The sequence below is a fragment of the Nicotiana tomentosiformis genome, chromosome 6, assembly GCF_000390325.3.
Source record: "Nicotiana tomentosiformis chromosome 6, ASM39032v3, whole genome shotgun sequence".
Taxonomy (NCBI): domain Eukaryota; kingdom Viridiplantae; phylum Streptophyta; class Magnoliopsida; order Solanales; family Solanaceae; genus Nicotiana; species Nicotiana tomentosiformis.
The window spans coordinates 1,806,877-1,951,055 of record NC_090817.1 but is presented as its reverse complement, the minus strand read 5'-3'; the positions used below and the strand labels follow the sequence as shown (position 1 = coordinate 1,951,055).

The 144,179-nt window shown below is 38.4% G+C and overlaps 4 protein-coding genes, 2 long non-coding RNA genes and 1 other non-coding gene across 12 annotated transcripts; 2 read left to right on the top strand and 5 right to left on the bottom strand.

Annotated features, from left to right (window-relative positions):
- Nucleotides 1-18,539: 18,539 nt before the first annotated feature.
- LOC138893473 (uncharacterized) lies at nucleotides 18,540-19,187 on the bottom strand. Its single transcript, XM_070178088.1, has one exon. It carries the CDS (start codon nucleotides 19,185-19,187, stop codon nucleotides 18,540-18,542), a length of 648 nt encoding a protein of 215 aa, XP_070034189.1.
- Nucleotides 19,188-19,319: 132 nt separating this feature from the next.
- LOC138893472 (uncharacterized) lies at nucleotides 19,320-20,409 on the bottom strand. Its single transcript, XM_070178087.1, has 2 exons — nucleotides 19,914-20,409; nucleotides 19,320-19,828 (listed from the first exon to the last, which is right to left on the bottom strand). Exons 1-2 carry the CDS (start codon nucleotides 20,407-20,409, stop codon nucleotides 19,320-19,322), a joined length of 1,005 nt encoding a protein of 334 aa, XP_070034188.1.
- An 11,280-nt stretch (nucleotides 20,410-31,689) lies between these two features.
- On the bottom strand, nucleotides 31,690-33,498 carry LOC104118737 (uncharacterized). The gene is made up of 3 exons (XR_691306.3): nucleotides 33,325-33,498; nucleotides 32,694-32,819; nucleotides 31,690-31,991 (listed from the first exon to the last, which is right to left on the bottom strand). It is a non-coding gene; the product is annotated as an uncharacterized lncRNA (long non-coding RNA).
- Nucleotides 33,499-35,367: 1,869 nt separating this feature from the next.
- LOC104118739 (ABC transporter I family member 1) lies at nucleotides 35,368-44,189 on the top strand. 5 transcript variants are annotated; one of them, XM_009630074.4, is made up of 2 exons: nucleotides 35,368-35,464; nucleotides 42,849-44,189. In XM_009630074.4, the coding sequence occupies exon 2, from the start codon at nucleotides 42,997-42,999 to the stop codon at nucleotides 43,684-43,686; it is 690 nt and encodes a 229-aa protein (XP_009628369.1). In that variant the 5' UTR covers nucleotides 35,368-35,464; nucleotides 42,849-42,996; the 3' UTR covers nucleotides 43,687-44,189. The 5 variants fall into 5 exon arrangements, with proteins under 5 accessions (XP_009628369.1, XP_009628370.1, XP_009628368.1 ...); XM_009630075.4 differs by lacking the exon at nucleotides 35,368-35,464 and adding an exon at nucleotides 35,471-35,619; XM_009630073.4 differs by lacking the exon at nucleotides 35,368-35,464 and adding an exon at nucleotides 35,626-37,736.
- A 33,418-nt stretch (nucleotides 44,190-77,607) lies between these two features.
- On the top strand, nucleotides 77,608-82,426 carry LOC104088376 (uncharacterized). Of its 2 annotated transcripts, none has more exons than XM_009593033.4 (9): nucleotides 77,608-77,914; nucleotides 78,783-78,866; nucleotides 79,068-79,102; nucleotides 79,226-79,334; nucleotides 80,931-81,004; nucleotides 81,116-81,227; nucleotides 81,571-81,701; nucleotides 81,801-81,849; nucleotides 81,935-82,426. In XM_009593033.4, exons 1-9 carry the CDS (start codon nucleotides 77,717-77,719, stop codon nucleotides 82,010-82,012), a joined length of 870 nt encoding a protein of 289 aa, XP_009591328.1. In that variant the 5' UTR covers nucleotides 77,608-77,716; the 3' UTR covers nucleotides 82,013-82,426. The 2 variants fall into 2 exon arrangements, with proteins under 2 accessions (XP_009591328.1, XP_009591329.1); XM_009593034.4 differs by having other exon boundaries at nucleotides 77,630-77,914; nucleotides 78,789-78,866.
- Nucleotides 82,063-130,916, bottom strand: LOC138893254 (uncharacterized). The gene is made up of 2 exons (XR_011408283.1): nucleotides 130,708-130,916; nucleotides 82,063-82,352 (listed from the first exon to the last, which is right to left on the bottom strand). It is a non-coding gene; the product is annotated as an uncharacterized lncRNA (long non-coding RNA).
- On the bottom strand, nucleotides 106,680-106,754 carry TRNAN-GUU (transfer RNA asparagine (anticodon GUU)). The gene has a single exon. It is a non-coding gene; the product is annotated as a tRNA-Asn (tRNA).
- Nucleotides 130,917-144,179: the final 13,263 nt, after the last annotated feature.

The following is a 144,179-nucleotide window of genomic DNA, read 5'->3' as shown; positions in this document are numbered from 1 at the left end:
AAATACTGCAGATCAAATTGAAACCACTATAGTCCCTAATGAGAAGGAGATTCTGGATAAGAACCCTAAGGATATAAGTCATGCAGAACGAAAGACTGAGCCAAGAGCATGGGCTAAATTGTTCCTGCAAAATCGTGTAGCCACTCATGGAATGACACTCAGATATGCCCACCTCAGATTGTAGATGGTCAAATTGTGGTAAAGCTAGATTTGCAAGATGTGGAAAAAGAAAGAGGAGAAATGGAATGTTGCATTGATACCTACATTGTTGGAGATAATCCTAGGTATAATGCTATGAGGCGCTATAATGCTCAACATTGGCTAGATGTTGCTGAGCCAGGTTTATTTCTCCATGATGAAGGATATTATGTGATAAAATTTCAGACACTAACAAATATGCATCGAGTGTTCAATGCTGGTCCTCACACTATCATAAATAGACCAATAATCCTCAAGCCATGGTTTTCAAATTTTGATTTAAGTAAAGAGTTCCTAATTGATATACCTCTGTGGGTAATTTTTCCTAAGTTACCAATGAGCTGCTGGGGTAGTGAAACTTTAAGCAAAATTGCACTAGTAGTGAAACTTTAAGCAAAATTGCTAGTGCAATTGGTAAACCTCTATTTGTTGATGAATGCACCACTAAGCAAATATGAATCTCTTATGCAAGGATGCTAATTGAAATGAATGTTACAAGAGCTATGCCCACTGATATTACTATGTTGGATCCTAGAGGCAGGATATTTCAGCAAGAATTGGTGTATAAGTAGAAACCAAATTGTTGTGAAAAATGTCAGAGTGTCAGACCATTAGTCATGTGTGTCCTAATCAACAAGGGCCAAGAGAGCAGAAGGAGGAGCAACCAAAGACAAGAAGAGAAACAAAAATAAGTGACATACGAATGGAGAACTAAAGGTCATGTACTTCCTACAGCTGGGAATACAGAAAATATGCATAAAATGACAATGGAATAACTGTGAATCAACCTGGTCCATCCCAAGAGAAAAACCAACCTTTCTTACTAGTGGAGACTCAGCAGCTCAGCTACAATCAACCTGAAGTAGGTGCAGGGAACATTGTGACAAGTGCAGTGGACAAAGGCAAAAAACAAGTACTAGATTTGAGCCTTGAAAATTTTCCTATGTTAACACCTATGACTAGCATAAATGGATCCAAAATTATAGCAACAGGTACCAGTGGGACTTCTACCTTACCTCATGATAGGGTGGGGGAATTAAACTCAATCAATGACTTGGTTACTATGGAATGTCAGGGGTATAAATAAGTGGTACAAGAGGAAGGAGCTTAGAAACTACTTCAAGATCAAAAACATCAAGCTTGCAGCTGTCATTGAAACTAGAGTCAAAGAACAAAAAGCTAAACGAGTTAGCTTCCACATTGCCCCCGGCTGGGAGATACTCAATGATTATAATGATGCAGTAAATGGAAGAATATGGGTGATATGGGATCCAAACTACTACTCAGTCAATTTAATCAAGGCAGAAGCACAAGTTATTCATTGTTCTGTTGGGGATATTATGAAGGATCAAGAATGTAGTATCAGTAGTCTATGGCTTTAACACGGTAAAAAGAATGAAGCAACTATGGGAGAGATTAATAGAGATAGGACAAATGACCTCCACACCATGGTTGATTGGAGGAGATTTTAATGTTGTCCTACAATTACAAGATAGGATACATGGTAATCTAATTACCATGGCTGAAATTCAAGACTTCAGCAAATGTATTCAAGACTTAAGTCTTAGTGAACTAGCTTGGGAAGGTGATTATTATACATAGTCTAATAAGCAAGATGGAAGTGACAGGATATGGAGCAGAATTGACAGGATATTTGGCAACTAAGAATGGATGATGCAATGAGGGCATATAACTATTGTATACGAGATGCCTTTTATATCTGATCATGCTCTTATGAGCCTAACCCTAACTGATAATCAAGGAAGCAGGAAGACTACAGTCAGATTTTTCAATGTATGGGCAGAACATGAGAGATTTCTAAGCAATGTTCAGCAAGTATGGCAGCAGAGAGTCCACATGAAGAGTATGCAGAATATTTGGTTAAAGCTCAAAGCACTAAGGCCAGTACTGAGAAAGCTTAATGTTGAGGAGTTCAAGTTCATAAGACAGAAGATTGAGAAAGCCAGAATTGATCTTGAAAGAGTTCAAAGAAGCATTACTACTAATTGCTCTAATGAACTATTGTTAGAGGAGAAGGGACTGGTACAAAATTTAGAAAAATGGGATATGATTGAAGAGGGAGCTTTGAAGCAGAAAGCCAAAGCAAAATGGATAAAGCTAGGAGATTCCAATACAAAATACTTCACAGTTGTTATGAAAGAAAGGAGCCAAAGAAAGCAAATATTGGAGCTTAATTCTATTACTAGAAGCAGGCTAATTGACTCAGAGAGCATCAAAAGGGAGATTGTAGAATTTTACAAATCATTGATGGGAACTGCTGCTCATTCACTTCCTGCTATATATAAAATGGTGATGCAAAGGGGACCAAAGCTTAATCAGCAGCAAAGAATTAACATATGTAAATATGTGACTACAGAAGAGATTTATGAAGGATTGTGCTCTATTGGAGAAGACAAGGCATCGAGTGTTGATGGATACAATGCATGTTTCTTTAAAAAGGCTTGGTCAATTATCAAAGATGAAGTTATTGAACTTGTCCTGGAGTTCTTTGCTACTGGGAAACTATACAAAGCTATAAAATGTACAACCATTACCTTGGTTCCTAAGATTAATAAGCCAAAAACTGTGAAGGAATTCAGGTCAATTGCTTGTTGCATTGTGATATACAAATTGATCTCTAAGATTCCGGCATCAAGAATGCAAGGAATAATCAGTACAATTATTAATGAAGCCCAGGCAGGATTTATACAAGGGAGGAGGATAACAGATAACATAATTCTGGCACGTGAGTTAGTGAAGGTCTATTATAGAAAGAATATCTTTCCTCGTTGCATGATAAAGATTGATTTATAGAAAGCTTATGATTCTGTTGAATGGCCATGTGTGAAACAAATTATGGAAGAATTGGGATTTCCTCAGTTGTTCATCTCTTGGGTCATGGAGTGCATCCAAACAGTCAACTATTATATTATTGTTAATGGTGAGCCAACATAACCATTCAATGCTGCTAAGGGTTTGAGGCAGGGTGATCCAATGTCACATTTCTTATTTTCTATATCAATGGAATACTTGAGCAGGAACCCGGCTAACCTCAAGATGGTGAAAGAGTTTAAGCATCACCCTAGATGTGCCAAACTAGGGATCACACACCTAAGTTTTGCTGATGATTTACTGTTATTTGCCAGAGGAGATTTGAAATCAATACAAGCAATGCAACAGAAATTATATCAGTTCACTCAAGTTTCTAGGCTACAAGCAAATCTCAATAAGAGTGAAGCCTACTTTGGGGGGGGGGTTACTACAGATAATAGATAACAAATTCTACAGTATTTTGGCCTTTCTGCTGGAGAATTACCTTTCAAATACCTAGGTATACCTTTGTCTACCAAGAAGCTAAGTGTTCTTCAGTGGCAACCTCTTATTGACAAAATGACTGCCATAATTACTTCTTGGACAGTGAAGACCTTGTCTTATGATGGGAGGGTGCAGTTAGTTCAAAGTGTGTTGTTTGGTATACAAGCTTTCGGGGCACAACTGTTTATATTACCAACAAAAGTTATCAAGGTTGTAGCGGGATTATGTAGGTCTTATATATGGTCGGGGATTAATGAAATCACAAAGAAGGCATTGGTTTCATTGGATAAAGTATGTTTACCTAAAGCTGGGGGTGGTCTCAATATCACCAATCTGAAGTTATGGAACAAAGCAGCCATTGCAAAAATCTGTTAGGACTTAGCACACAAACAAGACAAACTATGGATTCGATGGATTCATACATATTATATCAAAAGTCAGCAGATTGATACAATGCCAATACCACAACAAGCTTGATGGATGGTGAGAAAAGTGATAGAGGCAAATGAGATACTGGCAAACCGACAATTTGAGCAAACTCACAAAAGAAGGTTGATTAGACAAATCTACTTATATTTGCTTGGAGACTACAGCAGGGTGGAATGGAAGAGCTTAATGTTCAATAATGCAGCACGACCAAAAGCAAGGTTTACAATGTGGCTTATGATTCATGGAAGATTGATGACTTGTGATAAACTAAGCAAGTGGGGGATTAATATTGATACTCAATGTGTGTTATGCAACAGGCAGGAGGAAACGAGAGATCACTTATTCATGCAGTGTGAATACACCAAGCAAATTTGGAGTAAACTCTGCCACTCGATACAAACACAATACTTGGGACCTATAGATTGGCAGCAATTCACACAGTGGGCAATTCAATGTGCTAGAGGGAAATCACAATGAGCACAGATCTTCAAAGTTGTGTATGCAGAAGCAGTTCATCAAATATGGATTGAAAGGAACAGACAAATGTTTGAGCAAAAGAATCGAGTGTGGGAGCAGATTGCGAATGAAGTAGCTTATGTTTGTAGTGTTCGAGTAACTCCTAGGAATAAGTCTTTTTTACATAGCTTATGTTTCTAGGAAATAAAGTATGATGTGTCCAGAGATTGATAGCAAGATGTGTTAGCTTTGCTATGGCTTTGTAATTGATACTTGGTGATTAATAAAATAAGTTAGTTATCAAACAAAAAAAAAGGAAAGTGTATGTGATTGCATATGCTAAGGTAAAATTGTTGTTATTTGTTGCTATCAACCATGGTCATTTGTGTAGTGTGCCTCAATTGTGTAAAAACAAAATGCTCAAGGATAGTGTGAATTGTAAGTTGACTCGAGGACGAGTAACGTTTAAGTGTGGGGTAGTGATGTTTAGCTATAATTTCTTATTTTTAGTCCATTACTTACCGTACATTTAGGTACTTTAATACTAAATTATACTATATTTGTGCTTAAATGAGTCTATTTTATGTATAGGTACGTTGAAGACGAAATTGAGAACAAAGTAGAGAATTTATATGTATTTTATGCACTACAAGAATGACTCGTGATTATTTGATGATGGAAAATATTATAATGAGATAATGAAACAATGATCAAAGATAAAAGCAAAAGAAGACAAAATGAAATAAGCAAAGGAATTCAAAATAAAGAAACAGAAATGAAAATGTGAGAGAAGGAAAAGTTAGGCAAAGCAAAGGAATTGAAACTAAGCAGAAACAGAACAGGCGTAGCAACTAATTTTGCTCGCGAAAAACCTCGCGTCGCACAGTGAAAACTGCGTGTCAGAGGTTGCGCCTCCAGGGGTATAGCGAGGTGAGGCCTGTAGCAAGGGTGTTCCGCATTTTTAAAGCTTATTTTGTCTCCTATTTGATTTTGGAGTTGGTTATTTCGTTTGGGTTTTTTCCCTACACATATAAATAGTCATTAAACATCATTTTTAGAGAGGAGACCGATTTTAGATGAGACTTTAGATGGAGGGAGAGCACCGAGCCGCCGTGGAGGTCGAAATTTATCAAATTCCATCTTTCTTCTATCAAACTAAGTAGCCTTTGCTTTTTCTTGATGATTTGTTGTTTTGATACCATGTCTATGTGGAGCTAAACTTCACGTTCTAGGGTTGTGGTTGTCATGAATATTGAATTTTATTAATTATATTACCGTTAATTCGAGTTATCATCTTTGGTTGTTCCTCTAATTTTGTGCATAATTGCTTAATTGTTTGGCTAGCAGTTGAGTTCTATTTACTATCTATGTTATGCTTGGGAAAGCCGTGCTTAGATTATAATAGAATTGGAGAGATCTTGTTTCTGAACCCGTGGCTCGGGAAAAGATTTCGCGGTTATGATATGAATATACCTAACAGTCTTGCTTAGTTGAATACCGTATTATATTCATTCATGATAGATTCAAGACCATAAGAATATATGGTTGATATATTATGGATAGACTGATAGTATTGTGGGAACATGTTATTTATATAAACGATCCGGCCAACTAGCAATCATAGATAATTTGGATTAATAGGTGTAATTACGAACTCAATAGGATTGATAAACCGGTCACAACCCGTAATCTATATCTCCCTTGGTTACGTGTTTGAATTTCGCAATAGTAGTTGTAATAGAAAAGTTAAACTTTTGATCATCTTGGACAGTAAGTTGATTTTAGTTTGCTTAGTTAACAGTCAATCTAAGTCTATGTGGGTTCGATATCCGACTTTCGAGTCACTTTATTACTTGACGGCCATGTATACTTGCGTGTACTTGGAGAACCAAAAGGAATCTTCGTCTGGCCACATTAACGAAAATCTCATGTTTCGATCCTGAGCTTCAGTCTATCGCGTTCCTTCATAGTAGCTCGCCATCACTTGTGATAATTACATCCGGAGCTTGAAGCAGGAGATGTATTGAATATAGGTAGGAAATTAAGCTCTTTTAGTAAAACCTAAGTATCATAGTGTTAGTTTCAGGGAATTGGCAATTGTAACAGAAATATAACTTTTTAAGTACTCCTACTGCATGACTTGTAGCAAGTTTGCTAATATCTTGCTTCATCACTTGCTGCATAGCTGACATTTCTGATTTGAATTCTTATTAGTCCTCTCCTTATTTTTTGTTAATGTTCCACATTTTTGTTTTGTGTTTCAACAAAAACTCATTGGACCGATGCATGGGCGGAGCTAGAATGCGGAATATGGGCAGAGACGGATCCATGATTTGAAGGTTGCGTGATCACGTGAGCGGACTACTCAACCAGTGTCCCCGTCGACCTTTGATATTAAGAGTTCCAAGCATAATATATGATTGTAGTTAACTTATATACACATATATGTGGAGAATTTTTATCGAGGTTAATGGGGTCTGGTCCGCCTCTGAATATGGGTAACCCCAATAGTTTTGGTCCAAACACTGTATCTATCTTAATAAATTCATTGAATCAAGAAGCTGTTTCCGCACACATAATGGAACCATTGAAAGGAGAAAAAGCACAAGAAATTGGGACTACCTGAGCTAAAGATGAAAAAATGATTTTAACCATACAACAAACAAATGCTGTAAAGATACATTATGTTACTGCCTGTTCTCTTGCTCTCATAGATATGGTCCAAAAACCACAATTCTAAGTGCTTTATCCCATGTACAAACGTGAAAAGACAACAGCATTTGATCTTTCACAGACAAAAGGACTACCAGAATGACCAGAAGTATGTCTATAACAAATTAAATATTTTTTATGACCGAAAAATCCATTTGAGGCCACTCTTATAGAACCAATTGCAGCCTTTGAAACTCGTGGATATTGGGTTCATCACTCTACCCTTCTCCACTTAAATACCAGGTTTAGTTTTTATGGCAATTGGTATATATAGGGTTCAAACCTGTGACCTAAATCGCAAATCTCTCAACCTTTGCCACTTGAAATAGTCCCTTAACATTACAAGTTATAGTAAACATTTTGCTTTGACTATTAACTTCAGTCCTAATAGAGGGAGTAGTTACTAAGCTTAGAGATAGGAATAATCAAAGAGTACTACTAATGCCTGACTAGTCACTATATCCTTAGATTTTTTATTATTTATATACTCGTGATGTTCGGATCAGCTTGTGTGCTGCTCAATTAGTTTCACCCGCTACATTCTTAGATTCTTTATTGATTGTAGGTGTTTCCGTCTTGTTGAAGCATCCAATTTTTATAGATTTTAACTCCTTCATTGTCATATATGTTCACACGAGAATGGCAGCAAGTTGGAGTATAAAGCACTATATTTCCCAAATATTCGACATGAAACATATTCAGCAAAAAGTTTAAAGAGCAAACTCAGTTACAGAAATTACAAGTATTAAAAACAAAAAATATAAAAGAAAACTTAAGGTAATATTCCCTACATCCCAAATTAGTTAAGTTTCGTTTCTTGGGAGTCAAAATATGTGAATTTTGACTATGGGTGTCAAATGGACGGGTTGGGTTGATTTTGTGCGGATCAAAATGGGTCATGTCAATAAATAGACGGTCAATGACCTGTCCAAAAGTAACTTGGCTGAGATAGGTTGGGTCAAGTTGGGCTAAAATTTGGATCATAACCCAACCCGCCAACTCTTATCAAGCTATAATTAATGTGCATTATTTTCTTATAAATTCTTTAATTATCAAATAAGACTTTTTTTTAATTTTGTTATGGTCATATATTAAATATCCAACAAAAAATTTAAGTTATTTTAGCAAAATTACTCATGTATCAATACAACTTTAGATGAACTGAAATGAGTTGGGTCAAGATGAGTCGAGTTCAACAAGCAGCCCAACCTTGGGCGGGTTGGACGGATCAAATGGGTTTGGGCTCAAATTGTACCCCTAATTTTGGAGAAATTTTCATATCTACAAGGCCAATAAGAATAAATAACATTTATTACAACCATTTGCAAATTTACATTATATACAACAAAAGATTTTCTCCTATCTATATCAGTTGGCAAAACCCAACCGAAACGATTGGATAATGCCATATTTTAAGCCTAAAAGAGTGGAAAACTTATCAAAACAATCACTCATTTCCTAATAGTAATTCATCTTTTTCGGCATTTGTTTTATTCCTTCTAAAAATAGTGTCTTCACTCGTAAGTTAACTTTTTCAATATTATTTATTTTTGGTAAAAATAAAGTAAATATTATATAAAGACTATCAATAACAAATCTGCTAAAAGCAATTTCAAAAAATCACATATCCTATAAATAATGATATATTGATGGTATATAATTATATTATATACGTATATAAATAGATTATATCACATATACTACTTATATACATACAATATATTTATATATGCAGTTAATATGCCAATTACATTTACAGTAATATACATATATTGTGTACGTATAATTACCAAGTATATATCATTAATATACCTTACATATAATATATATATTAAGTATACTATTTGAATATATCGTATATTGTATGTTTATACTTATATACTATACATATATATCCATCTTCAATTAATGTCAAACTCTTCAAGTAACAATTTTCCCCATGTTTTGTCAAAGACAATAACATAAGGGTTGTCAAGATCATTGAAGAAGTCTACGGATATTATCTAAAGGAGAATAATTTAGAAGTTCTACAATTTTATAGATAGTGTTATGAATTATCGCCGGCCCAATGTCACAGATATAGAGATTGGGCTTAGAAGAGCTATTGGGCCGAGAATAACTAATGGGCCGGATGAATTTGGGATTCAGGTTAAGTTGTGCGTGCAAGTACGATTATGATAAAAGGCGCAGTGGTATGTGATTTGGGGTTATGCAAATATTGTTGAAGAAATGTTTGATTTTTCTCATCCCCAATTCCCTGTTTAGCTTCTCATCTCCCTTCTTCTATCTATTCCTAGTTACCTTACTTAATGCAATTCATATTGTAATTCTGCTATTAAGTTGTAATCGTACTTCAATCTTATTAATACAGTTGAGAATTTGGGTTTCTGTTACATTAGATTTGAGGTCATTACATTGGTGCTTTCATCGTTCTTACTCCAACAACAATGGTGGTATTAGATCGATTTAGTGGTGGAAACCCAGAGGGTTGGATTTATCGGGCTGAGTTATACTTCACCTACCTTGGCTTCTCCGAGAAGGACTGGTTACCTCTTCCTTACCACTACCTTGATGGCGAAGCTCTTGCGTGGTTTGATTGGCTGTTTCGAAATAAGTAATTTTTTGATTGGAATCATTTTAAGGAGAAACTGAAGCTGCGTATTTGCACCTGAACTAGAGAAGCATCTGGCGGGTGCTTAGCCGTTCACCAGCAGCGCAAGCCAGTGGTGGATTTTCTAGCACGAGTTACAACTATTCCGTCGTGGTGCAACATTAACACCTCATCCTCGCCTCAGGATTGGAAGAAACACTCGGACAGGAACAACTTGAACCTGGCATACGAGGTGTTCGAAGAAATGTCGGACACCATTCAAGCTAATGAAGCAGCTGGTGAGACTAGTGAGTTACCAGAAAAACATATTGATATTAATTCCATGTACAATGTCGCTAATGGTAGTCATATTGAAGTTGAACCTCTTAAAAACATGGAAATATTACAAGAGCTACAAGCTAGTAATCAACTGGTGATTGAAAAAGAAGAATTCTTAGAGGACGGCCTGGTGTTCAATGAAATGCCACATAACTACGGCTCCACGGTGCTAGCTGTTGAATCTGACTTGGAAGATGGCGACTCAGAGGTAGACAAGGTGCTTGATGGACATCCCAAACGAACCATTGACAAGAACTATGTCTCTCCAACTGATGCGGCAACCATTTTTTTGGTACCTTTTACTAGCGGAGGGGGTGTTGTGCCGAAAGAGATTGCGAGCCCTTTTGAAGTCACACATCCTTTCGAAAATGTCATATCGCTTCACATTCACAGGAATCTATGTCTGTGGAAATATTTTGATAAGAAGTTCATGATGGCTAATGAGGTCTCAGATATTGAGCGGTATGTTCCTGACGAAATTTTGTTTGTTGGTTATGAAAAACCAGCCTGGGATAAAGAGTTCGCGCTAATACTTAAGCAGCCATCACTATGTGATTTTCGACTTGAAGTTTTGAGTTGCATAGTACTAAATGGCTATGCTACTTTACCTTATGGCACTAAGGAGACAATTTTGATGGACGAAAAACTTTCTATGTTTGGTGATGTTATCATGGAATCGTGTTTGCTTTCTATTGACAGCATTGAATTGGTAGTCTCACCTTCCGGTGCGAGATCTTTTAGACTTGCTTCTCCATTTCCTTGTGGTGGTCGAGAGTCTGTAGTACCCATAGTTGAACAAGTTACTGGAACTTTCGTTTCCACAGCGCATATGGAGAATTTCTGGACTCCGAAGTGTAAGGCATTACTACTGCTGGAATCTACTAGCAACTTTTGCTCATTTGCATCTTCTTACTCGAAAATTAAAGTGTGGGATCCTGGACGACAATGGTGTATGACTTCTTACGTCAGTGAAATAATTGGAAATATAATTATTGGCTTAGAGATTAGTGATATATCGCTGAAGGAAATTGAATGTGACAATGTTGATTCACAAGTGGAAGGATCAGAACTTTCTCCGTTTGGCTTGCATTCACCAACAAATGCCTTGACATGGGTACCAGCTGAACCCTTGAGGTCATCTTCCACCATTGCAGATCTTGTGCTCACCTCAAACCAAACGTTTGGTTCCCCACATGTCTTCTATAATACTCTTGGATATTCTATTCATTTTGTATTTTCCCAAGACTTGAATAGTTCTTCTTCAACCATGAATAAAATAGAGCAGAGACATACTAGTGCTAATGATGAACAACAAGCTAGCCAGACATCCTTATTCATTCGTAACATCAGAGAACGTATTGCTTCTAGGTATGTGGTTGATAAGCTTTGTGTGAAGAAGGTCAAAGAGGATTCAAGCATAGTAGAGCTTTCTAATGGCTTTTATGTGGAAACTACACAATATATGAGGGTAAGGGCAACTACAACTACATGTCATCATATTGTCTCTTATAATATCCTCATTCATGGGCTTTGCAAGAATGATAATCTGGAAGAGGCACTCATTTTGAAGGAAGTAATGAGATTAAATGGTATAACGTCCAGAACTGCCATGTATCAGATGCTTATTCTGCTGAAACTTACTAAATGTGATGATGTTGAGTGGGTGTTGACAAACATATCTACCAAGGGGCTTGTTCCAAAAGAGGTGCTGTACAATACCATCCTTGATGGTCATTACTCAACAGAAAATATCCTGATAGCTCTAAAGGTTACTAAGGAAAGGATACTAAGGTGTTTGAGGCAAACTGATGGGTTGCTGATCACATTACATGGGTTGCTTTTGTGGGGATTTGCTTCTGGAAAGTTTACCTTGGTTCACTCATTTCACTTTCCGCTAACTGCTTCGCGAAGAGGGCAAACAAGATCATGTCGATACGGAGAGCAGGTTATGATTGCACTCAAGTTGACAACACTGCTAATGTTGGAGAGCCACAAAGGACAAGGTTTAGATTGGTTTGCTAAAGGTGCACTGGATCCTATATTTTTCTTTAGGCACAAAGAACGCCTTAGTATAGTTGGTTGGGAGCTCGTGAGTATCATTGTTCTTGACTTGAACCTTGAGGAAAATGTTCTTATTGAGGACGAGAGTATTGTTATGAATCATCGTCATCCCAATGTCACAGATATAGCGATTGGGCTTAGAAGAGCTATTGGGCCGAGAATAACTAATGGGGCCAGATTAATTTGGGATCCAGGTTGAGTTGTGCGCGCAAGGACGGTTATGATAAAAGGCTTAGTAGTCTGTGATTTGGGGGTTATGCAAATATTGTTGAAGAAATGTTTGATTCCTTTCATCCCCAATTCCGAGTCTAGCTTCTCATCTCCCTTCTTCTATCTATTCCTAGTTACCTTACTTCATGCAATTCCTATTGTAATTCTGCTATTAAGTTGTAATCGCACTTCAATCTTATTAATACAATTGAGAATTTGGGTTTCTGTTACATTAGATTTGAGGTCATTATAGAGGTACAGATTTTCAAGATGAGTTTATGATACTATCAATAAGCAATATCCAAACTATATTGTCTAATAGCAAAGGATCATGGAATAGGAACATGACAATATTTATGAGGGCAAAACTTCAACACTATGTCGTTTCATATCCATGGTCACATATAAAAAACTATAAGAGAGAGAAAAGGAAAAAAATATAAAATTAAAAGGAGCATACATTTTATGTAAGGATATTTAGTTGGGTGATAAAATCTCAAGAGAGAGATATAAGGATAGGTTTTAGGTGAGAGAATCTCAAGAAAGATATATTAGGAATATTAAAAGTTGTAGATTTTAAAATAAATTGTATTTTATGTAATATTTTAAAAGTAGTTGTAACTTATTTAAATAAATATTAAATTAGTTGTATTCTGTGTAAATTCCTCCTAATTTTGACCAATTTATCAAAATGTATTTTTTTCGTTATATTAGCGTGAGAAAATTATAATTTATAGTACTTTTAAAGAGTTTTTGCATATTTAAATTTAAATTTAAAATATTAAATTAATCTAATCCAATTTAACTTCAAAGATTAATTAAATTGATCATCGCAAAGCGAAACATAATAACTATTTGGAACAAATAGAATAATAATAAGAGTTAGCACCTTTCCTAACTTCATTTTATTTTCTAGCTTTACATATTAGGGCAAACGTCGATACGAAACTTCAATACGAAATATTGCTTCAAAAGTACATTGATGTTAGATATAATTGTAATTTCAATTAATTTTTATAACTTTATTATCTTTTTTCTATTATCGTTTGACCGTTTAAATTAATTAAATAATTTCGTTATTTCTTTGTGTAGCAACCCCTTTGGGAGGGTGCTACTTACGAAACAAATCTAATTTACTACTTACAATATTAAGAAGATATTAATTAAAAAATATTCAGAATAATTTAGTAGCGGAAATAGGCCCATGCGATGAGGTCCAAAGTGCAATATTTTTATTTTCGAAAATACTCTTCATAATTTTTATTTTATTTTTTTAAAATGAAATACAATGTCAAAATTTTAACATAAGGTGATATAACCTTTCTTGAATAATCAACACGTTAAAGCAACTTCCTAACAAAATTATTCTTTCTTTCGACATCACTGCAAGTTTGTATTGTACATAAATTTCAAACTGTCGGGTATAAAAAGGAAAACTAGTTTTCTCCTTTGTACATATATATAAGACAAAATGTAAATTTAACATATTACAAGACTTGAGTTATTAACACACCTTAAAACAGCAAAATAAGTTACCAAATTCAAGTTACAAGATTTTGGCCTTAATATCCAAGCCTCTGAATAACATACATAAGTGTGACATATATATCATGTACAAGTCCCAAAACTATACAAAATCATGGTGCATATGCAAATGTGATCTCCATAAGTGCTCCCAAAAAGACTACTTCATAAGGCCGTTTTCAAATTTTATCCCGTATATTACCTACGATAGAAAACAATTATCGCTAAGCATAAAGCTTAGCGGCGTATAAACTTTGGGGGCTTGGAGCCATTAACTTCTCCAATTCTCATTTTTAGTCATAGGTAGCTCAAATGAAATATAATTTAAAAAGTAAACAAATATATCAAAAGTATCAAATATCAACCCTTGAATTGTTTCCAATTATCAATAACTATATTCAAGATTCAAGAGTTGAGAAAGTGTATACTATCAATCCAAGAAAGCTTGACAAATATCTATTTTTTCGCCCAATATGTATGTCATGCCATCACACTAAACAAAATCAGATATCAAGATGGACCGAAACCTAAAATCAAGTAGGGTCAAAACCCAACAGTCAAGAGAATCAAGAACCATATTAAAAATGGCTTCCTAGTTCATACTTAACACGGACAAGTTCCATAATTTAAGACGAACTACAAATCCAAAGTCAAGATGGCAAAAGATCCAAATCAAGAGGCATGCCAAGATGAGTGACAAAGTCACCGACACAAGAAGGACAAAGTCCCAACAAGAATGCAAAATGATCAAACAATCCGTACGAGTGAGCGATTTAGAAAATATCTTGCAATAATTTATATAACACGAATACAATGCTATTAATTGAAGAGAAGAAAAATAAAATATCAGGTTATTTCAAAATATTCCAGCAAGTAACGAGAGTACAAAGTTTATACACAAATATAAACTTCCTCAAACACTTCCCCTTAGCTTTTACAAGGATATATATACCTTAAATACATAATAAAATATCTATATAAGTTCAGTGATTTAACATATCAAACTAAACATGATATTGGTGAAAATTACCCAAAATATTTGATCACTGCCTCGTGTTGTGACTCAGATTTGAAGATGAAAAAGGACAAACTAGAGTGTGTGGTCTTCTTTACAGTTGTAGATATGTGTCTTAGCGTTTCAGAACATTTTGAATCACCCCCATATCAATTTTGTACAAAAGGTTATGCTAAACTTACTAACAGTAGTACATGGAGGGTTTGTAAAACAGAAAAATCTAGGCAGCACCCACCCTATACTTCATCACCTATTTTTGGGTAAATAAAAGACAAACCAAGTTCTGATTCCTTCATAAGAGTTATATATCAATGAAATAGATTTCCAGAAAGTCTTAGATCACTTAAAACAGAGTTCTATAAAAAAGGATATGAAGAAAATACTAATAGTTGTCTAGTGCAAAAACGGGTTTAGTAACTTACCACAAAAGAGATGAGCAACTTGAGCTTCACCAAGAACGAATTTTGCTGGTTGGTTTAGTTGAAATTTATGGTGGTTTTCATGAAGTTTTCAGGTGATAGGAAGGAGAGAGGGTAGGGGTGTTTTTTTTTTTTTGAAAGAATGAAAATGGGGAGTTTATGGAAGACTAAGTCAATCAAAGTTGTCTTTAAGAATTTTGGATAAATATGAAATAAAAATGGTTGCCCAACTACTAAATATCCTTAGATAAATACAAAATAGTGACAACGCAAAAACCTAATTATAATGTATTTAACAACAATTCATCAAAATAATATTAAGTGTTACGCATAGCAACACCATGGAACTTCTTTATCAGTTACATAACCTAGAGTAAGGAATTTTCAAGTAATGTAAATTTCATATTTAGGAAGTGCGAAGTAAAAATATTTTCTCATGATAAAGACGCTCAATCGAAAATGCAAATATTAGTAAAAATTTGGGGTGTTACAACTCTTTCCCCCTTAAATAAATTTCGTCCCGAAATTTACCTGGTACTAGTCCCTAAACAAATGTGGATATTGAATTCGCATATCCTCTTCTCGCTCCCAGGTAGCTTCTTCGCTAGAATGATTTTTCCAAAGAACTTTCACTAAGGATATGCTCTTGTTTCTAAGCTCCTTTAACTCACTCGCTATGATTTGGATTGGTTCTTCTCCATATGTTAAATCGGGTTTGACCTCTATAGATTCAATAGGAAGAACATGAGATGGATCTGAGCGGTATCTTCTAAGCATAGAAACATGGAAGACGTTGTGGATCTTGTCTAACTCTGGTGGAAGAGCTAGTTTATAAGCAACTGGGCCAACTCTCTCAAGCACTTCATAAGGTCCAATAAATCATGGACTAAGTTTACCTTTTTGGCCAAATCTCACAATCTTCTTCCATGGAAAAACCTTTAAAAATACCTTATCACCGGCTTTATACTCAATTTCACGCCTCTTAAGATCAACATAAGACTTTTGTCTGTCTGAGGCAATTTTTAAGCGATCTTTGATGATTTTTACCTTATCTTCAGTTTGTTGAACAATCTCAGGACCCACAAATTTTCTTTCAACAACCTCATTCCAACAAAGAGGCGTTCTGCATTTTCTCCCATACAAAGCTTCATAAGGAGGCATGCCTATACTTGATTGGTAGCTATTATTGTAAGCAAATTCTATCAGAGCTAAGTGTTTGTCCCAACTACCCTCAAACTCAATAATGCAGGCTCGAAGCATATCCTCCAAGATTTGTATTACCCTCTCAGACTGGCCGTCTGTTTGTGGATAGAAAGTGGTACTAAAATTCAACCTAGAACCCAAAGCTTCTTGCAAGCTAGACCAAAATTTGGATGTAAGCCTTGGATCTCTATCAGACACAATAGAAACAAGGATTCCATGCAGCCTCACAATCTCATTAATGTATAATTCTGTCAAACGTTCCAGTGAGCAGTCCATTCTGATTGCCAAGAAATGAGCACTTTTAGTTAGTCTATCTACAATGACCCAAATTGAATCATGATTCCTTTGAGTGCGTGAAAGTCCAGAAGCAAAGTCCATCGTTATCCTTTCCCATTTCCACTCAGGTATTGACAAGGGTTGCAGTAGACCAGCTGGGACTTGATGTTCAGCTTTTATTTGTTGACATACCAAGCATTTAGAAATGAACTTCGCAATGTCTTTCTTCATACCACTCCACCGGTAGTGCTCCTTGATGGTCCTGTACATTTTAGTACCTCCAGGATGCATTGCATAAGGCGAATTATGTGCTTCAATCAAGATATGCTTCCTCAATTCATCATCATTAGGAACACACAACCTATTTTTATAAAATAAGGTATCATCTTTCTTCAATGTAAAATCTGTTTCTCTTCCATTCTTGACTTCTTCAACCCGTTTCACAAACTTCTTATCTAAGACTGGCTTGACTTTCAAATTAGCAATGATATAACCATTAGAATTAAATGAAAGACAAACATTCATGGCTCTTAATTCAAGAAGCAAGGGCAAAAGACTTAGAGTTAAACTTGCAAGGGAATTGCGACTCAATGCATCTGCAACCACATTAGCTTTACCAGGATGATAATCAATCGTGCAATCATAATCTTTGATGAGTTCAAGCCATCTACGTTGTCTCAAGTTTAACTCTTTTTGTGTACCCAAGTACTTCAAACTCTTGTGATCAGTAAATATGTAACATTTCTCCCCGTACAAGTAATGCCTCCAAAATTTTAAGGCAAAAACAATGGCAGCAAGTTCAAGATCTTGAGTGGGATAATTGAACTCATGCGATTTCAACTTTCGAGAGGCATACACAATTACTTTCCCTTCTTGCATCAAAACACAACCCAAGCCATGGTGACATGCATCACTGTATACCACATAATATTTCCCTTCAGCTGGCAAAGAAAGTATTGGAGCTTGTGTCAACAAGGATTTGAGCTTTTCAAAGCCCTCTTGACACTTGTCATCCCACACAAATTCAGCGTCTTTCCCCAAAAGTTTGGTCAAAGGAGAAGCTATAATAGAGAAGCCCTTCACGAACCTCCTATAGTATCCTGCTAAACCCAAGAAACTTCTGATCTCAGTTGGAGTTTTAAGAGGTTTCCAATCAGCAATAGCTTGAATCTTACTAGGATCAACCTTCACACCTTCAACTAATACAATATGCCCCAAAAATGCCACTTCACTCAGCCAAAATTCACATTTGGAAAGCTTCGCGTAGAGTTGCCTCTCTTTCAGAATTTGCATGACAATCCGGAGATGCTTATCATGATCTTCTCTATTCTTGGAATAGACTAAAATGTGATCAATAAACACCACCACAAATTGATCAAGATAAGGCTTGAATACACGGTTCATGAGATCCATAAATGCAGCAGGAGCATTTGTCAAACCAAATGGCATTACCAAAAATTCATAATGTCCATACCTGGTCCTAAAAGCAGTTTTAGGAACATCTTGCTCCCTCACACGCAATTGATAATATCTAGACCTCAAATTAATTTTTGAGAACAAGTTGGCACCCTTCAGTTGGTCAAACAAGTCATCTATTCTAGGCAGTGGATATTTGTTCTTGATTGTTACCTTGTTCAGCTGTCGGTAATCAATGCAAAGCCTAAGAGTGCCATCTTTCTTTTTCACAAATAAAACAGAAGCTCCCCAAGGCAAAATACTGGGACGGATAAAACCTTTCTCAAGAAGTTCTTGCAATTGATCCTTCATCTTTTTTAATTCAGCTGGAGTCATTCTATAAGGAGCAATAGAAATATGAGTAGTTCCAGGGACAAACTCTATAGAATTCAATCTCTCTTTCTAGGGGCAACCCAGGAAGATCATTAGGAAATACAGCAGGAAAGTCACACACGGTTGGTATGTCCTTAAGACTTGGACTCCCTAATCGTGTATCGACTATATGAGCAAGATAGGCATCACAACCTTGACAAATCATCTTCCTTGCTAAGACCGCAGAAATAATATTAGCTGTCAATGATCTTTCTCCTTGAACTACTATGCGCGAGTATGTAGGAGTTCTAAAATTCACTTGCTTCAGCCTACAATCAACCAATGCATGGTGCCTATGGAGCAAATCCATACCAACAATAACATCATAGTCTTGGAAGGGCATTTCAAGCAAGTCTGCAGGGAAGACCAGATTTTGAATCATGAATGGACAATATCGGTAAATCATGTTAACAACAGCTTGATGACCTAATGGACTCGTGACCAACACATCAAAGTCAAGTCTTATAGATTTAACAGTATCAGGAAATGCAAGTGATGAGCAAACATAAGAGTGTGAAGTTCCAGGATCAAATAATGTAACAACAGATATGCCAAATAAGTGAAATTTACAAACAACCACGTCCGGGCCATCTTGGTCATTCTTCTGTCTCATAGCATAGACTCGTGCAGTAGATCTCGACCCACTAGCCTGATTAGCTCCACCCGAACCCACCACTTGTATATTTCTAGGTCTTGCATCGCTATTAGCTTAAGAATGAGTAGTGATAGGCTTTTGAACTGAGCCCTATGTATGCGTATAAGAAAGAGGATTATGATTAGGACAATCCTTCACTTTATGATCCATACTTCCACAATTAAAACAAGCACCAGAAGCTCTTCTGCAGACACCATAGTGATTCTTTCCGCACTGTGCACAAGTAGGTGTATAAGTTTTGCCTTGGCCATAACTTGGAGTACTAGCAGTAGAGAAATTTGGCTTATTTTGCTTATGATATGATGAATTCTGTGCACTTTCAGTCTTGGAATAGTCAAACTTTCCCTTCTTGGATGGACCGCCATAATCTGAATTACCCTTCCTAAACTTATTTTCTCTCCTACTAGCTTCTTCCTTGTCAATTCTTTCCCAAGTAAGAGCAGCTGAAATTAGCTTGGAAAAATCCTCAAGTTGCAAGATTGCCACAAATTTTCGAATGTATCCATTCAAACCTTCTTCAAATCTTCTGCACTTGTCTCTTTCACCATCAATAATACCTCCAGCATAACGAGAAAGCCTGAGAAAGTTTTGTTGATACTCTGCAATAGACATACTCCCTTTGTCTTAAATTTAGAAACTTTTTTTTCTTTGCATCACAGTAAACATGAGGAAAATATTTCACACGAAATGCTTTCACAAAGTCATCCCAAGTCAGCACTGGAGGTTTTGCTTTTGCATTTGGCACACTTACCCACCAATCATAGGCATTTTTTTGTAAAAGAGAGATAGCATACTTAAATTTGGCAGCATTAGTACACTCTAGTTGTTCAAAGACTCTCTCCATGCGCTCGAGCCATTGTTCAGCTACCGTGGGATCAATAGTGCCTTCAAATTCGACTCCACCCATTTTGCTCATCTTCTCAAAATTTATTTCACTAGGTTCTGATATTGTCCCAGCCAAGTGACGAAAGAACTCAGCCATCTGCTGAAATGGATGAGTCATAATAGGAGTACTATGACCCATTGCTCTTGGATTATTGTCCACTTCATTTTCACTAACACGATGATGATTTAGGTTAGGCAAGGGTACCTCATCTCCTGCTTGGAGGTGAGGTGGAGCATTATAATGGGCCTGACTTTCATCAACGGATTCAATAGCTCTATTCGAAGAAGAGGTCATATTAAATTCCTATAAAAGATAAGATCACACTGCATTAGGGACATGTACACGATGCATATGCACAAGTAATACATCAAATTACATTAAACAAGTATGCAAAAATTTATAATCTCCAAGTCATTCTTAAGAAAGAAAATAACAAAAATTTATACATTAAATTTATTGTTGTTTTGTTCTTGCTAGTGGGTATGAATTAAAGTGATGCTTAAAGAAAGAGGAAATATTGTTGAGGGTGAAATTATTTGTGAAATTGAAGTAGGGTTGAAGAATTTGCGCTTAAGTTATTTGGTGATGTGTTAAAGTGCTTAGGAGGTTGAGCCACTATTCCAAAAATATATCCTACCCTTCCCTTAGCCCACATTACAACCATGAAAAAGTCCTAATTGATTTTAGATCGAGCGAGCTTACATTAGTAGAGATTTACATTAAGGGCAAGCTTATGGTACCAATTACATGCATGTGACTTCTTTTGTGAGAGTGAGCGATTTTCGTTGATATATGAGCATGAGATTCGAATGTGTGGATTGATTTGACTTTCTTTGTTTTTGTGAGGGTACATGGTTTCAAGAGGGATAGGTAACATTATTAGACTTCTCTAGGATGTTGGGTGTTCAAGCCACGAGTACATTATGACAATGAGTCGGTTCTTGAGGCTAGGATTGTTATGAGCATGTTGACTTGTTTGAATATTTTTGAAGAAAGGCATAAGTAAAGGGAAGGGTATGTGATGCATAGCCTAGAGCCTAATTGTTGCAAATAACCACGGTCATAGGTGCAGTGTGCTTTGAATGATAAGAGCTTAATTGTGTTTAGACAACAATTTATTCATTTATATTTTTCTTTCTTTCAATTTCCGCTAGTGGTGTATTATTTTACAAAATAAGTGCACCCTTCTTTCTTTCATTGGTTCCACTCAAAAGTCACCCCACACTTAGTCCCTTCTTACTTCTTTTAGCGCTCATCTAACAATTAAAGTGCTTTAAGAGGTAAAAGGATCAAAACAATGTCAATTAAGAATAAAAAGGGTATAGGCTTGTAATGTGGGTACCAAATAAAAGGTCTACAGGCTCAAAAGGGTTAACTAGGGATAGATTTTATTTGTGATAAGCAATAAGCTCAAAAAGATCAAAGAAAGCCTAAAATTATTTTTCAAACCGAGCATCACCTAAAATTTCGCTTCAACTCACATACCGGGCAAGTTCTAGACACAAGTACAATACATGGACTACACAAAAAATCTCACCACACATGGCACATGACTCATTAAGGACAGTCACATTCCGACTCTCAAACAATACAAGTATTCACGAAGCCACGAGATATTAAACATTAAGCGCAAAGTGAACATAAGTCATGTAAACGAGACATAGGTATCACAAACATGCTATCCAATACATGAAGGCTTCATGATCAATTTCAAAACATAGGAGCGGCCCTACATATGTCAAAGCCTGACTATGCTAATATCAAACAAGTCAGTAGCCCCCTCGGAATCACATATTTCTTCCTCCATTTATTTTCTAACTCTAATCTATTCTAAAAGAAAAAGTTTCTACCCGGTTCAAAATACATCCCATGGAAAAGAACCGATGCACAAAAAAAAATCACAGGGGATTATTATTACCTACAAAGATACTATATATATATATATATATATATATATATATATATATATATATATTTTTTTTTTTTTTAACTTCGAGAATAAACTGAGAGTTACTCCATATATATGAATTTATTACTATTATATGCCATTAATCCAGTGAATATTTTAGTACATTCATCCATACAACAGAATATGAATAGCCCCCACCCCACACTTAGGACTGTGTGTTGTCCCCAATGCACACAAACAAGGTAAAGTAGGGTGAGAAGAACTCCCTCAAGTCAAGGTGGAGGGCTCATCCGCAGTCTGTGGAAGAGCATCTGCATCCATAGCATTCATCAGGACCCCCTCCGACCTTTCAACATCATCCTCACGCATAGGGAGAGCTGTCATTGTCCTATCATCAACAACTGGAGCTGATTCTGTAGCAGGTGTTACATCGACCTCAGTAGGCCTGTTGTGTGGAGTCTCAGTGACTATAGGAGGAACAGGAGTGGATGGTCTGGCAGTGGATGATGCAATCAGCTGTGAGATGTCTGTACCTACACATTGAACCAGAGCTCTAAGGAGTAATGATATCTCCTTCATCCCTGGTGGCACTCAACTCGACACGAGTCGCTATCAGCTCAGCCCTGTTCTCTTGCATATCTGTTTGCATCTGCTCAAATTATTGTTGAATGGTGAGCTTAGAAGACCTTCCCTTGTTCGGCTCTAGAACATGAGTGACATCGTATGGTCCTGGAGCTTAAGCCTCAATGTCGTCATTCTCCTTGTCCCATAGTACTCCCATCTCTGTCAAGAAAGCTGATAGGGTATTAGCAAAGAACAGTCTCCACTTGTAATTCATCCTGGTGCGCTGCATTTGATCATGCATGATGGCTCCTAAGTTGAGCGGTATCCCCTCTAATAAAGCATATAATACTAGTGCGCGGTGACGAGGGACATCAGTTTTGTGTTGGCATGGCATCAGGCGGTTACATATGAAATTTAGAGCCACACGTGCTAACGCACTCATGAATTCCTTGGCTATAGAATGGTACTCCATGCTCCCATGCTTCCACTCTGCATCCTTCCTGGTAGGGCATAGGACAGACTTAATGTGTGCATAATCTGGTGTTTTGCATATGGAGTCAAACCTATCTGTAAGTGTGTGTGGCACCCTTAAGAAGTTATTCAGAGCTTCAGCTAACACATTAATATCTACCCCTCTTACTCGCACAATGTTGCCCCTGGCGTGACGCCAATTGGCGTAAAGCTCTCTAACAATGGTGAGGTTGGCTTTGCCGTGACCTTTTAAGATGGGTCCCCATTGTTGCACCTCTCGAATTGATTTTAGAAACTCTGAGTATTTTTTCTTAAGTGTTCCGATGTTGATCGACTTTTCCGGAATATACTTCTTTGAAACCAGTATCTTCTTATAGGCTCGGAATGCCTTCTCATTAACAAAGTTTTTCTCCCAAGCAACTCGGTCTATGGGTTCACCCTCATCTTCATCACTCATGTCGACATGTAGGAGGTCATTATCCGAATCGAATTCGGACTCAGATTCTGTAGTAATCTTCTCCTTTCCTTTATCAGTCGGATCACTCTTTTTGGAGGCTTTTCTTTGGTATGTCACAGGCTCTCTTATCTCTATTCCTTTGCTTGGTGTAATACCCTTCTTCACTGTCCTCCTGACTAATGTTTCCTCTTCCTCTTGCTCGAAATCATCACTTAACTGCCTAGGCAGCAGTTCCATTTCCTTCTCCGTCCGCTTCCTTTTTTCTGTGGATTTGGACCGCCCGCTGCCCTTCCGGTAGGCTTTTTGGGCGGTTGCTTGTTACCATCTTTGTCTTGTTGCTTGGACGGTTTACTCGTTGCTGTCATTTCATGAATCTAAGTACCTGCAATGCAAAGAAATCAACAATTAGCATATGAAACAGTGAAGTTCAGCTTTAAAGTCGTTGCAACAGCTTGCACTTCCAATTATTCGTAAAGTCATGCCATTCAATACTTCATGGAATTATAGCTCATGGATTTTAGCAAGTATGTGATAACTCTCTTCAATTTTACAAATAAGCATTGCGCTATATAGATATCGTTATGCTCAACATGAGGTCTATCCTAGCGATGCTCACTAACCACGGTCAATTTCACATAGCACCTCACTCGACCCCACACCTATTCTCAAGCATATACCAATGTTGCTCGGTTACTCAGACTTCACCGACGCCTAAATTTTCCTCATGGACAATTCGTCGAACATGTGATATGCAACAAGTGTGCCTAGTTCATTCTATCAGTTGGGTAATGCGACTACCCTCCCAAAATTTGACGAGATGAAGGGAATTATAGTTTATCATCTCGCAACCATTACAACTACCAAGAACGATAGCCCTAAACCCCAGGCTTTTACATGTGTGATATTTGAAATTGCAAAACCTACTTGTTGCTACCATTGAGAGAGGGAAGAGAGAAGAATTAGGAGAGAAGCCAAAGAAAGAACGAAGAAGATGATGCGTACCTGTTGCGTTTGTATGCTTGCAAGTTGAATTAAAGAAATTTGTATGCGTTTGTATGCGTCGCAAGTTCGATTAACGAATTTGTATGCGTTTATATGCCTGACTTTTTTCTTAAGATGTGTTAAAATATATAGTACTTACCTGTGCGTGCGAGCTTAGACGCGACGAATCCCCTCTTTTTCCTTCAAAATTTGTTGGACGCGACACGGACGCGATAGGCAGACTTCACTGCCTTGAGCAATTGGCCCGTCAATTTTTTTCATGCTGAGGGGGATGCGACGCATCTGCCTCGTTTTCCCATATCTGGAATTTTTTTTTTTTTTTTTTATACATACAAGATCTAATTCCTACAAAATAATGAACTATCTAACTTGGGTGGCCTCCCAAGAAGCGCCTGATTTAACGTCGCAGCACGACGCAACATGTTCTTCATGCCTCCACTAAATCCATCGTGGTCTTGTGACGTGCAATGTCACCACCCCAATAGTGTTTTACTCTTTGGCCATTTACCAAGAATGTCGCATTGGACCCCTTATCACACAATTCTATCGCACCATGAGGTTTCACACTAACCACTTCAAACGGACCCGACCATCGAGATTTAAGCTTTCCTGGAAAAAGCTTTAGCCTTGAATTAAACAGTAGAACTTCTTGACCTGGTTCAAACTCACGATGTTGGATATGCTTATCATGCCATCTTTTGGTCTTTTCTTTATACAATTTGGCATTTTCATACGCATGCAATCGAAACTCATCAAGCTCGTTGAGTTGTAGCAATCTCTTCTCACCGGCCAAGTCCATCTCCATATTTAGCTTTTTAATCGCCCAATATGCTTTGTGTTCAAGCTCGACGGGCAGATGGCAGGCCTTCCCATAAACCAACCTGTACGGAGAAGTACCTATTGGGGTCTTGTATGCAGTGCGATATGCCCATAATGCGTCATCCAGCTTCCCGGCCCAGTCCTTTCGATTCATACTTACTGTCTTTTCCAAAATCTGCTTTACCTCTCTGTTGGAAACTTCTACTTGACCACTCGTTTGGGGATGATAGGCAGTGGAAACTTTGTGCTTAACTCCGTATTTTGCAAGAATATTATTCAGCAATTTGTTACAAAAGTGAGTTCCCCCGTCGCTTATCAACACTCTTGGAGTCCCAAAACGTGTGAAGATGTGCTTCTTTACAAAGCTTACCACTACCTTTGCGTCATTAGTAGGAAGAGCAATGGCCTCCACCCACTTAGAAACATAGTCGACCGCCACCAAGATGTATCTGTGCCCGTTAGAATATGGGAATGGTCCCATGAAATCAATCCCCCAAATATCAAAAAGTTCTACTGCCAGAATATTTTGCAAGGGCATCTCGTGCTTCCTCGTGATAGTTCCGATTCTTTGGCATCTATCACAATTTTTAACCAAGTCATGTGCATCCTTAAACAATTTTGGCCAATAGAAACCTGATTGTAGCACTTTTTGGGCGGTTCTATCCCCGCCGTGATGACCTACATATGGAGAAGTATGGCAGTCATGCAGTATAGCCTTCATCTCTTCCTCAGGAACACACCTTCTCACCAGCTGATCTGCACACTGCCTATATACGAATGGCTCATCCCACATGTAGAACCTTACATCATGTAAGAATCTTCTTCTATTGTCAGGTGTCCATTCTAGTGGCGTCACCCCACTTGCAATAAAATTCACATAATTTGCATACCATGGGGCTTCACCCGAGGTGATTGCTAATATTTGCTCATCCAGAAATGTTTCTTTGATTGACCCTCCTTCAGCTACATGGTCCCGACTTTCTAATCTGGACAAATGATCGGCCACTTGATTTTCTGTCCCTTTTCGATCTCGGATCTCTAAGTCAAATTCTTTTAAGAGAGGGACCCAACGAATCAGCCTCGGCTTGGCGTCTTTCTTTTCAAATAAGTATCTGATAGCTGAATGATCTATGTAGACGATGACTTTGGTTCCCACTAGATAGGATCTGAACTTGTCAAACGCCCACACCACTGCAAGCAACTCCTTTTCAGTAACTGTATAATTCATCTGAGCTGGATTCATAGTTTTGCTCGCATAATAAATGGAGTGAAAGATTTTATCCCTCATTTGCCCCAACACCGCTCCGATTGCTATGTCACTTGCATCGCACATCAACTCAAATGGTTGTGCCCAATCAGGGCCAATGATAATTGGTGCAGTCACCAATCTTCCCTTCAGCTCCTCAAATGCTTTCAGACATGCATTATCAAACTTGAAGGTAACATCTTTCTCTAGAAGCCATGAAATGGCACTTTTCCCAGTTTAGCACCAAGTTCGTCTTTTCACACCTAGCAATCACTTTATCAAGGTTCATCAAACAACTATCAAAAGAACATCCAAACACAGAAAAATCGTCCATGAATACTTCTACAAATCTTTCAACCATGTCAGTAAAAATAGCCATCATACACCTTTGAAAAGTTGCAGGTGCACTACAAAGACCGAAGGGCATTCTCTTGAACGCATACGTGCCATAAGGACATGTAAATGTAGTTTTCTCTTGGTCTTCTGGGGCTATAGCAATCTGATTATACCCCGAATAACCGTCTAGGAAACAGTAGTATTCCTGGCCAGCTAATCTGTCAAGCATTTGGTCAATAAAGGGAAGGGGAAAGTGGTCTTTCCGGGTGGCATTGTTCAGTTTTCTATAATCTATGCAAATTCTCCATCCAGTGACAGTTCTTGTAGGAATTAAGTCATTATTTCCATTAACTACTACAGTTATCCCCCCTTTCTTTGGCACACATTGAACGGGGCTTACCCATTTACTATCAGAGTTTGGAAATACAATACTTGCATCAAGCCACTTAATCACTTCTTTTCTTACCACTTCTTTCATGATTGGATTTAGTCGGCGTTGGTGCTCTACACTTGGCTTGTGTCCGTCCTCCACGAGGATTTTGTGCATGCAGAAAGCTGGACTAATGCCTTTAATCTCAGACATTGTCCACCCAATTGCTCGCTTGTGCTCACGTAGCACCCTTAATAGCTTTTCTTCCTGTAATTTAGACAAGTGAGAAGAAATAATAACAGGTAAAGTGTCAGAACTTCCCAAATAAGCATATTGAAGGTGAGGGGGTAGGGGTTTAAGTTCCAATTTTGGAGCTTCTTCAATTGACGGCTTTGATGGGGGGCCACTTGGCCTATTCAGGGGATCAAACGGGATTATTCCTTGCATGTAAGCACATGATGCATCTAGGATATGCATCATCTCCTCAACCTCATCATCCATCTCCAAGCTATCAAACATCATGATTGCTTTTTCTAGAGAATCGTCTAGATATACACTCGTGTCAAGAAGTTTCTCATCCACCTCCACAACAGATATCATAGAGAGCTCCTCATAGTGGCGGGGAAGTTGGATTGCTTTGTAGACATTGAAGACTGCTTCCTCGTTGTCCACCCTCATAATCATTTTCCCTTCTCTCACATTAATTATTGCATCACCAGTAGCCAAGAGAGGTCGTCCCAATATGATTGGAACTTGTTCATCAGCCTCGAAGTCTAGAATAATGAAGTCAGCTGGGAAGATGAATTTTCCAATTTGCAGCAGCACATCTTCAATCACTCCTTCGGGGTAGGCTATGGACCTATCAGCTAATTGCAACATCACAGTAGTTGGTCTCGGAGCTCCCAGACCCAATTGCTTAAACAAGGATAAAGACATCAGATTTATGCTTGCACCCAAATCACAAAGAGCACATCCCCCGTCGATATTATCGATTCGCACTGGAATGGTGAAGCTGTCAGAATCCTTAAGCTTTTAAGGAAGCTTGTTTTGGACCCTTGATGTGCACTCCTCAGTAAGTGCAACCGTCTCGAACTCAGTTAATTTCCTCTTGTGAGCCACTATGTCTTTTATGTACTTAGCATACTTTGGAATTTCACGAAGTACATCCACTAATGGAATATTTAATTGAACCTAACTCAACATAGAGAGAAATTTGTTGAACATGCGATCGTCATTCTTTTTCTGCAATCTTTGGGGGAAAGGTGGTGGTGGCCTTGTAACCTCCATTCGCTCTGAACTTGCATCATTTTCCTTTGACTCTTTTATTGCCTTAGGTGTCAGCTCCCCCTCGGGTATAGGTTTTTCCTTTATCTTCTTTGGCACTTCCTCTAGTTCCCTCCCGTTTCTAAGTGTAACTGCATTAACTTGAGGGTTCTTCTCTATATCACTGGGAAGTGAGCCTGTAGGTCTAGTATTTTGGTTTGCTGCTAACTACCCCATTTGCCTCTCAAGATTTATGAAATCGGTCCTGAGCTGTTGATTGTCTAGCAACAACTTTTTCAGCAAGTCATTCGTACTTTATTCCATTTGTTGGGGTGGCTTCTGAGGTTGAGTGAAATTCCCTTGAGGTCTATACTGATTCTGATTCTATTGATTTCCGCCCCATGAGAAGTTAGGATGATTCCTCCAGTTTGGGTTGTAAGTGTTCCCATATTGTGCATGTTGATTCATAGAACCTCTGTTTTGTTGCCCCACATAGTATATAGATTCAGGATTCGTGGGGCACATGTCAATCATATGACTGTCTCCGCATAGTTCGCAACAAATAGACATCTGCTGTACATGTTGCATTTGTTGTGTTGTCATTCTATTCATCTGATTTGCCAATTTTGCTATATCGGCTCTCATGGCGGAAAAGTCATCAAGCTCAATCAAACCGGCGGCCTTCTGTTTAATTCCCCTTCGTGAATCCCCCTCTCCTTGCCAATTATGGTCATTAGCAGTGAAATTATTTAGCAAGAGTTGTATTTCACTATACGGCCTTGCCATGCAACTATCCCCACAAGCTGAGTCAAGATTCATCTTTGATGCTTCATCTAACCCATCAACAAAAGTGTGACCCAATACCTCATCAGTTTGACAATGATGCGGGTAGTCTCTGAGTAGCTTCTTGTACCTTTCCCAAGCTTGACGAAGTGTTTCGCCATCCCGTTGTTGGAACCCAAGAATTTGTCTCCTCAGCGACTTTGTCTTCTTAGTTGGGAAAAACTTGATCAGGAATTTCCTTGCTAGATCATCCCAAGTGTGGATAGAGTTCGCGGGCTCCTTTTGCAACCATTCCTTAGCTTCCCCCAACAGTGAAAAAGGAAATAGTGTCAGCCTGACATAGTCCTTGGAAACGTTCGGATAATTGTAAGTGTCCGTAATTTCCAAGAAGTTCTGAATATGCCTCTGCGGGTCCTCATGAGATAGACCCACATATTGTCCTGTGGACTGAATCTGCTGTACCATGTACTGTTTGAGTTCAAAATGCCCAGTGATATCAGGCTTCACAATAGCCTGAGTCATATTCGCAAGATTGGGCCTTGCGGCTTCAATCACCAGACGCTCTCCATTGCCTGCCATCTCTATTGGCTGTGGTTGAACTGCGACGTCCAACTCTCTTTCTATTCTCGTTCTAGCTTCGAGTTCCCTTCTCACTCTATGTAGTGTTCGTTCGATTTCTGGATCAAGAGGAATGAGGTTGTTTGCACTTCTACTCCTCTGCATTCGAGAGAAGATCCTGCGTTGATACAAACAAGGCAAACTGAAAATTAAAACTTGAACAAATATCTAATAAAAGCTTAACTTAGTCACGTAGCTAATTTTCTAAGTCCCCGGCAACGGCGCCAAAAACTTGTCGGGTCCAAACACACTCACGCAAGTATACGTGGTCGTCAAGTAATAAAGTAGTGAATAAAGTATCGTTCCCACGAAGACTTATGATTAACTTTTGACTAATTCAAACTCGAATAGCTTATTGATTCAAGATATTTCTAACAAAATATATAATTTTATAAATTACTACCTAAAGACTATCAAATAATGAATTGCTAAGAAATAAACACAACACTTAAATAGTTTTGAATAACAATCAATAGGATATAATATTCCAGGGTCACGGGTCATCTAACATTCATGTTGCATTCTTGGTTTAAAATAACTAAGTGATTTATCTGAATTGTTGATTCACAGGGTTAATTTCACTCGTAAGAATCTGTCTAGTTCTTACAAACCCATTCAAGTTAACTTAATACCTATATGTCTATGGAATTAAGTTTAACAAGAACGCATTTACAATTCCTGTATTGCAACCGAGTAAGGCAATTAGGTATATGTCTATCCTAATCGCGAATCCGTTCCCCGATGCCCGGGTATGAAAACTTACTCTATTTACTTCTATATGCAATCTAGGGTTCCCACTTTCGAGTTCAACTCTAGATTCATAGATAGTATTTCACTGTTAGCTACTCAGCAAAATAATTAAAAACAGAATTAAATAAACAACCCAATATGATAAACCCAATGTCGTCAAATTAAACTTCCAATATCAACATTCATGTATACCCATGACCCTAGAACAATAGGGTTCTTAGCCACTCATATTCAGGCAATCATCCACAATTTCATAAGAGTGCATAAGAATCAATAAAAGAAAGAGAGAATAAGAACTCAAGACGATTTCCGGGGTTTTTGAACTTGGTTGTAGCTTTCTTCTTCTCCAATCTATCCGCCGTCAAAAAAGCGTTTTAAGCTTTATATATTGCATCCAAAAGTCGTGGGCTAGAGTTCTCCTAACCCTAGTCCAAATCGGCTTCAGGGGTTGATGCTAAGGTGGATGCGACGCATCCACCTCGTCCTCAATTTCTTAACTTTGTATGTGAGGGTGGACGCGACGCATCCACCTTTTCTTCTACTTCCCAGTTTTGCATGCGAGGGTGGATGCGACGCATCCACCCTTCTCTTCTACTTCCCAGTCTCGGATGCTATGGTGGATGCTATGGGCCGACTTCACTGCGAAGGGTGCACGAAAGATGATGTTTTTCTAGGTTGGATGCGACGCATCCAACCCTTCTTCCTCTGGCTAGACCACCTTTTCTTCATATTTTACACTCTAAACACCTTAAATCGTTACACATAACTTAATTAGTCATAAAACTAATAATTAAACCATGTTGGGAATTTTAAAGATCAAATAACATCAAGAAGTGGTTAAAACATGGGTAAAGTAACATCAACACATATCGAAATATGCCAAACATCAAATAATCAACACGTTAAAGCAACTTCCTAACAAAATTATACTTTCTTTCGACATCACTGCAAGTTTGTATTGTACATAAATTTAAAACTATCGGGTATAAAAAGGTAAACTAGTTTTCTCCTTTGTACACATATATAAGACAAAGTGTAAATTTAACATATTACAAGACTTCAGTTATTAACACACCTTAAAACAGCAAAATAAATTACCAAATTCAAGTTACAAAATTTTGGTCTTAATATCCAAGCCTCCAAATAACATACATAAGTGTGACATATATATCATGTACAAGTCCCAAAACTATACAAAACCATGGTGCATATTCAAATGTGATCTCCATAAGTTCTCCCAAAAAGACTACTTCATAAGGCCGTCTTCAAATTTTATCCCGTACATTACCTACGATAGAAAACAATTATCGCTAAGCATAAAGCTTAGCGGCGTATAAACTTTGGGGGCTTGGAGCCATTAACTTCTCCAATTCTCATTTTTAGTCATAGGTAGCTCAAATAAAATATAATTTAAAACAAGTAAACAAATATATCAAAAGTATCAAATATCAACCCTTGAATTGTTTCCAATTATCAATAACTATATTCAAGATTCAAGAGTTGAGAAAGTGTATACTATCAATCCATGAAAGCTTGTCAAATATCTATTTTTTTCGCCCAATATGTATGTCATGCCATCACACTAAGCAAAATCAGATATCAAGATGGACCGAAACCCAAAATCAAGTAGGGTCAAAACCCAACAGTCAAGAAAATCAAGAACCATATTAAAAATGGCTTCCTAGTTCGTACTTAACACGGACAAGTTCCATAATTTAAGACGAACTACAAATTCAAAGTCAAGATGGCAAAAGATCCAAATCAAGAGGCATGCCAAGATGAGTGACAAAGTCACTGCCACAAGAAGGAAAAAGTCCCAACAAGAATACAAAATGATCAAACAATCTGTACGAGTGGGCAATTTAGCAAATATCTTGCAATGCTTGATATAACACGAATACAATGCTATTAATTGAAGAGAAAAAATAAAATATCAGGTTATTTCAAAATATTCCAGCAAGTAAAGAGAGTACAAAGTTTATACACAAACCTTGATGTTTTACCACAAAATAGTTCAACCACAACTTGAGGACGTTCGAATCGTCTACGCCCTAAGCAAACCAAATCCGTCTACTTCTCAAACACTTCCCATTAGCTTTTACAAGGATATATATACCTTAAATACATAATAAAATATCTATATAAGTTCAGTGATTTAACATGTCAAACTAAATATGATATTGGTGAAAATTACCCAAAATGTTTGAAAAAGAAATTCTGGACAGTATCACTGCCTTGTGTTATAACTCAGATTTGAAGATGAAAAAGGACAAACTAGACTGTGTGGTCTTCTTTACAGTTGTAGATATGTGTCTTAGCGTTTCAGAACATTTTGAATCACCCCCACATCAATTTTGTACAAAAAGTTATGCTAAACTTACTAACAGTAGTACAAGGAGGGTTTGTAAAACAGAAAAATTTGGGCAGCAACCGCCCTATACTTCATCACTTATTTTCGGGTAAATAAAAGACAAACCAGGTTTTGATTCCTTCATAAGAGTTATAAATCTATGAAATAGATTTCTAGAAAGTCTTAGATCACTTAAAACAGAGTTCTATAAAAAATGATATGAAGAAAATACTAATAGCTATCTAGTGCAAAAACGGGTTTAGTAACTTACCACAAAAGAGAGGAGCAACTTGAGCTTCACCAAGAACGAATTTTGCTGGTTGGTTTAGTGGAAATTTATGGTGGTTTTTATGAAGTTTTCAGGTGATAAGAAGGAGAGAGGATAGGGGTATTTTTCATTTTCTTGAAAGAATGAAAATGGGGAGTTTATGGAAGACTAAGTCAATCAAAGTTGTCTTTAAAATTTTTGGATAAATATGAAATAAAAATGGCTGCCCAACTACTAAATATCCTTAGATAAATACAAAAGAGTGACAGCCCAAAAACTTAATTATAATGTATTTAACAACAATTCATGAAAATAATATTAAGTGTTACGCATAGCAACACCATGGAACTTCTTTGTCAGTATTAACATAACCTAGAGTAAGAAATTTTCATGTATTGTAAATTTCACGTTTAGGAAGTGCGAAGTAAAAATATTTCCTCATTATAAAGATGCTCAATCGAAAATGCAAATATTAGTAAGACTTTGGGGTGTTACACTTTGTATAGTGATATTAATTTGTTAATTCCTTATATCGTACGTGTGTAATATATGTACATTAAAAAATAAAACAAGTTGTATATTTTCTTATATAAGAATCGTTAGTGAAAGTTAAGAACTTGTTGGAACTAATTGATTCTATTTTATAACTTTGGTACTGGCGGATTTTCACCCTTCAACTACAAAGGCCGCGGCACGACCTGAGCAAAATCACTTTTAGCATGCGGCGGAAAATATTTACACTCGGTAGCCACTAAAGTGTTTAAAATTTATATACTACTAAAATATATTTTTTGGCTATTATAAAGTTACGTTTTCCATGTCTCACAACTTTTGCTTTGCCTCCGAAGAGAACTTTAGGTAAAAATTGCATGGGGCGCCCTATTTGGTCGCCCCTTTTTAATTTATATTCGTTTTGTTTTTTCGTTTGCATCCGTACCCATTTTTTTTATTAAAAATGTTTTAAAAAGATGATTTTGCCCTTCTTTAATAAAAGACTATTGACAAACTGCATGACAAAAACTTAAGCATGTTTAGACTGAAATTTTAGCAAATAAACTAAAAACATTCAGCTTGTTTAGACTGAAGTTTCGGATAAAACTCAGGACAAAACTGTAGACTGTGTTACAAAATTTCAGCATGTGTTTGGTATGAAATTTTAGCAAATGAACTAAATAACTTCAGCATTTATTAGCAAAAACTCTTTAGAAAATTACATACTGCAAGACAAAAATTTAAGCATGTTTAGTCTGAAATTTTAGCAAATGAACTAAATAACTTCAACACGTATTAGCAAAAACTCATTAGAAAATTACATACTACTAGACAAAAACTTAAGCATGTTTAGTCTGGAGTTTTAGCAAATGAACTAAAAAACTTAAGCATGTTTAGTTTGAAATTTTAGCAAATGAACTAAATAACTTAAGCATGTTTAGTCTGAAATTTTAGCAAATGAACTAAATAACTTAAGCATGTTTAGTCTGAAGTTTTAATAAATTAACTAAATAACTTAAGCATGTTTAGTATGAAGTTTTAGCAAATGAACTAAATAACTTCAGCATGTTTAGTCTGAAATTTTAGCAAATGAACTAAATAACTTCAACATGTTTAGACTGAAGTTTCGGATAAAATTCATGGCAAAACTGTAGATTGCAGGATAAATAACTTCAGCATACATTAGCATGAAGTTTTAGCTTCAACATGAAACAATTTCATGCTACATTATCATGAAATTTTAGCTTCAAGGTGAAACAACTTCATGCAAGTGTGATTCTGAAGATGAATCTGGACAAGTTTATGATTTTTTTATAAAGTTGCTGAGATGAGGGGAGGAGATCGTTATATTTTTTGTCAGGGGTGTAATTGTCATATTATTATGGATTTTTTATAAGATGGCTACCAAATCAATAACTTAAAAAATAGGGTACAAGTTAAAAGATGACACAAATATATGGTACAACTGCAAATCCCCGAACTTTAGGCCGAACTATCAAATGTGTTAAAAGCCCATAAAATTTTACTTTGGGCTCAGCCCATAATAATCCGTTATTCTAAATCTCAACATCTCAGCCCAAATCAAGTAGACCGAAATCTCCTCCAGCTTGTTGCTCAAGTGACGGCGGGCGGCGGACGACTGCGGACGGCGGTGAGCCCATTTCTTGCTGTTAGAAATATACTATGATTGTCTTCTCTCCATTTCTATCTTTTTTTTCCTATTTTATTTAGAAATGTCATAACTTGTTTTATGAAATGCCGAAGCTGTGAGTATTAGCCAAAAAGTTGGAGCTACTGGAATGAAGTGTAAGTTAGAATTGTGCTGAATGGTTGTCATGGAAATGTATGCCTAAATATTCTAGGTTTTGCTTTTAGTTTTTATTTGCTAATAATTATCATGTGAATTACCTAGGAAGTGATTAGGAGAATTGACATCAATCAATTGAGTATGTCTTTAATTTCAAATTAGTTGAGATCGACTATTTGAATCAGGATTTCATACAAAAGGGATTCAAAAATGTCACACCTCGGATATTAACCTTTGATCAAAAGCAATTTTTGAACCACTTTGCTACTTTACTAGAATTTTCCCGCATGTCAAGGGATTCAACAACTTATATTAACAAAAAGAACTATTTTTTACCCTATTTTCATAATATTATTTTCCGGCGAATGCAATTGAATCCCCTTTCTCCAAACTAGCTCTGTTAGTGGTGCCTAGGAGAACACGTCCCTACTGATTAGGAAACTTAAAGTAAGGGGGAAATTTAGAAGGAACAAAAATTAAAGATGTAGTGAATTGTTAGGTTTCTTAAGATCTCTTAGTTTCAAGGTTATCTTCGGGAAAGACCATCAAACAGCAAAGTGAACTTAGCTTGGTATGGGTAGTATGATCGCTCCATTTTCTTTTTTGTTCTTTTTTTTTCTCTGAAAATCTTTCATCCAATGCTTCTAAGAATGAATTCTTTTGGAATTTAATTCGCTTATAAGAATTGTGTTCCATTCAACTTATAGCTTTTCTTGAGAAGCCATGTTAGTGTGTACGTTTGTTAAGCTACAAATTGGTTACCGTTGTTTTACGTTGTGCGGGATCTGCAGGACTACTCCACCTCTTTGCTTGTAATCTGATGAGAAAATATGATTAGAGGCCTTTTATTCTTTACCTTGATTATAGTGATGCGTAGTGGTTAGCGTCTTAGTGACATATAAGAAAAGATAGCAATTCTTGATAGTCATTCTGATTAAAGTGGAAAACTAGAAAAACAATGTGGATTGCCTTTGCTAATGAAATAACTTTTTATATGATTTTGGTTGTTTGGAGGGATGGGGAGTTACGAGGAGGACGTGGAGCAAATCTTTTTCGGTTTCTCTAAATGTGCTTCTATGACAAGAAATTCCATACGAGGGAATTTAATTTATCAAGTGCAAATTCAGTGACTTAGTAGCATCCAAGAGTGTTGCAAATGGAAAAAAATGAGAAAAATCCTGGATGTCGTTCCTCTTTCATCTTCATTTTCTCTTTTCTGTTTTGTTTCCTCAGACTGTGGTAAAACACATTAGTTGATTTGATTCTGCTGCTTTCTTGTCTAATTTGAAGTTCCAGATGATGTCCTTTCGCTGGGAATTCTATTAGTTAGTGGAGTTCGTACACTATACTAATTTATAGTAATTGCTGCGAGCACCTAATTTTTGACTATATTTGAATTTTTTCACCACATTTTAGTATTTCAATAATTTTAAGTTTAATCTTGATGTTTTAGCTTTTATTTCACCTTTTTATAAGTCTTATTTATGAAAATTGAAAATACAAAAATAGTTATTTTTAGAGTAGTAATTTTTATTCTTACAAAAGAAAGAAAAAGTTTCAAAAATATATTTTTTTCATCTAGTTCTAGTTTAATTTTCAATTTAAAGGTTTTAATAAGTGAATATTGAGTAAGTATTATTATCTTGATAGTTTGATTTAGTAGGAGTGGTCTTTCTATTTTATCTTTTGTATTGTTTCACTTTTCAAAACAAAAAACAAACAAAGGAAATTTTTTTAAAAACAATATGACTATAAGAGCCAATTGGCACTTCCTCTTTTGTCTTCTTCCTAAAAGATTCCCTCTAATCCCTTATAACAAAATTCACGAAATTTTCTCAAAGTGCATTCCTAGCTGAAAACCAGATCTGAAACACCCCAAAATCTCACCCAAAAACAGCTGCAAAATAGCTCGAAATCAGCTCCCAAAACAGTCCGAAAACCACCACAAAGGCTGCCGTCTTCACACAAAACCAGCAACTCGTTCCTACTCTGTCAATCACTACAAATGAGCCGAGTTCGAGTCGGGTTAGTCGAGGTTCGTTGAGGTTTCCGGCAAGGCATTTGTTTTCCTGTTCGAGGTTCTCTTGTGCTTGACGATTCCAGAATATTTGCAATTGTAAAGGTCCCCTTCTCACTTTCAGATTATTTCATATATTTGTTGTGCTTTGGTGAATGTTTTAGCTTAATTCCTTGCGTCTCTGTTAGCATGCCTTACACGTGATTTTGATTTGTTTATCCATTTTGGTGTTATTGTGTTTATTATGTTGAGTTATTAAGGATTGGTCAGATTTTCTATTTGTAGTTGTTGAAGTAGATTTTGTGTTCAAATGGGTATATTTTTTCTTAATGTGAATAGGTTTGTTTGGATAGGTCCGATCAATTCCAATTTAGATAGAGTGATCTTTTCTTGTCGTTCTTGAAGTCTGTTAGAGATTTGGTTCCTTATACCATTTCTTAAATGCTTAGAAAATTAAATATCTCCTTGATAGCTCAGAATATTTAGGAATGCAGGTATGGATTCTTGCTTTGCCCTAGGCCTGGCAAGTGGGCCGGTCCAGGCCCGGGACCGCGGGCCAGACGGGCCAAACGGCTAAACGGGCCAGGACCGTTTGGTCCGGTTTAGTGGGCCTGGTCCGGTCTCGTGGGCCGGTCCTATGATTTGGCCCGCGCAGGCCCGGGACCGCTTGGCCCGCCAGGGCCCGGGACCGGACCGGGATCGGCCCGGTCCCCTTAGCGGGCCCAACGGCTATTTTTTTTTTTTTGACTGTAAAAAATAGCCGTTGGGCTGTAAAAAATAGCCGTTGGCTATTTATGAAATAGCCATTTAACCCCTCAACTTTGTTTTAATCCCAAACTTTTTATAATTACACTTTTTCCCTATTTTCAACTATAAATACCCAATCATTATTTCATTTTTTCTTACAAAATCATCAATCTCTCTCTAATTTACTTCTACTATTGCTTACTTTATTGTTACAATTTTTGAAACAATTGTGAAGTTGGTGAATTGAAGTCTTCAACGATAATCAATTTCCAACAAGTTGTTCGTCAATTCGGTAAACTCGTTCCAACTCTTAAGTTTTAATATTATAATTTTGGTTGTTTTATTTACTTTGCTTGATTAATTAAGATGGCTTATTCCTTAAAAAATATGTTTAGTAAAAATAAGGGAAAATCGAAGAGTGGTGAATCTAGTGGCCAATATGTTCCTCCTCCACTTCCCCCGGCTCCACAACCCAAACATGTTACCCGTCTTAAGATTTATATGTAGTATAGTATAATATAGTATATTATACATATATATACATATAAGCTTATATATATACATCTCATAAGATATATAATCTATATTCGATATACTACATATACATCTTAAGATATACTATATATACATAGTATACTAGATATATATAGTAGATATACATGTATATATAGTATATACTATATATACATCTAATAAAATATACTATATATACTATACTATATATACCTCTTAAGATATACTATATATACTATACTATATATACATCTTAAGATATACTATATATACTGTACTACATAAACATCTTAAGATATACTATATACTATATATACATAGTATACTAGATATATATAGTAGATATACATGTATATATAGTATATCTTAAGCTATACATATAGTATAATATAGTATAGTATACATACATATATATATATATATATATAAGCTTATATTTATACTATACTATAGTCTATACTATATATACATCTCATAAGATATATAAACTATATTCGATATACTATATATACATCTTAAGATATACTATATATACTATATTATATATACATCTTAAGATATACGATATATACATAGTATACTAGATATACTAGATATATATAGTAGATATACTATACTCTATATACATCTTAAGATATACTATATATACATCTTAAGATATAGTAGATATACTATACTACATATACATCTTAAGATATAGTATATATACTATACTATATATACATCTTAAGATATACTATATATACATAGTATACTAGATATACTATACTACATATACATCTTAAGATATACTAAGTATACTAGATATACATCTTAAGATATACTATATATACATAGTATACTAGATATACTAGATATATATAGTAGATATACTATACTACATATACATCTTAAGTTATACTATATATACTATACTATATATACATCTTAAGATATACTATATATACTATACTACATATACATCTTAAGTTATACTATATATACTATACTATATATACATCTTAAGATATACTATATATACTATACTATATACATCTTAAGATATACTATATATACTATACTATATACATCTTAAGATATACTATATATACATAGTATACTAGATATAGTAGATATATATAGTAGATATACTATACTACATATACATCTTAAGATATACTATATATACTATACTATATATACATCTTAAGATATACTATATATACTATACTACATATACATCTTAAGATATACTAAGTATACTAGATATATATAGTAGATATACGTGTATATATAGTATATCTTAAGATGTATATATAATATATAAATCGAATATAGCTTTTATATATATATATATATATACTATACTATAGTCTATACTAGATATACTAAGATATACTAAGATATACTAAGTATACTAAGATATACTATATATACATCTTAAGATATAATATATATACTATACTATATATACATCTTAAGATATACTATATATACATAGTATACTAGATATACTAGATATATATAATAGATATACATGTATATATAGTATATCTTAAGCTATACATATAGTATAATATAGTATAGTATACATATATATATATATAAAAGCTTATATTTATACTATACTATAGTCTATACTATATATACATCTCATAAGATATATAAACTATATTCGATATACTATATATACTGTACTATATATACATCTTAAGATATACTATATATACATATTGAGATATACTATACTACATATACATCTTAAGATATACTATATATACATAGTATACTAGATATACTAGATATATATAGTAGATATACATGTATATATAGTATATCTTAAACTATACATATAGTATAGTATACATATATATATATAAGCTTATATTTATACTATTCTATAGTATATACTATATATACATTTAATAAGATATATAAACTATATTCGATATACTATATATACATCTCATAAGATATATAAACTATATTCGATATACTATATATACATTCTTAAGATATACTATATATACTATACTATATATACATCTTAAGATATACTATATATACTATACTACATATACATCTTAAAATATACTATATATACATAGTATACTAGATATATATAATAGATATACATGTATATATAGTATATCTTAAGCTATACATATAGTATAATATAGTATAGTATACATATATATATATATAAACTTATATTTATACTATACTATAGTCTATACTATATATACATCTCATAAGATATATAAACTATATTCGATATACTATATATACTATACTATATATACATATTAAGATATACTATATATACTATACTACATATACATCTTAAGATATACTATATATACATAGTATACTAGATATACTAGATATATATAGTAGATATATATTAAGATATACTATATATACATCTTACTATATATATATATAGCTTATATATCTTAAGATGTATATATATATTAAGATCTACTATACTATACTATATATATATAGTATATCTTAAGATGTATATATAGTATATTTTAAGATGTATACTATGTATATATATATATATTTTTTAAGATGTATATATAGTATATAAATCGAATATAGCTTATATATCTTTATTACTATTTTTTTCTCTAACTTCTATAATAATAAAAAATTAAAAATAGAAAGTTTCTGTTGGGCCCGTTTAGGCCCGTTTGGGCCCAGAACCGGACCGGGACCGGCCCACTAAACCCAGGCCCATTAGTTCATGGTCCCGGGCCGGTTCCAGCAATAAGCCCGCGAGGCCCAGGACCGTTTAGGACCGGCCCACTTAGGACCGACCCACTTAGGACCGGGCCCGCGAAGCCCACTTAGGACCGGGCCCGCGAAGCCCACTTGCCACCCCTACTTTGCCCTTTGAATGTTTTTAAGCATTTTGCTTGCTCTGTTCGAGATAGGTGAGGATGTTGCATGGTTTTCTTTTAATTTTTTGCTAACAGATAGTTTATTCCATTAAATTTGCTTACTTGCTTTGTTTTAGATTAGTTTTTAGAATTATTCCGGCGTAGACCATGTTACCAGTCCATTTTAGTTTTTTAGAATGAGTTTTGATAAAGTGGATAAATGTAATGGCAAAAGGATTTGGGTGTAAAGGATAACTGATAAACTCTTGTCCCTACAATAATTTCAAATTAGCTTTAGGAAAATAATTAATGAACATTCGTAGCTTGCTTTAGGCGCGATTAATAATATTATTGTAACTATGGGTACGGTTCCCGTAGCATAGTCATGACTCATGATACATTTAATCCCAAATTTGAGTGCACGCTTGCGTGACTTGACCCCAACTTCAAAGTAAGAATAAAATAAACATGTCGTAAATTGCAGGTGTGTTTCACGCGGCGCGATTTGCGATGTGTATAAAACGACAAGTGCACGACATCGTAACTTGTTCAAATAAATTCCATAAATACTTTAAATGGCCAAAATTTTTGATAACAACGGGAAAAAGGTAAAAATGCACAATAGGTCTTAAAAACATGTAATATTTCAGATAACAAAAAACCGAGTGTAATTTGTAAAGCGATCGTGCTAGAACCATAGAACCCGGGAGTGCCTCACACCTTCTCCCGGGTTAACAGAATTCCTTACACAGGTCTTCTGTGTTTCGCAGACTTGTACAGAGTCAAACATTCCTTGATTTGGGATTTAAAATAAATGGTGACTTGGGACGCCGTAAATAACTATTCCAAGTGGCGACTCTATTAAATAAATAATCCCTCTTCAATAATGTCACTTAAATTGGAAAAACTCCTTTCCCCGAAAAAGGAGGTGTGACAATTGCGTGTGTAGCTAAATGCTCATAATGCTTTTGCATTAACTAGTGAACTTAGATTTAGCATAATCTGCTTCTGTTTTGAACTGATTGGTTACATTTCCAGAGTTGCTGAAACTTATGAATTTTCTACTTTTGCTTTTAATTTTCAGAATTACAGAATTTGTTCCGCAATTTCTTCTGAGCTCCTGCAAGATTTGAAAGAGCTTCAGCAGCCTTTTGTTTCTTTTTATTCTCTGTGGAGCTCAATCAAGGAAGTATTATATCCAGTAGTGATCTTTGTCCTTCATTCTTTTGACAATGTCTTTGCGTAGACCTCCCCTTCCTCGACTTCTGCTGAACAATGTGTCTTGCATGAGAAATGCTCAACAAATACTGCGCAATGTAAATGTTTCCCTCCATGATGGTGGTGCACTTGTACTAACAGGCACTAATGGCTCTGGTAAATCGACATTCTTGCGCATGTTAGCTGGTTTCTCGAAACCATCAGCTGGTGAGATACTCTGGAATGGTCATGATATCACTGATTCAGGTGTTTTTCAACAGTACAAACTTCAGCTCAACTGGCTCTCTCTTAAGGACGCTATCAAAGAGAAGTTCACAGTCCTTGATAATGTTCAATGGTTCGAAGTTCTTGAAGGCAAGCAAGGAAGATCTCTGCCAGCTTTGCAGCTTATGGGGCTTGGAAGATTAGTAAACGATAAAGCACGAATGCTTTCTATGGGTCAAAGGAAAAGGGTACAGCTGGCCAGATTGTTGGCAATTGATCGGCCTATTTGGTTGCTTGATGAACCTTCAGTAGCATTGGATGACGAAGGTGTGAAATTGCTCGAGTACATTATTGCAGAGCACAGAAAAAAAGGTGGTATTGTCATTGTCGCCACCCATCTGCCTATTCAGATTGAGGATGCAATGTTTTTAAGGTTGCCACCGAGGTTCCCAAGAAGGATGACTTTGGTAGACATGCTTGATCGAGGTGGCCTGGACTGATCTTTAAGAAGATGTAATCCAAGTTTAAAGAAAACATTACAATAAATTAAAGAGCATGCAATAGAGAAACAAGAGAAGCGTGTGATGTGCCAAATTTTCTTCTAGTGGCATCAGAGTTTGCACTTTATTTCATTCTTGATGGTTGCAAGAACTGCTCCAAGATTTTTGTATTTAGAATATCTAGGACTAGCTTCATTATCTCTACATTGTTAGTTCCTCCTTTTTTTGCACTTCAATTTGCCATGAAAAATGTGTGGAGAGCACCTTGCCTAGGTCTTTGGTCTAGTGGTAAGAGTGCAACACGGGACAAAAGTCTGCACTTTTATTTCATTCTTGAAGGTTGCAAGAATCGCTTGAGGACTTTTATATTTAAGATGTTTAGGATTAGCTTAAATATTTTTTCTTTGTTAGTTTCTCCAGTAGAAAAAATCAACAACTTCTAGTACTTTCTATTTCTATTGTTAATTTGTATAATATTAGTTTGAGATGTGAGCTTACATGGAGCGGCATGGTCCGTAAGAATTCATATAGCCTGTCTTAACATACTTGGAGTTGAAGCATAGTAGTAATTGTTGTTGCTTAGTTCCTCTTATCTGTTAGTGCCTACTTGTGCTTTGTGCAGAGATGAATTTTGGTCACTTCACTTGTTCTCTTTTTATTGTCAGTCCTCTGGTTGCATGTGACGATGAGATTGTTCCTCTACAAACACAGGAAAAATGGTATTTCTATTCTTTTTATTTCTTCTTTTATTTTGTATAATATTGGTCCGAGATGAGCTTAAATGGAGCAACATTATCTAGAGATCATATACCCGACCTCAACATACTTGGGATTGATGCGCAGTAGTAGTAGTAGTTGTTGTCCTCTAATTTTGCACATCAATTTGCCACTAGAAATGTGTGAAGAGCACCTTGCATCAGATATAATGCTCTCTTATTATCATGTCAAGTAGCTTCATTTCTTTTATGCTAGTTTGAAGCAGAGAATTAAAGAGATATATTTGGGAGTTCATCTTTATCTTGTCAGCAGATTCAACACTGATCTGGCTTTTGTAACAACTTTGGACATTACAGGAGGTATCTAAGATAAGGTTGTAGTCTAAAGTTGTCCAGATATTAACAAGAGATGTCTTGGATTTTATCTTTGTTTCGTCAGCAGACTGAGCACTGTTAACAGCTTTTGGACACACTGTTATTTGGTTGCTGTAGTAAGAATTCTTTTTCCTCAAAATTTGCACTTTTGGCTCAATAATTCTAGTGGTGTCAGGTGTGTTGTTTTTAAGAGAAAACCGTAAACCTGCAAAACGCATCACTGGAATACCACTTAAGAATAAAGCATGCAAAAAACAAAAAAAAATAGATGGAAAATATAATTATACATGCAAATAATCGTGTATGCGGAATGCGATTTATAAGTTTCATTGGTGAATAATTTATAAGTCTTATATTGCAAATGCGATTTATAAGTTCCATTTGTTAAATAGTTAATCTCATATGCCAAATACTATTTATAAATCTCAATTCGTTTCTTACTGAGAGGAAAAAGAAATGGATGCCAACTATGCCTAATTCTCCTCACAAAATCTTGATGCAATTATAAAACAAGAACGTGCAGGTAGCTACCAACTTAGTCTAGACTCTAGATTAAATTCTTGCTGCAATTATAAAACAAGATCGTGGTTGCAACCAACCTAGTCTATTTCTAAACAAGTAAGATAGTGATCTTCAAGCTTTGTAACAAACTCTATAAAATAAGAGCATTTGACTTTCACAACTAGTGACCACCATAGTGTATGGGATGATTGAGATTTCTTCGGCGGTGAGATATCTCGAGTTTAAGTTTTGGAAATGAAGAATTTCTTAGTAGGGAGTTGGAAGTAATTGGTGTTTACCTCCTTAGCGGACTTACCCGACGAGAATTCAGATTAATCAGGAAAATGAGTTTCGAATGCTAAATGATTAAAAAAAGATAAGTGCTAATGGTGTGAAGGGATGATTGAGATCCCTTCACCCTTAATGAGATGTCTCGAGTTTAAGTTCTTAAAATAAAGAACTTCTTGGTAGGAAGCTAGGAGCACTTGGCGCTTTACCTCCTTAGCGAACTTACCCAACGAGAATTCGACAATGAATTTCGAATGTCAAATGATAAAAAAAAAGAAGATAAGTGCTAATGGTTAGAAATTTACACACACAATTCAAAATTGAAAGTTTTCTTACCAAAAGTTCCTTTCCAACTATTTACCAAAATCCATTGTGCCCAAACAAATGATTGTGGAAAAAAGAATATTTTTTATGACATTTTCTCTAACTTTTTAATTGACCTATTCTCTTTTGAACATTGTGAAAGTAACATGAACAAATGCGACTTTAGAACTAAATATGTCATTTCATTTTGATTTTTTGTAACGTGGTTTTATTGTTCTCATCTAACCTTAAGTTCATATATCATGATGTGAATCATGTCGTGTTTCTCGAATAATTACAGGACCCATGTGCTTGGGGTCCCTAATATTGTACAATTATTTTCTTTGGAAGCATACGATATCTGTCCGTTTATATAAGTTTGAATAGATAAGAAGCTAAAGAATGAAATGAAGATTTTTTCAACTTTTAGTCATAAACATTGTCATAATATTTGTAGATTTTTGCAACTTGTAGTTTAAAATATTTCATGATATTTATGTGGTTATAAATGCTTATTATTAGAGATTTAAATGAAAAAAGTAAGTTAATATTTTTTTAGATTTAAAAAGTTAAGTTGTCATTTATTTTGAAACAGACTAAAAAGGAAATATTGTCACATAAATTATATCCGATGAAGTATCATTTTTACCGAGCTTTCGATTACATCACTTATCATAAAAAATTACCAATAATCTATTAATATATAATAGGAGAGGCAAAGAAAGGTTATGATGACAAGTGTCATAACATTAATTTAACATTTGAAATTTTTTTGGACAATTTTCCAACTTTGTTGGAGTTTCAAATTTATTTATTTTTAAAAAGTGAAAATTTTGAAGATGGCAATTATTTCGAATTCTAATTTCTTTTAAAATAGAATAGAAACTTCAAGCCTAGCAGTTTATATCTGCCAATTCCAAAAGTTTTATTTAGATTCTTTTTTAAATATGTAAAAACCGCCCATCGTCAATTGCTTTACCTTTTTGGTGGAAAAAATTGTTTTTTTTCCCACAGGCTCTATAACTTCTTAGACAAAGTTGAGTCTACTGCTTAAGCTTCTTTTTCAAGCGCAATAAAACTTCAAACAAAGTTCAGTTCGCAATTTGACATGGAAGATCATAAGAAAATCATAAGAAAAGACTCAACCCAAAACGTCACCCAAACTAGCTCCAAAGAGCAGCCAAACCAACTGCGAAATTGCTGAAAAACCATTCCGAAAATCCCAGAAAAGTTGTCCGAAAATTAGCACCAAAAATCCGACGAAACATCGTCCAAACCCAGCTACAAACATCCCTCGAAATGACCCCCTTTTACACTTGAAATAGTTGTCCAAATCTAGTCGAGTTGATATAATTTTTGTCCAAATCTTAGTTCGAGGTCGACAGCGTGGTTTCCGGTCTTGGCTTATTTGAAAAAAAAAACTCTTTGTTCGTTGGCTTGAACATTCATCTAATACAAGTTGAAAGTCGGCGTTCTGTTGGTCTATTTCCTAAAGTTTGTAGTCTGCTTTATTCGGAGGTTTGAGCGAGCTTCTTATTGCGAATTCTTAATATGTTCCTGTAGATTCTTTGTTGTTTCCTGTGGTTAGTTCTTCGTGAATGTTTTCTTTGTTTTGATTTGTTTGCTTTACTCTCTATTTGATTAATCATTTTAATTAGATGAACATTGGTCATGTTGAAATTTTCCCTGTTAGTTTCCTTTATTTGATTCTTTAGAAAAGAAAAAGGAGGGTGTGCTTGAGGGTTATTTTAATTTTATTTTTACTAGAGTTTAGCATTGTTCAGCTTAGTACAAAATAAGGATATGCTAGATTTTGATTTCCTTCTAAAAAGAAAGAAAGAAAATCCATCTTTGCCTTTGAGGTTTAGTATCTGAAGTTAATTGATGGACCATCTGTTGGTTTAATACTCTTAGAAACAATGGGCTCAAATAACGTTGAATCATGCTGGGCCAATTTCAAAAACCGATTTTTTCAAATACATAAGATGTCCTCAGCTACTAAGTGGGTCAAGTATTACTGAAACTCTACATATCTTTCCACAATGTTATATCCACAATTCAATAGCCTTGTAATAATCTCAAAGTTTAGGAATAATAATGAATACCGCTAGTACACTTTTAGGCGCGTTTCAAACTTATTATCGTGATTATGTATACGTTCGCGTGATATAATTATGATTCCCAAAATAAATCAAGGTACGCGTTCGCGCGACTTTGGCCAAAAACAATCTTAGTAAATAATAAAGTGTGATTAATTGTGTACACGTGCGCGTGACATGATTTTAGCACACTAAATAAAACAGATTTACACACATGTGATCCGTTTCAAAGATAATTTCATATTTTAATAATTAAAAGCTGATAGATAAAATATGAAGACCAATAAATCACAGTTTATCCAAAATTAACTCAAGCCAAGTTGTAGTTAACAAAGCGATCGTGCTAGAACCACGGGACTCGAAAAATGCCTTACACCTTCTCCTAGGTCAACAGAATTCCTTACCCAGACTTTGTTTTCGCAGACCAATAACAAAAGAATCAAATTTTTCTTTGAATACAGATTCAAATAAAAGGTGACTTGGAACACAAAAAAAAAATCTCAATTCCAAGCGGCAACTCTGTAAATAAAATAATCCCTACTCATGTTTGTCACTTTAATTGGAAAAATTCTTTAACCACAGCAATCCATAAAATACATTATCCTTTTGGGGGGTAGAAAAGAGGTGTGACAGCTCTGGCGACTCTGCTGGTGTCACGATCCAAAATTCCGCTAGTCGTGATGGCACCTAACCCAACCCGTTAGGTAAGCTAATTTCTAACTATCCAATTCCAATGAAATTAAGTAAAAGAAAATATATAAAAACCAATACATCTCCCCAAGAACTGGTACTACAAATCATGAGCTTCTAAGAATAGAGTATACAAAGCGGAAATGAAATAAATACATAGTCTGCTTGAATAATACATAAACAGAGCTTTTATAAATCTAAAGCTACACTGAACAAAAGGCAGCTACAACAGGAACGCAGGTACATCTTCATATCCCGCAACCATCGAGCACAGCAACAACAACAGCCAACATATGCACGCAATGTGCAGAAGTGTAGTATCAGTACAACCGACCCCATGTACTGAGTAAGTAACAAACCTAGTTGTAAGTTAAAAGTAGTGACGAGCTTCCACCAAGGTCGGGTCCAAAACCAATAGTTCACAACAATCCATAACAACATAAAGCAAATAATACCAGAAGTAACTCAGGGATAAAATACTCAGCCAAATAATAATTTCAAAAAAAATAAATATAGTAGTTCTTTCTTTCAAATACATCAGTGAAAACCCAAATCGTTTGTCGAAGTTCCCAATAATATGAATAGTTTGAAAACAATAAATTTATCCAAAAATCTTCTCAATAATAAATAATATGTTTCATTTTCCTTCCGGATAACCCGTGTAAAACAAATGCATCACTATGCCCATCTGTCAAAAATATGTGAGAAATAATGAATGATGTGATGTTGTACAGCATGAGAAAAAATACATCTCTATGCTTGTATGTCATATGTGCATGTCAATGCGATGCAATTCAGCGATAAAATCGTAAACAGCCCCTCGGGCAGAACATCACTTATATACAGCCCCTCGGGCAAACCTCACAGTCACTCGTGCCACTCGGGCATACCTTACAATCACTCATGCCTCCCAGTCACTCGGCACTCGCACTCAGTAGGTACCTGCGCTCACTGGAGGTGTGTACAGACTCCGGAGGGGCTCCTTCAGCCCAAGCGCTTTAATCTGCACGGACAACTCACGTGTTGTACGGACAACTCACGTGCTGCACGGACAACTCACGTGCTATAATAATAAAGTATGTTGCAGGCGGGCAGCCCCAATCCACACTCATCCTCACAATCAGGCCCTCTGCCGATATCAAACATGCTTCGTCGTGTATCCCGATCCCATAAATATGCAACATGCTGCAGTGTGCAGTCCGATCCCATAAATATCCTCACAAATCAGGCCCTCGACCTCACTCAGTCATAAACCTCTCAAGTCACTCGGGCATTTCAGTAAAACAGGGCATTCGGCCCAAAACATTTATATGCATCAAAATAGAATCATAAAACTAAGTTATGATATGCAATGAAATGAATATGAATGAGTATAAAGTTTCAATTTAAAACAAATAATTCACAACAATATGACTTGTCTGGTCCCATTAATACTGGCACATAGCCTCAATCATGATTTTTAATATGTTTTTCAGCTTAATTTCTCTGACTCATAAAACGCATGGAAAATGCCAAGATCATTTAACTAGAAAATTTCACAAAAATAAATATTTCACAATTTCTATAGTGCACGCCCATACGCCTGTCACCTAACATGTGCGTCACCTCCCAAATATTCACGAAATACATATATTCAGGGTTCATACCCTCAATTCCAAGATTAGAAGAGTTACTTACCTCGAACAAGCAAAATCCAATGTCGAGCAAGTTAAGAAATTCTCTAGAAATTCCATTCTGCGTATCGACTTCCAAATAGCTAGAATCTAGTCACAATTAATTTGATTCAGCCCACAAGATTATAGGAATTAATTCTATATCAAAATACTAATATTTTTTAAAAATCCGAAATTACGCCCCAAAAATCACCTATGGGGCCCACGTCACGGAATCCGATAAAATTATAAAATCTGGAAACCCATTCAACCACGAGTTTAAACATACTAATTTTACCAAAATTCGACCTCAACCCGACCTCCAAATCTTCAAATCTTATTTTCAAATCCCTAAGTTCAAACCCACGATTTACACCTCAAAAATACATAATCTAGTCGGATTATTCGATGATAATTCAATATTATGGAGTAGAAATGATCAGAAGTGACTTACCTCAAGTTTCCCTTGAATTCTCTCTCAAAATCTCCCCAAAATCCATGCTTGAAGGCCCAAAAATGAAAAAAACTCGGAACCCCTCTGTTTTTAACATTCTGTCCAGGATTTTTGCACCCGCGGTGATTTCTTTGCACCCGCGGTGATTTCTTCGCGCCTGCGGTCTTCGCACCCGCGATGATTTCTTCGCACCCGCGGTGCCTGGACAGACCATGCATTTTCGCTTCTGCCAATCATTCCTCGCATCCGCGAGCTCGCACCTGCGGCCTTTTTTCGCGCAGGTACGATCACACCAGCAGTCCAACTACTTCAGCTCCGCCTCCAAAACATCTGAAACTCACCCGAGGACCTCGGGACACCGTCCGAACATACCAACAAGTTTCATAACATAACATGGACCTACTCGAGGCCTCAAATCATATCAAACAACATCAAAACGATGAATCGCACCTCAAATCAAAATCTATGAATTTTGAACTTTCAAATTCTATATTTTGTGCCGAAGCATATCAAATCAATCCGGAATGACTTCAAATTTTGCACATAAGTCATAAATGACATAGCGGAGCTATTCAAATTTCCAGAATCATATTTCGACCTCGATATCAAAAAGTCAACCCCCCGATCAAACTTTCCCAAAATAAATTTTCGGCATTTCAAGCCTAATTCCACTATGGACTTCCAAATAATTTTTCGGACACGCTCCTAAGTCTGAAATCACCATACAAAGCTATTGTTATCATCAAAATTAAATTCCGAGGTTGTTTACTCATAAGTCAATATCCAGTCAACTATTTCAACTTAAGCTTCCAACATGAAAATTCATCCTTCCAAGCTAACTCTGAAATACCTTAAAATCAAAACCGACAATTCACACAAGTCATAATACCTCGTAGGAAGTTATTCAAGACTTCAAATAGTTGAAAGGAGTGTAAATGCTCAAAACGACCGGTCGGGTTATTACAGCTGGGGATAACCAAGAATTTGAGCTTGTACATTGACTTTATTTGGCTTTATTAATTTTTATATATAACTGTGATCTATTTGGGTCTATTGTTCTACTTGCGTGCTCTTTACTGCTTTGATATTGTTGAACTATATTATAAATTGTCTTCTAGTGCACCCCCTCTGAGTCTTCTGAATACAACCTCGGGAATCGCGAATACGCGCCCCATTCTTTTTGAGATAAAGCCGGTGGGCCTGAGCTCCCGGTGAAGGATTATTAGTTACCCATATTTAAGAGCGGGGAGGGTCTAGTAGTTAAGCCGGAGAAGTATTGCTCCTGGTACACTACCCCTTCCTAACTCGAGTTGTCCGCTCGTTTTATGGTCAGTCTAGATACACCTCATATCCTAAGAGTTTTAAAACCTAGAAGAACAAGCCACATGTCTAGTTATCCCTAGTAGGATCGTTTTGTTACATTATGTGCATTTGACTTAGCAAAACTCGGCACAGGGCTGAGTCGTATAAGACAAGTATCCTTTTTGAAACCATCATATTCAATTTTGTGCTACTTGCTACATCATTTGGAAGACTTGCTTGCATTGTTGATCGGCTTTAGAAATTATTTGAGTGGAATTATTAAAAAAATAATATCATTCTCCTAGTCTGGTACAAATAATATTTTTTTACTAAGATTTTGTAGTACTATAATGTGTGGTGTAAAGATTAATTTTCATAAAAATCAAAAAGAGAAATAGTCTATTTGAGCTAACTACGCAGGTCTGATTCTCACCGGATGTGAGATACGTAGGCAAACCTCATTGGTTCCGGCCCCCAATTTTCAAAAATCAAAAAACAAATATTTTTTCTTTAATTCCTTCTTTAGAAGTCTTTCTTTGAGACGTCAAATCCAAAAATTCAAAATTACTTTCTTTCTCCCAAAATTCAAAAAAAAATGAAAATCCAAAAAATATTTTTTTAAAAAAAAGTCTTTCTTTCGAAGAATCCCCCCAAAAAAAGGAAAATAAAAAAAAATCTTTAGAAGTTTTCTTTAAACAAAACAAAATCAAAAATAATATCCCCCAAAAAAATCCAAAATATTTTCCTTGTTATGAGCTTTTATGGGATTATTTGTATATGAGTAAAAAAAAGTTAGTTTATTTACTTTATTCCTGATTTGAGCGAACTACGCATGTCTGATTCTCACCGGATGTGAGATACGTTGTCAAACCTCATCGGTTCCGGCCCCCAATTTTCAAAAACAAAAATCCAAAAATATTTTCCCTTTCCTTAATTCTTTCCTTAGAAAATTCAAAAAAAAAAATCAAATCCAAAAATAGTTTTTCTTCTATTTCGAAGTCTAAAACAAAAAAATCAAATCAAATCAAAAATATTTTCTTTCTTCTTTAGAAGTCTTTCTTTCAAAAGTTCCCCAAAAAAAAACATAAAACAATATTAGAAAAAATCAAAATTCAAAAATATTTTCTTTATTCTTAAAAAAGTTTTCCTTTCAAAAGTTTCTCCAAAAAATATTTAAAAAAACAATTCAAAATTCAAAAATATTTTCCTTGTTAGAAGCTTTAATAATTTGTTTTGTATATGAGTAGAAACAATAAAGGAAAAAAAGGGCTAGTTTATTCCTGATCTTTCCCTGAACTACGTAATGATCTCATTTATGCGGTGAGATAATACGTAGGCAACCCACAAAAGGTTCGATCAAAATATTTTTCAACGATTCTAAGATGAGGGGTCAAAATGAGGCGTGAGTGAAAAACATATGGCGATAATGTTAGGAGCGTGGCATATTACGTGTGATTCATATCTATAAAGTGCCTAACCCTAACACGTTTGATGTCTCTTATATAGTAAGCTTATGTTGGTTGGTTTGTGGAGAAACTAGCAACATATCATTACTTCACTAGATCAAAAGGGACGATAGTAATGGATAACAGTGATGAAATCGAGTTAGTCAGTGATAATCCCCAAGGTCCGTCAGTTGAGCAAGAATCGGAGGAAATAAGAAAATTGAGACAACAACTCTCTCATGTATATCAAGCATGGGTTTTCGGTCAGCCTCCACCCCATGGTCCCTCAGAGGGAACTTCCACCGTACCCCGGGCTACTCAACTACCGCTCCATGCAGTGAGCGATCGCACTCTACCACCAGAGTATGTGCCAAACTACAGCCTTCATGCTGCCACTAGTACCTCTAATATGCGACCTCCAGTCGCACCGATCAGGAACACCCCTCTCGTCGTGTCTGGGGTGCCGGTATATACAATACCGCCACCACCTCCTGTGACGAGGCCAAACAAAGAGCCACCATCGCATGCTTCTGATGGCCAATACTACTCTCCAAATATGGCTTTTAGGGTCTCGGCTCCATACAATCAGACTCCTAGTACAAGTCACCAGTGGAAAATGAAAAGCCTGCCAAGACGGTTGAGTCAGATGAGATGGCCAGGAAAATCAAAAGTCTTGAACAGAACATAAAAGAACATACAAGGACTAGGTGGCCACACAAATATTTCAGTGACAATCCCCAAGGTCCGTCAGTTGAGCAAGAGTCGGAGAAAATAAGAAAATTGAGACAACAACTCTCTGATGTATATCAAGCATGGGTTTTCGGTCAGCCTCCACCCCATGGTCCCTCAGAGGGAACTTCTACCGTACCCCGGGCTACTCAACTACCGCTCCATGCAGTGAGCGATCGCACTCTACCACCAGAGTATGTGCCAAACTACAACCTTCATGCTGCCATTAGTACCTCTAATATGCAACCTCTAGTCGCACCGGTCAGGAACACCCCTCTCGTCGTGTCTGGCGTGCCGGTATATACAATACCGCCACCACCTCCTGTGACGAGGCCAAACAAAGAGCCATCATCGCATGCTTATGATGGCCAATACTACTCTCCAAATATGGCTTTTAGGGTCTCGGCTCCATACAATAAGACTCCTAGTACGAGTCACCAGTGGAAAATGAAAAACCTGCCAAGACGGTTGAGCCAGATGAGATGGAGAGGAAAATCAAAAGTCTTGAACAGAACATAAAAGAACATACAGGGACTAGGTGGCCACAAAAATGTTTCATTCAGTGATCTATGCATGTTCCCTCATATCCATTTTCCACCAGGGTTCAAGACTCCAAAATTTGAGAAATATGATGGACACGGCTACCCTATCGCCCACTTGAAAAGGTACTGCAACCAGCTGAGGGGTGCAGGTGGAAAAGAAGAATTACTGATGTTCTTATTTTAGGGAAAGTCTTGTGGGGGTAGCCTCTGAATGGATCATTGACCAAGATATCTCTCACTGGTATGTCTGGGAAGACATGGCCGAGGCCTTCGTCAAACAATTTCAATACAACGTTGATATTGCACCGGATCGCAATTCCTTGTCCAGTATGAAGAAAAAGTCGTCGGAAAGCTTTAGGGAGTATGCCATCAAGTGGAGGGAGCAAGCGGTTGGAGTTAAGCCACCCATGGATAATCATGAGTTGATCACTATTTTTCTAGACGCTCAAGAGCCTGATTACTTCCAAAATACGATGTCTGCTATGTGTTGACCATTCGCTGAGGCTATCAAAATTGGGGAGGTGGTCGAAAATGGTTTGAAAACGGGATGAATCTTGAGTCAAGCTATTTTTAAGGCCGCATCACAGGCCGTTCAGAATAGTTCGGGGGGTTTGATGAATAGAAACGGGAGAGAAGAGATAGACATGATGGCTTCCAGTCTGAGGAGGGCCCGCAGGACATTCAACCAATCATATATGCTTCCCGAGGTCCCACAACACTATTATCCACACCAATATGCTCCTTATGTCATGGCACCACCTCTATATGCGGTGATGAACGCGCAATCTTACACGCGGCAACAACATTATACACAAGATCGAGCTCCACCTCCCGGAAATGCCCATCCCTACCAAACTCCATATAATCCCCAACCAAATGTTTCCCAATACAATCCTCGCCCAAGAGAGCTCCTCAGAAAGGATCAGTTCACCCATATTGGTGAATCATACTCTAGCTTGTTCCAAAAGCTAGTCAGACTAGGTCTGTTGCAGCCAGTGGCCCCGAATCCCCCTCGCACCGAGCTGATGCTATATGTGAATACCACTCCGGAGTAGTGGGATATGATACTGAAAATTGTTGGACTCTCAAAAGAGCAGTGGAAGACCTCATCGAAGTTAAGGCAATAGTTCTTCAGGACGAGAAGGCTCGTGATGTGACAAATAATCCCTTGCATGCTCACAACACTGGGCCAGTAGTCGGAATGATTTGTGAAGATGAGGAATTTGATCCGGCACTGAAGGCTATTACAGCCATTACCGATACAGAAGAAAAGCCAAAAAACTGTCGCCAAACTAGGGAACTTAGTCTCAATATTCGGTCTTGCTATTCTTATCGCTTTCGGATTATTTCAGGGTGTGATCCGGATGTTTAACTTTGTTTTTTTACTTTCTGATGTAAACTTTTCTATATTTAAAATTTAAAAAAAAATTAAAAAAATAAAATAAAATTAATATTTCATTGTCTAGGAATGTCTTTGTTACTTAATCTTGTCACTTTTCTTATTCTCTTTTCAGTTCTATTAAATGTAGTTTTTGATGACATGACATGCCTGCGCACTTCAAGCCCAGATCCTAAAACATTTATACACTTTGAAATAACGAATCAAAAATTATAATGCAATGAATATAATTTTAAATAAAATAAAGAATCGGAAATGTTAAAAGGTCCATACATTATAACGAAAGTACTGCCAAAAGAGAGTGTTGTACTTGGGAAACATCGAAGGAAATATCTCTGAAACAACTATCAACGCAGGTGTAGTCAAAAGATATTATGTTTGATCCTCTATATAACATTAATGTTCTACGGTTGGGATGAAGAAGACTTTCTTTCTCACTATCCAAGTACTATCAACCTTTTGCAAAACCTTTGAGTGGATTCCTTTTTTTTATTACCCTATTTGAAACTTGGAAGTTATTATTGGAAAAAAAATAAATTAAAATCTAAAAAAAAGGAAAAAGAAAGAGAAAACAAAAAAAAAGTAGTTACCTTGAACTACATTTGACTTGATTCCGAAAGGATACGTAGGTAGCTTCTTTCTGGGGTTCAGTCACACCAAAACAAAAATCCAAATTTTCCCAAAAGTGAAACTGGGGCAGATGTTATAATGGTTTGGCGATGGTTTCGCTTGAAAGGTTCCAAAGTTGTAATTCAATTCAAATTATTTTTACCCCAAATCCTATTCAAGTCCTTCCGATCAATCGGCAAAGAGGTTCAAAATGGGAGGAAACAATTACTTGGATCTGATGCAATCAAATGAGAAATAAAATGAGAGGGTCTTATTGGTGAAAACCCTCACGGGAACCGTAAGGCGATGGTAAGCATAGAAATTAAAATGAGAGAGCCTTGTTAGTGAAAACTCGCAAAGAGCACTATAAGACAGTGGTGCGAAGAGAGAGGTCAACTGGTGAAAACCCACAAAGGGCGCCACTGATCGAAAAAAGGATCCTCACAACCATTGGCATCGACACAATCCTAGGCAAGGTTTCTCGATTTCGAGACAAAAGTTGTGATGAATTTCTAAGAGTCGGACGATTTACACAGATCAGGCATCCAGTCCAAAAGGCATGTCATGCTCATTGAAGTTCGCATGTACTTCAGATAAGTCGTTTCCTTTCCCCAAAAGGGATACCTATTGTCTATATTCATTGTCCATTCCATTGTTTGTTGTTCTTTGAATCCCTTTCGGTCTAACTCTATTTCAAAAACTAAGGCAAAGAAGGGATGGCAAGACTGATTTACAAGGCTCTCGTTTGATACAAGCTAATATGCAAAAAAGGCACCCAGACTCGGCAGGGGCATCAAGTCGACCCCGACTGGCCATGGCGGTTGATGCTTAGAAATAAAAAAATCTTCTAAGGAGGAAATCAAATTGAAAGTGTCTACAAGAAAAAATAAAGTTGAATAGGTTATGTCCCAAATGGCTAACCATTTTGGCAAAGTTTTAAAAGCCAAAGGTTCCCCAATGCTCTAAAATTGAAAGTTTTGAAGGAAATAAGTCGAAAGTGGAATGCCACAAAGGCAAAAATAAAGTTGAAAAAGTTAAGTCCCACGCGGCCAACCGTTATGTAAAAGTTTGAAAAGTCAAAGGCTCTTTGGGGCCAGAAATGCAAGTGGTATTCATGAAATATCTAGTGGCAGGTTGAAATCATCATCAAAAGAAGATGGGCACAAAGCCAAGCAACGAAAGACATCAAGGATACAAAACCAACCACTGTTTCAAACTAACAATTGTTCTTTGTTTGAAAAACAGGAAACAAGTGCAATCCAAAAGCAACCTTGCAAGAAGTAGGTGCAACCAGGAAAAAAAAACAAGAAGAAATATCACGACAACTCCAAAAGGGAATCGTTCTCTAATTTCTTTCCCACATTTTACTCTTTTTTTTTTAAAGTTCAAAATCATGGTAGTATAGGGTCTCCAATCCCTAGCTGCGTTTTCCAACATGGGATCTCCACTCCCTAGTTGATTTTATTTTAGATATAGGGTCTCCACTCCCTAGTTGCTTTTCCAACATAGGGTCTCCACTCCCTAGTTGATTTTATTTTAGACATAGGGTCTTCACTCCCTAGTCGCTTTTCCAACATAGGGTCTCCACTCCCTAGTTGATTTTATTTTAGACATAGGGTCTCCACTCCCTTGTCGATTTTCCAACATAGGGTCTCCACTCCCTAGTTGAAGTTATTTTAGACATATGGTCACCACTCTCTAGTCTCTTTTCCAACAAAGGGTCTCCACTCCCTAGTTGATTTTATTTTAGACATGGGGTTTCCACTCCCTAGTCGCTTTTCCAACATAGGGTCTCCACTCCCTAGTTGATTTTATTTTAGATATAGGGTCTCCACTCCCTAGTCGTTTTTCCAACATAGAGTCTTCACTCCCTAGTTAATTTTATTTTAGACATAGGCTCTCCACTCCCTAATCTCTTTTCCAACATAGGGTATCCACTCCCTAGTTGATTTTATTTTAGACATATGGTCACCACTCCCTAGACTTTTTTCCAACATAGGGTCTCCACTCCCTAGTTGATTTTATTTTAGACATAGGGTCTCCACTCCCTAGTCATTTTTCTAACATAGGATCTCCACTCCCTAGTCGTTTTTTCAACATATGGTCTTCACCCCTGGTTACATTTCCTTTTCACCCCTAGTTACATTTCCTTTTCAGTAATACAGGGCGCCAACCCCTGGTTACATTTCCTTTCCAGTAATACAGGGTGCCAACCCCTGGTTATATTTCTTTTCCAGTAATACAGGATGCCAACCCCTGGTTAAATTTCCTTTTCAGTAATACAGGGCGCTAACCCCTGGTTACATCTTCCTTTTCAGTAATACAGGGCGCCAACCCCTGGTTACATTTTTTTTTCAGTAATACAGGGCGCCAACCCCTGGTTACATTTCCTTTTCAGTAATACAGGGCGCCAACCCCTGGTTACATTTCCTTTTCAGTAATACAGGGCATCAACCCCCGGTTATGTCTTCCTTTTCAGTTATACAGGGCGCCAAACCCTCGTTACATTTTTCTTTTCAGTAATACAGGGCGCCAAATCCTCGTTACATTTCCCTTTCAGTAATACAGGGCGCCACCTCCTGGTCACATTTTCCTTTTCAGTAGTACAGGGCACCAACCCTTTGTTACATTTTCCTTTTCAGTACAGGGTGCTAACCTCTGGTTATATTTCCTTTTCAGTAATACAGGGCGCCAACCCCTGGTTACATTTCCTTTTAGTAATACAGGGCGCCAACCCCTGGTTACATTTCCATTTCCAGTAATACTGGGAGCCAACCTCTGGTTACATTTCCATTTCCAGTAATACAGGACGCCAACCCATGGTTACATCTTCCTTTTCAGTAATACAGGGTGCCAACCCTTGGTTACATCTTCCGTTTCAGTAATACAGGGCGCCAACCCTTGGTTACATTTCCTTTTCAGTAATACAGGGCGCCAACCCCTGGTTACATTTTCTTTTCAGTAATACAGGGCGCTGACCCCTAGTTACATTTCTTTTTCATTAATACAGGGTGCCAACCCCTGGTTACATTTCTTTTTCAGTAATACAGGGCGCCAACCCTTGGTTACATTTCCTTACGAGTATCATGGTACACCAATCCCGGATCTCCTTACCAGTATAGGGTACACCAATTCCTGGCTATGTTTACTAACATAGGGTCTCCACTCCCTAGTTGATTTGATTTTAAATGCAGGGTACTCCACTCCCTGATATCATTGCCAAAATAGGGTATACCATTCCCTGGCCACATTTTCCCAACATAAGGTACAACAATCCTTAGTTGAGACATCTTTTTAACAATAAAAGGTACACCATTCTAAAAAAATCATTATCATGTTTTCCTAGGGTACACCACTCCCGACACTTTAGTGGTTTTAATAACTCATGAAATGTTTCTAGTGAAAACTGGGACAGAAAAATTTAGTTTGTTTGTTTGTTTTGATATCTGAGCAGGTTTTACCTCGAGTCACGGGGTTCAAGATGATCATAAGAAGAATTCTCAATCTAGAATAAAGAAAAGAAAACAAAATAAATGAATCCAAAATGCAAAAGTAGATGAAAAGGCTCGAGACATGACTACAGTCACAAGCATTGTATTTCTCTTTTTTATCAGAAGAAATCGTAGAAGAATGAACTAGTACATGCAGCTAGCAAGCATCAAGGTTCAGATCAGAGTCTGCGTGAAGAACTAGTCAAGGCTCAAAATTAATTTTTAGAAGACTTATAAATAGGAATCTTGTAACTTATAGCTGATAGGTTTGTTTAGTTTCTTTTGGTTTTGATGTAATAACTGGACTACAGACCGGAGCCTCGACAGAACCTCAATCGACTATCCAACTCAGCATTCCATCCTTTTTCTTGAACTAAACGCGGCGTAATTTTCTTATAACCCGGGATATGTAGTTTGTCCATAACCAAGACTCGGTCGCACTATTTTCTCTTATCTCTTCCCTTTTGAATAATGGTATGGCCAAATATTAGTCATATCACTCATCTTTTCTTTGCCTGAAAACTCTTCATGTTTCCAAGCAAATAGGGGCATGATGTGAGCACATAATATTTGACCATGCTTGAAGTTTTTACCACTCATCTCACCAATACCTCACTTCTCACTCCATCATTCCCGCTCCCATCTTCCCACGCGTGTCCCCACTTCACTTTTCTTTGCTCCCCACTCTTTGTACCCCACTCTTTATACTCCACTTTCCCTTGTCCCCCACTCTTTGTCCCCTATGCTTGTCCCCCACCCACAAACTCCATACCACTCTCCCTACCCATTAAAACAACCCCTAACTCCTTTATTCTTCTGCAAAAACGGACAGAACATCCCCTTAGAGGAACCCTAAAGCTCTAAAAAAAAACTACCGCAGTCGTTTATCTTGGTTTTCTCTCCCACAAAATCATCTCTATTTCCTCCATTAAAGTCGCTCGAATACCCCATCTTCATAGCCATGTAGCAGCTCCATAAACCACCTCTCAATAACTACGTGACCACCTACAAACACCATGGAACCAGCTATTCTTTTAGCCATTAAAGCACCACAAAACCTCCAAAACAAATGGCTTCTTTCTTCACCAAGAACACCGCAAAAATACTAGCAAGAACAGCTGCAAACAGCCCTATAAACGACCCAAAAAACACAGCTCTAAAGACTTCTCAAACCTCCTCAAAACAGTCCTCAGACTCAACCCAAAACGTCACCCAAACTAGCCCCAAAAATTGTCCGTAAAATAGCTCCAAAGAGCAGCCAAACCAGCTGCGAAATTGCTGAAAAAACAGTCCACAAATCCCAGAAAGGTTGTCCCAAAATCAGCACCAAAAATCCGACGAAACATCGTCCAAAACCAGCTACAAACATCACTCAAAACGACCCCCTTTTACACTTGAAATAGTTGTCAAAATCTAGTCGAGTCGGTATAATTTTTGTCCAGATCTTAGTTTGAGGTCGACAGCGTGGGTTCCGGTCTTGGCTTATTTGAAAAATAACTCTCCGTTCGTTGGCTTGAATATTCATCTAATAAAAGTTGAAAGTCGGCGTTTTGTTGGTCTATTTTCTAAAGTTTGTAGTCTGCTTTATTCGAAGGTTTGAGCTAGCTTCTTATTGTGAATTCTTAATATGTTCCTTTAGATTCTTTGTTGTTTCCTGTGGTTAGTTCTTCGTGAATGTTTTCTTTGTTTTGATTTGTTTGCTCGCTATTTGATTAATCATTTTAATTATATGAACATTGGTCATATTGAAGATTTCCCCGTTAGTTTCCTTTATTTGATTCTTTAGAAAAGAAAGAGGAGGGTGTACTTGAGGGTTATTTCAATTTCATTTTTACTAGAGTTTAGCATTGTTCACCTTAGTACAAAATAAGGATGTGCTAGATTTTAATTTCCTTCTAAAAAGAAAGAAAAAAAATCCATCTTTGCCTTTGAGATTTAGTATATGAAGTTAATTGATGGACAATCTTTTGGTTTAATACTCTAAGAAACAATGGTCTCAAATAATGTTGAATCATGCTGGGCCAATTTCATAAACCGATTTGTCCAAATACATAAGATGTCTTCAGCTACTAAGTGGGTCATGTATTAGTGAAACTCTACATATCTTTCCACAGTGTTATATCCACAATTCAATAGCCTTGCAATAATCTCAAAGTTTAGGAATAATAATGAATACCGCTAGCACACTTTTAGGCACGTTTTAAGCTTATTATTGTGATTATTTATACGCTCGCGTGACATAATTATAATTTTTAAAATATATCAAGGTGCGCGTTCACACGACTTTGGCCAAAAATAATCATAGTAAATAATAAAGCGTGATTAATTGTGTACACGTGCGCGTGACATGATTTTAGCGCACTAAATAAAACGGATTTACATGCATGTGATCCGTTTCAAAGATAATTCCATATTTTAATAATCAAAAGCGGATAGATAAAACATGAAGACCAATAAGTCACAATTTATCTAAAATTAACTCAAGTCAAGTTGTAGTCAACAAAACTATCGTGCTAGAACCACGGAACTCGGGGAATGCCTTACACCTTCTCCTAGGTCAACAGAATTTCTTATCCGAACTTTATTTTTGCAGACCAATAACAAAAGAGTCAAATTTTTCTTTGAATAGGGATTCAAATAAAAGGTGATTGGAACACACACAAAAAAACTCAATTCCAAGCGGCGATTGTATAAATAAAATAATCCCTACTCAAGTTTGTCACTTTAATTGGAAAAACTCTTTAACCCACAGCAATCCATAAAACACATTATCTTTTTGCGGGTAGAAAAGGGGTGTGACATTGGTAGAATAATCTTCAGATATAATATTCAAACTTATAATTTCATTTTTTCTTTTACAGTAATGGGAGGAAAAGTTTATGTTTATGTTTATGTTAACCAAACGAAGGGACCGAGAACATTCAAAGTGTCTAGGCAGAATTATCATCAACTCGGAAACTTATTACCTCCAGATGGATCTATCCCAAAATTTGCACAATTGTATATTTATGCTACAGAAAATGAGATGGAAAATAGAATTCATACTATCAGTTTAGTAAATTCTAGTAGAAGAGCCTCAACTATTTTCTTGGAATTTTTCTATTAAATGTATTTATTCTATTGTTGCTTTGTTATCAGAATTCAATTTGGGTCAGAAGTGATCTTTCTCAACATCGTATTCAAATACATGTCTATCCTTATTAAATTCAAATACATAGTCCTTACTCCTTAGTCCTCTAAAAACTCTTGGTGAAAATTAGTTATTTGCTGTTCAGTATGTGCTTTAGGTATGTGCCATTGGTATCTTTTTTGAAACTTGTGCTTTTAAGGCCCATAAAATGCTTATTCAAAATGCAAGTTTGTTTCTGTGCATCAAATTCACTCTCACAAGCTTATACGGTCCATTAGAATCACTTCGATGACATTCCCAAAATGATAAATTTATCAAATCCTGATCCTTAAAGGAAAAACATGCCAATTGTTACAACTATGGTATATAGTAGCAACCCAAAACAGGAGGCAGCTCTAAAGTTCCAAAAAGTATGCAAGAAATTTGGGGCAAAACGAAAACTAGCAAATTATGCAGTACAATTGAGCAAAGTTGGTGTGTATCTTGATTTACTTTCTGTAAATTTAAAATTGTATTGATTTCAAAATTTTCTCATACCTTTTTCAATTTTTTACACGTGAAAACTATTACATTTGCATAACTCAACACATTACTATTTTATTTATTTATTTATTTATCTTGACAAGAACAAGACAGAATACCGCATTGGTGAAGAGCAAGAAATAGAGATGCCAAGGTAAAATTTGGTTGACATCAAGTCTATTAGTGTATACAGTCGAAATCGATTTCGGCCTTTGTACGACTGGTCGAGATGGAAACACAATAGACCGAAGAGCGCCGAAGAGCGTCTTCATAATTTCGGGATAAGATCCGAGGCCGGGTTACCGAGCTTTGAGTTTCAGGGACCGATCAATACCGAGTTTGAAGTCATTATCGAGCTCAAATCCAAATCGAACCATGATGTGAAACAACGTTATCGAGCCCGAGAGACAAAGACCGACCAATGCTGAGCCCGAATCAATACCGAGCCCCGAGTCATAATCGAGCTCGATTCAGTATCGAGCTCGAGTCAATATCGAGCCTATAGACAAAAGCCGTTGCAGCCGCACTGAGGGAGAGAATCTCGGCAGGAAAAAGGAAAAAGCTAATTTATCATGGTTTCCCACTATGTATTTTTAAATATATCTAAAGTAGGATCCCCCCACTATAAGAGGGATAGTTATTATCTCTGTAAAGGGGGACCATTGAGTCATTAAGACACCATAACTCAGATACTGTGCATATGTTCCATATTGAGAGATTATCATTTTGAGCTTTATACATTATTTTTATCTTGCTTACTCATAAATTATCCTCCTTTCAACCTTGTTTGTACTTTCATTCTTGATAGTCAACATTCAATATTTTCGCTTATACGATTTGCGTCAAGTTATACCGCGTACCCTTAGAACTACGTATAAATTCAACTCTATCCGTTTTTTGGGTAAATAGTTTGGCGCCCACCGTGGAGCTAAGGATAACAGTAGTTATTTGACACAAATCTGCAAAACACACCATTTTACGCTTGTTGTTGAAAGTGTCTTTGATTTCGGATTAGCAACAACGAACTCTCAATTAATGCCTTACCTATCGACAACGAAGTTGGCCTTCAAGGTGAGAACAACAACATGACGCTCAGGGCCGAAAGCCGCTTGTCGATGTCGTTGGGGCATGAGTCGAAGTACTATTAGACATTAATTCGCATGTAGATATTGAGGCAAATCAATGTTCTGAACTTGAAAATAGCATTCATGTTGGTACTCGATCTGCAGCTCGAGACACCCATAACATTAAGGAAAATAGAATCAGCTTGCGTATGATTTTCGAAATGTTGCAAGCTCAACAGGTAGCGATAGCTCAGTTGCAAAGTCAAACCCAGGTACCGAGTAGACTGGAGCCCAGTCCACCCCGAGAAATCACCCACAGAACGGAGCGAGCTACAGTAAGGTCAAATGAGCAAGAATCAGAGACTAATCCTGAATTTGCTAAGATACTCGAGGAACTCACAAAACAGATCGAAGCAAATGATAAAAAGGTGGAAACATATAACTCAAGGATCGATCAGATCCCGAGGGCACCACCAATGTTAAAAGGGTTAGATTCCAAAAAATTCGTGCAAAAGCCTTTTCCCCCGAGTGCAGATCCAAAACCGATCCCCAAAATATTCCGCATGCCCGAGATTCCTAAATATAATGGGACGACTGACCCTAACGAATACGTCACCTCTTACAAGTGTGCCATATAGGGTAACGATTTAGAAGTTAACGAAATCGAATCTATGCTATTGAAAAATTTGGAGAGATCCTTTCAAAAGAAGCAATGATTTGGTATCACAACCTACCACCAAATTCCATCGACTCATTCGCCATGTTAGCAGATTCTTTTGCAAAGGCACACACATGGTCCATAAAGTTCGCAACGAGGAAATCGAACCTTTTTAAGGTAAGACAAAGGGATAATAAAATGTTGAGGGAGTTCGTGTCTTGATTTCAAATAGAACACATGGAATTTCCACCGGTCACAGATGATTGGGCCGTTCAATCTTTCACCCAAGAGTTGAACAAGCGGAGTTTGATAGCATCACGTCAGTTGAAACAAAGTCTGATCGAGTATCCATTCGTGACCTGGGCAGATGTGCACAATTGATATCAATCGAAAATTAGGATCGAGGATGACCAACTAAGAGCTCCCTCTGGTTTAGTACATCCAAAAAGGTTGGTAGTTAAGAACCAGAGGGACATCGACAAGGAGCAAAGGTCGAACGGAGACCAATATCAACCATATACCACAGATCGAAGGAACAATGGTTCAAGACTCAATTCTGCCCGGAAGAATCGAAGAAGTGATCGGACAGAGTTCTCGGGGACTTATGAGCAAAAGTGGCTTTGATAAGTATGTCGATCCCATAGAAGCACCTCGGTTATCGGAATATAACTTAACATCGGGCATTATATCGGTAATAGGAAGGATCAAAGATACTAGGTGGCCTAAACCCATACAGACCGATCCTTCCCAATGAAATCCAAATTTGATGTGCAAGTATCATGGCACGCATGGTCACAAGACCGAGGATTGTAGACAATTAAGGGAGGAGGTAGCCCGTCTATTCAATGAGGGCCACCTTCGAGAGGTCCTCAACGATTGAGCCAAGAATCATTTCAGAGAAAGAGATGCTAACAGGAAAAATGAACAGGAGGAACCCCAACTTGTCATTCATATGATCATCGGTGAGGTTGACATTCCACTGGGACCCATGTTCAAATACACTAAGGTATCAACCACTAGGGGAAAACGAACCCGAGATTATGTGCCCGAAGGCATTTTGTCATTCAACAACGAAGAAGCAGAAGGCATTTCTCAGCCCCACAACGACTCTTTGGTAATTTTTATCTTATTAAATAAAGTTCAAGTTAAACGTGTTTTAGTGGATCCAGGTAGTTCGGCAAATATCATCCGATCGAGGGTCGTGGAATAGCTCGGTCTATAGAATCAAATCGTGCCCGCAGCTCTGGTTTTAAATGGCTTCAATATGGCCAGTGAAACAACTAAATTAGAGATTATTCTACCGGTGAACGTGGCTGGAACAATTCAAGATACCAAGTTCCACGTAATCGAGGGTAACATGAGGTACAATGCCCTGCTCGAAAGGCCTTAGATCCACAGTATGAGGACAGTCCCTTCGACCCTCCACCAAGTGATGAAATTCCCAACGCCGGACGGTGTAAAAACAGTATACGAGGAGTAGCATGCTGCAAAGGAAATATTTGCAGTCGATGAGGTAACACCGATATCGACACTATCAACCTCGGAAAGGTCAAGCATCAAAGGTAAAGAGGAAGTCAAGTAGCAATCACAGTCATCATCCTCGACCGAATCAGGGAAGCAGGAGATAGAAGAAGAAAAGAAGGATTTTCTGACCCCTTGAACTTTTATTATTCCCGAACGTTCCGACGCCACCAAGTCAACGGTCGAAGAGCTAGAACAGGTTATATTGATCGAGTACCTGCCCGAGCGAAAGGTACACCTGGGAATGGGATTAACCCCCGAACTCAGGAAAAGGCTTATCCAATTTCTTATTGATAACATAGATTGTTTTGCTTTGTCCCATTTAGACATGGCAGGTATCCCACCGGAGATAACGACGCATCGGCTAATTCTGGACGCCGAGTTCAAACCGGTGAAGCAAAAGAGAAGACTCCAGTCCGAGATAAAACACGCATTCATAAAGGATGAGGTAACTAAACTTCTCAAAATATGGTCCATTCGGGAGGTAAAATATCCCGAATGATTAGCCAATGTAGTTGTAGTTCCTAAAAAAGGGAATAAACTTAGAATGTGTGTAGACTATAAGGATTTAAACAAGGCGTTCCCCAAAGATTCCTTTCCACTACCTAACATCGATCGCATGATCGATGCCATGGCCGGCCACGAGATCCTTACTTTTCTCGATTCCTATTTTGGGTATAATCAAATCCAAATGAACCCGGAGGACCGAGAAAAGACTTCATTTATCACCAACTATGGAACCTATTGTTATAATGTAATGCCCTTCGGGCTAAAAAATGCAGGAGCTACTTACCAACGCCTAGTAAATAAAATGTTCGAAGAACAAATAGGTAAATCAATGGAAGTTTTTATTGACGACATGCTAGTTAAGTCCCTACACGCAGAGGACCATTTGGTTCATTTGCAGGAAACGCTCAAGATTTTAAGGAAATACAACACAAGGCTCAACCCCGAGAAATGTGCTTTCGGGGTCGATTCGGGCAAGTTCCTTGGCTTCATGGTATTGAATCGAGGGATCGAGATCAACCCCGATAAAATCAAGGCCATCGAATACATCACCGTCGTGGACAGTGTAAAAGTCGTGTAGAAGCTAACCAAACGGATAATTGCCTTAGGCCGATTCATTTCGAGGTCGTCGGATCGAAGCCACCGATTTTTCTCTCTACTAAAAAAGAAGAATGATTTTTCCTGGACCCCGGAATGCCAACAGGCATTAGAAGAATTGAAGTGATACCTATTGAGCCCACCACTACTTCACACTCTGAAGGCAGATGAGAAACTTTACTTGTACTTGGCAGTATCGAACATAGCGGTAAGTGGTGTCCTAGTTCGAGAAGAGCAAGGTACGCAATTTCCCATTTACTATATAAGTCAAACCTTAGGGGAAGCAGAAACTAGGTATCCGCACTTAGAGAAATTGGCACTAGCACTAACAAGCGCCTCAAGAAAGTTAAGATCATACTTTAAATATCACCCCATATGCGTATTAACCACTTACCCAATTCGGAATATTTTGCACAAGCCCGAACTATCGGGCCGATTGGCCAAATGGTTCGTCGAACTCAGTGGGTACGATATCGAATATCAACCCCGGACGGCCATCAAGTCTCAAATTTAAGTGGACTTCATAGCCGGTTTCACGCCAACCCTCGTGCCCGAAGTGGAAAAGGAACTCTTGTTAAAATAGGGTACATCATCGGGGGTATGGACCCTCTTCACATACGGTGCTTGAAATGTGAAGGGGTTCGGGCTAGGCATCATTTTGAAGTCGCCCACGGGTAGCACTATTAGGCAATCTATCAAAACCTCTAGGTTGACTAACAATGAGGCCGAGTACGAGGCCATTATTACAGGTCTCGAACTAGCCAAAAGCTTGGGAGAAGAAGTCATTGAAGCCAAGTGTGACTCTTTACTGGTGGTAAACCAGGTAAACAAAACTTTCGAAGTTCGAGAGGATAGAATGCAAAGGTATTTAGATAAACTGCAGGTAACTTTGCACCGTTTCAAAGAATGGACTTTACAACATGTACCTCGAGAACAAAACAATGAGGCCAATGCACTTGCAAATTTGGGGTCATCGGTCGAGGAAGAAGAGATAAGCTCGGGGAATGTCGTTCAACTATCGAGATCCGTGATCGAGAAAGGTCATGCCGAGATAAATTCTACGAGCTTAACCTGGGATTGGAGGAATAAATATATTGAATACTTGAAGAACGGAAAGCTCTCATCAGACCCTAAAGAGTCGAGGACCCTACAAATCAAAGTTGCTCGCTTCACATTGGCTGAAGATTGAACATTATACAGAAGGACATTCGATGGACCATTGGCAGTATGCTTAGGACCAGGATAAACCGATTATATTTTACGAAAGGTCCATGAAGGCACTAGTGGGAACCACTCCGGCGCCGAATCACTCGTACACAAAATCATTATAGCGGGATATTACTAGGATAGCATGGAAAAAGACACTAAAGAGTTTGTTCGAAAATGTGATAAATGCCAAAGTTTTGCACCGATGATCCATCGGCCCGGAGAACAACTTCATTCAGTCCTATCCCCATGACCATTCATGAAATATGGGGTGGACATCGTCGGCCCCAGGTAAAGCTAAATTCATTTTATTTATGACTGACTATTTCTCAAAAAAGGTTGAAGCATAGGCGTTCGAGAAAGTGAGAGAGAAAGAGGTTATAGAATTCATCTGGGATCACATAGTATGTCGATTTTGGATACCCGCCGAAATAGTGTGTGACAATGGAAAACAATTTATCGGCAGCAAGGTGATGAAATTCCTCGAAGACCATAAAATAAAAAGGATATTAACAACACCGTACCACCCTAGTGGGAACGGACAGGTAGAATCAACGAACAAGACTATCATATAAAACATAAAGAAAAGGTTGAACAACGCTAAGGGGAAATGGAGAGAAATTTTACCCGAAGTCCTTTGGGCATATCGAACAACATCAAAGTTCAGTACGGGGGCAACCCCGTTCTCCTTAGTATATGGTTCTGAGGCCTTGATTCCAGTCAAAGTCGGGGAACCTAGTGCGAGGTTTCAACATACAATGAAAGAGTCAAATCACGAGGCTATGAATACTAGCCTCAAATTATTGGATGAAAAGCGAGAAGTCGCTCTCGTCCGATTTGCCCCCAAAAATAGTAGATCGAAAGATACTATAATCGAAGAGGCAATCTTCGCCATTTTAAAACCGGAAACTTAGTGCTAAGGAAAGTCACCCTCAACACTCGAAATCCAAATGAAATAAAACTGAGTCTAAACTGGGAAGGGTTGTATCGGGTGCTCGAAATCGTCGATAAAGGGTCCTACAAGCTCGGTGTTATAAACGGCAAACAACTACCAAGCAATTGGAACGTATCGCACCTAAAACGATACTACTGCTAAGGTATGACCCTCCCAGGAGTTCGACCAAGAACATGAATGGGTTATTCAACACAATGCCTTAAGCCTGAAAACACGCGTTGCACTTTTTTCCCCTTAGACCGGTGTTATCCCTAATGGGTTTTCGGTAAGGTTTTTAACGAGGCAACCATTGATCGTGCTAACTTAGAACAATTCAACAGTATCTGAGACTTCTTTATAATCAACCTCGAATATTGGGGGGCATTAGCCTCAAATATATCAAGTAAGTTTGATTATCAAGTTCGATGCAAGAAAGTTACTTCATAACAACAGGGTTTCGATAGGAAAAATTGTAAGAGCCAAATGGTCAAAACGAACCATGCTCGTGTAGGTTGCTCGATCCCTAGTACAAAACATGAACACATGTACAATGATATAAAAAGAAACTTCTTTACCGATATTCCATGTCTCAAACCACATCCTCTATTTCATGATATATTATGTAAACATGCTCGAGGATCAACCATTACCCCATTAATCGGGGACTGCTAACCGAAAAATCAATGAGGTCAAGCCCCACACTAAGCCTACGGGCTACCTTACTTCAAGTTTGAGCAATCACTCACTCGTCTATTAAACCTATGGTCTACATTACTTCGAGTTCGAGCAATCAACTCACTCGACTATTAAGCCTACGGGCTACCTTACTTCGAGTTCGAGCAATCACTCACTCGGCTATTAAAGCCTACGGGCTACATTACTTCGAGTTCGAGCAATCAACTCACTCGACCACTAAATCTACGGGCTAGATTACTTTGAGTTCGAGCAATCAACTCACTTGACCATTAAGCCTACGAGCTACCTTACTTCGAGTTCGAGCAATCAACTCACTCGACCACTAAGTCTACGGGCTATATTACTTCGAGTTCGAGCAATCAACTCACTTGACCATTAAGCCTACGAGCTACATTACTTCGAGTTCGAGCAATCAACTCACTCGAATATTAAGCCTACGGGCTATATTACTTCGAGTTCGAGCAATCAACTCACTTGACCATTAAGCCTACGAGCTACATTACTTCGAGTTCGAGCAATCAACTCACTCGACTATTAAGCCTACGAGCTACCTTACTTCGAGTTTGAGCAATCACTCACTCAACCATTAAGCCTATGGGCTACCTTACTTCGAGTTCGAGCAATCACTCACTCGGCTATTCAAGCCTACGGGCTATATTACTTCGAGTTCGAGCAATCAACTCACTCGACCACTAAGTCTACGGGCTATATTACTTCGAGTTCGAGCAATCAACTCACTTGACCATTAAACCTACGAGCTACATTACTTCGAGTTCGAGCAATCAACTCACTCGACTATTAAGCCTACGAGCTACCTTACTTCGAGTTTGAGCAATCACTCACTCGACCATTAAACCTACGGGCTACATTACTTCGAGTTCGAGCTATCAACTCACTCGACTATTAAGCCTATGAGCTACCTTACTTCAAGTTTGAGCAATCACTCACTCGACTATTAAGCCTACGGGCTATATTACTTCGAGTTCGAGCAATCAACTCACTCGACCATTAAGCCTACGGGCTATATTACTTCGAGTTCGAGCAATCAACTCATTTGACCATTTAGCCTATGGGCTACATTACTTCGAGTTCGAGCAATCAACTCACTCGACCACTAAGCCTACGGGATACATTACTTCGAGTTCGAGCAATCAACTTACTCAACCATTAAGCATACGGGCTATCTTAATTCGAGTTCGAGCAATCACTCACTCAACTATTAAGACTACGGGCTACATTACTTTGAGTTCGAGCAATTAAGTCACTCAACCATTAAGCCTAAGGGCTACCCTTACTTCGAGTTTGAGCAAGCACTCGCTCGCTTATAAAGACTACAAAGTCTGAATTCGATCAAATTGCCTAAAGCCTCGAGCTTATGAAAACGTTCATAAGGCATGAATGAAACAAGACCTTCACAATGCAGAAAATAAGACAGAGACAAATCAAGAAATGAAAAGATCTTTATTTATATACAAAAGTGTTTACAACGTCCGAACAGGACCTTACACAAAAAACAGAAAAAACTCTAAGTCTCCTGGTTATCTCCGAGGGCGGTTTCTTCTCCATCGGGCTCCTCCTCGCTATCATACCCACTCTTTCTCCCATCATCATCGTCGTCGTCATCGAAAGCTAATGCTTCAGCATCAACTTCAAGCTCTTTGGCCCTCTTTATCTCTTCGGTGAGATCGAAGCCTCGAGAATGGATCACCTCGAGGGTCTCCCTCCGAGATCGGTATTTGGCAAGTTCAGCAACCCAATGTGCTCAAGCTTCAGCGGTCTCAGCTGCCTTTCTTGCTTGTACCTGAGCGGCTTCAGCATCGGCCCGATAAATGACCACAAATGCATCTGCATTGGCCTTTGCTTTTTCAGCGTCAGATTTGGCCTTAGCAAGTTCAGAGGCCAACTGGGACTCGAGCTCCTCTATTTTTCTTGCTTGGACCGAGGTCTTCTCCTTCATGCCTTGAAGTTGGTTTTCGGCCGATGATAATTGGGCTCGAGTAGTTTCTTTTTCTGCGGCGAGACGGTTCATACCATCTTTCCATCCCAAGGTCTCTGCCCTTATCATATCGACCTCCTCACGAAGCTTCCCAATCACCTCAAGCTTCTGTTGTAGTTGTGAGATCGAAATATTAGCCACCGTTCCAGAAGCGACCCCATGGGTTTTTAAAATTATCATTACCTGCTAGGTCAGGTCTGTCTGATCTTGATAATCCTTGGCCAACTCCGCTCGGAGGTCCTTAATTTCTTATTCCTTTTGCCCGAAGAGGAGTCTAAGGGTGTCCCTCTCTTCCGTGACCCGTCGAAGGTCTGCTTCGTATCGGCGCAGCTCAGCTCGAGATCGAGAACATGCTTCTCGATGAACCATTACGGCCTACAAAGAAAGAATAAAAGAAGTTAGAACAGAAAAACAAACATGAAGGCGGTACCAACGAAGTGAGTTAAGGCTTACCCGATTCAGAGCCTGCTGCACTTCATGGAAAAGACCCAATGCATCACTAGGGCCGGCAGCATCCTCGATACCCATAAACAGATCACGAAATGGGTCCTCTCCCTTGTGAGGACTGTCTACCTCGAAGGGCCCCAAAGCTTGGGCCTCTCGAATCGCCCTTTCAGAAAAGGTAGAAGAGTAGGCGAGTCTCCGATTACTATTGCCCCAAGCGAGTCACTTGGGGCGTTCTCGCTTCGGAGAGCTTCAGGAATGGCCCTTTCGGATATACCCACCAGTTGTCGACTTCGGTGGGAGGCATCCTCGACCTCCATTAACTCGGGGACTTTGCCCGAATCCTTCTCCGATACCACCTCAGTTCGAGGCGGAGACACATAAACCACCATCGATCCAGCTGCCTTTGAGGCATCAATGGTTTTCTTCACTCGGGCCACCGGTATGGACCCATCGTCTTCTTCTTCCTCGTCTTCATCCCTTAGACACCGAACTGATTCTTCGATCAAAGGGATGGTATTCTTCCTCGGCTTACGAGTCGTCCTCGTCTTCGGTTTTGGATCTTCGGAAGTAGAGGCCATTTTTCTCTTATTATCCTTCACCGATTTTGGAACAAGGGCCAAAGTCTCTTCCTCGCCGGACGGCCCCCTCAAAACCGCATCTTTGCCCAGGCCCACATACAAGAGAATTGATAAAGTATATGGAAAACACTTCATTCGAACTATCAAAGATACAAGAAAGAGGCATAACATGATTTTTGGCCTCCCATCAGCTCTTTGACAAATCACGCCATGAGCGCTCGGCAAATGAAGAGGTCAAAGTCAGGTCTCGTACCCAGTTCTTGAGGTCAGGAACTGCACCGAGCATCCAAAGAACCGCTGGTATTTACGGCAAAAATCAATGATAACAGGGTCAAGAGGACCTAACGTGAAAGGGTAAGTATACACACTTAAAAACCCTTTCACATAAGTCGTAATATATTCTTCGGGAGACGGGATTACCACTTCTTTGTTCTCCCAGTTGCAATCCTTCCTTATTTGTTCGAGATGCCCCTCGGTTATCGAACACATATATCTCGATATTGGTTCACATCGGTCGGGAACCGATGAGTCTTTATCGACCTTAAAATCGGAGGTAAGAACACACGCCCCGTGAACACACTTTTCAGGCCGTGGCTCCACCGGTGTTTTGTCGGCGGCAGGCTGTGAAGAAGAAGCTTTTTCTTTTTGAGGAACGGTTTTTGATGTTTTCACCATTTTGGGTTTGAATATCGAGAATAGAAATAGATGACAAAGATGTGGTGTTTTGAAGAAAGGTTCTGCAATGAAAACCACAGAAGGAAGATTATGCAATAAAAATCACAGGCTTGCAGATAAACTCAGAAGATGCTAGAAAGAGCTTAGAAAATTTGAAAACTGGAGATGCAAAAGTGATAAATGGTAAAAAGAGAAGCTATTTATAGATTGGGGAATGATGGTTCAATATCAGCAGTGGCCACCGTCTGACACGCATTTAATGTCTTGATAAACAGAACCGACGGGAAAGCTATCACGTAAGTCATGGTCGGGTTCGATGCAGATGTCAATATATATCTGATCTAGCCATTGGGAAATCATATCGTTTCTCGCCACATCCTTCCCGAGAAACGAGGGGACTATCTGTATACGGTCGAAATCGATTTCGTCCTTCGTACGACTAGTCAAAATGGGAATACAATGAACCAAAGAGCGCCGAAGAGCGTCTTCATAATTTCGGGATATGATCCGAGGCCGGGTTACCGAGCTTCGAGTTTCAGGGACCGATCAATACCGAGTTCGAAGTCATTATCGAGCTTGAATCCAAATCGAACCATGATGCGAAGCAACGTTATCGAGCTCGAGATCCAAAGACCGACCAATGCTGAGCCCGAATCAATACCGGGCCCCGAGTCATGATCGAGCTCGAGTCAATATCGAGCCTACAAACAAGAGTCGTTGCAGCCACACTAGGGGAGAGAATCTCGGCAGGAAAAAGAAAAAGTTGATTTATCATGGTTCCCCACTATGTATTTATATATATATATATATATGTATATATAAAGTAGGATCCTCACACTATAAGAGGGGTGACTATTATCTCTGTAAAGGGGGCCATTGAGACATTAAGACACCATAACTCAGATATTGTGCATATGCTTTATACTGAGAGATTATCATTTTGAGATTTATACATTATTTTCATCTTGCTTACTCATAAATTATCCTCCCTTCAACCTTGTTTGTATTTTCATTCTTGATAGTCAACATTCAATATTTCCGCTTGTACGATTTGCATCAAGTTATACCGTGTACCCTTAGAATTACGTATAAATTCAACTCTATTCGTTTTTCGGGTAAACAATAAGTTATTCTTAAAATTTTCAATAGTCTATGGGTGTCACTTACATTTTTATTTCTTCCTGCAAATAGCAAAAGGCTTATCTAAGAATAGTAAAGCCCAAAGACTTGCTTTACAGCATTAGCCTGAAGCTTTAAGTAAATATTATTTATGCTATCTTGATTTTCTCTTTGTTTGAAACATATAACATGTGTGGATTATGTACTTAAATCATATTATAAAGACAAAAAACTCCATAATATATAACACGCCAATAATATTATAAAATCGGATTTTTATTATGCTTCTCTGTGACTACCGTATTATTTAAGTAAAATTTGTTACTATTTTTATTCATAAATTTTCGCGTAACGCGCAGGTATGAATACTAGTTACTTTATTATTAATTTGATTGTATAAATAATATTTTATTACTTATACCATCAGTACATAGTGTTTAATATATTTATGTATTTTGACATGATTCAAAACCTACTTTGATGAAAAATTCCTCATCAAATTTAGAACTTTCAAAAAGTGCAAGGACCCCTATATTTATGTCCCACAACTAAAAATAATTCTAACGATGAGATATAGATATGCTTTCACATGTTGTGTCTCTGTCTGGTCCATTTTGAATTAAATTGAAGGACATCTGAGCTGGAAATATAATTGCTTCAAGAAGAAAAATGAAGGGAAAAAAAGTTGGTTATTCCAATAATTTCTAATTTATTAGTATACAAATTTCGTGATTTGTTATTATAGTAATTAAAGTTCAATTACTTTAATGCGAGTAAGTAGTAGTATAACTTACTTTTATAGTATGTATAATAACCATCTGAATTAGGTATAAATATTTTATTATAATTTTTTTTTCTGATTTTGACATGTTCGTACTGAATCTTCTCAATTAGCCAATATTTATATTCCTACCATATTTACTTTGTAAAATTTATTTATGTAATTAATCAATTATCCTAACTAAAGAGCCAAACAATAATCAAGATTACAGATTACTTTCCTATTCATACTTGCTGAGAATCCAGATCCAGATCCGAAATATATGCTTTCTTTTACAAAAAAAAAAGAGTACTAACTTCGTAGTACTAATTTACATGTTTTGAACTTGTCAAATTTTACACTATTATATTCATCTTTTTTTTTCTACCAATGAGTACACATATGGTATCAAATGCATACTTTGAGTAAACTTTTTTTTTTAAAATTCATTTGGTTTTCGATACTCACTGATCCGATTAATTCGAATTTGCTTCGGATAGGCCCCATTAATGGAGGAAACGTTTGGCTCGAACTCGAGACCTTGGCTCGGACCGGAGGGATCTCATCAATTATTTATATGTAATGTATTGATTGCTATACTCTACAGCTAACAATTGTTACTGATTGTGACATTCAAGTGGACAATTTTTAGAAAAAACTCTTTGAAGAAAATTTTCTTGAGATACGTAGTTTAGTTATTTTGGAGAAAAAGACTGCTCTTATTTGATAATAATAAAGGTTTTTAACCAAAACAATATGTATAAAACAAAAAAGGTGTTCCAAAAACATACTTAGTACTTCAAAAATGTTTACGTACCAAAATTCTTATCTTGTGATTCTGGAAATCGCACGTGGTACATCATGTGCAATCTGACAGCAACAAGTTCTAACACTAATGCCATAAGATTTCTGACTCGTCTAAATTTTACTCCATTACAATAATATAAGTAGTTAATCCTATAATCTGCAATAAAAACATAGTCTTGAGACGGAAGGACAAAGAAAATTTTGGTTTTCATTTGATAATGGTGAAGAAATCATGGGTTTGTACACTTGTCACTCAAGTTTCTCTATGTTTATCTCTTTACCTTGTTCTCAACTTGTGTCAAAATCAGAAGCCAATTTTAAGGAATGGAAATGAGAATATTCCTATGGATATATATTTCATCAGTGTTACAGGAGGTGTTAGGCCTTTTGAAGAACAGACCCTTCTTCTCAAGCAGGTCAGTTTCTCAATTAATCTTGAATTTTTTTTCTTTTGTTATTTGTCAAAAGGAATGATTTTTCTTGAATTTTCCTTGTTGGGACATGGTTTTTTAAGCTGAATTTTGGTTTGGTGAAGATTGCCAGTTACTTCACTGTAGTAGAAGATTTAGCAACTCTGATTTCTATCCTTTTTGCATTATTTTGTTGAGTAATTTTCTCAAGGGTATTCAAACTTGAAAGAAGTGGAAAAAATTCTCCTGACAACGAGTGTTCAATAAATGCTATATATCTTAAACCTAATATTTTACCTATATGCGCAGTATAATTTTCGGAAGGCCCTTTAAGACATGTAGCTTCGCCCCTATGCTGAGGTAGAATAATTCAGAATTTCGTATATATCATTTGGAGGTGCGCTCATACACGATTAGACAAGATTCGAAATGATCAATGAGAGACGATTGCTTGATATGGTTTAGTCATGTCATGCTAAGGATTTAAAAGGGGACGAGGTAGACCATATAGAAAGAGGTTGTTTAGACCTTTAATCTCTTTGAATCCATGCAGACTTAGCAAAGAATAGGCACAATGGAAGAAAAATATTTATATATGCAATATCAATTAGTTGGGAGCATATTTTAGTCATGTTAGTACGTTTATATTAGGTACTATGTCAGTAGAAAATATAGAGAATTTCTAGTACTTTTTATTTTTATTTCGTATAGTATTCGTACGAAATGAGCTTAAATGATTGTTCTTTTGACGAAGACTGACTTATTTCTTTTGCTGTGATGTTAAAGTGAAACATGTGTTATCGGGGTCATCTCTTTTGTATCATGTTCATTTTTTGGCTGATCCATTTTTGCTGGAATCTTATATTGAATGAAGGTGCAGAAGGTAGCAAAGAAGTTCAATGCAAGATTTGTTATCAACGTAAGCGAACTTGGGGAAGATGACCCACTCGTGCAAAATGTAAGCCCTCCAATGACTTCATAAGTGCAGAATTCAGTGGTAGAGGAATTTGATTGCAGCGATGCTAGTCTAGGATCTAACATGCAGCTACTGAACGGATCGTGTCAAAATTAGATAATTTACTTAGATTTCTTTATCACCTACTTAGTGACCATTGTTTGGATTTAATTCATATTTTTCACGATACTTTCTGCTTGGCAGGCTACTCGGCATTTTCCTTCTACGAAGATTCCATGGTATGATCCTCTATGAATAAACAGTTTGTTCTCCAGGGCTAACATTTTATCTTTTAGATCTGTGTTTCATCATTTGAATTGGATTGTCTTTGCGGTTTTACTTCAGCCATCCTCAACTTGTAGGTACTCTACGCGAGGTCTCAAAGGACGAGGGGTGAAACACTACCTTGAGCAATTCAAGTTTGCTCATGGAAGCTTAGATATTATAGTTGTGGATACAGGATTATATGAGGTAAAGTGGTAAACACTTGTTTCTTTTATCTGTTTAAATTGGCCTTTTGCGCACGTTTCCAGATGGTGTCAATTCCAAGATGAATTTACTTCAAAGCTCTACTAGCTTTTCATCGTTATCCGCCTTCCCCCTTCCCTTCCCTCCTCTTTCTTTTGGAGGTGGTGGGGATTCGGGATTATGTTTCAAGAGGAAGTCTTGAGGCTTGCCTCAGATAGGGAAGTAGAACTCATATTGGAGGCAGCATGTGAATTGGATTACCCAAAGGAAAAAACATATTTGTGCCCAGAGTCATCTTCTCATTCCCTTTGGTTTGGGTCTGTGCCATTCGTTACTACTAAAAACTCGGGATTTTCCCTATTTTTTGTAGTGTGAATGGTTTTTACTTTTGATATGTCTATAGCAATTTGCTTATGCTTTCCTGAGCCGAGGGTCTATTGGAAACAACCTCTTTATCCTCACAAGATAGGGGTAAGGTTTGCGTACACACTACCCTCCCCAGACCCCACGGTGTGGGATAAGACTGGGTATGTTGTTGTGTGAAAATTTAGAAAGTTTGTTCCAAAGGCCCTTAGTTACATCAATATAATTACATAACGTCTGAATGATAGTTAATCTCTAGCTTCTTTGCCTCTAATCTATCCGACCAGTATAAGGTTATTATATAGTAATACCTTTGAAAGCTGTTGGGAGGTTCAACACCAGAAGTCAGATAACTTGTCAAATTTCAGCTTGTGTTGGATTGATAGTCTTTTAAGTGTGTTCCTATGCCTATTGTGGTAGTAGGCAGAGTTCTTTAAGAACTTTCAACTGTCATCCTTGACATTATTTGTCTTTTATTTTCCCATTTGACATGATACATACAACGAAGGGTACAGTGGCGGACCCGAGATTTTGTGCAAGTGGGTTCAATCTTATAAGTATATAAATTTAGTCTTAAAATAGTAGTTGTCAAGTGGGTTCAAATAAAATATTTAAACAAAATTTACACAGTTTTAATCCTAATTTATACATATACACAGTATTATTTTTTTGTGAAGCCACTTGTGTCCGCCACTGGAAGGGTACCCTCATATTTACATTTAGAAGAATGAAGACATTTGTAAGCAGCTATACTTTTAATGAGTGTGAAATTGCTTATGGCCTAGAGCCCGTTTGGATTGGCTTATTTTAAGTGCTTTTAAGCCAAAATAATTTTTAAGTCATTTTGTAGTGTTTGGATAGAGTAAAAAAGTGTTTTTAAACACTTGTTTTTAAGCTAAAATGACAAACAAGCCAAAAGCTAGAATTCCTAACTTATGGCTTAAAAGCTATTTTGGCTTAAAAGTCACTTAAAATAAGCTCATCCAAACAGACTCTTATTTATGTCTTAGCTATCTCATTGCTGGATTCTGTTTTCAGCCTCTCCACCAACTGATTTCCTATCGTGCTTCGTTTCTTTCTGTGGATATTGGAAGTTGGTTTCTGAGAAAATCAAATATGGATCTTTTACAAAACTGCTATTGTCATGCCTACATTTGACAAGGCTTGGAAGTTGGTTTCAGCCCTTTGCTCAGAGCTTTTACAGTAAACTTTTAACTTTCTTGTTCTTGTTTCTAGGATGCTTCAAATGGCGCTGGAGATAGGCAATCAGAATGGCTGATCGACACACTTAAAAATAGTGAAAGCAAATGGTACCTTCAAACTGCATTGTTTTACTCCATAGAGAAAATATGCTATCGCATTGCCTCAGCAGTTGTGGCCTGACCTCCCTATGTGACTAAAGTGATACCATGTAAATGTAGGTGCATTGCTGTCGGACTTCATCCATTGGTAGCCTGTGAAGACGATGCTACTCAAACAGAGCTAAAACACGAATTACAGTCTTTACATGGCGTATTTCTGAAGTACGGCGTAGTAAGTCAAGATTCTAACTTTTTAGAGCAAGAAACCTGAGGAATACTGTAATACCAGATACCATGTTCATCTGCAAAATCTGTTTTTCTATATGCATAAAATCTAATAACAAAGGGAAGACTCTAAACTCGAATATCCATGTGCCCGCAAAACATATGCTAAGCGCCCAAATCAGATATATTCTTGACACGGCTTTGCCTTAATGCTAAAACTGTGGTAAATGCATTTATCGTCACTGATGTATAAATAAAGATGCCAATTAGTAGTGATTGAGTTCCTTCCGTGGTTTCACATATGAAACCGGTACGAGTATAACCTACATACTTTGCACTTTCTTGTTTAGGATGCATATATAAGTGGACAGGCTTGTGATGACAATGTTGAGAAAAGACCTATTGCAAAATCCAAAACTGGAACTGCCAGATATAGAGGACCTTTGCTTACTAAAGTGAATCAGAACCTGCCCTACTCTATGTGAGTATTTTTCTTGATACTCAATAGATTCTTGAGACTCAAATGTACACTTTCCACTGCCATTACATAACCTTTTCTTTTCATTTGGGTTTTTCTTAGGCAAAATGTAAATGGATTCCTCCTTCACAAAGTTAGTGCTCTAGAGATTGTAAGTATATTGAATCTGGTTCAGTATTTTATACAAACATCTTATATTATGTTTTTGATGTTTTAACAATTAGTATTTCTAGCAGGTATCCTACTTAGTCACATTGGAAGGTGATGTTGCGCAGAAAATTTTTCTCCATCAAAGAGGCAAAGAGATTATGTAGATATACCGCGAACGTTGATGTTTGTATCTGTTATTGTTGTGAGAAGGAATGAATAGAGATCCAATCAGTTATTGGTGATGAATCCGACTTTTCCCCCCTTTTTCGGAGTAACGGAAAAAAGAGAAGGGACGGAAAAAATGTAAATTCAACATTCGTGCTCAAGTTCGAATTAACTGAATATTCACCATTTTGTGTCCACAGTTGGGAGGTTCAATAAAAGGCAAAAGTTTTGGTATAGGGTGTGTTTTAGTTGGTCAGTTTGCTTTCACCCTTTTTGGTTTGCCTTTGTTGAAATTAGCTTTTTTGCAATTATATATTGTCAAATCTTTAAGGTGTTCTGCTGATGTTCATTTTGAATGTAACTTGATCCTTTCCTGTTTTCCCTTGAGAAGTTAATGCAGCCCTTTTAGTTGACTAGCCTATAAAAAAAGCAATATTTTATAACGGTTTAAAATACACTAAAAGTCTTTTTGTTAGGAAACAAGTTATCCCATAATTAATTATTCTTATATTCCCTATGATAGGATGAGATAACAATCCCTAGATAATTAATCATGGGATTAAAAAATAACATTGCAATCCTCGGATAACTAATTCCGGATTAGTTATACCACTATTTTATCGCAACCAAACGCGAGATAAACTCATCTCAAATTTAATCTCGGGATTAATTATCCCTCGTCCCAAACGAGCCCTAATAGTATAAGAAATGTTTTATATTGTTATTGTATATAGCTTAAATCTTTTGTACATAATACTTCTCTTGCGGAAATAGAATGTGGTTGTGCTTGGGAAAAGGGCCAAAGATACCTCTCTACTTTCATATATTGTTTATATTTAACCTCCGTTACACTATCAGGCTAAATTTATCCCTACCGTTATACTATCTGGCCAAATTTACCCCTACAATTAGCAAACTTTTAAAAATACCCCTTGGTCTGTTAAGTAATCCAAAATCTCTCAAATTTCTTTTATTTAATTCACTTGTTGTTCTTCTTGGTCCACTATTTTTGAAATAATTGGCATTTACCTATTTTCTAAATTAGAGAAAAAAGTATTAAATAATACAACCGAATAAACAAAGTATAGTAAATTTAAAAATCTAAACTAGGTAGCTTTTCTAAATTCTAAAATTATTTACAACATCCAAATTTTAATGAATTCGTTGCACCAAATGTATGGAGACTTTGCAAGTATTAGTGACTGAAGTTGAAGTTACTCGAAAACTTTATATTGTCTAATTCAACTCTGCTTTAATTAAATGCCTACACAATATGTACTCTTAAGTTAGACGATCGAACTCTATACTAACCAGACAATGACAAAATATATTTGGATATACATGTACATACATGATGATCAACTGCATATAATACACAATAAATAGATCCACTAAATTCTACGGTGTGTGTATATGATTGAAAAATAAATAAAATTCTAAACCAATTTTATTTATTACAGGAAGAGAAATGGGTACATTGGTAATTAAAAAAATTATGAATAATTTGTATAGTCTAGTAACTTTAGCATTCACATCAATAGTAATTTTTGAAAATAATGGAGCAAGAAGAACAACAAGTGATTTAAATAAAAAGAATTTTGTAGATTTTGGATTACTTAACAGATAAAGGAGTATTTTTAAAAGTTTGCTGATTGTAGGGGTAAATTTGGCCCAATAGTATAACGGTAGGGGTAAATTTGGGCCGATAGTATAACAAAGGTTAAATGTAGACAATATATGAAAATAGATGGTTATATTTGGCCCTTTTCCATGTTTAGAAAGAGGAAGTGAAATAGTTTTTCTACCATGTTTATAAAGTATTTTTAAGTACAATAAATTGTTATTTTAAAAAGAAAAAAATGTGGATTTTGATATTAAAAGTTTAAGAAGCCGATGCTCAAATTTTCACCAAAAGCAATTCAGCTTTTCCCTCTCTTTCAAATATACATTTACAGACTGATTTCTTATACACTAACAGTTTTAATAAAATAAAATGTTCATAGAAAATATTACTATGTTATTTTTACAGAGCTTATGTGTTATTTTTAACCTTTTCTTTGGTTGGATTTATCCATCTGGTGTCCGGTACTCGTATTGGAGTCTGACTATGTCCGAATAAGCACCGCGTAAGGCCTATTTACGGAGGAAACGTTCCCTAATAGGTAGGATTTTATAATATCCATGGCTCGAATAAGGGTGGACGGATCCTATCCATCCCACCGCAACACATTTCTAATCTATTTCTATAAAAAAAAGTCATATTATAACTAAAATAACACTTAAAATAAGTTGCACAAAACTAGATAATTAAAATGACATTTATATTGGGTTATACAAAACTAGTTCTCCTATGCTGATAAAAGAATTCATTTTATATAATTTGCCTGCACCATACCAACACTATATTTAAATACCATAAGTGACATAACTTAGTATTTCAAATTAATTAACTCACGATAAGAAAGATTTCCGCCGAGCCAAATTGGATTAATTATCTAATGTTCTCCTACTTATTTAGACCAAAATACCCTTCCATATCGATATGTACGAGGCAAAACTATCCCAATAGCAAGCAGTAAATAAGCACTCAGCAGAGGGCAAAAGTAAAACTATTGCTGATTTACAAGACTGATTTCGACTGTTTGTTCTGAGGCTGTGACCTGTGAGTGATGATATTTTCAGATCCGAGCCTCAATTTTACTTTTAATTGCTTGTATTTTATTGTTATTTTAAAAGGGTGTCTTTGGTATATAATTGAAAATATTTTTATGGTGAATTTTTTATTTGGTTACTAATGTATCCCTCTAAGAAGAAGAAAGTTGGGAACTTTTTAGGTGAGAAACAAGAATTTTCCTGGAAAAAAAAACTCAGCCTAGATAGAGAAATGAGGTTAATATCTCTGTTTGTGCTAATGATTTTCTGTAGCTACTAAACCAACAGCCCTTGTTCATGAATTACTCATAAGCAGAAGCTATGAACTATAGACTCACTCTCTCTGTGCGTGTATGTGTGGAGACTTTTTAGCTGAAAGGCATGTGTAAATCTTGATTTAAGAAACTGGGGGGGGGGGGAGATTTTTTAGCTGAAAGGCTTGTGTAAGTCTTGATTTAAGAAGCGCGCGCGCGTGTGTGTGGAGACTTTTTAGCTGAAAGGCTTGTGTAAGTTTTGATTTATGAAACTAGTGTGTGTATGTGTGTAGAATTTTTAGCTGAAAGGCCTGAATAAGTCTTGATTTATGAAACTAGTGTGTGTATGTGTGTAGAATTTTTAGCTGAAAGGCGTGAGAAGTCTTGATTTATGAAACTAGTGTGTGTGTTTGTTTTTTCCTGATTTTGAGTAATTTTGCAAAAGAAGCAGTTATGATCATGAGGCTTTCATGATGATTTTTTTTAGAGAAAATGGAATTGGGTATTATAGTTACAGGCTTGTATGTTGGCAGAGAAAACTAAATATCTGTAAAAAAAAAATGGCATAAAAATTGGATCCTTTTATATACCCGTACTGTTTTTGTTGCTGCTGCATCTTCTGTTTCTCTTCTTGTTGCTATTGTGCTGTTTTTTGAACCAAACAGCAAGAAATCACTGTAAACAATGGCATAAAAATACAGTGTATGCATTAAAAAATGGATCTATTTTATATGAAACAGGATGAATTATGGTGGCTGTGAAGATAAAGCTTCTCTTGAGCAATTTGAGTTAGGCATTGAGATGATAAGAGCTGTATCTTGGCGGGGTAACCCGAAGAGGTTGCAGCCATGGCAGTTTCTAATAAAACCCAATGCCTAAAAAAGGACAGTCCGGTGCACTAAGATCCCGTTATGCGCGGGGCCGGACCACAAGGGTCTATTGTACGCAGTTTTACCCTGCATTTCTACAAGAGGCTACAAGAGTTTGTTTCCACGGCTTGAACCCGTGACCTCCTGGTCACATGACAGTGACAACAACTTATCAGTTATACCAAGGATCCCCTTCAAATAAACCCAATGCCTAATTAAATTTAAATCTGAGCCTCATTATGTACATGATGCGACATAGGGAAATTACATATATTACCCTAAAACTTGTCCCGAAAAGTCATTTACATACTTAACTTGATAAAGCTCAAAATTGTCCCTTATCGAGACGGTGATGATCTTACAATCTATCATCCTTAGCTAGTCATTGAGCATAGAGAGTACCGACCCATATCTTGGCGGGGCAATGGCACAGATGCTTGTAATTTTATTGCATGCAACTCGGGTATTTGCAGCCATGGCGGGGTTGGACTTTCTTTGCCTAAGCATAAATACAGATCTGAGCCTCAGTTCTCATCCCATAATCTTACTTTTGGTGTACTTGATGTGGAGGAAACTGTTTCAGTCAATCCAAGGCTGCTGGATTCAGAGAGTTTTGGGGAGTTCTTTGAGTGGTTTCCCCTCTCTGGCCTTCTCAGCAGCCAATGATCACTCAAAATTTCCCTTTTTCAAACGACTCTTTAGCAAATAAGTTCAAATGAGGCAGTGCAGATTTTTATTCTTTACTCATCATATAGTTGAGCTTTGCTATGTCTTGGCGTGGCAGCTTATGGCTTCTTAAGCTTGCAGCCATGGCAGGGTTTGGCTTATGTTTGAGAAATGGCTAATCTGAGCCTCCAGTGACTTCTCATATGAAAATAATGAGACTCAAACAGCCCTTTAAATGTTGGGATCTTTACAGAAATAGCCAGCCAGATTCACTATTACTTTTTCCAACCAGTATACATGGATTATACACTACTTATACAGTCAAACTTCTCTGTTACAACCATCCTCTATAACAACACTTCACTATAACGGCCAAGTTTTTTTTGGAACCAATTTTTCAGGTTATGTTATAGTATATGTTCTCTATAACAGCACTTCGCTATAATAGCCAGCAAATGTCCGGAACAAACGAGGCTCTTAAAAACTAAGAGAAAACAACAACAAACAACAACAACCCAGTATAATCCCACTAGTGGGGAGAGGCTGTTTCCGATAGACCCTTGGCTTCCTCCCTCCAAGAACTTCCCACCTTGCTCTTGGGGAGACTCGAACTCACAACCTCTTGGTTGGAAGTGGAGGGTGCTCACCGCTAGAGCAACCCACTCTTGTCAGAGAAAAGAGAGGAGGAATTTTTCAAAGGGTGGTTTCCCTCTCTGCAACTCCAGTGACTTCTCAACCCAAAAAAAAGAGTTAAGAACAAAACAACCCTTTAAATCTCAGGGAAAAATTATTCATTTCACACCCTGTTGAAGGTTTTTGCCTCAAGTGGTCCTTTATGTTAAGGAGTTGAGCTGTTAAGCAGAAGTTAGAGAATTCTGAGGCTGTGATGATACTGTCTTCTCTTCTTTCTTTGAGCAAATTAATGGGGAAAGAAAATTGAGAGCGACCCGAATCTTGGTGGGGCAACCCGGATGGCAAGTGATCTTTCTGTCATGCAACCGGTGTTTGCAGCCATGGCAATGTCTTCATTCTCTTGTCTTATCAACAGTTCCGAGCCTCTAACTTTACTCTTATAGCTTGTTTGGATGGTTGTTACCCATTGTATTGTATTGTTATTTTAAAATGGCGTCTTTGGTATGATGGGGTACATATTTTTCATGTTGAGATCAGTATTTGGTTACTAATTATAACTCTGAGAACAAGAAAGTTCGGAACTTTTAAGGTGAGAGCCAAGAATTTTCCTAAAAAAAGTCTGCCCAGAAAGAGAAATGAGGCCAACAGAGGGAAGGGATTTTCTGTTGAGGGTGGTTGCCCCTCTCTGTTGTGCCAGTGATTTTCTGTAGCTACTAAACCAACAGCCCTTGTTCATGAAATGCTCGAAACAACGTATGCTTCTTCAGTATACAGTTTTAGCGATGAACCTCTGTGTGTGTATCTGTGTGTGCGTGTGTGTTTCCTTTTCCTCCTTTGGAATAATTTTACAAAAGAGGCAGTGATGATAATAACGTTTCACTCTCTGGGCTAACAAAATTGGGCATTGTGGACAATTCAACCCGCATCTTGGCCTGGCAAATCTCTCGTTGTGCAAGCAACTGGTGATTTTGCCGCCATGGCGTAGTTTCCTTCACTTTATCCAAGCAAAATGCAGTATCTGAGCCTCAAATTTCTGAAATCAAACTCAGGATGTCTGGTGCTTTGAAAAATGTGGTATGCGTGTAAAAAATGGATCTTTTTTAGATACCTATGTTGTTTTTGTTGCTGTTGCATCTTATGTTTCTCTTGCTGCTGTCATGCTGCTTTATGAACCGACAACAACAACAACAACAAAAAACCCAGTATAATCCCACAAGTGGGGTCTTGGAAGGGTAGTGTGTATGCAAACCTTACCCCTGCCTTGAAGGTAGAGAGGCTGTTTTTGATAGACCCTCGTTTGCTTTATGAACCAAACAACAAAAGATAAGAACAGGATGAATCATGGTGGCTGTGAAGATAAAGCTTTTCTTGAGCAATTTGAGTAAGGCATTGAGATGATAAGAGCCATATCTTGGCGGGGTAATTCGGAGAGGTTGCAGCCATGGCGGTTTCTGATAACACCCAATGCTTAATTAAATTGGAATCTGAGCCTTGTTATGTATGTTGATACGACATTGGGACAATACATAAATTACACCCAAACTTGTCCCGAATAATCATTTACATTATCTAACTTTATGAGTAGTAGTCCAAAATTGTGCCTTATTGAGACGGTGATGATCTTTCAATCCATCATCCTGAGCTAGTCATTGAGCATAGAGAGTACCCGACCTGTATCTTGGCGGGGCACTGACCCGGATGCTTGTAATTTTATTGCATGCAACTGGCAGTATTTGCAGCCATGGCGTGGCTGTACTTTCTTTGCCTAAAGCATATATAGATCTGAGCCTCAATTCTCTCTATAATCTTACTTTGAGTGTACTTGATACGGAGAGAAATGTTTCAGTCAATCTGTGGCTGCTGGATTCAGAGAGCTTTGGGGAGTTCTTTGAGTGGTTGCCCCTCTCTGGCATTCTCAGTAGCCAATAATCAGTCAAAATTTCCCCTTTTCAGACCTCTCTTTAGGAATAAGTTCAAATGAGGCAGTGAAGATTTTCATTCTTTACTCATCAGATGGTTGAGCTTTGTTGTATCTTGGTGTGGTAGCTTAAGCTTTTGCAGCCATGGCGAGGTTTAGATTATGCTTGAGAGAAGGCGAATCTGAGCTTCTAGTGGCTTCTCGTATGAAAAATGAGAGAATCAAACAGTCCTTTAAATGTTGGGATCTTTACACAAATAGCCCGTCGGATTCACCATTTACTTTCTCCAGCCGGTGTGCATAGATTATACACTAATTATATACGGTTTTACATGTATTTTACATGGATTATACATATAATTATACATCCGCCGGCTATTTCTAGGTTAGGCGGTTGGGTGGATGATTTTTTAGGTTAATTCTTCTTAAATGTTTGGGTATGGATTCACCAGAAGGTAAAAGTAGAAATATTGCTTCTTTAAAAGACTGACATGGCGGGGGCAATGGCAAGTGATCTTTGTGTCATGCACAATGTTATCAAAGGCGAAAAGCGCAAAAAAGCTCTAAGGTCTGTTGGGGCTTTAAGCGCAAAGCGCAAATGGAGAAAAACTACAAATATGTATGTGTAGTCCAAGACTAATATCTATATGCATGAATACCAAATATATGGACAAAGAAATTGAAGAAAATTTACGATAAAGTGAAATATCAACTATTTAGTGTCGCGTCTTCCGGATTACGCTCGTTAGCAAGGAAAAGTATGTCTTAGAGCCTCGGTGACAACACTGAAGCGCCCGTTAAGCGAGGCGAAGTGCTCAACATGTTTTGAGCCTCGCTTCAGGGCTTAAGCGCGCTTAAAGCGCGCCTTTGATAACACTGGTCATGCAACCGGTGTTTGCAGCCATAGCTATGTCTTCATTCTCTTGTCTTATTATTCCTAAAGAGACGTCATGGCTATGTCTTCATTCTCTTGTCTTATCAACACATCTGAGCCTCAATGGGGAGTTCTTTGAGTGGTTGCCCCTCTTTGGCATACTCAGTAGCCAATAATCACTCAAAATTTCCCCCTTTTCAGACGTCTCTTTAGGAATAAGTTCAAATGAGGCAGTGAAGATTTTCGTTCTTTACTCATCAGATGGTTGAGCTTTGCTGTATCTTGGCGTGGCAACTTAAGCTTTTGCAGCCATGGCGAGGTTTAGCTTATGCTTGAAAGAAGGCGAATCTGAGCTTCCAGTGGCTTCTCATATGAAAAAAGAGAGAATCAAACAGTCCTTTAAATGTTGGGATCTTTACACAAATAGCCCGTCGGATTCACCGTTTAGTTTCTCCAGCCGGTGTACATAGATTATACACTAATTATATACGGTTATACATGTATTTTATGTGGATTATACATATATTATACATTCGCTGGCTATTTTTAGTTTAGGCGGTTGGGTGGATGACTATTTAGGTTAATTCTTCTTAAATGTTTGGGTATGGATTCACCAGGAGGTAAAAGTAGAAATATTGCTTCTTTAACACACTGACTTGGCGGGGCAACCCGGATGGCAAGTGATCTTTGTGTCATGCTACCGGTGTTCGCAGCCATGGCCATGTCTTCATTCTCTTGTCTTATCAACACATCTAAGCCTCAGTTTTACTCTTACTGCTTTAGTCATAGATCTCAGTGTGTGTTTTTGGGGGAATTTGCACAAATAGCCTTTTGTGAGGCAGTGATGATAATTCTGTTCACTTTCTTGGCTTACAGAATCGGGCATTGAGGACAATCAGATCCATATCTTGGCCTGGCAAATCCCTTCTTGTGCATGCAAATGGTGATTTGCAGCCATGGCGTGGTTGCCTGCACGTTGTCCGAGCAAAATGCAGTATCTGAGCCTCAAATCTGGCGCTTTGAAAAATGTGGTATGCGTGCAACAAATCGATCTTTTTCATATAACCATGTTGTTTTTGTTGCTGCTGCATCTTATGTTTCTCCTCTTGCTGCTGTCGTGCTTTTTTTTAACAAAACGTCAAGAAATCATTGTAAGATAAAGCTTTTCTTGAGCAATTTGAGTTAGGCATTGAAATGATAAGAGTCGTATCTTGGCGGGGTAGCCCGGACTCCGGAGAGGTTGCAGTCATGGCGGTCTATTATAAAACCCAATGCCTTATTTAATTGAAATCTGAGCCTGTATGCACATTGATGTGACATAGGGAATATATATAAATTGTCCCCAAACTTGTCCGGAAAAGTCATTTACACGCTCTAATTTTATGAGAAAAAAGTGCAAAATAGTGCCTTATCAAGGCCGTGATGATATTTCTATCTATCATTCTGAGCTAGTCATTGAGCATAGAGAGCACCCGGCCCGTATCTTGGCGGGGCAATGACCCGGATGCTTGCATTTTTATTACATGCAACTTGGGCCATTTGCAGCCATGGCGTGGCTGGACTTATCTTTGCATGAGCATAAATATAAATCTGAGCCTCCTCTTCCGTCATCTTAGTTTGGCTGTACTTGATATGGAGGAAACATGTTTCAGTCAATCTGAGGCTGCTGGATTCAGAGAGTTTTGGGGAGTTCTTTGAGTGGCTGCCCCTCTCTGGCATTCTCAGCAGCCAATGATCACTCAAAATTTCCTGTTTGTCAAACCACTCTTTAGCGAGAATAAGTTCAAATGGGGCATTGAAGATTTTCATTCTTTACTCATCAGATGGTTGAGCTTTGCCGTATCTTGGCGTGGCAGCTTAAGGCTTCTTAAGCTTGCAGCCATGACGAGGTTTAGCTTATGCTTGAGAGAAGGCGAATCTGAGCCTCCAGTGACTTCTCATATGGAAAAAAAAAGAATCAAACAGCCCTTTAAATGTTTTGGTGCTTTAAAAGACTTTGAGACGAGCAATAAGCAGACACAAAAGTTCAGAGAGAAGAGAGGAGGCTTGCAGAGAGGAGGGATTTTTACAAAGGTGGTTGCCCCTCTCTGCAACTCCAGTGACCTCCTAGAAAAAAGAATCAAATAGCCCTATGAATCTCAAACAACCATTGCTTCCAACTGCAAAGTAAAGAGAAACTCTAGCATTCAAATTGAAGCAAATAGAGAAACTCCAAAGATGACACAAAAGGGAATTCACTTCCAAGAGGAAATAATTATGGGCATCCTCAGCAGGTTACCTGCGTGATCTCTTCTTCGATTCAAACGTGTTTCAAAATTTTGGAATACATTGATCTCTGATCCTTACTTTAAGATAAAGCATCAGAATGACCAAAATCCCCAAAAATTTCTTGTTAGCCAAAGGTGCCTTGATAAGGTGATATGTATAACTTCCATTGTTATTCTTTATCGTCGATTGATGTACAAAACTTTGATTGTCCTTTAAACTGTAAACCAAGGCGTTACGTAATGTTATGTTGTTCTGATGGCTTGTCTCTTAAAAGAAAATTTTCAAGGAAAAATAATTCACACCATGTGAATTTTGACTCAAATGGGAGTTAAACTAAACTCATGTCTACAACTCCTCACAAAGAAGAGAGAAATAGAGAGAGTTCTGAGGCTGAGATGATACTTTCTTCTCTTCTTGGGGCAAGAGAAATAAAGGGACCCGTATCTTGACGGGGCAACCCGGATGGCTACCGGTGTTTGCAGCCATGGCGATGTCTTCATTCTCTTGTCTTATCAACAAATCTGAACCTCAATTTTACTCTTATAGCTTGTTTGGATGGTTGTTGCCTATTGTATTGTTATTTAAAAGGGTGTCTTTGGTATGATGGAAAATATTTTTCCTGATGAAATCAGTGTTTGGTTACTAATGTATTCATTTGAGAAAAGATAAGTTGGGAAATTTTCCTAATAGTCTTCCCAGAAAGAGAAATGAGGTTAATAGAGGGAAGGATTTTCTTGTAACAGTGGTTGCCCCTTTCTTTTGTGCCAATGATTTTTTTAGCTGCTAAACCAAAGCCCTTGTTCATGAAATACACAGAAACAACAGCTATGATCATTGAAGCATATGCATGGATTTTCTTCAATCTACTGCTTCAATCATAGATCTCAGTCTGTGTTTTCGGGGAATTTGCGCAAACAGCCTTTCGTGAGGCAGTGATGATAATATGCACTGTGTGGGTTAACAGAATCTGGCATCGAGGACAATCCAGCCCGTATCTTTCCTGGCAAAGACACGGATGGCCTGCAATTGAGGCTCTCTCTTTTGCATGCAACCGGTGTTTTTGCAGCCATGGCATGATTCCCTTCACTTTGCCCGATCAAAATAAAGCAATTTGAGCCTCAAATTGCTTTAAAAGTCTGACTTTGAGAAGAGCAATAAGCAGACACAAAATCTCAGAGAGGAGTGGGGAGGCTTGCAGAGAGGAGGAGTTCTTCAAAGAGTGGTTGCCCCTCTCTCTGCAACTCCAGTGACTTCTCATATGAAACAAAAATCAAAGAACCCTTTAAGTGGGCGTTTGGAAATAGGAATTGTGAAATTCCGGAAATAAGTGAAGTTTTTTTTCAAGTGAAAATGGTCCTTTATGTTAAGGAGTTGAACCAAGAGCCCGTTGGATTAGCTGAATTTAAGTAGAAAAGCCGATGAGAGAGAATTCAGAGGCTGTGATGATTGTCTTCTCTTCTTACTCTGAGAAAAAAAACCAACGGGGCAAGAGATATTAAGGGACCCGTATCTTGGTGGGGCGACCCGGATGGCAAGTGATCTTTGTGTCATGCAACTGGTGTTTGTAGCCATGGCGATGTCTTCATTCTCTTGTCTTATCAACATATCTGAGCCTTTATTTTACTCTTACTGCTTCTGTCATAGATCTCAGTGTTGCTTATGGGGAATTTGCACAACTAGCCTTTTTCTGAGGGTCACACAACTAACCCTCAAAGTGGATGATCTTCAAAATTTTTTCCCCGCTTGCCCCCATGGGCAGAACTTCAAGTTTAACAAGTGTTGCACCTCACTTACCCCATGGGCAACACTTTTAGCTTTTGACCTTGAAGTTTTTCCCATGGGGCAAGCGGGGATCAAAAGTTAAAGACCACCCAAAAAGTGTCATATTTCCGCAATTATTTTGATTTTCTTCTGAGGCAGTGATGATAATAATATTTCACTTATCGGGCATTGAGGACAATCCGACCCGTATCCTGGTTAGGAAAATCCCCGGATGGCCTGCATTTGAGGCTCTCTTTTTTGCATGCAACTGGTGATTTTGCAGCCATGGCGTGGTCGCCTTTCTCTTTGTCCATGCAAAATGCAGATTTGAGCCTCAAATTTCTATGAATTGAACTCCGGCCTTTTGTGCTTTGAAATCCATTAACGTTTGCTCCAGCTTTTAGCTCAAGCTACTGAAAAGAACAATGAGGTATCACATAAGGGTACCTTTTCTTCTCAGGTGCCCATGAATTTAATTCAAACACACTCTGCTTTCTCAGTGAATGTAGCTGATGGATAGACATATACTTGACAAAAATATGAGGCTGTGATGATAATAATAGTCTTTCCCTTCTTTCTCTAAGAAACTCAATCCAGCAAGAAAATAAGGGGACCCGTATCTTGGCGGGGCAATCCGGTTGGCGAGTGATCTCCTCTCATGCAACCGGTGCTTGCAGCCATGGTGCTGTCTTCTTTCTCTTGTCATATTTTCAATTCAACATATCTGAGCCTTATTTTTTCTCTTATGGTGTCTTTGCTATGATGGAAAATATTTATCATGATGAATCAGTATTTGTTTACCAATTTATCCATACGAGGAGAAAAGTTGGGAAATTTTTAGGTGAAAGCCAAGAATTTTCCAAAAAGAAGTCAGGCCAGAAAGAGAAATGAGATTAAGAGAGAGAAGGGATTTTCTGTTAAGGGTGGTTGCCCCTCTCTGTTGTGCCAATAATTTTCTTTAGCTACTAAACCAACAGCCCTTGTTCATGATGGATCAGTATTTGTTTACCAATTTATCCATACGAGGAGAAAAGTTGGGAAATTTTTAGGTGAAAGCCAAGAATTTTCCAAAAAGAAGTCAGGCCAGAAAGAGAAATGAGATTAAGAGAGAGAAGGGATTTTCTGTTAAGGGTGGTGGCCCCTCTCTGTTGTGCCAATAATTTTCTTTAGCTACTAAACCAACGGCCCTTGTTCATGAAATACTCAGAAACAGAAGCTATGAACCATAGACCTCAGTATGTGTGGAGACTTTTTAATAAGGCTCGTGTAAGTCTTGATTTTAAGAAACTAGTTTGTGTGTATATGTTTCTTTTTCTTGATTTTGAGTAATTTTACAAAAGAGGCAGTGATGATAATGTCTCACTTTCTGGGCTAACAGAATCAGGCATTGAGACAATCTGACCCGTATCTTGGCCTGGCAAATCTTCTCTTGTGCATTCAACTGGTGATTTTGCAGCTATGGCGTGGTTGCCTTCTCTTTGCCAGATCAAAGTGCAGATCTGAGCCTTAAATTTCTGGGCATTGAAACTGGGTACTCTTGTTCTTTGGAATCTATTAATTTTAGCCCAAATTTAGCCCAGAAAGGACGAGTGAGACATCAGAGAGATAGGATTTTCTGTAAAGGGTGGTTGCCACTCTCTGCTATGTCCATGATTTCTCCATTCATGAAACCAACAGCCCTTTGAGGAAAAAAAGCGAAAAACAAACCATCCAAACATCTGTTGAGTATCTGCCCCCGTGAAAGGGACTATACTCTTCTTGTATTATTATTCACCTGAACAAATGGCTCTTTGAAATCGCAACAGTGCATCGCAACAGTGCCTTCGCAACAACGCTTCCTATGGCCGAGCCTCTTCCATCTCTTCTTCTTCCTAATTTTCCACCACACCCATCAAGAGCCAAGCTCCCCGCGTCCAAACCCCAGTAAATTTCTCCGGCAACTGAGCTCTCACGCGCCGCCAACTCGCCTGTTTTTCCGGCGAGCTTTCAGCCACGCGCCGGCGCGTGTGGCCTTTTCCGACGACTTTTCAAATTTTTTTCTTCAGACAGCCTCTTCTCGAGGCATTTCCGAGCCATCCCGTGCCAGTTTCACCAAATTCCGACGACTTTTTCTTTTTCCGGCCTTTAAACCCCAGTTTCTGACGATTGTTTCCTTTGTTCAGTACGAGAAAACCTTCCTCCCTTCATATATACTGCTTTCACCCACTGTGGATACTGTTATCCCGACTATTGAGGCTTTTTCCGGGACAACCACATTTAGAATATGATGGATTGTACAGAGAGAAACTCTTTTTTTCTCTCTAGAATCTAGAAAACTGGAAAACATGTCTTTTATGAAAGCTGTCTCTTGGCCAGCCCTAGAACTTGGGGGAAGATGCCATCGAAAGCTCGACGTAGGACAAGAGCCGCACTTCTCGCTGTCCGAGGAGCACACCCTCAGGCGCAAGGGTTTCTTGGAATCTAGTCTCATTGGGTCTTTCTCCAAATGGGTTGGTTCTCCGGAGGCTGTTAGGAACTGGGCAGCAGAGGCATGGAACGTCAAGGACGGGCTGAAAATATCGCAATTGGGGGACACTCAATATCTCTTTCGTTTTGTTGACAACTCTCAAGCTTCGGAAATTCTTGTCAGAGGAAACAGGTGGTTCGATGGGAACTTTTTAAATCTAGACAAATGGGTGGAGCATGATGGGTGTCTTGATCCTCGCTTCACTGGCGAAACATTGGTGGTCAACATGATGGGTCTCCCGGGGCATCTTTGGTGTCTTGACCTATTGAAGAAGATAGGGGAAATCTGTGGGGATTTTATTGATGTCACTTGCAGTTTACACGATCTCTCACGAGTGAGGATTGTGGTGAGGAAAGGGGGCAGAATCCCTGTCTCCACTGTGGTGGAAGATGGCTACTTGAGTTATAGGGTTTGGTTGAGCCCTGAATTTCGCCCTATCTTTATGCCTGCGATAGCGACGGAAGAAAAGGGAAGGTCAGATATAAGGGAGGGGAGGGGAAATTAGTCTCTGAGGGGAGGGGAGAGTTCACCGGATCACTGGATTAAGCCGGAATCAAACGTTAGATCGAGAAGAGACGGGAGGTTTGAAATCGGGGGAGGAAGACAATTTTAACAGGAGGAGAAGACGTGAATGGGTCAGTGAGGCGGACTGGAAAGGCAGAATGGGACGGTCCTCTTCTACTTATCGTAGGGCCGGGCATGTTTTCAGCAAGTATAGGCTTGGGCCTCCTCACATGAGCCCAACAACTTTCCCCAATTCCATTAGAATTGATCCTAAGGGCCCAGTTTATCTAAAGATGCGCATGATAAGGCTCCTAAGCATATGGGAACAATCGTTCCTCCTTCCTCTGGCCAAGGTGCTTTACACAGTGGCACATCTTCACCGAGCTCTAGTGACATGTGCCCCTCTACGGTGGCCGCTGCTGCAGGGGCAGAACCGGCTAAGGATGGTACTGTTAATCCACGGCCCCCCGCCTTTGATGGACCCGGCCATGAACCCCTCACCAGCTCCTGGGCTTAGCTGTGCCGAGGCCACACTTAAATCTTCTTCTTCTTCTTCTAGGGAGATTGTTGAGCATGCCCCAATTGATGTTAGTGTCGGACCAGTATTTTCAGTTAATATGCCGCCAAGGGTTCCGTGCTCTCTTCCGCCATGCTACCTACTGATGGTTCTGGACATTCCTATAGCAGCGGGGTGTTAATTTCAGAGGTTGCTGACCCCCAAGGAAACAGTGAGACCCTTTCGGAGGTTAAAACTCCTAGTGCTAGCAATGATATGGTCTTGTATTCCTCTGGTAGTAGCAAGGAAAGGGCACATATAGAAGAAGCCTGCCCAATTTCGTCAAGGATCGGAGGAGGGGAAATGTCTTTTTGGATGGAGGATAAACTATTAAACTTTGGGAAGTTTCTAGGTGTTTCTGTTGAAGGGAAGGAAGATAGGGTGTTAGAACTGTTGAGGGAGATTGAGCAACAATCTCTTTACGAAGGTGCAGGGAGGGAGTTGGGTAAATGTGTTAAGCAAAATAACTTAGGGGATGTAGTGATGTATCAGAGAAGGGGGCGAGTGTGTGACAAAGAGAAAGGGACCTCGGCTAGGGGTGGGTGGGGAAATGGGGGCTATTGTTGCTTATGGAAGTTAAGATTCTTTCATGGAATGTGAGGGGGATAAATGACCCAAACAAAAGGGCCATCATCAAAGTGGGAGTTAGGGAGTGGGGTGCCAACCTAGTTTGTTTTCAGGAGACCAAAATGGAAGTTTTGTCGGATGCGATTGTGAGAAGTGTCTGGGGAGGTAGCTGGGTGAAATATGACTGGGTCCCAGGAGTGGGAAGTGCCGGGGGCTTCCTACTTATGTGGGATGATAGAAGCTTGGAGGTAAAGGAGATTAGGAAGGAAATTTTCTCTTTGGCAGCTCTCGTCAAAGATAGAGTGAGTGGGGTGGAGTGGGGATTTAGGGGAGTGTATGGGCCGGTAGGGGAAGGGTCCAAGGTGTCTTTCTGGGAGGAACTGGCCAATATTATGGGGGAATGGGACATTCCATGGGTTCTAGGGGGAGACTTTAACACTATTAGATTTCCGGAGGAGGGGGTAGTGTGATTTCTAGGGCCATGGAGGAGTTTTCTGACTTCATCAATGATCACTTTCTCATTAACCTTCCTCTGTCAGGGGAAAGGTTTACATGGGCCAGGGCGGAGGATTCCAACTCAAGGTCTAGAATTGATAGATTCCTGACATATCCCTCATGGGATGAGCTAGTGCCGAATGTGCTGCAGATTCCTTTACCTAGGTTGACTTCAGATTATTTGCCTATTTTGCTAGATGGATGCAGAGGGAGGGGGGTGCGTGCTCCCTTCCGATTCGAAAACATGTGGTTGAAAGTGTCAGGATTCTGTGACAAGGTGAAAGAATGGTGGACAAGCTATGGGGTATCAGGGACACCTTCATACCGTCTTTCGAAGAAACTCAAATTGCTCAAGGGAGATATTATTAGGTGGAATAAGGAGGTTTTTGGGAGGGTAGAAGTTAAAATGAGGGAGCTTATGCATGAATTGGGGGATTTAGAAAGAGGGGAAGGGGCGGGAGAGTTAGACGAATTTGAGAAAGAGAGATTGGGGGAGTTTAAGAGGGAAATAGTCGAGTTAGCAATAGCTCAGGAGACTAGTTGGCGGCAAAAATCGAGGGCGCTCTGGCTAAAGGAGGGGGATTCGAATACCAAGTATTTCCATAGGGTGGCGGTCGCAAATCGAAGGAGAAACTTCATAGAGTCCTTAGTTGTGGATGGGGTGAGGATTGAGGGAGAGGAGGAGGTAAAAGGGGCAATAGCGGGGTTTTATGAGAACTTATATAAAGAGGAAGTTAGTTGGAGGCCGACTTTGGGGGAATAGAGTTCAACCATATAGGGGAGGGAGACAACGAGTGGCTAGAAAGGGTTTTCGAGGAGGAGGAAGTGCACGAGGCTGTGTCGTGTTGTGCTGGTGATAAGGCCCCCGGGCCTGATGGCTTCTCCTTGGCTTTCTTTTAGCTCTTTTGGGACACCATCAAGGGGGAGTTGATGGAAGCCATTGAATGCTTCCATGCGAATGGTGTTTTCGAGAGAAGTATCAATGCTTCCTTTATTACTATTGTGCCTAAGAAAGAAGGTGCATCTTGTATCAGAGACTACAAGCCTATTAGTCTAGTGGGGAGCATTTACAAGATTATTTCTAAAGTGCTTTCCAACAGACTTAAGAAGGTTCTTGACATGACTGTTTCGTCCTCCCAGAATGCGTTTGTGGAAGGTAGGCAGATCCTGGATGCTGCCTTGGTGGCAAATGAACTTGTAGACTCCAGAAGGAAAAATAGAGAACCCGGCTTACTATGCAAGTTAGATCTTGAGAAGGCTTTCGACCATGTCAATTGGGAGTTCCTGGATTTCATTATGATGCGGATGGGGTTTGGGGAAAGATGGAGGGGATGGATAAAGTTTTGCATTTCCTCAGTCAGATTCTCTGTCCTGGTTAATGGTAGCCTGTGTGGTTTCTTTGGCAGCTCCAGGGGTCTCAGGCAAGGTGACCCCTTATCCCCCATGTTATTCATTCTAGTGATGGATGCTCTGAGCAAAATGATGGATCGTGCGGCTGGTGGAGGCTTCTTGAGAGGATTCTCAGCTCCGATTGGGGTGCTCAGTGCCTGAAGAGTCTCACATTTGCTTTTTGCGGAAAGGGACTATACTTTTCCATTCTCTGCTTTTGCTTCTGCTGCTACAACAGCTGATTTAAACAAATAGCCACTTTTATTGCCTTGTATTTAGAAGGCCATAACTGATGTTGATCTTCGCAGATCACCTGAAATGGGCTGTACTAAATTTTGGAGGTGTACTAAATTCATCTCTGCAACTCCTCACCAAAAAAGAAAAAGAAACTGAGGCGGTGATGATACTTACTTCTCTTCTTTATCTGAGTAAATCAATGAGCAAGAGAAATACAGGGTCCCGTATCTTGGCAGTGCAACCCGGATGGCGAGTATTCTCTTGTCTTATAGACAGATCTGAGCCTCACTCTTAATAGCTTGTTTGGATGGTTGTTACCCATTGTATTATATTGTTTTTAAAGAAGTCTCTTTGGTATGAAGGAAAATGTTTCTCTATGATGAAATCAGTGTTTAGTTACTGATATGTACCTTTGAGAAGAAGAAAGTTGGGAAATATCAGGTTAAAAAAGAGGCAGTGATGACTGATGATAATAATGTTTCAGTATCTGAGCTGACAAAATCAGGCATTGAGACAATCTGACCTGTATCTTGGCCTGGCAAATCCCCTCTTGTGCATGCAACTGGTGATTTTGTAGCCATGGCGTGGTTCCCTTCACTTTTCCCGATCAAAATGCAAAATCTGAGCCTCAAATTTATGTAGCACTAGACCAAAACACCCTTCTATTTTAAAGCTAAGCAGTAAATAAGTATTCATCAGAGGGAAAAAGTAGAAGGGTTGGTGCTCTAGAAGACTTAGCTTTGCCACATGCCGATGATAGATAAAGAAGAATGAGGCTTGCAGAGAGGAGGAGTCTACAAGGGTGATTGCCCCCTCTCCAAGTCCAGTGATTTCTCATAAAAAAAGAAAATATCAAACAGCTTTTTAAATCTCAGGGAAATTGCATTAACACCCTGTTGAAATTTTTGTCCTAACATTAACCACTCAGCCATTGGTACACTGGTTCTTGTTGTAAGGTTTTGACTCAAATGGTCCTTATGTTTAGGAGTTTTACTAAATTCATCTCTTCAACTCCTCCCCCTCCCCCCTCCCCCCTCCCCCCCCCCCAAAAAAAAAAAAAGGGGGAAAGAAAAAAAAGAAACTGAGGCTGTGATGATACTTTCTTCTTTTCTGCGCAAAACAATGGGAAAGAGAAATAAACGGACCCATATCTTGGCGGGGCAACTCGGATGCTAGTGATTTTATGTCATGCAATCGGTTTGCAGTCATGCGATGACGTTATTTTCTTGTCTTATCAATAGATCTGAGCCTCAATTTTACTGTTTGTCTTTGGTATGTTGGAAATATTTATCATGATGAAATCAGTATTTGGTTACCGATGTATCCATATGAGAAAAGAAAAGTTGGGAAATTTTCAGGATGGAACCAAGAATTTTCCAAAAAATAATTCAGCCGAGAAAGTGAAATGAGGTTAAGAGAGAGTAGGGATTTTCTGTCAAGGGTGGCTGCCCCTCTCTGTTGTGCCAATGATTTTCTTTAGCTACTTAACCAACAGCCCTTGTTCATGAAATACAAACAGCTATTCAGTCTGCAGCTTCAGCCATAGATCTCTGTGTGTGTGTGTGTGTGTGTGTTTCTGTTTCCTCCTTTTGAGTAATTGTAACAAAGAGGCAGTGATAATAATCTCACTTTCAGGGCTAACAAAATCGGGCATTGAGGACAATCTGACCCGTATCTTGGCCTGGCAAATCCCTGGATGGCCTGCATTTGAGGCTCTCTATTTGTCTCTTTTGCATGCAACCGGTGATTTTGCAGCCATGGCCTGTTTGCATTTTCTTTGTTCGGGCAAAATTCAGTATATGAGCCTTAGATTTCTGGGAATCAAACTTGGGACCTCTTGTGCTTTGAAATTCTAACTCTAGCTAAAGATCAAAGTTCAAACAAATGAGGTATCACATAAAGTGGCTAGAAAGGGTTTTCGAGGAGAAGGAGGTGCACGAGGCTGTGTCGTCTTGTGCTGGTGATAAGGCCTCCGGGCCTGATGGTTTCTCATTGGCTTTCTTTCAGCTCTTTTGAGACACCATCAAGGGAGAGTTGATGGAAGCCATTGAATATTTCCATGCGAATGGTGTTTTCGAGAGAAGTATCAATGCTTCCTTTATTACTATTGTGCCTAAGAAAGAAGGTGCATCTTGTATCAGAGACTACAGGCCTATTAGTCTCGTGGGGAGCATTTACAAGATTATTTCTAAAGTGCTTTCCAACAGACTTAAGAAGGTTCTTGACATGACTGTTTCATCCTCCCAGAATGCGTTTGTGGAAGGTAGGCAGATCTTGGATGCTGCCTTGGTGGCAAATGAACTTGTAGACTCCAGAAGGAAAAATAGAGAACCCGGCTTACTATGCAAGTTAGATCTTGAGAAGGCTTTCGACCATGTCAATTGGGAGTTCCTGGATTTCATTATGATGCGGATGGGGTTTGGGGAAAGATGGAGGGGATGGATAAAGTTTTGCATTTCCTTAGTCAGATTCTCTGTCCTGGTTAATGGTAGCCTGTGTGGTTTCTTTGGCAGCTCCAGGGGTCTCAGGCAAGGTGACCCCTTATCCCCCATGTTATTCATTCTAGTGATGGATGCTCTGAGCAAAATGATGGATCGTGCGGCTGGCGGAGGCTTCTTGAGAGGATTCTCAGCTCCGATTGGGGTGCTCAGTGCCCGAAGAGTCTCACATTTGCTTTTTGCGGATGACACACTGGTTTTCTGTGATGCCGATATGGATCAGTTGACCTACCTGAAGCAGGTCCTGCAGTGGTTCCAGTTAGTATCAGGACTCAAAATCAACATCGGCAAGTGTGAGATTTTCCCGGTAGGTGAGGTTACTAATTTTGATGCCTTGTCTGGTGTTCTCAGATGCAAGGTGGGCTCCCTTCCAACTACTTATCTGGGCCTCCCTTTAGGCGCTTCATATAAGGATACTACGGTTTGGAATCCAGTGATCGAGCGGGTTGAAAAAAGATTAGCAGGGTGGCAGAAACGGTATTTGTCAAAAGGAGGTAAGGAAGTGCTTATCAAAAGCACTTTATCGAGTATGCCAACCTATTACTTATCCCTGTTGCAAGCACCGGTGAGCATCACAGAAAAACTGGAGCGACTCCAAAGGAACTTTCTATGGGATGCGGCGGATGGAACTAGAAAGTTTCATCTAGTGAATTGGCAAACAGTCACTTCCCCAAAGAAGTGGGGTGGACTTGGAGTGAAAGATCTACGGGTATTTAACAGAGCTTTAATGGGAAAGTGGCTGTGGAGATTCGGGGTAGAAGAGCATGCTCTATGGAGGGAGGTCATAGTAGAAAAGTATGATTCAACGGGAGGGGGTTGGAGGACCAAGGCGATCACAACACCTTTCGGGTGTGGCATGTGGAGGAGTATCATGAAGAATTGGGAAGCATTCAGTGGCAACATCACTTACAGGGTGGGGGATGGAAGGAGAATCAGCTTTTGGAATCATAGGTGGTGTGGAGAGGATCCTTTGAGGGTCTTCTTCCCCACGTCTTCAGAGTTTCAAACCAGAAGGAACTGATGGTCCAACAGATTCGCAAGGAGCATGAAGGAGGGGTAGTATGGGACCTCTCATTCAGGAGGAACATGCAAGATTGGGAGATTGCGGAGCTTCAAGTTTTGTTGGCACTTCTATACGGGCAAGACATGCTCCAGCCATCCTGCGACTCTTGGAGATGGGGCTTGCGTGGCGATGGTTTGTTCACCGTAAAGTCATTTTACCAGAGTATGTTGGTGAGAGAGGAGACCACTTTTCCATACTCCTCGATCTGGATTCCTAGGGCGCCCACGAAGGTGTGCTTTTTTACATGGCTAGCTGCAAGGGGAGTGATTTTGACTGCTGAAAATCTCCGAAAGAGGGGAATTACACTTGTTAGTTGGTGCTACATGTGTAAAAGCTCAGGAGAAGAAGTTGATCACCTTATGTTGCATTGCCCCGTGTCCTCAGCTTTGTGGAGGGCAATCCTGAATCTCTTTGGTGTTCAATGGGTGATGCCAAGCACTGTAAAGGAAATGTTATATAGCTGGGGCGGTTTCCGTAGAAGAAGAAAGCAAAAGGCGTGGAAATTCGCTCCGTTAGCTCTCATGTGGGTAGTATGGGGGGAGAGAAATAGGAGAGCTTTTGAGGAGATTGAGTCTCCTTTTTCACATCTTAAGAATAGCCTTTTATCTTTGATCGCTTTTTGGTGCACTCACTTAGCCCCTACTTGTATAGAAGATTGGGCGTCTTTTGTAGAGAATCATGTTCTGATGTAAATTCTCTACGTCTTTGGTATACTTTGTGTACACGGGAGTTCTCTCCCTTTTGATTAATACAATTTTACCTTATCAAAAAAGATGGGTACCTTTTCTTCTCAGAGATTTCAATCCAAAAACACTTTGCTATCTCAGTGAATGTGGTTGAAAGATAGATATATAAATAGAAAGTTGCTGCTTTTCCTGCAAACCCAAATCTAAAGGAAAGTGAACATGATGAACAAGATGTTGGACTTGAATTCAGTGCCTGAAGCCTGCTTTAAGTTCACATTGGCTTCTTGTTTAAACTCTCCATTGCTAGAAGGAAATAAAGGTTGCTCTAACTGGTTTTCTTGATTAGAAGTTTGTGTGTTCTTTATATTGTCATTAGCATGAAAGCAGTGTTGTGAAGAGCGTGAAGCGAGGAAAAGCGACAACGAGAAGCGAAGCGCTCGCTTTTTTGAAGTGAAGCGGAATTTTAAAAAAAAAATTAAAATAAATACTGGGCAGCATAAAACAGTGAAAGAAGAACTGGGCAGCATTTCAACGAAGAGGAGAAGACTGAGAAAGAAGAACCGAAGGGAAAAAAAAATTCGCCAGCATTTCACTGCTATTTGGACGCTGAAACAGTGGGAGAAGGAGAAGGAGAAGGAGAAGGAGAAATCACATACCTGTTGCTGCTGGTCGTATATTGAAGTTGAAAAGTGTACAAGACTTGGAACCCTAGTCGCCTCTTTCTCTCTGTTGCTGCTGGTCGTACGTTTTAATAAAAGAACACCTTTCTTTTTAAATTAAATAGGTTGACAGGTGTTTAAAACTCAGAAGCGCTCGCTTCGGTCGCCTCGCTTCGTTTCAGCGCTTCTCGCTTTTTAGTGGGAAGCGCACGCTTTTGCCTACCTGAGTCGCTTCATATAGCAGAAGCGGTTATAGGGTCGCCTCGCTTCGCTTCTCGCTTCAAGCGAGGAAGCGACCGCTTTTCACAACCCTGCATGAAAGGCCCAGAAAGGTATGCTTGAGAAATTAGCTGGACCTTCCAATGGTAAGATGTAAAATGGAGGTCAAATTCGGGCAGTATTAATATGCATGTATATGTTCTTGCCGTCTTAGGCTGCTTCTTAGCTGCTTACTCCACTACCACCTGTCAACATAGCAATTCTGATGAAAAATATCTTAAGTCAGGCTTGGGATCTAATGAAACTGTATCTTGGCTGGGCAATCCAGAATTGCAGCCATGGCGGTGACTTCGTTCTTTCTCTGAGCAAATGAATAAAAAAAGAAAACAAATGGACGTGTATCTTGGCAGGGCAACCCGGATGGAAAATGATTTTTGTGTCATTCAACCGGTATTTGCAGCCATGGCGATGTCTTCATTTTCGTCTTATTTTCCTCAAAAGATCCGAGCCTCAAATTCTCTTAGGGTGTCTTTGGTATACAACAACAACAACTGCGCCTCAAGCCTATATTAATCCTCACTCTCCATGTGACTTCATTAAAGCTCATGTCAGTCTAATATAAAATGTTTGGGACCCTAATGATTGGCAATTTGAACTCTACGTGAATCTAACACGCAACCTTCTGATCTGAAGTCAGACATGCTACATTCACCATGACAAGTCAGCCTAGAGAGAGAATTGAGGCTAATAGAGGGAAGGGATTTTCTTCTAAGAGTGGTTGTCCCTCTCTGTTTGTGCCAATGATTTTCTTTAGCAGCTAAACCAACAGCCCTTGTTCATGAAATACTCGGCCTGATCATTTAAAAGCAATGCATTAATGCTTAATCTTCATATGTTTTCAATCAGCAGCTTCAGCCATAAACTTGCATCTCTGTGTGTGTGTGTTTGGCACGCTTCGTTTCCTCATTTTGAGTTTAGAGGCTGGGATGTTCAATTTCTAGGCTGACAAAATTGGGCATTGATACAATCCAACCCGTATTTTGGCTTGGGAAATGGACGGGTGATTTTGCAGCCATGGTTTGGTTGCCTGATCAAAATGCAGATCTGAGCCTCAAATTTCAGGGAATCGAACCCGGGTCCTCTTGTTCTTTGAAATCTGTTAATGTTTGGTCCAAATTTTAGCTCAAGTTTCGGACCAAAAGAATGAGGTGCCAGAGAAGATGGGTACTCTTTCTTCTCTGGTAAGCCCATGATTTCAAAACCAAAAGCACTTTGCTTTTTCATTGACTGTTGTTGATAGATAGATATATGGATAGAAATTTTTTCTGATTCCATGTAAAGCCAAATCAATCTATCGACTATGCTCAATCCCTGGGCATAAATGATTGGAAATGCTATAGGAAGGGATTGAACATTCGACCTTGTGGTTAACAGCCACACGCTCTAACCAACTGAGCTACACCATGCAATTTTCTGTTGCCATTGATGTGATGCTGATAGCATTGGTACACCCTATGTTCCAATTTGTGTCTTGAAACTGTCCAAATTTCTAGGGAAAAGTTTCCATTTTTCCACGAGGCAGTGATGATATTGCTTAATCTGGGCTGTTATTTGGGGCATGGAGAAAGCCGGACTTGTATCTTGGCGAACCCGGATCATTCAATTGGTTCATTTTGCAGCCATGGTGTTGTCGTCTTCTCTTTGCCCCATTTTATACAGATCTGAGCCTCAACTTCCAATGAGTCACTGTGGACTTTCCAGGATTTGAACCCAAAACAGCACCCCGGTGCACGAAGCATCGTGCATTCACGCAGGGTCAGGGGTGTAATGTAGGCAGCCCTTTCCTGTGTGGCTGATTTCACGGCTCGAACCCATGACCTATAGGTCACGCGGAGACAACTTTACTGGTGCTCCACGGCTCCCCTTCGATTAAAACCCAGAACCTCAGATGAAAATCCAGTTCATTTTAGCTCAAAGAATGAGGGAATCGGAGAAAAATGGGGAATGTTTCAGGGTGGTTGACCATCTCCGGCATGCCTATGATTTCTTCTTTGCTCAAACCAACAGCTCTTTTTGCATAGGTATATGTGTGTATATGTATTATGTGTCTGTTTCAGTCTCACCACTAATTTAATTAGTGCTCTGAACTCTCACCACTAATTTAATTATAAATTACAGGTTCTTGCAGTCTACAGCAAAATGGAACTCCTGCCCAGTATGAAGAATGAGGCCAACTGGGAGAAAAAGGAATTTCATGGAGGGTGGTTGCCCTCTCTGCTTGGCCTATGATTTCTCCATCTACCAAAGCAACAACCCTCTTCAGAAGAAGAAAGCAGGCAAGTATTGTTGATAGCAGTGGTACTATTTCTTTTGAGCTTAAGACAATGTTTTTGGTCCAAAACATCCCCCGATCTGAAGGTTCTGTTTGTTTGATGAGGACTTTTGAACTTGTGCTAACGCCTACTAGAACTATGGAAAAGTTCCCATTTTTCGAAAGAGGCAGTGATGATATTGCTAGTCTACGCTGAAATTTGGGGCATGGAGAAAATCTGACCTGTACCTTGGCATGGCAAACCCGGATGGTTTGTGATTGTGGCTCCTCTTTCACATGCAACCGGTTCTTTGCAGCCATGGCGTGATCACCTTCTCTTTGCCCCATTTTTTACATATTTGAGCCTCAATTTCCAAACAGTCCATCAGGATGTTTCAGGACTCGAACTCAGGACCTCTTCGGGTGGAAACCCATGTTATATATATCCGGAGAAACATGGTATATGTGTGTTAAAAACAGATCTTTTCTAGATACCCAGATTGTCGTCGTCGTCGTTGTTGCTACTGGAATTTCTTCTGTTTCTCCTGTTCGTGCTGCTATTTGGCTGTTTTATGAACCAAACAGCAAGAAATCAATGTAAGAACAGGGAGAATTTAACGATGTGATGATAATGCTACGCGGCGGCCCTTCGAGAAAAAGAATGAGACATTAGAGAGATGGGATTTTCTGTAAAGGGTAGTTGCCCCTCTCTGCTATGTCCATGCATTCTCCATTAATAAAAAAACAACAACCCTTTCATGAGAAAAAAGAAAGGGAAAAGATAAGAAAAGGGACTATGGGGGTGTTTGGATTAGCTTAAAGCTCTTTTCTGCTGCTACAACAGCTGATTTGCACAAATAGTGATTTTATGACCCCTTGTATTTAGAACAAGGTAGAAATGACACACAGGGTAGCCACTTTTAATACTGGGCTATGATGATTTGCTTCTTTCTTTTTGGGCCATCACCTTCACTAGATTTGAGAAAATACGACCCGTATCTTGACGGGGAGACCCGGTATGGCATCATCTGCAAACCGGTGTCTGCAGCCATGGCGTGGTCCCTTTCTCTTTGCAGGTTCATAAAAAGAAAGAATCTGAGCCCTAAAAGTTATGACAACCATTTGATGGTCTTGAATGGATGGTCGTTCTCTGAACTGGAAAACACTGTTGGGTTCTTCAGTTTTTTCTTGAACACCCAATTATCATATGCAGTTCTCCGTCTAATTTTTAGCTCAAAAATGAGGCAATTGGAGAAATATGGTGATTTCAGGGTGATTGACCATCTCCGGCATGCCAAGGATTTCTATGTTGCTCCAAACGAACAGCCCTTTCTGAGTATGCATGCATCTGTCTCTCTATTTGTTAATACTGTGCTCCTGTGTGGTTGCCTTTTCAAGCAAAGCAGCAAAAAAGCATTGAAAAGGAGGGTTATTTTCTTGACTACAGGCTTCCATTAGATTCTCTCTTATAAATAGAATGTTTTACTACACAAAAATGGAGGTTCAGCCCAGTAAGATGAATGATGCCACCAGAGAGAAAAGGGAATTCTTGGAGGGTGGTTGCCTCCTCTGTTTGGCCTATGATTTCTTCATCAATAAAAAACCAACAACCCTCTTCAGAAATACTAGTACATGTTTTCTGACCTCTCTGAGCTTAAGCCAGATATCCTCTAATCTTGGCTATGGCTTGTCAAAAATTGCTTGAAATTGTCCAAACGCCTACTACGGAAAAGTTCCCATCTTTCCAAAGAGGCAGTGATGATATTGCTAATCTGGGCTGATAAATCGGGGTTGAAGACAATCCGACCCGTAGCTTGGTAGGGCAAACCGGTTATATTGCAGCCATGGCGTGTTGTCGTCTTCTCTTTGCCCCATTTTACGCAGATCTGAGCCTTAACTTCCAACTAGTACATCTGAACTTCTCGGGACTCGAACCAAGATCTGGACTTTTGGGGACTTGAACCCAGCATCTCTTGTTTGGTGAAACCCATTTGGGTTATTCAGTTTTTCTTGAAACCTTGCCGCTATTTCCATCAAACTTCTAGCTAAAAGAATGAGGCAATTGGGGAAAAAAGGGATCGTTTAGGGTGGTTGACCATCTCCGGCATGCCTACAATTTCTAGTTTAATTTAGTTCTAAAAAACAATTGTTGTCGATTATATGTGTGTGTGTGTTTTAGTTCTAAAAAACTACTGTTGTTGATTATGTGTGTGTGTGTTTAACCCAACGCCGTACATTGAGAACTATTTTGATTATTTTCTCTCTGTTTTCTGTTACTGTTAATCTATGTTGCTCACAGGCTGCAGTCTATTGCAAAGCAACAGCAGAAACATTGAAAAGGAAAATGACGGAGCTGTGATGATTGATTGTTATTGATCATAGGAACCTGGCATTGTAGTTTCAGGCCTGTATCTTGGCGAGGCGGTCCGTATTATAGGGTTTGCAGTGTCAAAGAACTCATTGCCTGAGATCAATTACTTATCTAAGCTTCAAGTCTTTTTTAAATGGCTGAATACATCCTCGGCCCCTCAAACTTGCCAGAAATTTTCATTTCGACACCTGACTAAGGGGGGTTCTATTGATTACCTGAACTCGATCTAAACTGTGTTTATTAGACACACGTTGCTGAAGTTGTCCAAACAGGCTATTCTGGAAAAGTTAACATTTTTCAGAAGAGGCAGTGATAATAGTGCTAATCTGGGCTGAGGTATGGAGAATCCAACCCGTATCTTGGCATGGCAAATCCGGATGGTTTGTGATTGGGGCTTCTCTTTCACAAGCAACCGGTTCTTTTGCAGCCATGGCGTTGTCGCCTTCTCTTTGCCCCATTTCAAGCAGATCTGAGCCTCAACTTCCAATTGCTCTTTAGATAGGGTCCTAAAAGTGGCTATTTGTGCACTTCCCCTATTCTGTATCTAGGGCGATCCGGTATGGCATCATTTGCTAGTCAGTGTCTGCAGTCATGGCATGTGTCGCTTTCTCTTCGCGTAGTTCATAGAATACCCATTTGATGGTCTTGACTCTTAAATGGATGGCCGTTCTCTGGAACAGGAACACACGGTTGGGTTCTTCAGTTTTTCCTTGAACACCCCATACCAGATGCTGTTCTCCATGAAATTTCTAGCTAAACAATATACTATAGTAAGTATTAAAGAAAAAAGGTGTTCCAAAAACATACTCCTTAGTACTTCAAAAATGTTTCCAAAGTTGTTTGCAAAAATTTTACGTACCAAAATTCTTATCTTGCGACTCTGAAGACCGCACGTGGTACATCATGTGCAGTCTGACAAGCAACAAGCTCTAACACTAATGCCACTAATTCTCTGACTTGTCTAAATTTTATTATTACAATAATTTGTTTTGATAAGGTAAATTGTATTAATCATAAGGGAGAAAAAAACTTCCGTATACAAGAAGTATACCAAAAAGTAGAGAATTTACATCGGAACATGATTCTCTACAAAAGACGCCTATACACAAGTAGGTGCTATATGGGTGCACCAAAAAGCGATCAAAGATAAAAGGCTATTCTTAAGTTGTGAAAAAGAAGAATCAATCTCCTCAAAAACTCTCCTATTTCTCTCTCCCCAAACTATCCACATGAGAGCTAATGGGGCGAACTTCCACGCCTTTTGCTTGCTTCTTCTGCGGAAATCGGCCCAGCTATATAGCATATCCTTTACAGTGCTTGACATCACCCATTGAACACCAAAAGATTCAGGATTGCCCTCCACAAACCCGAGGAAACATGGCAATGCAGCAGAAAACTTTTTCCCCTGAGCTTTTACACATGTAGCACCAACTAACAAGTGTAATTCCTCTCTTTCCCAGATTTTCAGCAGTCAAGATCACTCCCCTAGCCGCTAGCCATGCAAAGAAGCACACCTTCGTTGGCGCTTTAGGGATCCAGATCGAGGAGTATGGAAAAGTAGCCTCCTCTCTCACCAACATACTCCGGTAAAAGGACTTTACAGTGAACAAACCATCGCCACGCAACCCCCATCTCCAAGAATCACAAGATGGATGGGGCCTTTCTTGCCCGTATAGTAGTGCCAACAAATCTTGCATGTTCCTTCTAAAAGAGAGGTCCCATACTACCCCCTTCATGCTCCTTGCGAATCTGTTGGACCATCAGTTCCTTCTGGTTTGAAACTCTGAAGACGTCGGGGAAGGAGACCCTCAGAGTATCCTCTCCACACCACCTGTGGTTCCAAAAGCTAATTCTCCTTCCATCTCCCACCCTGTAAGTGATGTTGCCATTGAAGGCTTCCCAGTTCTTCGTAATGCTCCTCCACATGCCACACCCGAACGGTGCTGTGATTGCCTTGGTCCTCTAACCCCCTCCCGTTGAATCGTACTTCTCTACTATGACCTCCCTCCATAGAGCATGCTCTTCTACCCCGAATCTCCACAACCACTTCCCCAGCAAAGCTCTGTTGAATACCCTAAGATCTTTTACTCCAAGTCCACCCCACTTTTTTGGGGAAGTGACTGTCTGCCAATTCACTAGATGAAACTTTCTAGTTCCATCCGCCGCATCCCAAAGAAAATTCCTTTGAAGCCGCTCTAATTTTTTTTTTTTTTTGATAAGGTAAATTGTATTAATCAAAAGGGAGGGAACTCCCGTGTACACAAAGTATACCAAAGACGTAGAGAATTTACATCAGAACATGATTCTCTACAAAAGACGCCCAATCTTCTATACAAGTAGGGGCTAAGTGAGTGCACCAAAAAGCAATCAAAGATAAAAGACTATTCTTAAGTTGTGAAAAAGGAGACTCAATCTCCTCAAAAGCTCTCCTATTTCTCTCCCCCCATACTACCCACATGAGAGCTAACGGAGCAAATTTTCACGCCTTTTGCTTTCTTCTTCTACGAAAACCGCCCCAGCTATATAACATTTCCTTTACCGTGCTTGGCATCACCCATTGAACACCAAAGAGATTCAGGATTGCCCTCCACAAAGCTGAGGACACAGGGCAATGCAACATAAGGTGATCAACTTCTTCTCCTGAGCTTTTACACATGTAGCACCAACTAACAAGTGTAATTCCCCTCTTTCGGAGATTTTCAGCAGTCAAGATCACTCCCCTTGCCGCTAGCCATGCAAAAAAGCACACCTTCGTGGGCGCCCTAGGAATCCAGATCGAGGAGTATGGAAAAGTGGTCTCCTCTTTCACCAACATACTATGGTAGAAAGACTTTACGGTGAACAAACCATCGCCACGCAAGCCCCATCTCCAAGATTATCTGTGATGCTCACTGGAGCTTGCAATAGGGACAAGTAAAAGGTAGGGATACTCGACAAAGTGCTTTTGATAAGCACTTCCTTACCGCCTTTTGACAAGTACCGTTTCTGCCAGCCTGCTAATCTTTTTTCAACCCTTTCAATCACTGGATTCCAAACCGTAATATCCTTATGCGAAGTGCCCAATGGTAGATCCAGGTAAGTGGTGGGAAGAGAGCCTAACTTACATCTGAGGACGTGAGACAAAGCATCAATGTAGGCAACCTCATCCACCGGGAAAATCTCGCACTTGCCGAGGTTGATTTTGAGTCCTGATACTATCTGAAACCACTGCAGGACCTGCTTCAGGCAAGCCAACTGATCCATATCAGCATCACAGAAAACCAGGGTGTCATCCGCAAAAAGCAAATGAGAGACTCTTCGGGCACTGAGCACCCCGATCGGAGCTGAGAATCCTCTCAAGAAGCCTCTGCTCGCCGCACGATCCATCATTTTACTCAGAGCATCCATCACTAGAATGAATAGCATGGGGGATAGGGGGTCACCTTGCCTAAGGCCCCTGGAGCTGCCAAAGAAACCACACTGGCTACCATTAACCAGGACATAGAATCTGACTGTGAAAATGCATAACTTGATCCATCCCTTCAATCTTTCCCCAAACCTCATCCGCATCATAATGAAATTCAGGAACTCCCAATTGACATGGTCGAAAGCCTTCTCAAGGTCAAACTTGCACAGTAAGTCGGGTTCCCTATTTTTCCTTCTGGAGTCTACTAGTTCGTTTGCCACCAACTACAGTGTTTCCGGCGTGAACAGTGTCTCCTCTTGGTCAACCAATTGCAGTGTTTCCGGCGTGAACAGTGTTCTGTTTTCCTGCTGTAAACAGTGTTTTTCAAGCTATTTCTTCAGTTTTCTCACAGGAGTTACTTATTTCCACAATTTCAAGTTAACCCTACTACTACAAATTGTAGCGACATAGGAACCGATTCTTTGAATAGTCGGATGGTTTCTTTAGCTGAGTATAGTGAGTTCCTTCAGTATAAAGCATGTAAGCAGACATCTTCTGAGATAGCTTCTGTTGTTCAAACAGGTAATAACGTGACTTGTTTCTCCCAATCTTCATCCTCTGAGTCTTGGGTTATTGATTCAGGTGCATCAGATCATATTTCTGGTAACAAATCTCTTTTCACTACTATTTCGGATTCTCAATCTCTTCCAAAAGTCACAATGGCCAATGGGTCTCAAACCATGGCAACTGCAATAGGTCAAGCAAGCCCACTTCCTTCCTTATCTTTAGATTCAGTCCGTTATGTTCCCAATAGTCCTTTTAATCTCATAGTTGTTAGTCGCTTAGCCAAATAACTTAAATGCGTTGTTTTATTTCTTGATAACCATGTTTTTATACAGGAACGCAGTACGGGGCGGATCATTGGTATCGGGCGTGAATCAAACGGACTTGATTATCTTATCCTTGCTAAATCACATGGACTCACATCTTGTCTTCCTTCTACAACTTGTCCTGTTACTGATTCACCAGATTTATTACATAAACAGTTGGGACATCCCAGTTTGTCAAAACTTCAGAAAATGGTATCTGGTTTATCTCACTTGTCAACTCTAGAGTGTGAGTCATGTCAGCTCGGTAAGCATACCCGCTCCCATTTCCCTCGGCGTCTTGATAATCGAGCAAAGTCACCTTTTACTTTAGTCCATTAAGATGTTTGGGGTCCTAGTCGGGTCAGTTCCACCTTACGATTCCGCTACTTTGTCAGTTTCATTGATGATTATTCCAGGTGCACTTGGATATTTTTGATAAAAAATCGATCTGAGCTGTTTTCTATTTTCCAGACCTTCCACGCTGAAATTCAAAATCAATTTGGGGTTTCTATTCACACATTTCGTAGTGATAATGCCCGAGAGTATTTGTCTTCCCCATTTCAGCAGTTTATGAAATCTCATGGGATTATTCATCAAACATCTTGTCCGTACACATCTCAACAAAATGGGGTAGCTGAAAGAAAGAAAGAAAGAAAGAATAGACATCTTATTGAAACTGCTCGTACCCTACTCATATAATCTCATGCTCCGTTGCATTTTGGGGGGATGCCGTTCTTACATCTTGCTATCTTATTAATCGTATGCCATCTTCAGCTATCCAGAACCAAGTTCCATTCTCTGTCATGTTTCCCCACTTTCTTCCACCCCGTATCTTTGGAAGCACTTGTTTTGTCCATAACCTTACTCCAGGAATAGATAAGTTAGCTCCTCGTGCTCTTAAGTGCGTATTTCTGGGTTTCTCGAGAACACAAAAGGGGTATCCATGCTACTTCCCTGACCTCCAGCGGTACCTTTGTGTCCGCTGATGTTACCTTCTTTGAAACCCAATCATACTTCACAGGTTCAGGTCATCACTTGGAGATTCAGTCACTCCAGCTCCACCACCTATAGCTCCAGTTCCACCACCTACAGCTCCGGTTGTAGCTCCATCACTTATAGCTCCACCTAAGGAACCATAGTAACCACCCTGCCATGACCGTTCCTCATTTTTTGCGTTTTTCGGCCAAACAACTAGAATTCCGCGTGATTCCCATATTTTTGTGTGTTATAGCCCACGCCTTCCGAGTGGTCCCGGGATCTCCTGACCCTTATCGCCTAAAATTTTTCCGGACTATCAAATACGACCTAAGGAACCATAGTATCCGCCCCGCCATGATCGTTCCTCATTTTTTGCGTTTTTCGGCCAAACAACTAGAATTTCGCGCGATTCCCATATTTTTGTGTGTTATAGCCCACGCCTTCCGAGTGGTCCCGGGTTCTCCGGACCCCTATCCCCTAAAATTTTTCCGGACTATCAAATACGACCTAAGGAACCATAGTATCCGCCCCGCCATGATCGTTCCTCATTTTTTGCATTTTTCGGCCAAACAACTAGAATTCTGCGCGATTCCCATATTTTTGTGTGTTATAGCCCACGCCTTCCGAGTGGTCCCGGGACCTCCGGACCCCTATCGCCTATTATTTTTCCGGACTATCAAATAAGACCTAAGGAACCATAGTCACCGCCCTGCCAAGATCCTTCCTCATTTTTTGCGTTTTTCGGCCAAACAACTAGAATTCCGCGCGATCCCATATTTTTGTGTGTTATAGCCCACACCTTCCGAGTGGTCCCGGGACCTCCGGACCCTTATCGCCTATTATTTTTCCGGACTATCAAATAAGACCTAAGGAACCATAGTCACCGCCCCGCCATGATCGTTCCTCATTTATTGCGTTTTTCGGCCAAAAAACTAGAATTCCGCCCGATTCCCATATTTTTGTGTGCTATCGCCCACGCCTTCCGAGTGGTCCCGGGACCTCCGGACCCCCATTGCCTATTATTTTTTCGGACTATCAAATAAGACCTAAGGAACCATAGTCACCGCCCCGCCATGATCGTTCCTCATTTATTGCGTTTTTCGGCCAAAAAACTAGAATTCCGCCCGATTCCCATATTTTTGTATGCTATCGCCCACGCCTTCCGAGTGGGTCGGGCCCCCCGGAGCCGGATCGCCTAAAAAATTTCCGGACTATCAAATACGAGCTAAGGAACCATAGTCACCGCCCCGCCATGATCGGTCCTAGTCTTTTGCGTTTTTCAGCCAAAAAATTAGAATTCCGCGCGATTTTCATATTTTCGTGTGCTTTAGCCCACGCCTTCCAAGGGGTCCTGGGAACCTCGAACCCCGATCGCCTAAAAATTTTCCAGGCCATCAAATACGACCTAAGGAACCATAGTAACCACCCTGCCATGACCGTTCCTCATTTTTTGCGTTTTTCGGCCAAACAACTAGAATTCCGCGTGATTCCCATATTTTTGTGTGTTATAGCCCACGCCTTCCGAGTGGTCCCGGGATCTCCTGACCCCTATCGCCTAAAATTTTTTCGGACTATCAAATACGACTTAAGGAACCATAGTATCCGCCCCGCCATGATCGTTCCTCATTTTTTGCGTTTTTTGGCCAAACAACTAGAATTTCGCGCGATTCCCATATTTTTGTGTGTTATAGCCCACGCCTTCCGAGTGGTCCCGGGACCTCCGGACCCTCTATCGCCTAAAATTTTTCCGGACTATCAAATACGACCTAAGGAACCATAGTATCCGTCCCGCCATGATCGTTCCTCATTTTTTGCGTTTTTCGGCCAAACAACTAGAATTCCGCGCGATTCCCATATTTTTGTGTGTTATAGCCCACGCCTTCCGAGTGGTCCCGGGACCTCCGGACCCCTATCGCCTATTATTTTTCCGGACTATCAAATAAGACCTAAGGAACCATAGTCACCGCCCTGCCAAGATCCTTCCTCATTTTTTGCGTTTTTCGGCCAAACAACTAGAATTCCGCGCGATCCCATATTTTTGTGTGTTATAGTCCACACCTTCCGAGTGGTCCCGGGACCTCCGGACTCTTATCGCCTATTATTTTTCCAGACTATCAAATAAGACCTAAGGAACCATAGTCACCGCCCCGCCATGATCGTTCCTAGTTTTTTTCGTTTTTCGGCCAAAAAACTAGAATTCCGCGCGATTCCCATATTTTCGTGTCCTATAGGCCTCGCCTTCCAAGTGAACCCGGGAACTCCGGACCCCTATCGCCTAAAATTTTTCCGGACTATCAAATACGACCTAAGGAACCATAGTCACCGCCCAGCCATGATCATTCCTCATTTTTTGCGTTTTTCGGCCAAAAAACTAGAATTCCGCCCGATTGCAATATTTTTGTGTGCTATTGCCCACCCATCCAAGTGGTTCCGGCACATAATCCAGTTCAACCTTCTGCAGCTCCATCACTCTTGACTTATCATCGTCGTCCACATCCAGCATCAGGCCCAGGTGATTTACGCCCCGCATTAGATTTTGCACCTACTGCGGACTTGTCTCCTCTTAGTCAACCAATTGCACTCCGCAAAGGTGTACGATCCACACTTAATCCTAATCTCCACTATGTCGATTTAAGTTATCATCGTCTGTCGTCACCACATTATGCTTTTATATCTTCTTTGTCCACTGTTTCTATCCCTAAGTCTACAGGTGAGGCACTATCTCATCCAGGATGGCGACATGCTATGATTGACGAGATGTCTGCTTTACATGCGAGTGACACTTGGGAGCTTGTTCCTCTTCCTGTAGGTAAGTCTATTGTTGGTTGTCGTTGGGTTTATGCAGTCAAAGTCGGCCTGGATGGCCAGGTTGATCGGCTTAAGGCTCGTCTTGTTGCAAAAGGATATACTCGGATTTTTTGGCTTGATTATAGTGATACTTTCTCTCCTGTGGCTAAAGTAGCATCTAATCGTCTCTTTTTGTCCATGGCTGCTATACGTCATTGGCCTCTTTATCAGTTAGACATTAAGAATGCTTTTCTCCACGGTGATCTTGAGGAATAAGTTTATATGGAGCAACCATCTGGTTTTGTTGCTCAGGGGGAGTTTAATAGTTCTGTGTGCAGATTGCGCAGGTCACTATATGGTTTGAAACAGTCCCCTCGAGCTTGGTTTGGTAAGTTCAGCACAATTATTCAGGAGTTCGGCATGACTCGTAATGAGGCTGATCACTCTGTGTTTTATCGGCATTTTGCTCCTAATCAGTGTATTTATCTAGTGGTTTATGTTGATGATATTGTTATTACTGGTAATGATCATGATGGTATTACTAATCTGAAGCAACATCTCTTTCAGCACTTCCAGATTAAGGATCTGGGCAGATTGAAGTATTTTCTAAGTATTGAGGTCGCTCAGTCTAGCTCAGGTATGGCTAAATGCGCTCTCTGATGCGAATGTTGATGCAATTTTAATATTGTAATAGCAACATTGTTGTTAGAAGCATTATCAAATGACATACACAAAACATTTTCTGAAAGATTGTAAAATATAACAACTTCATGGATAGTATTACTTGTAAATGCACCAATATGACTTTGATTTTCATCATATTTAAAAGCAATAATACGTTTTTGCATACAAAAATTATCATCTATCCAATGGCATGTTACAGTCAAATAATCATTTCCATTAACAGCACGACTAATATCAAAAATAAGAGAAACTCTACAAGAAAGACTGGCGAACAAATAACGGATATATGTCTGATATTGTCTAAAAAGCCTAAAGATATCAGCTCTACAAGTACTTCTAGGAATACCTTTAAACAAAGGGTTATAAATTCTTTGAATATAAGTAACAAGATATGGTGAAGCAGCAAAACTAAAAAGTAAACTACCTAAAACAATCATTTTAGCTAATTCTTCCCGATCTTTCACTATATTGTATTTACCCATTAAACCGCCAGTACCCGAGTTAAGTTTTTGTTGCCCACCTTCCTCATTAGCACCCCATGCAATAGGTGGTTATCTACCATGTGCCTACGAAGTTAACCTGTTCCCCCTGCTTTACCCCCAGTCTCATGTTTATAAACTTCCTTACAAATTTGACATCTTATATAATTTTTATCTTGTTCTAGTCTTTCAAAAAAATTCCAAATTCCTCTTAATAGGGAGGGGAAGCCTACTCGTATTACCACGACCTCCCCCTAGTATTTTGAATTTGACTAGCATTACCAGGTGTAGCTGGTGGTGTTTCAATATTATCAGGTGATTGAATATCATCTAAATTATCATCTATACCATAATTTTCTTGAAGTTGCTCATAATCTACATTTAAATTTTAGGTGAACTTTCAGAAATATGTGTAAAGCTACTAGAAGAACCAGCACCACCTCTTGATTTTTTAGAAGTTTTACTCTTACTACTACCACCCCTACTAGTGCACGTTTTTTTGGTTGCTCTAAATATATCCATTATGTAAATTAAATTAAGAAATTAAATTAATAATTCGAAATAATAAAATAAAAATATACACCAAAGAAAAGAAAGAGATGGAACGAGTGTACCGGGATTACAGATGCCGCACTAAATTTGATATCAAACTTCAGTTGATAGACCTGATACTTGATATTTGATGATATTGAATATTGATACCACACTTCACTTAAATACTTGATATTTGATAATTATAATTTTGTAGTGACTAAAGTAAATATTTGATGAAACTTGAAATAATAAGTAATTGAGAATTTAAGAGTAATAAGCAATATTATCAAGAGAGAATTAGAGTAGTAAGAGAGCAAATTGTGAGAAAAAAATGAATAAAAACGGGGGCTATTTATAGTTTTTAAAGGTTAAAATTATAATTTATCAATTATGGGGGGGGGAGGCTATTTTCTTAAGGGGTAGGCCGAAATGGCAAAAATGGCCGTTGCCCAATAGTCATTTTTGAATTTGACCGTTGGCAACGGTCAAAAAAAAAAATTTAAAAAAAAATTACAACGGTAACCGGACTGGACTGGGTTGTAGCCCGATAAAAATCCGGTAAAGGGTAACCGGGCTAACCAGATTCCGGGGCACCGGTTACCAATCGTTCCCGCCCGACTCCCCCCCCTCCCCAAACCCGTCCCACCCCGGGTCGAACTGGGTTGTGATTGGGCTGGCCCGACCTGATTAACATGCTTAGTTGGGAACATATTTTAGTCATGTTAGTACGTTTATATTAGGTCCTATGTCTGCAAAAAATGTAGAGAACTTCTTGTACTTTTTATTTTTATTTTGTATAGTATTCGTATGAAATGAGCTTAAATCGTTGTTCTTTTGACAAAGACTTCATTTCTTTTGCTGAGATGTTAAAGTGAAATTCGTGTGATCAGAGTCATGTCTTTTTTATTATATTCATTTTTGGCTGATCCATTTTGACTGGAATCTTCTATTGAATAAAGGTGGAGAAGGTAGTGAAGAAGTTCAATGCAAGATTTGTTATCAACATAAGCGAACTTGGGGAAGATGACCCGCTCGTGCAAAATGTAAGCCCTCTAATAACTTTAAGAATGCAGAATTCAGTGATTATATGAATTAGATTGCAGCAATGCTCGTCCAGGATCTAACATGCAGCTACTTAATGGATCGTGTCAGAATTAGATATTTTACTAAGTTTTCTTGGTTACCTACTTCACGACTATTGTTTGGTTTGGGTCATATTTTCGAAGATGCCAAAAGCACAATTCATTATGTGCATTATACTGACTTCATATTGTTTCAAAAATTGGGAACTGATTGTACTGCTCGGTCTTAAATCATCAATAATGAGAATTTGATGAAATGATAATCTTATGCCTCCACCGTCCCCTTCCTTGGCAGGCTACTTGGCATTTTCCTTCCGCGAAGATTCCATGCTATGCTCCTCTAAGAAAAAGCAGTTTATTCTCTTGGGCTAACATTTTAACTTTTAGATCTGTGTTTCATCATTTGAAATGGATTGTCTTTGCGGTTTCCCTTCAGCCATCCTCAACTTGTAGGTACTCTACTCGAGCTCTCAAAGGACGAGGAGTGAATCACTACCTTATACAATTCAAGTTTGCCCATGGAATCTTTTTTTTTTTGATAAGGTAAATTGTATTACTCAAAAGGGAGAAAAAACTCCCGCATACAAGAAGTATACAAAAAGTAGGGAATTTACATCAGAACATGATTCCCTACAAATGACGCCCAATCTTCTACACAAGTAGGGGCTACATGTGTGCACCAAAAAGCGATCAGAGATAAAAGACTATTCTTAAGATGTGAAAACGAAGACTCAATCCCCTCAAAAACTCTCCTATTTCTCTCTCCCCAGACTAACCACATGAGAGCTAACGGGGCGAACTTCCACGCCTTTTGCTTGCTTCTACGGAAACCGGCCCAGCTATATAGCATTTCCTTTACAGTGTTTGGCATCACCCATTGAACGCCAAAGAGATTCAGGATTGCCCTCCATAGACCCCAGGACACAGGGCAATGCAGCATAAGATGATCAACTTCTTCCCCTGAGCTTTTACACATGTAGCACCAACTAACATGTGTAATTCCTCTCTTTCGCAGATTTTGAGATGTCAAGATCACTCCCCTCGCTGCTAGCCACGCGAAGAAACACACCTTCGTGAGCGCCTTAGGAATCCAGATCGATGAGTATGGGAAAGTAGCCTCCTGTCTCACCAACATACTCTGGTAGAAGGACTTTACGGTGAACAAGCCATCATCACGCAACCCCCATCTCCAAGAGTCATAAGATGGATGGGGCATATCTTGCCCGTATAGCAGTGCCAATAAATTTTGGAGCTCCGCAATCTCCCAATCTTGCATGTTCCTTCTAAAAGAGAGGTCCCATACTATCCCCCCTTCATGCTCATTGCGTATTTGTTGGACCATCAATTCCTTCTGGTTTGAAGCTCTGTAGACGTGTGGGAAAGAGACCCTCAGAGTAGCCTCTCCACACCACTTGTGATTCCAAAAGCTGATTCTCCTTCCATCTCCCACCTTGTAAGTGATGCTGCCATAGAAAGCTTCCCAGTTCTTCATGATGTTCCTCCACATGTCACACCCGAACGGTGTTGTGATTGCCTTGGTCCTCCAACCCCCTCCCGTGGAATCATACTTTTCTGCTATGACCTCCCTCCATAGAGCATGCTCTTCTACCCCGAATCTCCACAGCCACTTCCCCAGCAAAGCTCTGTTGAATACCCTGAGATCTTTTACTCCAAGTCCACCCCACTTCTTTGGGGAAGTGACTGTCTGCCAATTCACTAGATGAAACTTTCTAGTTCCATCTGCCGCATCCCAGAGAAAATTCCTTTGAAGTCGCTCCAGTTTTTCTGTGATGCTCACAGGTGCTTGCAACAGGGATAAGTAATAGGTAGGGATACTTGACAAAGTGCTTTTAATAAGCACTTCCTTACCGCCTTTTGACAAATACCGTTTCTGCCAGCCTGCTAATCGTTTTTCAACCCTTTCAATGACTGGCTTCCAAACAATAGTATCCTTTTTCAAAGCACCCAACGGTAGACCCAGGTAAGTAGTAGGGAGAGAGCCCATCTTGCATCCGAGAACATGCGACAAAGTATCAATGTTAGCAACCTCACCCACCGGGAAAATCTCACACTTGCCGAGGTTGATTTTGAGTCCTGATATTATCTGAAACCACTGCAGTACCTGCTTCAGGCAGGTCAACTGAACCATATCGGCATCACAGAAAACTAGGGTGTCATCCGCAAAAAGCAAATGAGAGACCCTTCGGGCACTGAGCACCCCGATCGGAGCTGAGAAACCTCTCAAGAAGCCTCCAATCGCCGCACGATCCATCATTTTACTCAGAGCATCCATCACTAAAATGAATAGCATGGGGGATAGTTTGCCCATGGAAGCTTAGATATTATAATTGTGGATACGGGATTATATGAGATAAACGTTTGTTTCTTTTATCTATTCAAATTGGCTTTCTGTGCATGTTACCAAGATGGTGTTTTTCTCCCTTATCCCTTTCCCTTTGGTTTGGGTGTGTGCCATTCGTTACTACTAAAAACTGGGGATTTTCCTATTTCTTGGAGTGTGAACGGTTAATGTTAGATAGTTATGTTTAAATAATCCTAGTCTCATATGTAGTAGGAGTAGAATATGTTCTAGTCCGATATGTAGTAGGAGTAGAATATGTATTATATATAGGGCTCATTGTATCATTGTTAATAAATAGATTTTTTTCCCGTGCATTCTCACATGGTATCAGAGCTTCAGTGAGAAAATTATCGTTGTGCATCATTCTAGCGACATCCGGGAAGAAAGATCTCGTCTCCGTGCAATTTTCCGGCAACTCCGTCTTATTCCCAGGGTTCATCACTGCAACAATGGTACCGTGCATATACCAGTACCACCATTAGATCTGAAATCCTTGTGCGACCAAACCCCAGAAATTCCAATCCCATAGGAACAAGAAAGTCAACCTGATTTGCGTAATCTCCTTATCGGTAAGTGTTGTGCGAAAACCAACACTACCATCTTGTTCGGACAAGTCAGGCAACAAAATCCCAGTAAATCACTTCGACAGAAAGTCCCTCAAGCACTTCCACGCGTCACCCGAACTCCAACTAGAATTTTCAAATATTTTTTTAGGACAGTTGTTTCGCAGGGTGATTCCGAGTCCACCAGTACAATTTCCTACAGATCCCGAGAACTTTGAAATTTTTCGGTGAGCTACAGTAATTTTTCCGGCGCGTGTGAGCCATTCTGGCCACTTTTTGACAAAACTTCTTCAGGATAACTTCCTCGTCTAGTGATTCTATGGCTGTCCAACGGGACGTCCCGTCTCGGTCCCGTCCCGTCCCACTTAATTTTAAATGGGATGGCCCCATGTTAAACGGGACACGGGATGGCCATTTCGTCCCGTTTATCCCGTCCCATTTCGTCCCGTCCCGTCCCGTCTGTCCCGCCTGTCCCGTCCCGTCCCGCGCCCCTTTTTTTAAAAATTATAGCGTTGCGCATAGCTATAAATGCAAAAATAGTCGTTCCCAACGGCAAAAAACGGCCATATTTGGCCCCCACTCCTACCAAAACACCCCCCTACCCCCAAACTTTTAATATAATCCCTAAGTTTATTAAATTACACTTTGGCCCTATTTTCTACTATAAATACCCCAATCCTTCTTCATTTCTTCCCACAAAAATAAATTATTCTCTCTCAAATCCCTTTCATTCTATCTATATTATTCTCTCAATTTTCTCGCAATCAAGTGATAAGTTTCAAGTATTTGGACAAATATTTGGAGCAACTTTCAAGCTTCAAATTAATTTATCAAGTATTTGGAGCAATAGTTTGGGCAATTTCTTCAAGTTTCAATATTTAATCACGGTGCACTCGTTCCATCTCCTAATTTTAATATATATTTTTTGCGCATTATTTTTGTGTTTACTTTACGTGTTCTATTTTTGTATTTCATTTGTGTTTTTAATTTTTGTGTTAACTTTTTAAATTTAATTTCGTATTTAAATTATGGCACCTAAAAATGTATTTGGCGTATTTAAAAAAACTAGTAAAAAAAGTAGTAAAGGTGAAAGTAGTAGTAATCCTAATCCTAGCCCTTCTCCTATAATTAGAAAACATATAGATGAAATGACTCATGTTGATGAAACTTCATTTTCCCAACCCCCGCATGTTATAATATTAATTTCGGAGAACAACTAGATCATGAAACTTTACAAAGACAATTTGGCAATGATATTTTTATTGAGGACGAAGAAAATGAGGATGAAGAAAATGAGGAAGAAGAATTAGATGAAACACCCACTAGTCCCGTAACACAAGCTCCAACTCAGAGTCAATCTCGATCTGGAGCTTTACCCCTTGTACCTCCTGTAAGGGGTAAGCCTAAGGGTGAACGTCCCAAAACATCACTTGTATGGAAATTTTTTAAACATGATAAAGTCAATCAACGTGCTACATGTGAAATATGTAAGCAACGATTTGTGCACACCAAAAGTGGTGGGACGGGGGGCTTATCTAGGCACTTAGGTAGGGACCACAAAGCTTTATGGATACAAGCTAAAATAGAAGCCGGACAAATACCGGATCCTAGCACTGGTACTAGCACTCCTAGTATATCTGGCGGGGGTTCTAATTTTTTACAACAACAGCTTGACCCTGCTTCTGGTACGATTTTACGCCCATATAACAAAGATAGAGATCGTGAGAACTTAGCAAAAATGGTAGTTGTATGTGGCTTACCTTTTACCTTTCCTTCTCACCCTGCTTTTGTTCATTATATACAAGAAACTTATAATCCTTCTTTTCAAGGTTTTCCTAAGACTACAGTTAGAAATGATGTTTTTAAATTTCAAACCGAATATTTTCAGTATATTCGTTGTGTATTTTTTCACTTAGATTGTAAAGTGTCCATCACATCTGATATAGGTCGTAGTCCTAATGGTTGTGATTATTTAACTGTTACATGTCATTGGGTTGATCATCACTTGAACATGCAAAAACGTATTATTGGTTATAAATTTGTTGATTCAAAACACACTGGAGCATATATTGCAACTATTGTTCTACAAATACTTGATTTTTATGGACTCATTGATAAAGTTTTAACTATCACCTTAGATAATGCTTCTGCTAACACAACTGCAGCAACTAGTTTAAGAACTAGATTTTGTCCAATTAATCCGGCAATTTTTCATGTTAGATGTGCATGCTATATTTTTAACTTGGTTGTAAAAGATGGTATTAATTTATTTTCTGATGCTTGTAGTAAAGTACAACATGCTTGCGGCTATATTTTTCGGGCTAATAAAGCGAGTAGAATTCGTGAATTTGCTCAACAATGTGCTAGTGCTAACCTTCCATATAGAAAAGTTCCAAAAGATGTTTGTACCAGGTGGAATTCTACTTATGAAATGCTTAAAGTTGCTTATGATTATCGGGTGCCTATACAAAAGGTATTTAATATGCATAATGGTATTCCCGCTGATCAAATTGTTGATTCTGATTGGGATCAGATCAAAGAGCTTACTAAATTTTTAGAAAAATTTTATTATGCTACAAAACAATTTTCTGGTATATATTATCCTACTATTACACAAATATTATGGTATATTTGTGGAATTTCTGTTGTATTTGGTAAGTATAAAACTAATCCAACTTATGCACCGGCCATTAATGAAATGATTACAAAATTTAAAAAGTATTTTTTCCCTATTCCCCAAGTTTATTTAATTTCTACTATACTTAACCCATCTTTAAAATTAAGAGGTGCTAAGGGACTTGTTCGTAAAATTTATGAGAATTTAGCAATTCAAGAAAATGAACAACCATCTCTCGAAGAATGCCAAGCAAACATATATTCTTATGTTAGATCAATGTTTGATAAATATAAATCTATGGAAACAACAGGTGGTGAAACTACTCCTTCTACTTCTAAGTCTAGAGTAGAAGTTCTATGGGAAGATATGGATGATATAACAGGTTTTGATTCCTCTATTGATGATGAACTTGATTCTTATCTTAATCAAGGATTGGAAAGTATTAAAGACGAAGAAGGCAACGAACAACTTTTGGCATGGTGGAGGGAGCGTGGCAAGGCTTTTCCAACACTTTCCATAATGACCCGAGATATCCTTGCTATTCAAGCATCATCAGTAGCATCGGAGAGTGCTTTTAGCGCGGCAAGATTTCAAATCGGAGATCATAGACATTCATTAGCGGAGGACAGCCTAGAGATTTCCGTATTATTCAGAGATTGGATTAATTCAGAAAGAAGAAATCTTGGTTTTGAAAAATTAACCACTAGGGAAGAAGAAGAATACAATGAGATACTTAGCACTGGGAGCGATGACGGCATGGAACTCATGGAACATCAATCAACATTGCCAATTCCAGAACAATGTCCGAGAGAAATTATAGATAAGTTACAACGAAGTTATATAAGAGCTTACAAATATTAGTATGATAATTTTTTATTGGCTACTAAGAGGCCTAGTTCAAAGTTCAAAGTTCAAACAGAACCCTTCCTAGAAGGTGGCTGCATAGATTAGGTGCTCTTCAAAAGAATTATATTTGTATGTGAGATTTGAAAGTTCTATTAATAAAATAAAAGACTCTAAGCGTTGAATTTGTTTTATGAATTCTCTTACACTCGAAATTATATTAAATAAATTATAACTCTATTATATATTTATAATTGCTAGAATATTTTATTACAAGTCTTTTGTTTTAATATTTTATAATTCTTTACTTAGTTTCCTAATTTTCGTTTAATTTTTAAATTTATTGAATAAGTCAAAAAACTAGATGTTGCAAACTTTAAAAACTTAGTCATTGCCAAAAGAATATCCGTTGTCAAACTCAATGCTTAAATAAATTTTTTTAAAATGGCACTTAAGGCCCGCGAACCCGTCCCATCCCATCTCGTTTGTTAGCGGGATGGGATGGGCCTACCGTCCGTCCCGTCCTGTTCCGTCCTGTCCCGTCCCGTTTGTCCCGTCCCATTTCGTCCCGTCCCGCCACCGTCCCGGCTAAATGTCGTCCCGTCCCGTCCCGTTGGACAGCCATAAGTGATTCCGAGCCTACCCATATAAATTACATCAAATTCTGACAACTTTTATTTTTTCCGGCATGAACATGATTTTCTGACGTGAACAGTAATTTCCAGAAAAGTTTTTGTTTTCTAGTGGTGTTTTAGAATCTATTTTGTAGTGTGGAATTCGTCTTACTCTCACTATTTTCAAATTTCTCCGATAACATTTCAGCCAACTTCTGTTTATTAGCAACCACCTGGTTTTGTTGCTCAGGGAGAGTCTAGTCACTAGTGGCCTTGTATGTCACTTGCGCCTGTCACTTTATAGTCTAGAGCAGTCTTCTCGAGTCTGGTTTGGTAAGTTCAGCACAATTATCCAGGAGTTTGGCATGACTCGTAGTGAAGTCGAATGATCAGCTTGCATATATTTTCACCAAGCCCCTCGCTGGTCCTCTTATAAGTTACATATGTAACAAGCTCGGTACATATGATTTACTGGTCCTCTTATAAGTTACATATGTAACAAGCTCGGTACATATGATTTGTATGCACCGGCTTGCGAGGAGTGTTAGATAGTTATATGTAAATAATCCTAGTCCATATGTAGTAGGAGTATAATATGTATTATATATAGGGCTCATTGTATCATAGTTAATGAATAGATTTTTCCCCCGTGCATTCTCACAGTTACCATCTCTTTCTTTTCCCTTTTTACCAGACCAAGAATTGCTTTATTTTAACTTTGATTGTCTCCTAATGTCTCTATAAAATGAGTGTTATATTTTGCTTATAATGTTTTTACTTTATACTCCCCCGATATGGCTATAGCTTGCTTGTGAATATTCAGAAGGTTAATACCAAAGGCCTTAATTACATCAAATGTGATTGCTTGTCATCTGGATGATATTTACTTTCAGCTTCTTTCGGATGAAAAAGGGGGTTACTTGCCAAATTTTAGCTTGTGTTAGATTTGATAATCTTCTAAGTAATTTCGGATGAAATGGGGGTTGTGATGCCTCCTACTATGGCAGTTGGCAGGGTTCTATAAGCACTTTCAACTGGACGTTGGCTTTTATACTTGCGTTTGCCATTATACATAGAGCCAGGGATTCCCTCCTATTCAAATTCAGAGATTTTAACTTTTTAGGCAACGTTGAATATTAGTGTAATTTACAAAAGGGATGATTATAGAAGAATGAAGATGTTTGTAAACTGCTACCGTGTATTTTATGAGTGCAGAAATGGCTTATGACCTTTTGTATCCTAGCTACTTATTGCCCGGATTCTTTTCAGCGTCTCCCGCAGCTGATTCCTTGTCTTGCTTCGTTTCTTTCTGATAGATCGGAAGTTGGTTTTCGAGAAAATAAAAATGGATCTTCGAAAAAACTGCTTTTATCATACCTATATTTGACAACGCTTAGAAGTTGGTTTAGCCTTTTGCCGTCGAGCTTTCTACAGTAAACTTTTAACTTTGTTGTTCTTGTTGCTAGGTTGCTTCAAATGGTGCTGGAGATAGGCAATCACAGTGGCTGAAAAAGAGACTTGAAAATAGTGAAAGCAAATGGTACCTTCAAACTGCATTATTTTACTCCAAAGAGAAAATATGCTATTGCATTGCCTCAGCAGTTGTGGCCTGACCTCCCTATGTGACTAAAGTGATATCGTGTAAATGCAGGTGCATTGCTGTCGGATTTCATCCATTGGTAGCCTGTGAAGATGATGCTACTCAAACAGAATTAAAACACGAATTACAGTCCTTACATGGCATATTTCTGAAGTACGGCATGGTAAGTCAAGATTCTAATGCTAAAAGTCCATCTCTCCGTTAATTTCTTAGAGCAAGAAACCTGAGTAATACGGTAATACCAGATACCATCTTCATCTGCAAAATCTGATTTTCTATATGCATAAAATCTAATAACAAATGGAAGACTCTAAACTCGCATATCTATATGCCCGAAAAACTTATGCTAAGCGCCCAAATCAGGTATATGCTTGACACGGCTTTGCCTTAATGCTAGAACTGTGGTGAATGCATCTATCGTCACTGATGTATAAATAAAGATACCAATTAGTAGTGATTGAGTTCCCATGGTTTCGCATAAGAAACCGGTAACCTACATGTTTTGCTTTTTCTTGTTTAGGATGCATATATAAGTGGACAGTCTTGTACTGATAATGCTGATAAAAGACCTATTGCAAAATCCAAAACTGGAACTGCCAGATATAAAGGACCTTTGCTTACTAAAGTGAATCAGAACCTGCCCTACTCTGTATGTATTTCTCTTGATATTCAGTAGACTTTTGAGACTAAGTCTACACTTTATTTCCAGTGTCATTGTATAACATTTTCTCTTAATTTTTTGGTTTTCTTAGGCAAACTGTAAATGGATCTCCTTCACAAAGTCAGTGCTCTAGAGATTGTAAGTATTTTGAATCTGTTTAAATATTTCACACAAGCACCTTATATTTTGATGTTATAACAACTAGTATTTCTAGCAGGTATCATACTTAAGTCACATTCGAAGGTGATGTTGTGCAGAAAAAGAAAATTTTTCTGCATCAAAGAGGCAAAGAGATTATGTAGATATACTGCGAACGTTGATGTTTGTATTTGTTATTGTTATGAGAAGGAGTGAATGGAGATCCAATCGATTTTTGGTGATGAATCCAGCTTTTTCCCCTTTTTCGGAGTAAGGAGGGAGCGGGGCGGGAGGGGAAGAGAAGGGACAAAAAAAGTGAATTCAATATTCGCACTCAAGTTCGAATTAACTGAATATTCACCATTGAGTCCACAGTTGGGAGGTTCAATAAAAGGCAAAAACGTTTTGATATAGGGTGTGTTTTAGTTGGTCAGTTTGCTTACAAGCTTTTTGGTTTGCCTTAGTTGAAATTACTAGCTTTTTTGCAATTGTAAATTGTCAAATCTTTAAGATGTTCTGCAGATGTTCATTTTGAATGCAACTTGATCCTTTCCTATTTTTCCTTGAAAAGTTAATGCAGCCTTTTTTAGGACTCGTTTGGTACGAGGTATAAGGAATAATTAAATTATCCCGAGATTAAATTTGAGATGAGTTTATACCACGTTTGGTTGAGATAAAATAACAGTATAACTAATCCCGGTATTAGTTATCCCGGGATTGTAGTGTTATTTTTATCCCTATGGGATGGTGGAATAACAATCCCAACATAACTAATTTCGGAATAATTAATAATTGTTTTCACAACCAAATAACCCACCTTTAAAAAAAGCTATCTTTTATAACAGTTTAAAATACGCTAATAGTGCAAGAATATTTTTATATTGCTATTGTATGCAACTTAAATCTTCTATATACTTCTCCTGCATAAAAATGTATCCATCAACACCCGATGCCTTGTCTTCTCCAATAGAGCACAATCCTTCATAAATCTCTTCTGTAGTCACATCTTTACATAGATTAATTCTTTGCTGCTGATTAAGCTTTGGTCCCCTTTGCATCACCATTTTATCTTCTATAGCAGGAAGTGAATGAGCAGCAGTTCCCATCAATGATTTATAAAATTCTACAATCTCCCTTTTGATGCTCTCTGAGTCAATTAGCCTGCTTCTAGTAATAGAATTAAGCTCCAATATTTGCTTTCTTTGGCTCCTTTCTTTCATAACAACTGTGAAGTATTTTGTATTGGAATCTCCTAGCTTTATCCATTTTGCTTTGGCTTTCTGCTTCAAAGCTCCCTCTTTAATCATATCCCATTTTTCTAAATTTTCTACCAGTCCCTTCTCCTCTAACAATAGTTCATCAGAGCAATTAGTAGTAATGCTTCTTTGAACTCTTTCAAGATCAATTCTGGCTTTCTCAATCTTCTGTCTTATGAACTTGAACTCCTCAACATTAAGCTTTCTCAGTACTGGCCTTAGTGCTTTGAGCTTTAACCAAATATTCTGCATACCCCATAAGCCGGGAAATTTGCAATGGTGATCACACCAACACTCAGGGGGGCATCTCATCCAACCAACGAGGAGGATCAAGTCCTGGTGGAGCAGGAAAAAGCTCCACCACACCCACCTCCACGTAGTAAATCCATGAATTTTGTCATCTGGAACTGTAGGGGTGCCCAATCTCTAGAGTTCAGAAGGAATTTTCTATCCATGCTAAATTACCACAAGCCATCATTGGTCGTGCTCCTAGAAACACACCTAATGGAGCATGCACTACTTAAGGACGACTTTGACTTCACAAATCTCTCACAAGCACCGGCGGAGGAACAGGCGGGGGCATAATAGTTTTATGGACTAACACTCTAGTTAATGTTATTGAAATTGTCGTCACAAACCATAAGATTCACTGCATGGTCCAGGTATGTCCCCAAGGTCTACCTTTTTTATTATCAACTATTTATGCAATCACAATATTATCATCTAGGAAAGTATTATGGAAAAATTTAATGACTATCGCTAATACTTATAAAGTTTCATGGATCATAGATGGTGACTTTAATGACATTCTATACTCGAATGAAAAATTTGGCGGTTGTGCTTTAAATAACAATAGAGAAGACTTGATACTTAATTGTTTTAACTATTATAATCTCATAGACTTAGGCTTTAAGGGAAGTAAATATACATGGACAAATAAACGTAGAAGAGGAGCCATGATATTGGAAAGACTCGATCGCATAGTTACCAATTATGAATGGTTAACCCTTTAACCAGAAGCCCACGTTCAGAACTTACCCAGAACTCATTCCGATCATTGTTCATTATTGTTAACTCTACACACACAAAAAACTCACGAACTAATATTTTTAGATTCGAAATGATGTGGTTAACACATCAAGAGTTTCTTCAATTAGTAAATCACCTTTACTGGAGGCAATTGATAATTTTACTAACTTAGTCCAAATTTGGAACAAAGAAACTTTTGCAAATATTTTTTACAAAAAACAATATTCAAGCCCGACTAGCAGGAACCAAAAATCATCAAATAACCCCACTAGAAACTTCTTACAATAATTAGAAAAAGACCTTATTTGCCAATATAATCAAATACTAACTCTTAGAAGAAAAGTTTTGGAAATTGAAATCTTGCGTTAATTGGCTTAACCAATGGGATGCAAATACAAGATTTTTAGCCTATCTACACAAAAAAAAGAAAACGCCGTAATCGCATAATTGCACTCAAAGATTCATCAGGTAATTGGATTCCAGATTACGACCAACTTCAGCAATTAATTACGGACTATTATTAAAGCCTTTATACAACCTCTCACAATGCTTATCCTACAACTTATTATAATGCACTATCACAAGAAGATGCTAGCAATTTAACATCACTAGTAACTGATCAAGAAATTATTGAAGCTATCCATTCTCGCCGGGCACTAAAATCACCCGGACCCGATGGACTCCATCTATTATTTTTTCAAAAATTCTGGCCTCAAATAAAACACTCGGTAATTCACTTCTGTAAAAATATTTTCCAACATATACACATTCCCATTGAGTTAAACAAGACATTTATTTGTTTAATACCCAAAATAAAAAGTTCATCAACCATGACTCACTTCAGACCTATCATTTTACGCAATACCCTATACAAAGTCATTACAAAAATAATTGTTAATCGCATCAAACCTCTTCCAGACAAAATTATTCACCCTACTCAGTGTTTTTTCCAGAAAAATCAACGAGCGGCAGACCATGCCATAATCGTTCAAGAATTACAAATCATTTTAGAAATTCTAGGTCAGAATGCGTATGCACGCTTCTTAAAATAAACTTAGAAAAAGCTTTCGATCGGATGGAATAGAGCTTTATACGCCACACATTAACCTACTTTAATTTCTCTCAAAACTTAATATCACTCATTATGTCATGTGTCTCCACAACATCTACCGCAATACTTTTAAATAGTTCCCCCACAAATTTCTTCACACCCACTATAGGTATTAGGCAAGGTGACCCGATATCACCACACCTTTTTATTATGTGCATGGAAATGTTATCTCGGAGTATAAACAATGTGGTGGATTACAATTAATGAAAACTCATTACCTTAAACGCCAAAGTTCCACAAATATCTCACTTATTCTTTGCGGATGATATTATATTGGCCTCGAAAATAAACACTATTAGTTGTTATAAAATTATTGATTTGTTGGATCAATTCACTTAGCACTCGAGTCAAAAAATCAACTTTGAAAAATCAAGAGTTTATTTCTCCAAATATTGTACACTGACTGATAAGAATTTCATACTTACTTCCTTCAATATAACGGAAGGCAAATCTTTTGGCAAATATCTAGGATTCCATCTCTTTACTTCAAAGTCCACCAAAAGAGATTTTCAATTTATACTTGATAATTTCAAAAATAGGCTTTCAGGGTAGAAAACGAACCACCTCACAATGGCATGGCATACTACATTAATAAAGGCAACATTGAATACCATACCCAACCATATAATGCAATTTATATCACTTATCGCTCATATCATTACATGATTAGAAAGCTACCAAAAGAACTTTCTTTGGGACTCTACCTCTAAAAAAAAAGGCTTCACCTCCTTAAGTGGGATAAAATAAGTACTCCAAAGGAACAAGGAGGACTAGGTATTCAATGATTAAGGGATAAAGATGATGCCTTATTAGCTAGTACCGCTTGAAAACTTTTTCATAACCCTCGCGCACCATAGGCAGCCTTTCTAATTTCTAAATACATTACTACGTGTAGGCACCCTCTTAAAAGAACCTCCACCTTATGGAAATATATCATAAATGGGTGGAATACATGTCAAAATGGATTACTTTGGCATGTCACAAGAGGTACCCATGTACGATTCTGGACGGATAATTGGATGGTTCTAAATACCAATATTCGAAACCTTATTCAAAGGCCTTTAAATCGTAACAAAGTTAATTTAAATATCGCTACGGTTCTTCCACTTAATAACAGCCAACCCACCTACATATCTTTTGATTTATCAAAACCTATAGCTGACAGAATAAATAGCACGTACATACCTTTATACGCAACAACTCTTAATCGTATCGTATGGGGTCTAACTCCAACGGGTAACTTCATTGTCAACTCGTGCTTAAAAGGGCTCACTAAATCAACACAGGGACTAAATAATCATGGATGTATTTTGTGCCTCCACATAATGCAAAAAAATAAAAAATTCTAAAGGTTGATTAGCCACAATCGACTGTCTACAGAAGCTTACCTACACAAGTTAAGAATTACTTATTCTAACGTGTGCACAATTTACCAAATAGGCGAGGATGCAGTAAGTCACATACTATTACATTGTATAAATGCAAATCAATGATGGCAAGATCTGAAATTAAGGAACTTTATACAAACAATAAACACTGTAGGAGTTCCAAAACTTGTGTGGCTTAAACAACTCGTTCTCCATAAAGTCAAACCATATACAAATGCCATTCCTTTACAACAATTAATTCTTTTTACCTTATGGCATCTATGGAATATTCGAAGCAAAATTTGCTTTGAAATCATTAAAGTGAAGCCTTATCCTAACACAATTTAGCAACTAGCTAATGAATACCACTACCTAACAACCACCTCAACCCATAAAAGAACTAAATTGCCTATGTACGTCAAATGGAGCCCTCCCCATATGGATTTTTTAGGTTAAACACGGATAGGGCAGTCAACAAAACAAAATCATACGCTAGCTTTGGTGGCGTATTCAGAGATAACAAACGAAATTGGGCAATGAGCTATGCAGGACACACCTAATAACCAATGTTATCAATATCAAATTTTTAGCACTGTTACGTGGATTGCAAATTGCAGTCACGCACAACCTAACTCCACTGAAAATCCACATGGATGCACAAGAGGTAATAAAAATGCTCTGCAACCCTCTCATAATGTACTCACCCTTATTAACTAATTGTAGATTTCTGATCCAAATACTGAGTAATCCACCAGTATTGCACACATACATGGAGCAAAATATGGTAGTGGATCAATTAGCACATTTTGGAATGGAACTGACGGGAAACACCATCACCTTTTTGGAAAATCCTCCACATTTCATTTGGCAGCAACTCATTAAAGACAAGCACGACCATACGACACTTAGGATGGCTAGTATAAACAATCCCACAATGCACGGATCACCACAAACTTTTTGTACACTATTGGACGTGCCTTCTACAAGCACAGGCTCCAGCACAATCCTAGTTAATGAGCCCGTCAGAAATATTAGCTATAGTTCTTATCATCGTCTACCAAGGAACACTAGTGTCGATAGTAGATTTACTAGGACCTTTTGTACTAGGGCCAGACGCTCTCTGTAATGCATGTTTAGTTAATATAAAGTAGCCATTTAAACCCAAAAATAGTTTCAATAAAAGAAAATGTCCATAGTGTTATAAAACAATAAAAGAAGAAGAAGAATATTGCAGAGAAAAGTAGGGAGAGATAATTCTTATTGATTTGGGATGATTTATAATGGAATAAAACTCATATATTTGTAGGGAAAAAGTGACTTAGCCACCAATTAACAAACCCTAAAATCTCTCTAAAATATAGACATTCACCTTAAATACAATTATATTTATAACACTTCCCCTTGATTTTTAATAAATAATGTGCCTCGTTAAAACCTTAACTAAAATAAAATCCAGTGGAAAAAACTTCTAGTAAAGGAAAAGGAGTACACATATCTAACAATACGCCTTTTGGTTGCCTCGTTAAAAACCTTGCAAGGAAAATCCAGTGGGACAAAATCTTATAAGGAAAAAAGAGTACAACGCATACTAATTCCCCCCTGATGAGATCAATTCACATCCTTGAGCCTTCGCATTCCAATCTTGTGCACTAGCTTCTTGAAGGTTGGCGTCGACAGAGATTTGATGAATAAATCAGCCATATTAACTCTAATGAATATGTTGCACCTTGAAAATCATCTCTATCACATTATCATGCTTATAGTTATAGCAAGATACATATGTGCACAAATTGCACTTAGGATTGTATATGCTTTAAGAGATTTGAATCCTTTAGGAATTGTCATATAAGTTAAGTCATATAATTCATTTAAATAGATTTTAGATGCATATCAAGTTTTCATGTCATGCTAGACATCTAAGATAGATAAAAGTGATTGCACACACCATTGACTTTATACTTTCAAGTCTTTGAACTACATGTCCAAAACTATATGTCTTTTATATGAAACAAATTCTATTCGAATTCTGTCTCTTTCATTTGGCCAATTTTTTTGTGTCCATATTCAACAGACTTAAGATCCTCATCTATACTTAGCGCTATCATAGATGTCGGCGGCGAACATTTTATATCGGTTCCAATATTTTTTCATAAAGACATAACATAGAGATCTCTTTATTCATATTTTCAGGTACGTGAACCTCTCCTGAAATTTTATGAAATATTATGTCATGTGATCTTCTAAATCTCTTGCCTCCTTATTATGATCATTTGCTCATCTTCTTTATCAAAAATGTTATTTGAAACTGATTTGTCTATACGCCTTAAGCGTACCATAGACTTTGTCATTTTAGGACTTATTCTAATGGTAGCGTTTGTAGTGAGAATATAGTTACTTTCTTTGGGTCAGCAAATGCGTCTGGCATACTTTGCAACATATTGTATGTGAATCATCTTTTTATGAACTTCAAGTTCATATTATCTTATTCGAGGATCTAGATGTACAAATGATAATTCATTCTGTAATTTTTTATCAATTGTTTATCGTGTCTTCCCTCATGTTAGAAAAAACTAACTTGCTTCATCAATTTTGTATGTTATGGTATTAACCAAAATATACATCGCACATCAATAATTATAAGATGAAATTATTTGGTTCGTGATCTTGAACCATTTGTGAGGGGAGAATATAATATACTTTCGTATATAATGTTTATCAAACTCATATAGATAACTTTGTACTCATGAGTAGTAGTTTAGCTATTAAGTTGAGGCACTCAATAAATTATTATGCTAAATTAACTGTGATATAAACCAACTTATCAAGATGAACTGTCTTGAATAGAAAATATAAAAATTATGCTCTAAAGTAAATTATTGAGCAAGTTAACTCGCACATGTGGGTTAATAATTAGAGCACATGTAACCATCTCATAGATGTATTTTATGTGGTATACATGGCAGGTGAATGTGCCCATATTCACCTTTGATATTTCTAGTATTCATGGGATTCAATCCCAATTTTAGTTGGTCTATTAATTAATGAGAACAAACAACATAAGAGAATTCGTAAAGAAATTTATAATTCTTTAATATTTACCCATGTGAATTCTCTTTTATTTTTGCACAGCATACTTAAATTAACATGGCTAAATTAATTATGCCAACTGGATAAATTACCAATTGATAAACTTCAGGTTTACACCATGACGTGTGCAATTATCAATAAACTTCAAGTTTATTATGATATGGGTTTCTATATAAATAAACTTCCACTTTATTGTGGCATTCTTTTATGTGTGTAGTATAAATTGAAGAATAAAACGGGTAACTTTTCACCTATATTTTACCCCGCTACAAATTGTAATAATAGAATATATTAAATCTTTCTTTTATTTATAGTCTCAATATGACCAACCGCCTTCGCAAATATTTTAGAAACTCAATAAATTTATTTGATACTAAGTACGACACAATGCCTTATTGTTAATGAATTTCATTCCTCCAAAATATTAATAATTAGCTCTTCCAGAGTGATGTCACCCAAATTCACACCAATAATTGGGATTGTGTAGCGGTCGATGCAATTATAATTACCCAACATGAGTCGGGGTCGATTCCACAAATAGCTTATATTGGATTAGGTATATATCTAGACTAGGTGTATGACGTGCCCAAATTGCACTTTCACATAATTGGTTGTTTCTTCCTACTTCTAAAAAGTATACTATCGTTTGTAAATGAAAAGCTAAGGAATGATATTTTTGGTATTGTTGTTTTTCAAATTGATAAAAGATCTAGAGTTGTGACTTCCACCTAGGTGGTTACCTGACAGATTGTGGGCTTTAGGGCAGGTTTGATGATCGGGGTGTAATATAGCAATCACACGCAATTACCCACTCTATACCTCTCGATAGTTTGAGTGATTTTGCCCAATTTGGCTTTCTCAAGTCCAAATGGGTAATTCACAAAACTAATGATAGATGCTCAAGTCGGGTCTTACTATCTCTATATTTGATCCTTTAATTGGGGCTATCAATTTCTTGAGTTCACCTCAATTCCTTGTTAGCCAAGTTTTCCTAGACTTAGTCTATCTTTCTCAAGTAGATGATAGGTCAATTAGGCCTGAATCAATGTTTATAACCATTAATTCTAAAATTCAATCAAGAACTAGGCTAAATATCATACACCCAATCACAAACAAGCCTCAAATTAAACACTCATTGGGCACTCACACCAGGGTTGGGTCACAACCTTAGCTAAGAATTTAGCTACTCATAGGCAAAATTGAAGAAACTAAAGAAGAAACTAAGATTAAACTCATAATTGATGATTAAGGGAAGAAAATCTAATGTTAAAATGAAAAAACAATTACAAAGTTACCCAAAATAGTAAGGAAAAAACGACTATCTACTTTCAGGTGTTCAAACTTGACCTAAATTTGACAAAAGGATCTATTTATACCCAGCTAAAATTATCTGACAAAATTGCCCTTGCGGAGGTTGTGCAGTCGCACAATTCTGTGTGCGGTCTTCACTTTGAAGTTGGCTTGACAGGATGGACTTCTGTGGCCGCACTTCTTCAGATTTTACGGACCGCACATTTCTGAGTGCGACTGCACTCTTGGACTTGAGTTGGACATGGGAGATTTCTGCGGACCGCACATTTATGAGTGCGGCCGCACTTTTGCATTCTGCGGTCACACAATAATAGTGCGGTCTCCACTTCTTCAGGGACCCAAAACACCATCTCTCTGAACCTGGTCTTCTACGGCCGCACAATAATCTGCACTTTGCGAAGGTAATTTGTCAGTGGTTCTTCATAGTTTGCGACCGCACACAGTATTGTGTGGTCCGCACTTTGCTCTTTTCTGCTTTATTTTGGTCCTTGTCCAATTTTACTCATTCTTGAGTTGATTTTCATCTCTTTGCCTCATTTCTCAATATTCCTTCAAGAAAGCACATTTCATTAGTTCTCGGGAATACCTTTACGCATTTTTGAGTTAAAACGAAAGTAAAAGAGTGCAAATAAGTGATAAAAGTCCCTACTTATCAACTTCCCCAAACTTAAGCTTTTGTTTATCCTTAAGCAATTAAGATAATTCCCACCTCCACAGGGAAAAGGCTATTTTAGCTGGCCTAAGTTGAATCAAGCACACATCAATTTGGACCAACGATTACTCACACACTCATGAATCATCAACAAGCCTGTATTTGAATGTTAAATCACAAATAGCTCTAATGTGACGCTTGAGCATCAAGAGTTGACTTTATTCATCAAGGAAGTTCGTAATTTCATATAGGTCACTGTGGATCCCAAAATCCTCCTCTTATACTCTCTGTAAACTCATCTCACTCAAGAATGAAGCACTCAATGTAATGATTCGAGAAAGATTCGCTCATCACTCTCAAAAGAATGTCACAATCCCGGCTCTAAGTACCATATGCTTGCCCCTCGTGTAGATCACCACTAATGTAAGCTTACTCGGCCTGAAATCACGTAGGGCTTTTTCGGCATGTAATGAAGGCTTTTGGACTAAGAAGGAAAATATTGGAATGGAACTGGTTCATCTTTCTTTTAGCACTCCATTTTCTCTTTTTGGCTCATACTTTGCCGACTCTTTGAGTCATTTTCTTTTTCTTTAGGAAAACTAGAGAGACTTGACATCACTCTCTCTTGGTCATGCTATTCATATTCTCCTTCTTTGTTTTCTCCATGTTTTGCACTTTTGCTTTCTTTTGAATCTTTTCAACCTTTTCACATTATTCACTTTCTTTTTGTGTTTATCTTTTGTTCTTTCTTTGTTTTTCTTTGCCTTTCCTCTTCTTCATTATTTTTATCTTTTTGTGACTTGATACCATCTTCAAACTCCTCATCTCTCCCCCAAACTTATGTTTTCACCATTTGTTTCTCATGAGTGCTAAAGAATGCTCGAGTGACAAGAGAGGGTCATTATAAAATGGGTAAGGCTTGTAACATTGTTATCGAATGAAAAAGTCTTTAGACTCAAAAGGGTTGACTAAGAATAATATCATTGGTGGGCCATAGAAGGTTTCAAAATGGGTCAAGGAGAGCCTATAATCACTTCTCAAGCCAAGCTAACTTAGAATTTCGCCTAGAAACACATTCGGGGCAAGTTCTAGACCATCCGCACGGTACTTGGACTTGTAATAAAATACCTTACCCCTCACACAACCAGTTTGTTAAAGAGAATAGAGTCTAGGGCCTACAAAAATTGCATTCAAGATTGAAAATCGCTAATGGTTCAACTAAATCACCTGATAGTTGCCTAAGTCAACACAAGAGTCACAATGTCACTAACTAGAGCCATTTCTTTCCAAAAACTTGTTTTTAACCATAAATGTGTAGTTAAGTGTATTGGTACCAAGTGAAGCATGCTTGACCCTTATTTATTCATTAATACTATTGTTTCTACCTAAAAATCAAAAACGAACTCGATCCCTTAAGAAGGTTGTCACGCTATCCATCGTTGGGAAGAGTCACTCGGTTCACACAAAAACTACCTTTGGAAAGAACCGTCACATTAAAAAAACCAAAGACTTATTATTCACTTAAACATAAAAAGAAGCTAACAAACTATTAAAGTAAATAAGAAGCTATACTGTTAAGAAAACAAAATGAAGAAGCTATGAAATAAACTACTAAAAGTAAGGCAAATGAATGTACAAACCGAGGGGAATAGAATATATACATCAAAAGATAGGGAGGATTATATACATAATGAAAGAGAAGATAAATATAAAAGAAAAAGAGTATTAAAGTTATTACAAACCAATGTCATCAATTCAAACCAAAATAGACCACCCCCTGAATAAAAAGAAACATTGTCCTCAATGCTTAGAAAAATCAGAACAAGGGAGGGTAGAGAGTAAAGAAAACTCCCTATGTGGTCTCAGGGTGACTGGAAGCATCACCACTCTCGGGCTCCTCCAACTCGATCTCATCATCATCTGGCTGAGGAACAACAGGGTTGGCGAACATCTGAAGTATCTCCTCGGCAGTGTGGGCAGCAAGGTCTGGCTCGTCAGACTAGCCAACTGGTAACTCTACTGATGGTACTGATGGTACTGATGGATCTGTCTCCATTAGTAGGTCAAATGGAAAATCACCTGCTAATGCAATCTTTGTCACCTCCTTTCTCAATCTCTCCACTGATTTCTTTGAAGCCTAGGATTTTCTTATCTTTTTTACCTGCTTGCCCAACTCCTCAATAGCTCCCCCATGAGCCACCAGTGTATCCATAATGGTCTTCTGGTTCTCCAGAATCTACTTCAATGTTTCCTCCAATGACAGAGGGATCTATGGTATTGTTGGGTTAGAAGAATGTGTTGTAACAACACTGGATATGTCAGAAAACTTAGAAGTGGTTGCCTGCATCTAGTTGTTGAGACTCGCAATGCAGTGAGTGGATAAGTGGATGAGGCTGGCACTGGTACTGATGTTGATGATCTAGAAGATGAAGGTGGTGGTATGTCAACTATCCCGGTGGAAGGCCCGGCTGTTGTGGAAGGCATGACAGCTATAGATGGCTCAGCAGTAGACTCTGAAACCACCATCGATGGCTAATCAGACTAAACAATGGTGGTAGTGGCCTTACCTTTGAACTTTAGGTTGTCCGCACCTTGCAAGGAGTATCATGGGAAAGGCTTTTTGGCCTTTACTTTTGTATCAAAAGTCCTTGGCTCCACCTTTGCATCGTTAAAATATTTTGTGAGGGTGTTGGGATATGGGTAGGAACTTTCACCTATTCGGACAACCACTGTCATGTTGGCCGACATGATGGCACCCACATTGATTGGGTACCCAGCCTTAATAGACGCCACCAGAACTGCTCGGGGAATTGGAAGATTGTCCTCATTCAAGCTTCAATACGGCTGCATACAAAGGGTTGCCACCCTTTTGCTTCAAAATTTAGGGTGCCCCGTGTGATAGGAATCCCTCATGCGATCCACGATGGTGGTGGTCCTGGAGCAGCCAAAATCTCTGCTAACCAGGGGCGAGCTACATCACCCTTAGCAAGCATCTCCAGGTACTGGATTGCTTCTACCTCCTCAAAGCCCAGGTAAGTGTTCAGAGTGCTGGGATCAAATCAGACTCTCAAATTTCTCACTTTGGTTATTTTGGTACCCTTCTTGATGTGATCCACATTGGCATAGAACTCCCGTACCAAGTGCTCATTTGCATCTATGACACTTTTGGTGAACCACTTTCACCCTTTTTTGCTCGCGGAACTGTCTAAGGACATTTGGATTGTATTTATCCAAATCCTTCATTAATAATTGTTGCTCAAGTGTGAGCGATCTCTGGGGCCACCACTCTCTGAACCTTGTGAAGGCCGTTAAACTCACAAATCTAATCCTCTCACACTTCCTTCTTCTTCAACCTCTCTAGGCCGCCCACTCGAGTCTCACCTCCTCTACCATCATCTGGGACATCGTCATCATCATTTACTGCAACTGGTGTGGGAGGAGTAGGTGTAGATGAGGGCTCTGAACCCTGGCTACCAGCATCGGAACCCTTAGAAGAATTTGTTGTAGTGGAGGGTTAGTTGCGCAATTGATATCTCCCAGTGGTTTGTGGTGGTTGGGACTGGGCCTCAGGTTGTACCTCCACTGAATGACCCTCGGAGGCTTCCCTAGACGGGGCATATGAACTAGATTCCGAGGGCTATGTGGCCCTACCTCTCCCAGTAGTCGGCTTTATGGCGATGGCTTTTGATTGCACTCCAGTGGGTTAGTGCCCTTTCCTTTGCCTATGGAGGGTTCACCTCTCCCTTTAGATTTATCAGCTCTACCTTGTGGCCGAACTATTATGTGCAATACAAAGAACATAATTCAGTTAGATTTCAAACCAGTGTAAACAGTTGCATTACAGTTGCAGAAAAACAGTCTATAGAAGAGACAATGCGGCTGCAAACTGCCATGTGCGGACCGCATAATTTCAAAGTGCGGTCGCACATCCTAAAGTGTAGACCGCACAATTTTGAGTGTGACCGCACATTCCCAAGTTTAGAATACTGGTTCTCTGAAGTTCCAAAGTACGGTCGCACACATTTTTCTGCAGCCGCACAATTTTTCTGCGGGGCCGCACAATTTTTAGTGTGGTCCGCACTTTTCATGCAACACATTTGCCCTAATTTAAGATCTGTGAACCGCCCAATTTTGTGTGCGGTCGCACAATTTGAAATTAAACAACACTAACTTTAGGTTTTGTAATTTTTTGCACAATTTA

Coding starts and splice junctions, on each gene's coding strand:
- LOC138893473 (XM_070178088.1), bottom strand. CDS start 19,187: ATGAGACAGAAGAATGACCAAGATGGCCCGGACGTGGTTGTTTGTAAA.
- LOC138893472 (XM_070178087.1), bottom strand. CDS start 20,409: ATGACCTCTTCTTCGAATAGAGCTATTGAATCCGTTGATGAAAGTCAG. Junction 19,829..19,913: donor TGACTTTGTGAAAGCATTTC/GTGTGAAATATT, acceptor TGTCTATTGCAG/AGTATCAACAAAACTTTCTC.
- LOC104088376 (XM_009593033.4), top strand. CDS start 77,717: ATGGTGAAGAAATCATGGGTTTGTACACTTGTCACTCAAGTTTCTCTA. Junction 79,103..79,225: donor CCTTCTACGAAGATTCCATG/GTATGATCCTCT, acceptor CTCAACTTGTAG/GTACTCTACGCGAGGTCTCA. Junction 79,335..80,930: donor TGGATACAGGATTATATGAG/GTAAAGTGGTAA, acceptor TCTTGTTTCTAG/GATGCTTCAAATGGCGCTGG.
- LOC104118739 (XM_009630074.4), top strand. CDS start 42,997: ATGTCTTTGCGTAGACCTCCCCTTCCTCGACTTCTGCTGAACAATGTG.